Here is a 144,179-nt window from a genome sequence, read left to right as displayed (position 1 = left end):
AGAGAATTCTATTAAGAGTCTCATTTATGGATATTTGGAAACATTTCTAAGACATAGATTACAAGCATAAGTCCATCCATGTAACAAGCCCTAAAAGCCAAAGGTAGAGCCCCATGAATCCCTGGGGATAATCTTTACCCTTTTCTTTCAGACTATGGACATCTAGCCAGGGTTAAGGTCCCCTTATATACTTCCAAGCCAGATACCTGCCTCATAGGTGTCTACCTGAATTAGCCACATGAATTACCTTGGGAAACCATGGTCAAACTATGTCTCTTTCTCTTAACCTTCTTTTCCTGATGTTTCTTAATCCTTCTATTCTTTCTTTGTCATGGAGCATTTTCTAATTTCCTTACTACAGGGTTTACCAGAGAAAGCTGACACAGCTGAGAGTTTGCTGAAAAAAAACAGCTGAACCATTAACAACGCAGAGAGAAAAGAGGAAGGAAAAACAGAAATGTTAACAACTGAGAGGAAAAGCCTGGACTTTGTTCAAATCTGTGTAAACTTATAACTCTAGATTAATGTTCTCAATTCAGATCAGGGGCCATGGGCAACTAAGAGTCACAAGGGTTTTCTAAATGGACTTCTCACTGACTTAAATACATATTAGCACAGGGAACTCCGCTCAATGTCATGTGACAGCCTGGATGGGAGGGGAGTTTGGGGGAGAATGGATACATGTATATGTATGGCTGAGTCCCTTTTTTATCCACCTGAAACTATCACAACATTGTTAATCAGCTATACTCCAATACAAAATAAAAAGTTTAAAAAAATAGGATACATATTTTAAAATGTAATACTAGGAGCCAGGATAATGTTCACAGCTAACAACCAGGGAAAAGAGAATGACAGACGATCATTTTGAGAACCTTTACTTTAGAAACTCCCTGGAAGTTATAACATTGCTACTAACACCACTGTCATCTTAGACAAGATAACAAGCCCAATTGTGTCACACAGTATTCTGGCTCTTTAAGTAAGTGAGGGACAAATAACAGAGAGCAAATGGGAAAGGTAAAGTGAAGAAAGACTTCTGGTTTGGATGTATTCCCTCAAGAAGTTCACAAAATAGTCAAGGAAATAAATTTTTTTCTGCATGACCTTTTTCTGAGATCTTGTCCCCTTTCTCCCACTCCCAAGCATGAGGTTGAGCCCGAAGAGATCCAGCAGCCTCTAGTATATACTATATGTTCCTGTCCCACTGATCCTTGCTGCCTTGACTCCTGGTCTTTCCAGCTCCTGGCAGCTCAACTTCTTGATTCTAAGAGTTCTATACAGTTGTATAAATTCCTATTTCCATCTAAAGAGCAAGCAAGCAAGACTTCTGAGGAAGGTTACATTAGATATGGATCTTATAGTCTTTTCCTCAACTACTTTCTGTCAGAGAAACAATATATGGATTACATTGCTGACAATATAATTTCAATCCCAGATTCAAGTTTTGGAAGCATTCTGAAGGGAATCGGGAAGAAGTTGGAGAGCTAATCTGTGTAGTCACACATTCTGCTAACATATGTCACAAAGTTCAAGAACCATCTCTATGGAAGCCCAAAGATTCCATAAAAATAGAAATCCAAGATACAAAATACTATGAAAAGATAATATGGTATTAGAGGTGTACTGATGGTAAGAAAAGATAAGAAAAGAGTAGGAGTGATGATCTCTTGAGATTGCTATAATGTGTATTATCTTCCACTTCAAGTATGTTGTTTAAATCCAGACTTGTTTGGTTCTGTTATTTGGTAGTAAAACCAAAATTCTAATCATCTTTCCATTAAACTTGTTTTCCCAGACCTAGAAAAGGAGGGCAGCAATTGATAACACTGCCTGCTGCTTAGTTTTTCTTGGATTTGGCATGAAAAGCTGAATGGTCTTTTAAAGTACAGACTATAACTGCAGTGAATTATTTCTGAAGTTTTCCGAACTCTCTCTTCCCACTTTTAACAAAGAGAGTATTTTTCAGCTATATCAAATGCTTATTAAAGAGCTTCCTGGAAGTTTCTTTGCTTAGATTTGTTTCAAGGAATTATGGAATCCTGGTAATATTCAAAGTCTAGGAGATTCCCAGTACTAATTACCTACTGTCTTGGTTCATTTGCATCAATAATCATTTTTAGAAGAACTGTACAGATTTACCATATTTTTAAATATGTTTGGTCAATTTCCTAACATAATATTTTGTGACATCTTAAAAATCATAATGAGAAATATCATATAACAAGAAAAACCTACTTGCTGAAATCCTTATCTCTATCAAATTCTGCAAACTCAACTCCCTCAGCAAATGACAGTTACTATCTCAGTGCTTTTATAACTCTTTTTTTCTGCATTATCATCATCTTACTGAAATTCCTGAGAATGCACTTTGCTGACAATTATGATAGAGACTTTCAGCTAAACAGAGCAAAAAATATATAAAGATTTTCTGTCTCCTAGTCAATCTGGACGCCTACTACATATCCACAACAATACACATGAAAGAAGAGCTCATAAAAAATGCAAAGCACTGACCAGCTGATCAAATTATCATCATCTATCCTCCAAAATGCAAGGAGAAATAGTGTCCAGGAAACTGCCACACAGTACTCAAGCTTTAGTCATAATCTCCACGTTACCTAGAATTCTTACATGCCCACAGCCTGATTTTCTTCCAACACAAGGCTACAGACACTGCTGACTTGGAGAGATTAGCAGTAGTAGTAGTAGAAGCAGCAGCAGCAGCAACAACATTAATAGTATCATCATCGATTTTTTTAAAAAGAGCATTATGTTATTCTCCTCTTCCACTTCCTCTTCCACTCTCCTCTTTTTCTTCCTCATCATTTCCCTTCTCTTCTTAAACAATTTAGTCCCTAGAGCCATTAAGTAAGGCAGAGAAAAGTAGGCATCTAGATCAGAAGAAAGAGAGAAGTTGCAGTGGCCTACAGTGAAGCAACAGAGCCCAAGCCAGGGGAGAAGCATGTTCATATTGGGGACAGCTGACTGTGGGGTGTCAGAGCTTAAGCAAGCTGAAGAGGGTATCCCCAAGGAGGAGTGGATAATGTGAGAGGGTCAGAGACCAAATAGGATGAAAAAGGTGTCCTTGTGGCAATGGCAGAGGGAAACATCCTGATGAGGGGTGTCAGAGTCCAGAGTGAAGACTATATTCATATACAAGGGTCACACTCAGTGCAGGGGGATTAAGCCCTAAGAAGAATAAAAAAGTTATCTTTCTGTAGAGGCCAACTGGCAGGAGTCAGAGCCTGAAAAGGACAAGAGGCTTTCTGTGTAAAAGGCAGTCTAAAATGGGTGGCAGAGCCTATGCAGGGCAAGAAAGACAATGACACTGGAAGGGTATCACAACAGAGAAGAGGACTGGTTACATACGGAGAGTTTATCAAATATGTATACATATTAAAGAAACATGAGGCCAAGGTTTTCACTATCTGAAAATGGAAGTTATAAACACAGGAAGGGAGACTCTAAAATGAATCCTGCCTGTGGAGTTGGACTAGAATTAGACATATCATTGTAAACTCATGGATTACGATAAATATATAGATGAAAATGTGTGTATCTTTGTATGTGAATTTTTTCTCACTCCTTTGCTGAGATAATCTGAGACAGGAGACACTCCAAAAGCAATGAGCATACCTAGCACCCAAAATCTATCTTCTAATTACCTGTCGTTCTATTGTACTTCACTTTATTGCACTTTGCAGACACTAGAATTTTTACAAATTGAAGACATGTGACAGCCGTGTATCAAGCAAGTCTATCAGTGCCATTTTTCCAACAGCACTGGCTCAGCTCATGTCTTTGTGTCACAATTCTATAATTCTTACAATATTTCAAACATTATTATATTTCTTATGGTGATCTGTGATCAACGAATTCTGAAGTTACTACTGAAAATGTTTTGAGGTGCCATGAACCATGCGGCAAACTAAACAGATAAATCTTGTGTATGTTCTGACTGCTTCACTGACTGGCCATTCCCATCTCTCCCTCTCCTTGGGTCTCCCTATTCTCTGAGACACAACAATCTTGAAATTAGGCCAACCAATAACACTAGAATGGCCTCTAAGTGTTCAAGTGAAATGAAGAGTCACACATCTTTTACTTTATTTTTTTAATTTTTTTTCCAAAGGAGCATTTTTTTTAATTTTTTATTTTATTTATTTTTTTTACTTTACAATATTGTATTGGTTTTGCCACACATCAGCATGTATCCGCCACGGGAGTACATGTGTTCCCCATCCTGAACCCCCCTCCCACCTCCCTCCCCATACCATCCCTCTGGGTCATCTCAGTGCACCAGCCCCAAGCTTCCTGTATCCTGCATCGAACCTGGACTGGCGATGATTAAGTTTAGTGAAAAGCTTCAGTTCAGTTCAGTTCAGTCACTGAGTCGTGTCCGGCTCTTTGCGACACCATGAATTGCAGCATGTCAGGCCTCCCTGTCCATCACCAACTCCCAGAGTTCACTCAAACTCACATCCATCAAGTTAGTGATGCCATCCAGCCATCTCATCCTCTGTTGTCCCATTTTCCTCCTGCCCACAATCCCTCCCAGCATCAGAGTCTTTTCCAATGAGTCAACTCTTCACATGAGGTGGCCAAAGTACCGGAGTTTCAGCTTTAGCACCATTCCTTCCAAAGAACACCCAGGACTGATCTCCTTTAGAATGGACTGGTTGGATCTCCTTGCAGTCCAAGGGACTCTCAAGAGTCTTCTCCAACACCACAGTTCAAAAGCATCAATTCTTTGCCACTCACCTTTCTTCATAGTCCAACTTTCACATCCATACATGACCATAGGAAAAACCACAGCCTTGACTAAACGAACCTTTGTTGGCAAAGTGATGTCTCTGCTTTTCAATATGCTATCTAGGTTGGTCATAACTTTCCTTCCAAGGAGTAAGTATCTTTTAATTTCATGGCTGCAGTCACCATCTGCAGTGATTTTGGAGCCCAAAAAAATAAAGTCCGACACTGTTTCCACTGTTTCCCCATCTATTTCCCATGAAGTGATGGGACCAGATGCCATGATCTTTGTTTTCTGAATGTTGAGCTTTAAGCCAACTTTTTCACTCTCCTCTTTCACTTTCATCAAGAGGCTTTTTAGTTCCTCTTCACTTTCTGCCATAAGGGTGGTGTCATCTGCATATCTGAGGTTATTGATATTTCTCCCAGCAATCTTGATTCCAGCCTGTGCTTCATCCAGCCCATTGTTTCTCATGATGTACTATGCCTTGACATACTCCTTTTCCTATTTGGAACCAGTCTGTTGTTCCATGTCCAGTTCTAACTGTTGCTTCCTGACCTGCATATAGGTTTCTCAAGAGGCAGGTCAGGTGGTCTGGTATTCCCATCTGTTTCAGAATTTTCCACAGTTTATCATGATCCACACAGTCAAAGGCTTTGGCATAGTCAATAAAGTAGAAATAGATGTTTTTCTGGAACGCTCTTGCTTTTACCATGATCCAGCGGATTGTTGGCAATTTGATTTCTGGTTCCTCTGCCCTTTCTAAAACCAGCTTGAACATCTGGAAGTTCACGGTTCATGTATTGCTGAAGCCTGGCTTGGAGAATTTTGAGCATTACTTTACTAGCACGTGAGATGAGTGCAATTGTGCGGTAGTTTGAGCATTCTTTGGCATTGCCTTTCTTTGGGATTGGAATGAAAACTGACCTTTTCCAGTCCTGTGGCCACTGCTGCGTTTTCCAAATTTGCTGGCATATTCAGTGCAGCACTTTCATAGCATCATCTTTCAGGATTTGAAACAGTTCAACTGGAATTCCATCACCTCCACTAGCTTTGTTCATAGTGATGCTTTCTAAGGCCCACTTGACTTCACATTCCAAGATGTCTGGCTCTAGGTGAGTGATCACACCATCGTGATTATCTTGGTTGTGAAGATCTTTTTTATACAGTTCTTCTGTGTATTCTTGCCATCTCTTCTTAATATCTTCTGCTTCTGTTAGGTCCATACCATTTCTGTCCTTTATCAAGCCCATCTTTGCATGAAATGTTCCTTTGGTATCTCTAATTTTCTTGAAGAGATCTCTAGTCTTCCCCATTCTGTTGTTTTCCTCTATTTCTTTGCATTGATCACTGAGGAAGGCTTTCTTATCTCTTCTTGCTATTCTTTGGAACTCTGCATTCAGATGTTTATATCTTTCCTTTTCTCTTTTGCTTTTTGCTTCTCTTCTTTTCACAGCTATTTGTAAGGCCTCCCCAGACAGCCATTTTGCTTTTTTGCATTTCTTTTTCCATGGGGATGGTCCTGATCCCTGTCTCCTGTACAATGTCACGAACCTCAGTCCATAGTTCATCAGGCACTCTATCAGATCTAGTCCCTTAAATCTATTTCTCACTTCCACTATATAACCATAAGGGATTTGATTTAGGTCATACCTGAATGGTCTAGTGGTTTTCCCTACTTTCTTCAATTTAAGTCTGAATTTGGCAATAAGGAGCTCATGATCTGAGCTTAGATACGTCAAAACCTGAGATAGACTGAAAGCTAGGAATCTAAAGCCAAACAGCTAGCCAAGTTGTGAATGCCAAATAAAAATTCTTGAAGGAAATTTAAAGTTCCAGTCTAGTGAACACACAAACAATAAGAAAGCAAAACAGCCTTATCCATAATAAGAAAGTTTTAGTGATCTGGATAGATCAAATGAGCCACAACATTTGCTTAAACCAAAGCCTAATCCAGAGCAAGAAAAGGCTGAGAGAGAGGTGAGAAAACTGCAGAAGAAAAGTCTGAAGCCAGCAGAAGTTGGTTCATGAGGTTTAAGGAAAGAAGCCATCTTCATCACATAAAAGTGCAAGATGAAGCAGCAAGTGCTAATGCAGAAGCTGTAGCAAGTTACCCAGAAAATCTAACTGAGATAACTAATGAAAGTGACTACACTACACAACAGATTTTTTTTTTGTAAATTAATTATTTTAATTGGAGGCTAATTGCTATACAATATTACAGTGGTCTTTGCCATACATTCACATGAATCAGCCATGGGTGTACATGTGTCCCCCATCCTGAACCCCCCACTCACCTCCCTCCCCATCCCATCCCTCAGGGTCATCCCAGTGCACCAGTCAACAGATTTGTCAATGTAGGAAAATCTTATATTAGAAGACAATGCCATCTTAGATTTTCACAGCTAGAGAGAAGAAGTCAACATCTGACTTCAAAGCTTCAAAGGTCTGGCTGACTCTCTTGTTAGGAGCTAATGCAGCTGGTGGCTTTAAACTTAAGCCAATTGTAAATCAACTATACTTCAATTTTAAAAATAATTAAAAATAAAAATTTAGCCAATGCTCATTTACCATTCTAAAAATGCTAAGGCCCTTAAGAATTATGCTAAATCTACTCTGTCTATGCTCTGTAAATGGAACAATAAAGCCCGGATGACAGCACATCTGTTTACAATACGGTTTACTGAATATTTTAAGCCCCAGGCATACTGCTGAGGAAAAATATTCCTCTCCAAATATTACTGCTCAGTGACAAAACACCTGGTCACCCAAGAACTCTGATGGAGATACACAATGAGATTAATACTGTTTTCACACTTACTAACACAACATCCATTCTGCAGTCTACAGATTAGGGAGTAATTTCAACTTTCAAGTCTTATTATTTAAGAAATATATTTTGTAAGGCTATAGGAGGGATTGGGGGCAGGAGGAGAAGGGGACGACGGAGGATGAGATGGCTGGATGGCATCATCAACTCGATGGACTTGAGTCTGAGTGAACTCTGGGAGTTGGTGATGGACAGGGAGGCCTGGCATGCTGCAATTCATGGGGTCGCAAGGAGTTGGACACGACTGAGCGACTGAACTGAACTGATAGCTGCCATAGACAGATAGAGCTATAGACCCTGGGAAAGTCAACTGAAAACCTTCTGGAAAGGATTCACTCTTCTGGATGCCATTAAGAACATTCTTGATTCATGGGAAGAAGTCAAAATATCAACTGGAATAGGAATTTGGAAGAATTTGAATTCCAACCCTCATAGATTACTGAAGGATTCAAGACTCCAGGGAAGGAAGTAACTACAGATGTGGCAGAAATGGCAACAGAACTAGATAGGGAAGTGGAGCCTGAAGATGTGACTGAATTGCTGTAATCTACCTTGAACAGATGAGGAATTGCTTCTCATGGAACAGAAAATAAAGTAGTTCTTGAGACAGAATCTACTCCTGGTTAAAATGCTTTGAAGACTGTTGAAACTACAACAGAGGATTTAGAATATTACACAAACATAGTTGCTAAAGAAGCCACAGGTTTTGAAAAGACTGACTCCAGTTTTGAAAGAAGCTCTATTGTGGGTAAAATACAAAATAGTATTGCATGCTACAGAAAAATTATTCATGAAAGGAAGAGTCACTTGATGTGGCAAACTTCATTTTATTATTTTAGGAAATTGCCATAGCCACCCCAACCTTCAGCAACCGCCACCCTGATCAGTCAGCAGTCATCAACATCAAAGCAAGACCCTCCTCCACCAGCAAAAAGATTACAACTTGCTGTAGGCTTAGATGCTGTTTAGCACTTTTAGCAATAAAATATTTTTAAATAAATGTATGTACACTGTTTTTCAGACATAATGTTATTACATACTTAACACACTATATAGTATACTGTAAACATAACTTATATATGCATTGGAAAACCAACAAATTCACATTACTGTAGTGATCCGGAACTAAACCCACAGTACCTCTGAAGTATGCCTGTAAATAAACGAATAAAAGAAAGATTGATGAAGAATAGGATATTCACATAGTTTAAAGATATCTCCCCACAAAACAGTTTTTACAAAGGGAAAATGAATAATTGTATATACAAAAGTCTGAAAGACACTAGCATAAGCAAATGATTAAAGAAAACATTATCAGTAATACAATGAAATCAAAATCATATACCATCTGATAGGATGCAATGAAAAGAACACACCATCCCTCTGTGAAATTCTTACCAAAATGTATAAGAAAACATCAGGAAAGCCAAAATTGAGACTCATTTTATAAAATAATTGGCCTATGGTCATCGAAAAATATCAAGGTCATAAAAGTCAAGGAAAGACTGGGAAACTGTACCCTAGTGAAGAAGATTAAAGAGGTATTACAACTAAATGTAACGGGTGATTTTGAATTGGATTCCAAGTGATGCATGCAAGTGGCACAACTGCCAAAACCTGAGTGGGGGGCAGTGGTTATTTCCTGATTTAGTGGATATATTCTGGTCATGAGCTTTCCAGGTGCCATAAGTGATTTTTTAAAAAAAACCCACCTGCCAAAGCAGGAGACTCAACAGACGTGGTTTGATCGCTTAGTTGGGAAGATTCCCTGGAGCAGGAAATGGCAACCCATTCCAGTATTCTTGCCTGGAAAATTCCATGGACAGAGGAGCTTGGCGGGCTACAGTCCATTAGGCCACAAGAGTGGAACATGACTGAGCAACTGAGCACACTGTGATTGTATATGGAAATATCCTTGTCTTTAGGAAATAACTAAATACAAACTAAGGGATTTTTGGGTACCAGTACATTAGGCTGGCAAGTTACTCTCAAATGATCCAGAAAAAAAATAATTATTTGAATTATACTTCCAGATTTTCTACAAGTGTTTGATTATTTTAAAAGTTTTTAAAGAAAAATATTTGAGAGTATATAGTTCTATCTTCAGCCATTAAAGAATTACTTAAACCTTATTTATGATCAGATTTAGATCATACACTGATATGCAATGGAAAATGGGAGCCCAATGTTGACACTGGGCTAATCCAAAGAAAAAGCTGAATTTATTCAGACCTTAGTAAAATTAGATACTACAATATAGTCAGCTGTGGTCATATGCATGCAATTTCTGTAAGGGCCTAAAAAAAGTCTATTTTTTACCTTCCAAAGCACCACTATCACACTAAATACATAGTACACACTCTCAAAATATTTGTCGATGAAGTTTTAAAAAGAAAGATAAGGAACATATTAATGATAGGCTTATTAAAAACCCATTAACAACATAGATTACAGCAGAGTATATACAACTCCAGGTTCCCTGGTGGCTCATTGGTAGAGAATCCACCTGCCAATGCAGGAGACGTGGATTCAATCTGTGGGTCAGGATGATCCCCTGGAGAAGGAAATGGCAACCCACTCTAATTTTCTTGCCTGGAAAATTCCATGGACAGAGGAGACTGGCGGGCTATAGTCCATAGGGTTACAAAGAGCCGGATATGACTGAGTGACTGAGCACATACATTTCCAACAGCAAATAATCTCCTTCTGTTGAAATTAGCTTTGTGAGAAAAGTAGAAGGTATGAACAAAGGCTAAATCTTTGGTGATCAGTATGACCCCTAAACGTAGGCAGGAAAAAGTAATCCCTATCTCTGCAATCAAGATTAGACAAATTAGCATCCTTAATAGCCTGTCTTGGTGCCTACACCATTAAAGATTCAGGCTAAGACAAAGTCCCTAAGAAGTTACATATTAAAATGTAAATATCCCAGAGTCCTCATTCAAATACAGATACTTGGAAATCTATATAATTATTCCCTGCACAGCCATTAATGTCTTAGTAATAATAATAATCATAACAAAAGAATCACTGAGCTAGGTACTTTATATAAATGATCTTTACTTCTTGCAACTCTACAAGAAAAGTATTATCATTGCAACTTTATAAATAAGGAGAAGCCCAAGCAAATAACTTGCTAAGGGCCAAGAATCCATTCAATGGCAGAGTTTTCATTCAAACTCAAGATTCAGATTTTTTCCATTATGTCTTGCTGCTTCTTTCTACTGCACCATTTACTGTTTTTGAAAATGGAGATCTAAGGCACAAAGGTATAAAATGCAATATAGGAAACTTTTTTTGGTATAGGATAAAACTGAATGAGAGTTCTGAGTTTCAGATAAAGGAATCCACAGAATGCCTCAGAACCAAGATAGGAAGAAAGGCTCTGAAAAAGGAAAGTGGTGAACAGAAAGAAGGGAGGTGAAGGTCCTGAGAATACACTGCCTTGCTTCCTTGGTTTTTCTACACAGCCTAATACTAGATTTGATGAGGTTCCTGAGTTGTTAATGAGCTCAGATTTATCAGCTTGAAAGAGAGAAATTATAAAGTTCATTAAGTGAGGACCGAAAACTTCCAGATGTTCAAGCTGGTATTAGAAAAGGCAGAGGAACCAGAGATCAAATTGCCAACATCTGCTGGATCATGGAAAAAGCAAGAGAGTTCCAGAAAAACATCTATTTCTGCTTTATTGACTATGCCAAAGCCTTTGACTGTGTGGATCACAACAAATTGGACAATTCTGAAAGTGATGGGAATACCACACCACCTGACCTGCCTCTTGAAAAACCTGTAGGCAGGTCAGGAAGCAACAGTGGGAACTGGACATGGAACAACAGACTGGTTCCAAATAGGAAAAGGAGTACATCAAGGCTGTATATCGTCACCCTGCTTATTTAACTTATATGCAGAGTACATCATGAGAAACGCTGGGCTGGATGAAGCACAAGCTGGAATCAAGATTGCCGGGAGAAATATCAATAACCTCAGATATGCAGATGACACCACTCTTATGGCAGAAAGTGAAGAGGAACTAAAAAGCCTCTTGATGAAAGTGAAAGAGGAGAGTGAAAAAGTTGGCTTAAAGCTCAACATTCAGAAAACGAAGATCATGGCATCTGGTCCCATCACTTCATGGGAAATAGATGGGGAAACAGTGGAAACAGTGTCAGACGTTATTTTGGGGGGCTCCAAAATTACTGCAGATGGTGATTGCAGCCATGAAATTAAAAGACGCTTACTCCTTGGAAGACAAGTTATGACCAACCTAGATAGCATATTGCAAAGCAGAGACATTACTTTGCCTACAAAGGTCCGTCTAGTCAAGGCTATGGTTTTTCCAGTGGTCATATATGGATGTGAGAGTTGGACTGTGAAGAAAGGTGAGTGGCAAAGAATTGATGCTTTTGAACTGTGGTGTTGGAGAAGACTCTTGAGAGTCCCTTAGACTGCAAGGAGATCCAACCAGTCTGTTCTAAAGGAGATCAGCCCTGGGATTTCTTTGGAAGGAATGATGCTAAAGCTGAAACTCCAGTACTTTGGCCACCTCATGCGAAGAGTTGACTCATTGGAAAAGACTCTGATGCTGGGAGGGATTGGAGGTAGGAGGAAAAGGGGACGACAGAGGATGAGATGGCTGGATGGCATCACCGACTCGACGGACATGAGTTTGAGTGAACTCTGGGAGTTGGTGACAGACAGGGAGGCCGGGCGTGCTGTGATTCGTAGGGGTCACAAACAGTCAGACACGACTGAGTGACTGAACTGAACTGAACTGATGGTGAATACTCAATTTTCCTTCTTTTATAGGAGGGAAAAAATAAGGAGATGTAAGTCACACCCATCTGAAGACATGGGGTAGACAAGTTATTAGACCATCTTTGAAGACAAGGAAGTACTATAACATCAAGTGCTTAATTTTGGATAAAACAATTCCACCCTGTTTAATGTGAAAATAACAACTGACAAAGGAATATTTTAAAACATCTTTAGTTCAACACTGAAATCAGTCTACTCTTATATACCATCAAGAAATAAATGTAGGAGTTCCCTGGCAGTGGTTAAGAAATCTGCTGCCAGTTCAGGACGTGGGTTCGATCCCTGGTCCAGGAATATCCTACATGCCATGGAACAACTGACCCCATACTACTGAGCCAGTGCTTTGGAGCCTGCTAGCCGCAGCTACTGAAGCCCACAGGCTTACAGCCCATGCTCTTCAACAAGAGAAGCCACCACAATGAGGCGCCCTTGCACTCTGCACTGCAACAAACAGTACCTTCCCACACCCACTTGCCACAACTGGAGAAGGCCCATGTACAGCAAGGAAGAGCCAGCACAGCCAAAATAAATCAGATCAGATCAGATCAGTCGCTCAGTTGTATCCAACTCTTTGCGACCCCATGAATCGCAGCACGCCAGGCCTCCCTGTCCATCACCAACTCCCAGAGTTCACTGAGACTCACGTCCATCAAGTCAGTGACGCCATCCAGCCATCTCATCCTCTGTTGTCCCCAAAATAAATAAATCTTATTAAAAAAAAGAAGAAGAAGAAGAAATGTAGGACTTCCCTGGTGGCCCAATCCAGGAAAGTCCATGCTTCCACTTCAGGTGACATGGGTTTGATCCCTGGTCGGGGAACTAAGACCCTGCATGTCACGCAGTACAGTAACTTAGTAAATAAAAAAAGAAACAAATGTAAAGCAAAAGAGTGCCTATAATATGAAACTGTATAATAAACAAAAGCAAAATTAATGAGAACTATGCAGGATCTGTAATACGTTGCTATGTAAGTTTGTAGAAAATATCCTTTCTATTTATCTAATGGAATCAAATTGGTATTTTCACAGCATCACTGACTTGATGGACGTGAGTTTGAGTGAACTCCGGGAGTTGGTAATGGACAGGGAGGCCTGGCGTGCTGCCATTCACGGTGTCGCAAAGAGTCGGACACAACTGAGCAACTGAACTGACTGACTGAACCAAGGATATACACTGACCCCTATGAAACAAGGAAGCAATGTGGCACAAAAAAAGATATCCGGGATCAGAAAGACCTGAATTGGAATCTTGGATCTGTCACTTACCAGCTTTGTGACATTGCGCAAGTTATTCAACTTTTCTGCTCTTTCATCCCATATATAAATATGGAGTTAATAACAAATACCTTTCAGAATAATTATTCCACTTCTAGAAATGTATGTTAAGGAACTAATCCATCCCAAACTATCCCTTCCCCTCATTCCTCCCCGCCCCCCTCACCCCTGACAGCCGTAAGTTTGTTCTCTAAGTCTGTTTCTGTTTGTAAGTTTATTTGTAGCATTTCCTTTTAGATTCCACACATAAGGGCTATCATATGATATTTCAGTCCCTTTGCTGTTCATCTGAAACTATCACAACACTAGTAACTGACTATACCCCAGTACAAATAAAAAGATGTTATGAATATCAATTCAGTTCAGTCACTCAGTCGTGTCCGACTCTTTGCGACCCCATGAATCGCAGCACACCAAGCCTTCCTGTCCATCACCAACTCCCAGAGTTCACTCAAACTCATGTCCATCGAGTCGGTGATGCCATCCAGCCATCTCATCCTCTGTCATCCCCTTCTCCTCCTGCCCCCAATCCCTCCCAGCATGAGGGTATTGTCCAATGAGTCAACTCTTCACATGAAGTGGCCAAAGTACTGGAGTTTCAGCTTCAGCATCAGTCCTTCCATGAACACCCAGGACTGATCTCCTTCAGAATGGACTGGTTGGATCTCCTTGCAATCCAAGGGACTCTCAAGAGTCTTCTCCAACACCACAGTTCAAAAGCATAGATTCATCGGCGCTCACCTTTCTTCACAGTCCAACTCTCATATCCATACATGACCACTGGAAAAACCATAGCCTTGACTAGATGAACCTTTGTTGGCAAAGTAATGTCTCTGCTTTTCAATATGCTATCTAGGTTGGTCATAACTTTCCTTCCAAGGAGTAAGCGTCTTTTAACTTCATGGCTGCAATCACCATCTGCAGTAATTTTGGAGCCCAAAAAATTAAAGTCTGACACTGTTTCCACTGTTTCCCCATCTATTTCCCATGAAGTGATGGGACCAGATGCCATGATCTTCGTTTTCTGAATGTTGAGCTTTAAGCCAACTTTTTCACTCTCCACTTTCACTTTCAAGAGGCTTTTTAGTTCCTCTTCACTTTCTGCCATAATGGTGGTGTCATCTGCATATCTGAGGTTATTGATATACCTCCCGGCAATCTTGATTCCCACTTGTGCTTCATCCAGCCCAGCGTTTCTCAAGATGTACTCTGCATAGAAGTTAAATAAGCAGGGTGACACTACATAGCCTTGACGTACTCCTTTTCCTATTTGGAACCAGTCTGTTGTTCCATGTCCAGTTCCCACTGTTGCTTCCTGACCTGCATACAGATTTCTCAAGAGGCAGGTCAGGTGGTCTGGTATTCCCATCTCTTGAAGAACTGTCCACAGTTTATTGTGATCCACACAGTCAAAGGCTTTGGCATAGTCAATAAAGCAGAAATAGATGTTTTTCTGAAACTCTCTTGCTTTTTCCATAATCCAGCAGATGTTGGCAATTTGATCTCTGGTTCCTCTGCCTTTTCTAATACCAGCTTGAACATCTGGAAGTTCATGGTTCACGTATTGCTGAAGCCTGGCTTGGAGAATTTTGAGCATTACTTTACTACCGTGTGAGATGAGTGCAATTGTGCAGTCGTTTGAGCATTCTTTGGCATTGCCTTTCTTTGGGACTGGAATGAAAACTGACCTTTTCCAGTCCTGTGGCCACTGCTGAGCTTTCCAAATTTGCTGGCATATTGAGTGCAGCACTTTCACCTTTATTAAAAAGGCAATTTGTGTAACAATGTTCATCATAATATCATTTATAAAAATAACAAGTAAACTAATCTAGTTTTAAGGGAATGTTAAGTAATGGGTATATACATCACCAGATCAGTGGTTCTCATACTTTATAGAGTACATAACAAACTAAGGAAGCTTTGTAAAATGTATATTCTTAGACCCTATACTTAAAAATTCTGAGCTAGTAAGTTTGAGATGAGAAAAGGAAATGCATTATTTTGAGCAAACAACCAGGAATAATTGTGATGGAAGGGGTCCATGAAAAGCCTGCATTAAATGGAATACTACTGTGCAATTAGAAATATGATTATGAAGACTTTATAATAACACTAAATTGTTTGATATATTTTTAAGTGAAATATTTAGGATTCAAACTGTATACTCTATCTAATAACAACCACATTAAACAGACATAGAAAAAGTTATTTTAGCAATAGGATTGGAACAATTTTTTTCTTATACTCAATTTTTTGAAACACTGTCATGCTATTATAAATGATTAAGCAACATACCAAAATTTAAAACAAAGAGCCAATGAATCTCCATGGCCTTCAGATTTAAAATTCAACTCCTAAGGGCAGTACACAAGTACTTCTATTTCCAGACTTACTTCATACCCATGCTCTATAACAAACTACTTCTAATACCCCAAATTATATATATATATTTACATTTTTATACAAATTATTAAATATACTGTTCTTTTTGCCTGAATTACCCTTCCCCAAAACTGTCAGCCTAACAAACTCCTACTCATTCAACAAGATTTAAGAATCATCTCCTCTCTGAAGTTTACCCTGACTACTCACTCCTCCAACAGATTAAAGGTATCTCCTTCTTCCTCCTGTCATTCCTGAAGCATTGTTTGAGACTTTCATTACAGCACACATTACAGTGTATTAACTCTTTGTTAATATTCTCCCATTATTTTACAAGTACTTGTTCATAATTATTCACCTTCTCCATTATGTCTCCAAAGTCTCTATGAAATTCAGAGTAACAGAACATTCTGTCACTAGCCAAAGCAAACCAACAGGAAAGACTCTGTTATACATTACACCCCCACTGGAGAGTTTACCATGCCAAAGAACATCTCAGCATAATTCCTGCAGCTCCCCTCAAACACACTCCCATTCACTCCCATGCCTTCATAATAGCAGCAAAATATTTATACAAAACAAGGATAATTCTGTAATTCAATACAGCAGTTTTTTAGTATCTTCAAAACACTAATAAACTATATTTAGCATATTTAGATGCTATATAAAACATTTCAAATGCAGATTAGTAACTACAGGTATCAAACAAGGATTCAAAGTGGCTGAATAGTAATTTGGTGGTAAAAGACAAAAAGAAAAGTTTAGTGTGGAAGAATGCTAATTGGGATGCATGGGTCAGAACTTCAAACACCTCCCCAACAATGAAACATAGGTTTTTGAAAAAAACCTATATATTGAGTAAACTTACAATATGAATTTGTTTTACTAAGAAAATGGATGTAAAAGAATTTGAATCTCAAACCATATTAGACACTGAAGCTCTTATACAATTATAGTCTATATCTTTGTCATAATAAATAAAAACACCTAAGGAATAACTTCTGGAAACAGGCAAAAAATACAAAATATGCTGATACCTAAGATGAGTATATACTATAACAGATATCCAATAAAAAGTTCTAGGGACTAATATGATAGCAATTTAAAAAGGGCTTTTCCAGCACTGCCCCTGTGCTATCCTATTTCTCTTCAATCAAATCCCTTTCCCCTTCAACAGCACTAGCCTTATAAGAAGAAAGGATAAATGACCACCTTTATCCAACCCATTCTGAAAAAATCCACTCCATCAACTCTGCCATTAGAGCTTCATAGCTTTAGTATTTTGGCCTGAAGTTTGTTTCCTCTTTTGGACAAGGAAATGGCAACCCACTCCAGTATTCTTGCCTGGAGAATCCCAGGGACAGAGGAGCCTGGTGGGCTGCCGTCTATGTGATCATATAGAGTCACATGACTGAAGCAACTTAGCAGCAGCAGCAGCAGTTGTTTCTTCTTTAAATGAAAATACTAAAAGAGCTTCCTCTTTCTAAAAGCCTTTACAGTCAATCATACTTCAGTATGAATTGTCAGCACTCACAAATAGTTGCTGGTGGTAGGGGAAGGTTAGGAAAGACACATGGACACAGAATCTGTGAGGTGAGAGGAGAAATTAACACTGACATATGCAGGAAACTAGAGATGATGAAAGCAAACTCTGTAAGCTCCAGAATTTTGAAGGTTCAATTTTTGTTCTTAATCTACTCACTATGCACAGCTCATTCCAGCTCTGCTCCTCACACAAAACCTGCAACCCTTGGAGAGGGGCAATTGACACAAAAACTAGAGGCAGGCTGAACGTGTGCTAATTTCAGTAAAGAGGCTTTCTTTCTAAAGAGAAAGAAATTTGAGCCAGAAGTGTTAGAAGAAAGGTGGTAGAGGAAACAGAAATATCAAGCAGACAGCAAGAAATGAGGTTGGCTGTTTATGTCCACAGCCATCAATCAACAGATGATCCAATTTGAGGGCGACAAGTTTACTCCGATTGTTTCAGCTCAGTTAACTAGAAGTAATTAACCGCTTTAAATAAAGCTGCTCTCACAACACAATAGAACCCAAGTAATTCTATAGCACAACTGAATCAAAATTCATTTTACAGATTCATAAGGATGTGCTGTTAAATAATAAAGTATTACCTATAAGAAACACTTTCAGAGATGAACTTTGGAGATTACAACAGAAGGAAATGAGGAAAATAAAATTTATCTTTTAACCATATATTTTGACTCATCCTCAAAAATCCCAAAACTGCAAGCCTTACCCAGGTTTAACACAAATGTAGAAGTCACTTGCTGTCCTACTGACACAAAGGAAAACTGAACTCTAAGAAGAGTTTTTAGATCTGTGTTACACAAGAAAATGCACTGGGCTGTCAACTGGCACTGTGCCTTGGGCTGCCATATGGTTTACACGACCATGTCATCACATACAAGAGAAAGAACTGGCACACAGATATGTCTTCCGGGTAAACTCCTGCTTTTTCAAACATGAGATAATCTCTCATATCAACATAAAATGAAATGACCAAAACTCATATTTCAATTAATTAAAACTATGCTGAAATATGTTTGAAATGGAAACCAAAGACACACTAAAATGCATTAAATGTTAAACAGCTTCAGATTCTGTAGGCTGAAATTAATCTTTTCTAACCCATGATTGAATTATAGTCAGCTTCCATTTCTAGTTAAACACTCAGGAACAATGTTCTATAATAGACTCTGAAAGAATTTTCCAAAATTACCTCAAATGTATAGTGAAATAAATTATTTCAGTACACTACTGAGCTAATAAAATTCTGTTTACTGTCACCTGAGAGGTTAAATTGCTAAGGTCAGTAGGCACACTACTGAATATTGTAAACTCCTGCATTAATGTCAGTGAAGACCTACTTCACTCTTCTGTGACTATAAGAAACCACTGAGATGCACTATGAATTGGGCAATGCAAAAACAGACAGGTTGAGTAGTCACCAGCTGGTTGTCCTAATTCCCTGCTACACAACATCCTCACAGTTTCGAAGAGGGAGCTGAAAACCCTGTAGTTGAGAAAGAGGTCAATACCAAAATTCTCTCTCCTCTCTCCTTACTCCCCATCATGCAGCTGGCACTGTTCACTCAGGCAGACACAGCTCGCTGAACAGAATGGTGCAATCACCGCTTCAAACATCATTACTATCTAAAATAGATAACCCACTTGCAACTTGACTATTTTTATAGATATAACATTTTCATGCAGTTTAACTGCTCTATTTGTGATTTATTCCATTTAACCAATACAGCTTCCCTGGAAGTGAGTATCGTACATTAATCTCAACAGCCATAGCTGCCCAAATAGTTGAAAATTACAATACTTTCAAGTTGCCATGAACTGAATCCTGAATCTGAAAAACTTATAAGCTGTCTGGTTTACATATCTTTGGTGACAAGATTACTTTTCCCTCAGTTCTTACTGATATACTTCTTCACATGGAGGTCTTGAGAACTGGATTCCTTATGTTTCACAAGAATTTACTAACTATACATAGTATCTGATTCTTTGAGGCATTGAGAAAATTAAGTAAATTTGAGTTATTAACAAACTTTTTTACTGCTTTATCAAAATATAAATAATTCTTAATCTAGACTAAAAAAGAAATAATTTAACACAGTTTAAATGGGACTTATTTTTGTTTAGATTAAAAGGTAATTGTGCCAAAGAGTGAAATTTTAAAAGGCTTTGCAGCTATCTCATGAAAGATATGTTAAATAAAATGAAATTTCATACATAATATGAAGGAAGAAAAGGAGAGAAGCAATTCAATTTGAGTACTCTAATGAGCTCTGATGAGTTCAGATTTTTTTTTTAAGGATGAAAGAGGGTGTAAGAGATAAAACTGAAAGCAAACACAGAAGTGAAGTATATATTTGCCGTGGAAAAAGGCTAATGTCCTTTTCAGCTAAGTTTTAAAAAAAGGAGAGAAGAAATAGAAGTTCACTGCTATGACAGCTAATATAATCTTAATCTCTGACATATTAAAACTGCAGATGGTTTACACCACAAGAGAATTCCCTAAAACATCTAACAAAACTAAGAATCTGATTCTTCCCAACTTCTATTTTGCTCTTATCCCTAGTGAGAATAATTTTCAACCCAGAAAGCATAAACAATGCTAAGATTTTACCAAAGCTCCAGAAAGACTGAGATCATAAGAGACACTTAGCCACTTCAAATGGGTTTAAGTATCCAGATTCAAAAGAATTAGAAGCAAAGGGGTACAAAGAATTTGCAACAATACTAGGCATCATTAACTGTTCGCTATCAGAAACAAGTTATAACAAAGTAGCTTAAGTTTGGTGGAATTTATAGACACACTAGGCTTCCCTGGTGGCTCAGAGGGTAAGGAATCTGCCTGCAATACAGTAGAGGTAGGTTGGATCCCTGGGTCGGGAAGATTCCTTAAGAGAAGGGAATGGCTACCCACTACATTATTCTTGCCTGGAGAATTCCATGGACAGAGGAGCCTGGTGGGCCACAGTCCATGGAGTCACAAAGAGTTGGACATGACTGAGCAACTAACACACACATACACATAGACTTCTACTACAGGGGTAGACCAAAGGAATGGAATAAACAGAACATAATGTGAATACAGAAAGGCAATAGATAAAATACCTCATAATATTCAAATAGATACATTAGAGAGAAATAACTGGTTCTATTAAGTGGCCTCAATGTTGGTAGAAAGACCATGCATAAAGATGGTCACTTTCAAATTTATACTAATTTGAAGTTCTTTAGGAGTATATCATAGTTGTTGATACCAGTTATAGAAAACATGCTTATTAAATCTACATATGATGCAGAGAAGGAAATGGCAACCCACTCCAGTGCTCTTGCCTGGAGAATCCCAGGGACGGGGGAGCCTGGTGGGATGCCGTCTATGGGGTCGCACAGAGTTGGAGACACGACTGAATTGACTTAGGAGCAGCAGCAGCAGCAGCATGATGCAGAGAAGAGACTTTAATATACTGGAAAACAGACTCAAGAGCCAAGAGAGCTAGATATATCATAAATATAGGCTAACGTAGGTAAGATTAAATATAATAGAAATAATTTAAGTTCAATCAACGCTTTCACAAGTACCAGACAGGAGAACCATGACAAGTTGACAAGTCATTGACAACCATGACAATGGCTTGACAAGTCACTGGGGAAAAAAAAAAAAAACGTTGAAGTTTTAATTGACTATCTGCTCAATGTGAGCCAAAGGCACCGTACAGCTTAGAAAATTTTGACCTGTACTAAGGCAGGTCTTAGATCAATAATAAGAAAGTAATAACTTCATTGTACCATGTTTTAAATAGCTGCTATTTCATTTTCATTGCACAATACATGTTTACTCTAAAATATGGGAAAATATATATAAGCCAAAAAATAAAGATCACTCACAATTCCACCACTCACTAAATAATCCTATTCCTTCTCCAGAGGATTTTTGCAACCTAGGGATCGAACCCTGGTCTCCTGCATTGCAGGAAGATTCTTTACTGTCTGAGCCACCAGGGAAACCCAATAACTACATTCTTGTGCTTATCATTCCAGACTTCTGGAATGATATTAAATATATAAAAATAATATATAAAAATATATAAAAATGATATTAAAATATAATGAATATTTACATACAATATAAATGTTCACACACATTTATTCTTTGTTAAAGAAAAGGATCATACTAAATATGCTGCTTTGTAATTTTTTTAGAAATTTAAAATATATTAAGTCCCACTATACCTACACTGGTCAAATGACAACTATTGCATTTTTTTCATTTCTAGTCACCATATTTGAAGAGAGTCATTGAAAATTTTGAGAATAGGAAAAAAGTATGAAAATGTTAGTTCTTAACATGCTCAGTCGCTAAGTCATGTCTGTCTTTTTGTGATCCTACGGACCATAGCCCACCAGGCTCCTCTGTCCATAGGATTTTCCACGCAAGAATACTGCAGTGGGTTAACACTGCCTACTCAAGGGAATCTTCCCCACCAAGGGACTGAAGCCTTGTCTGCTGTGACTCCTGCACTGGCACGCAGATTCTTTACCACTGGGCCACCTGAAAAGCTCCAAGGTCTTAACACCTGCTCTATTACCACGTGGTGATTGGTTGTTTAAATCTTAGAAAAAAATAGAAGATTCATAAGAAAACAATATAGCTAAATATTAGCTGAAGAACTGCCCTGGCAAACTAAACTACTTTATACTGACCCATAAAGCCAAATTAGTACCAACTGCTGGAAATTACAGCGAGGTGAATTTTAGCTCAATAAAAGATGAATATTTTAAGTAATTAGAGCCATCAAAAAATCGAGTGGATGGAGCTAGCCATTGCAGGGTTTAACAGAATTGCAGTAAGTAACTGGTAAAGGATGTTATAGGTAAATTCTCTAGGTAAGAAACTGGATGAAAAGACTCCTTTATATTTGAAGATTCTGTGATTCTAATGGAAAACTTACTATAGAAATTTACTCCTTGTTGAAGAAAATGGCAACCCACTTCAGTATTCCTGCCTGGGAAATCCCATGGACAAAGGAACCTAGCAGGCTACAGTCCATGGGCTCACGAAAGAGTCAGCCATGACTTAGCAACTAAACAATAACTAATTCACGATGATGAACATTTTTGTGTTCATTGGCGGGTATATGTCTTCTTTGACATAGTGTCTGTTTTCTTATAAATAACTGAAAAGACAACAAGGCGTTGGAACTTGAAAAAAAAGAGAAAGAAATTTACTCCTAGTACCATGTGAAGCCAAAGTGTTAGTCACTTAGTCAGATTCTTTGTGACCCCGTGCACTATAGCCTGCCAAGTTCCTCTGTCCATGAAATTGTTCAGGAAGAATACTGGAATGGGCAGCCCTTCCCTTCTCCAGGGGATCTTCCTGAAGAAGGGGTCGAATCCAGGTCTTCTGCATTGCAGGCAGATTCTTTACCATTTGAGCCACCAGGGAAACCTAAGGCCTTTAGAAATAGTCAACAAAGTGATAAGGAATTGGAGATATTTAGTCTTGATAAAGTAGGAAGAGGAGGCACTAAGACCTTAAAAGTGTTGTATACAGTGTTGAGATTAAATTTATTCTGGAAAGCCCCAAAATTAAAAACAAAATGTAGATGTTCAAGAAAGGAAGATTTCAGCTCAAGGGAAAGGAAGAATTACTAATAAATTAAAGCTTTCTAAAATGAAAAAATAACAAAGAAAAGAAATAGAGTCGAGTATTCCAGAGTTCTGTGAGAAATCACAGCACAATGATGAATACCAATGTGCTAAATGCTTTGCATTAATTTCTATACCCCATTTAACCCTTACAATAGCTCCATATGATAGGTATTCTTACTATTTCCACTTCATAGAAGAGCACAGTGAGGCTTAGAAACGTATTTACTCAAGGTCATTTTTTCACTTTTGCTGAAAATCAGTGTCAACCAAACATACCTGATTCCCCATTATACAGCTACTGCTCACTTAGTAGGTAATAAATAATCAAAAGCATCTTCAGAAAGAGTATCTACTGATTCTTCAAAGGGCAGTCATGAGTTGCTTTTTTAAGGATGTAAGGATTTTTAAATTATTATTCCTACAAAGAAGTGTTCAAATTAGACACATTGGCCATGTACTTTAAACTTTTGTAAATAAAACAGATTCAATGAATAAGACTTAAGGCAAGGTAAGGCAAATTTGAATCACAAAACTTAAAATCCTTGCCATTACTAGTTATGTGATCTTGGGCATGTTCTTAATCTTCCTATCTCTTTAGTCCATCATCTGAGAAATGAGGACCAAGCTCTTAAGGTTGACATAAGAACTGAATGAGATGATATACGCATTTAGCACAGAATCTGAGCCTATTATTACACAACACAAATAATAAAGTAGGGCAATGTTAAATCGCTTCAGTTGTGTCCCACTCTTTGTGACCCCAAGGACTATAGCTTGCCAGGCTTCTCTGTCCATGAGATTCTCCAGGCAAGAGTACTGGAGGGGGTAGCCATTTCCTCATCCAAAAGTAGGGCAGAGGAGTACCAAATCTATTCCACAATTTCAAAATACTTTAAAATTTTGAACTGTCTTTATGTCTGAAGGTAAAGAGATAATTTTCTATTATCTTGTAAATAAGCTTTTGATGACAATCATCTGTGAAATAAAATGACAATGAAATAAAGTATGCTTTCTTAGGAATTTCATTTTATGTAAAGAATCACCCAAAGAAGATAATTTCAATTCTCATTGTCTTCAAAGGCACTATTTCAGTTGTTTATTCAATATGATATAGAAAAATGGAAGTTTTAAGGTTACTGGTTTTGATTTTGCTATTTTACAACTTGGTTCAAACTACTCTAATGAACACACATTTTTAAGATTTTTTGTTTTGTAGTCTCACTGTTGAGCTACTACTTCTACCTCTGACAAAACCAGCAAAAGAGACAGCCTCTCATTCCAGAAGTACATTATAGTCACAATTTTCATGTCATAGTTGATGTTTATCAACACTAAATAGTTGCTATTCTATTCCTGAAATTTTACATTCTCTTTTTAAAATGACACAACTCAGAAGGCATTTAAAAGATGTTTAACTTCTATCACAAAGATAAGTTTTTTAAAACACCATTCATCTCAAAGGAATCAACTGAAGTTCTCCCTGCTCTCAAAGAATTCTTTAGTGTTTTTGTAAAGAAATTGATTATTTTTAGAAACCTCTTTCAGGATATCAGTTTCTAACCATAATGATATTTATCACTGACATGATAGCAAACATTTATTTCACCTGCAATTTAAAACTATACCCAAATAAACTGCTTCTGTATAAACTACCTGTGACTAAGGGCAATTACTAGATCTATAATCTGAAATTTGTACACTGTCTACCTGTGATTGAAAGTGAAAATTACTTAACAAGAGAGAGCACACAAGAGTCATCACTTCTAAATATTTATAAATATTCACCCCATAAATATTCATTGTTCCGAAGCGAACTATCATTTCAATAAAATGCCACTGTCAACAAGTACAGATGATCATATGTGGAGCTTTCTAAAATCCTATCAATTATTTTCCAACTAAATTCATTTCACCATAACAGGAATGTTCTCATTTACCTATTAGCCAAGACTGTAACTAACTGCATTATCTGACCACCACAACACATGAAAACTTGTGTAAAGAACACAATGTCATCATCCAAAAGTTTGTATTAAGCACTGGTCAAAAGCAGCAAAGAACAGTTTTTAAAACTGTTAAAAACCAAGAAAATCACTTGAGCTTAAAAAATTTTTACAAATAGAGTTAGACTTAAAAGATGTTTTAGGGTGAAGATGTGAATCATGATCGATGCCTCCAAAAACATCCAGGATAAACTGAATAGCTATGATTTTAGAAACTAAATAGCTTTCCTTGAATTTTATCTAGTGAATATTCTTCAGGCTTCCTCCCTCACAACTGATTTCATTTGCCCATCAAGTCACCGTTTAAATTAATTGTTTTTTCAAATATGTAAATCAATCCTGCTATTTCTAAGATACTGCCTGGTGAAAAAAAGACTGTGTGTGTGTGTGTGTGTGTGTGTTTCCAAGCAGTATTAAGTCTCACCTGGAACATCTTCACATTAAAAGCCCTCTACTATATTCCATATACACTTTCCCAATCCCAACCTGGCATTCTTCATCCTGAGATACAATAACCAAGTTTTACTCAGCCATGTCCAGGTGACTGAAAGTACTCCTGGGGCTGCCTAACCTGCCTCATCAAGTTTTACACACCCTGTACTGATGACATCTCACCAGAAGGCTCACTCTCTTCATTTTGTAGGATCATATCCCACAGCACAGCAAATGCCTTCTGCAAGAGAAGGGGAGCAGCAACCAAGGGCTGTGGCTTTTGCAGGATAATAGCATGCACGCAAAAGCTTCTCTGCCAATTTCATTTAAATAGCCGAAAAGGGAAAGGTGGGGCGGGGGGGGGGGGGTGGTGCGGTGCGAGTAGGAGGCTGGATTCGAAACTGAAAACATGTAATAAACATTGATGGAGAGCGGGTGAGACGCAAAAAAATTCTTCCAGCAGCACTAGGGCTAGTGCATGTACAAGTTCTGCACCACAGCTCACAGAAAAGTAGCTACTGACGCATTGAAGGAAGGCTATTTTAAAATTACTCAAAGAATCTAAGGCATCTATCTGACAGGGAGGTTCATGCCTCCTCTCCATATACACATTCTGTTTTCCCACCTAATTTAAGAATGAATCGCTGGCAGCCACCAGGTGCAATAACCGTGAGGAGGAAGGACGTATTCATCACAATGCATAGCGAGGTGTGCAACCGCGGAGCCGGTTCCGGTCCTTACCTTAGCAGACTAGACAGGGGCAGGGGTCCGGATCCACCGCCCAGGATCCCTCCTTTCCTGCCAGACAGGAGTTTCTCCACCAGAGCCACATTTCCAGTGCGAGCAGCTTCCAAGAGCTCCTGGTCCTTCCCCATAGTCTCTCAACGACTCCCTCTGAGTCCTTTCCCTCTTCGGGTCCTCCTCCCCGCCCACCCCCACTCCCCACAAATCCAGAGCCCTCTCCGCCCCACCCTAAGATAATGCCAGAGCTCCAGCCCCTAGAGAGCCTGCAGCCCCCAGCCGGGAACACTACTCTCCGCTCCTCTTCGGGGCGCAGCTTTTACAACGAGGACCAGACCATGTCTTGGAACAGGGTCTGGCTGAGCTGGGAGCCGCGACGCGCCCCCACAGCCACTCCCCTTAATTCCCGAGGCCTCGTTCCCGCGGGTGGGGTGTCAGGGGGTGGGGACCGGGGATGCTTTTTGAGAAGCGGGAGGAGGATGCTGAGGAGTGAGGAGGTCGGAGGAGGAGGAGACGGAGACCGTCCTCGCCTGAGCGCGAGCGCCGCGAACGCCTGTGGCGGCTGCGGCCCGCGCACCCTCGCGCCCCGGCCGGGTTCTCCTCAGCTTTTGCGCCTGGCCCGCTCGGCGGTTAAGGAGGCGGCGTCCGCGGGCCGCGGCCCGCTGCGGAGAGGAGCGCGACGGCTACGGCTCCGGCGGCCGCGGCCCGCGCCGAGGCCGCGCGGTGCGGCTGAGCTGCGGCGGGCGCGTGCCGAAGGCGGCGGCGGCTGCGGCGGCGGTGGTGGCAGAGGCGGCTCCGGGCTCGGGTAGGGCGGGAGGGCGCCCGGGTCCGCCGGCGGCGGCGCTGAGGCCTGGCGCGCGGGGGGCGTGTGAGCACCGGCAGGTGCGGCTCGTGTGTCCGTCCGGGGGAGGGGGGGGCACGGGGGGCGGGGGGACGAGGTGGGGGCGGGGGGACGAGGTGGGGGCGGGGCGCCGGGACGAGATTCTCTCGGTTTTCGTGGGCGGGGACCCTCCCTCCTCCAGTCTCCTTGGGAGAGGTTTAACCGTGTGAGGACTGGAGTTCTCCCGGCCTCTGCTACTCCTCAGCCCGGCGGCCGCCGGCGCCACGCCTCGGGTCAGTCACGACGCGTAAGGAAAATCCTCCATGACCGGGATGCGAGGCTGGTGATACTGGGGAGAAGCCCTCCTGCCACCGCTTGTGTCGGTGTCCAGGCGACTGGACCGGCTTTTCGTCCGTCCGTTTACCTGCCTGAGACCTGCCCTTGTTTTAGTTTAGTTTCAGTGGCCCTGGCCGTTGCATGGTTTGTGACTGCTGCAGTTTTTCTAGGGTCTTTCATCAGCCCTCTATTTCAGTTAGGCTTTGAGGATCTGCTGACTTGTGGAAATACCAGGAAAAAGGCTCTCATTGAAAATTCCTCCACATTCACACTGGGAAAAATATAAATGAGCACGGATTAGAGACCCACTTTAATTTGCATATTCATCAGCAATTCATTGTGTATGGTTGGCTTGATTTTGTTAGCTGCTCTCCTTGCCCGCGATGGAGAGCACGCATTTCTGTTGAAACTTCCTGTAATACCCTGTGCTTTGCCTTGCCCTTGGAATAAACTTCATAAATGTTAACTTGTTGATAATCAGTTGGGAGGAAAGGGACATAAGAGGCACTTTCCTCACAACTCAGTGAACTGGATATTACTACCATATATCCATTTTGGTAATGAGTAAATATTGGGTCAAAGCGTTAATTAAATTTCTCAAGATGCTGCACAGTTAAGTGGTTGAAAGAATTGGACCACAGAACTGACTCACTGACTCCCAATGCACCTTACTGCCCCCATGAAAAAATTAAATGGACAGACAATAATGATCAAAGACATCTCGTGAGCAGTTACTAGCGACCAGGTACTATTCTGTTTTTCATCTGTTGTCTTAACCTTGTAACAATCCCATGAGATGGATACCATTTTAATCTTTATTTTAAAGATGAGGGAACTGATTAGCTCAAAATCATGGGGCTAGAAAGTGAGCCAAGACTCAAATACAGGACTGCTTGCTACAGGCAGAAATTTTAAGTAAATAATTGGGAAAAACTTAAAAGACATTCAGGGATAAGCAACAAGTGTAGTTTTTAATTTTTTATGAAATTTAGTATTCTGAGATTTTATTTGAATGGCTCAAAGTATTAGATATATTATGGCTAAAGGAAGTAGGTTTTGAGCTAGTGGTTTTTGTTTTTTAATCTGTTTTAATAGTAAGATGATATTATATATGATAATAATATGATCTCTGACATACTGGGACTAGCAGACCAGTTAAAGAAACAAGAGGTAAGGAGCCATTAATTTCATTTTGAAAATGGTATGGAGAAATCCTTCTTCCACTCTCCTAATGTTGCCACCTAAGCAAAACACATCTTTCCCAGAATAGACTGTAAGTATTCAGTTGGTCAGAGCTAAAAGTAACCCACAGTTTTGACAAGCAACAACAGTTAATCATGACTGAGTGATCAAGAGGGTTAACCCCCAATGGGAAAACCATTAGTAATGATTTACTAAAGGTCAGTTCCACCGTTTCATATACTCTAGTGGTATATGATACTCAAAGCCAGTTTTCAACTCCAAACTCTTTGTAGTTACATCATTGTTTCTTGTTGAAGAGGACACAGGTTTGACTGCATGCGAACTAACATGGAAACAAAAAGTGAAAACATTCTGCCAAAAATCTGAAGAGGCCATGGACTTCCCTGGTGGTCCAGTGATTAAGAATCTACCTGGCAATGCAGGGGACACTCCCTGCAGGGTTCAATCCCTGGTCCCAGAAGATTCCACATGCCCTGGGGCAACTAAGCCAATGCACTTCAAATACTGAGCCCTCAAACCTAGAGCCCACAGTGAGGAAGAGGAGAAGATAATGTCGCATAGCATCAAGTTAGCAACTGAGCTAAGATAGGATTACTCTGTGATTTAGGGAGTAGATTTGGAAAGTATCTGCTTTCTCTCCATCTTGAGCTCTACAATTACTCTGTGTAACTGGGACTATGATAAGTTGTGGGACAGAAGTTAGCAGCTCCAGGCTACAAAATACTATGAAGATATTAGACATCTAAATAGAACACCAAGTTCTAAGTTTCTGCATTCTATGTAAATTTGTCTCCTCATGCCTATATGGCACAAATTCTGCCCTTCATTATCTTCCTGAGGAGACCCAGACATCAAGTATGTTATCAGTCTAAATTTATGGTTATGAGTATTGAAGGCCATGGAAGGTCAATTACCCATCTTCTCCAAGTTCTAACCAACTGAAAGTAGACATAAGGAACCAAATGAGCATCACATTAGAGTATCATCAGAAGTTTCTTCCTCTCTAGGGAAATTTGATGTGAAAAAATAAGAGCTCCTCCAAGACCATCACGGCTTCCCTGGTGGCTCAGCAGTAAAGAATCTGCCTGCAGTGCAGAAGATGCAGGTTTGATCCCTGGGTCAGGAAGACCCCCTAGAGAAGGAAATGGCTACTCACTCTAGTATTCTTGCCTGAGAAATCCCATGGACAGAGGAGCCTGGTGGGCTACGGTCCATGGGATTGCAAAAGAGTTGGACACAACTTGATGACTTAACAACAAAATCATCACATCACATAACATTCCACCACTATCCTGCTGGTTCTATCATTAGCTTCCTCCTCTCTTAGAGCCCCCCTGCCTATGTGCTCCTACCTTTGAAAACCTGTATTCCCTACAGGTGACCCAGTACACATACCACTGAAAAATGTAGTCTTGTCTCAAAACTATTTTTCCTCACAGAAAGAAACCCCTGAAATTCCAAAAATAATTTTTCACCATCTCTTTTTATTTCCCAGTGAGGAAAAGGGCTAGCATCCCAATAAACCTATTATGCAATCTCTCAGAGGGGTGTCTAAGAAGACACAAAGAACACAGTATCCATTTTGGAATCTCATCTCTCAAGGGCTAATCTCAACCTACCTCATTCTTATACCCCATCCTCTATTTCTCTCTCTCTCCTACACATGGGTCACAGACTTTTTTGGTAAAGGAGCAGAGAGTAAATATCTTCAGGTTTATGGGCACCATCGCACTACACTCAGCTCACCATTGTAGCATGAGAGTTCGTGTGTGTGTGCTAAATTGCTTCAGTCGTGCCGACTCTTTGCGACCCTATGGAATGCGGCCCGTGAGACTCCTTTGTCCATTGGATTCTCCAGGCAAGAGTACTGGAGTCGGTTGCCATGCCCTTCTCCAGGGGATCTTCCCAACCCAGGGACTGATCATGCATCTCCTATGTCTCCTGCATTGGCAGGCAGGTTCTTTACCATTAGTACCACCTGGGAAGCCCTGTAGTCATAGGCAATATTCAAAACAAATGAGTGTGGCTGTGAACCAATAAAACTTTCTTTCTGGATACTGAAATGTGAATTGTGTATACTTTCCATGTGTCACAAAATATTCTTTTGACTCTTTTTCAACCATTTTAAAATGCAGAAACCAGTTTACTGGCCATATAGGCTATGGGTAGGACTTGGTCCATGAGCCATAAGCCTACAGATTTAGGAATGACTTATTCTAAAGCCCCTTTATGGGATTCTACTTCTTTGCTTGGCCTGATTGTTTAGAAGGGGGAGAAGGGCAGGAGCCTAGAATCAGATTATCCCCTGAGGCAGCCAAATATTCCCAGTTTAGGCATAAAGGGAACCCTTCCCATCAGCAAATCCTCTCTAATTCTCTTCTATCTCAAGGAAGATCCTTTCTTGAAGTGAAGACTTGTCACCAGAGGAGACATTTAAACTGAGGCTTGAGAAATACATGGCAAAGGGAAGCAGGAAGTGAAGAAAGAGTGTTCCATGCAGAAAGCTGTTTGGGAATCAGTAGGTAGAAGTACTCTCAGAACTAAATCCCTATGTCACCTCCTGCCATCTTTTTCTTTACCTCTGTTTCTACCTTGTTTTATTCATTCATATTGCCCAATCATGCTTGCATTGTTTATGAAAATTAAGTTTGTTATTGTTGTTGAATGTTTTTAATTTCAAAATTAAAGTATTTACAAACACTTTTTCTAAAAATAAAGTTGCTTTTTCACTTGTATATGGTCTCTGATTCCTTTTTAACTGATGATATTTGCCCACTTCAAAGGAGCTTCCCTCTTTCTTTACATGAAAAACACTAAAATAAATAAACCATGGCTTGTTCATTTTTAAATATCTATGTATACATTATGGATCAATGAATAGGGATGGGAGTTAGTTGCATGGAACAACTTAAAAACAAAGCTAAGCTGAATATGAAAAAAATGAATGGTTAATTCTAACTATAATTGTCCAGCATACATATGCTTTTTAATTCTCTTACACTAACAAAGAAACATGTGCAACCAATTCTCTATTTATTTGCCACAATCCAAAGTCCTCCCACCTTCCATATTCATGGACCAGCTTCTTCCTATTACCCAGCTGAGGTCCAAGCCCGCCAACTGGGGGACCAAGCTGGGCTGGATTTGCAGCCAAGAACAGAAGGGGAGTAATTGTGAGATTTTCCTGGACTCAGTAGCTAACATTATCTGACTAAATGTGTCATCTTCTACATTGGTACCTAAATGCTTTCCAAAGCACTTTTCCCACAAATTAGTTTTATAATTTAAATACACACAAACATACAATAGAACTATGGTCAGAAGACCTGGGTTTTGATCATAGTGCGACCTCTTCTTAGATTAGAAGCCTTCTAGAGCCATCAGTCCATAGAGAAGAACAATACATACCTTTACAAGTATGTCAGTTTGTTACCCTGCTGCAACAAAGTACCACAGACTGGGTGGCTTAAACAAGAGAAATTTATTTCCTCACAGTTCTGGAGACTACGGTCTGAGATCAAGTTGAAGGCAGTGTTGGATTCCTTTGAGGAGTCCTTCTTTGGCTTGTAATAGCAGTCTTCTTCCTATGCTTCACATAGTCCTCTATGTGCATATGTCCTAATCTCTTCTCATAAAGACAAAAGTCATATTTGGTTATGGCCATTCTAATAATCTCACTTCAACTTAACTACTTCTTTAAAGACCCCATCTCCAAATACAGCCACATTCTGAGGTACTGGGCCTTAGGACCTCAATATATGAATTTGGAGAGGATACAATACAGTCAATAAGAGGGTTGATGAATGTTTTGAGGATCAGATTGAATGAGATCAAAAAAGTGAAGATATTTGGCTCTTAGTAGATATTTGATAAATGCCAGTTAAATCTAAACAAGTAATTTTTAAAGTATCCATTTTATATCATTATTTACTACAATTTTATAGTATCTATATCTAATGTAATATTGTCCAGAAACATCTGATGTTGAAGATAGATTTTTTTTTAATTTTATTTTATTTTTAAACTTTACATAACTATATAAGAAATCTATACTTCTTATAGGGATGCACAACTGCAATCCTGTAATAAAGTAATTCAAACTCTTGAGTTAATTCCTTTGCTGCCTTCGAGATTCAGCAGTAACCATGGAGAAATTACTACCCTTCAGTATCCATGTGATCATACTGCTCATGAAAATCATAAAAATTTTCTCTTTGGGGGAGTTCTGAGTATTTTAAAGAAAGTGAAAGTGAAGTCGCTCAGCCATGTCCGACTCTTTGCAACTCCTCCCTCCATGGGATTGTCCAGGCAAGAGTAATGGAGTGGGTTGCCTTTTCCTTCTCCAGGGGATCTTCCTGACCCAGGGATCGAACCCTGGTCTCCCACATTCCAGACAGACACTTTAACCTCTGAGCTAATTGGACTTAATTTTCTTCAAGGCCCTGTATATAAAGAGTGAAAATTTTAAGTTTGATAGTTTGACTCAAATCCAAGATGTGTGTAAATGTGTATATATGTGGTTCCTATGCATGTAGAAAAACTGTAAAAATAGAAAAATCCTGCGTAATACTAATAAATACTTTAATAATCAATAAATACATCAATAAATGCATTATTACTGTAATTCATACATAAAAAATAGATGAAACTCTCAATACTTTTGAAGGGACTAGTCTAGGCAGGGGCTTCCCGGTGACTCAGCAGTAAAGAATCTGCCTGCAATGCAGGAGATCAGGTAGGAAATGGCAACCCACTCCAGCATGCTTGCTTGGGAAATCCCATGGACAGAGGAACCTGGCAGGCTACAGTCCAAAGGGTCACAAAGAGTTGAACACGACTTGGGGACTAAACAACAACAGTCTAGGCAGGAAAGAGAAAAGATAAGGACCTCTCCAATATTTTCATCACTGAATTACTTTTCTTAAAAACTATCAGCTGCAGTTTTATGATGATTTTTAGTAGCTATGAAGTGTTCATTTAATAAACAAATATCATGTATACTAATAGAAAAATACAGATATCACTTGACTCAAGTAAGTTTGCTCTATGATTCTTAGTGAAGGAGAACAAAGAAATCAATTACAGAACCTGCAACCTGAAACAAGCATTTCACTTGTATGTTTCCTCATGTTGGAATATGTTGTTTCAGGTGAAGGAAACTATGTGTAAAGTAGATGGCTGGAGCCCAACTTGATAAGAAAAACATTGTAAACACCTAGAGTCTAGAAAAAACAGAAAAAATGAAATTACTTTCTAGTATCTATAATTATAGAGGCAGCATGGAGAAAATTCCAGAGTCCAGGGAATTTGGGAAGGATAGGAAATACTGAGCAATTCAAACTGCTAGAGTAGGTAGGGACTCAGTGAACTACTTCTCTTAAAGTGAGATAAAGGTCAGCACATTAAAAACACCCCCCACATAAAACTTTTAAAACTCATTCTTTTGTATACTCTTCTCTAGATATACATCACTTATACTTGTAAGAATGTGACAAGATTAAAAAACAGAAAATCCGCTCCCATTCCCTTTCCATTTGGTCTTCACCTTTAGCAGCCCATGCCCCATCAGGGGAAAAAAAAAAAATCAAGTATTTCATTTGTCGGGCTTCCCAGCTGGCACAGTGGTAAAGAATCCACTTGCCAATGCAGGAGATGCAAGAGATCTAGGTTCAATCCCTAGGTATGGAAGATCCCCTGAAGTAGGAAATGCAACCCATTCCAGTATTCTTGCCTGGAAACTTTCATGGACAGAGGAGCCTGGTGGGCTACAGTCCATAGGGTCGCAGAGTCAGAAATGACTAAGCAACTAAGCACACACATTTCATTTGTCAAAGGAGGTACCTGGTAAATAACCTTTTATTCCTTGCTTTTGGCTTCCAAAATCCTGGGCCCTTAAGAGAAGGATGAGGCATTTCAATTCTGGAATTGAGGCTAATAGAGTTCCTCACCTCACTTCCTATCCTGGGATAGAAAATTGAGACCATTCACACTCATGGCTTAACTATTGGCACTGAGAACTGAGGTCACCTCCGTCAAAATGACAAATTTACTCCAGGCAATTATTTTCTAGGAAGACAATTCTATGAAATAGTAAATAATTTCACCATTTCCTTCAGGAACTTCTTAAAATAAGGTGTAATATTTCGTCTTCTCATTTTCCCATATTCTTCCTTCCCAAATTCTTCCAATTTTTTAAGCTTGCTTTATATTTTGAACTAAGAGGCAAATGATTATTTTCAAGATAATTGTCATGAAATAAATGGCATTTTGAAGGTAAGATTTAACTTCAAGTTATTTTATGTTATATTTAGCTAAAAGGAAAATTTTCTCTCCCCATCCCGCAATATTTTTTTTTATATACAGCCCTGGAATTTTTTATTTTAAATGTTAAGTGACTGTTATACATCTACTTAAATTACTTTTAATACAATTCACAAGCTATTATTCCTGAAAACCATTTCTGAAATGCATTGAAAGTTTGCAATGTGTTCATTTCTTTGTTAACAGAAATGCCATTATTTTGGACTGCTCCTAAAGTCATATAATTAGAAATTTTGGTCCAGAACAAGAAGTAAATAAAAAATGTATTCATCTAATAGTAGATGATAATAGTTAGAGGTGGCAAAGATGATGAAAAGTAATAAACAACTAAATATAGACATTCATTTTACATTTTTATTCCATGTGCAATTATTCTATTAATTTTAGCAAATAATACACTATATTTTTCAGTGACTTAACCAACACTTCTCTTAAAAATGTCTTTATAATTTTAATGTATAGACATTATGATCTCAAAATGAGCTGTACAAAATGTATTTTTATTATTTACACATTCCTGAATGTGTTACAGATGTATCAGATTAAGAGACAACTAAACTTCAAATAAATGAATTTTACTGTAAAGTTTACTATTAAATTCATAATCCCACAATTCATAGTCTGTTACTCAAATCATAATAAGTATCAAATTATTTATAGTATGATTAAGATTTTAAAATATTAAAACTAGACTGCACAAAGATAATTATGTTTTGTAGAAAATGGATTGGTAGGCTAGGCATTTTAAATCGATGCTTATCAGCAACAAATTTTTTGCTGAATACCAATTATCTTTTTTTGTTAAAAAACTCTCTTGAGGCTTAATGTATATACTTTTAAGATCATTTTGAAGCATATTTATATAACATAAAATTCACCCATTTTAAGTGTAAAGTAGTATGGTTTTAGTAAGTATATAGAGCTGTGCAACTACTACAGGAGTAAGCTTTGGAACACTTTACTCACCCTCCCGAAATCCCTCATTCCCCTTTGTGATCAAGCTGTACCTCACCCCCAGCCTCAAGACAAGCACTGGTCTGCCTTCTGCTGTTGTATTTTGCTTTTTCCAGGACTTCACATTCATATTTCCTATGTCTTTTGTGTCATTTATTTTTTCACTTGTCATTACATTTTTAAGATATTTCTACATTGTTCTGTGTGTCAATAGTTTATTTTGCTTTATTTGCAGTTGTATTCTGTTGAATGCATATGCCACATTTTGTTTACACATGGACCAGCTGATAGGTATTTGAGTGTTCCTATTGTTTGGTTACTATGAATAATGCTGCTATGAACATTTGTGTACAAATCTTTGTGTGGACATATATTTTCATTTACTAAGGTAAACCCGTAGGAGTAGAATCACTGGGTCAGGTAGTAGGTGCATGTTTCAATTGTTAAGACACTGACAAAACTGTTTCCAGTAGCTGCACCACTTTGCACTTTCACTAGCAGTGTATGGGAGTTTTCGTTGTACCATATCTTCACCAACACTTGACATTTCGGTCTTTTTGAGAAATTCTAATATGAGTATAGTAGTATCTTACTGTGGTTTAAATTTGCATGTCCTTAATGACCAATCATGGACAAGGCGATGGCACTCCACTCCAGTACTCTTGCCTGGAAAATCCCATGGATGGAGGAGCCTGGTAGGCTGCAGTCCATGGGGTCGCGAAGAGTCCGACACGACTGAGCGACTTCATTTTCACTTTTCACTTTCATGCATTGGAGAAGGAAATGGCAACCCACTCCAGTGTTCTTGCCTGGAGAATCCCAGGGACGGGGGAGCCTGGTGGGCTTCTGTCTATGGGGTCGCACAGAGTCGGACACGACTGAAGCAACGCAGCAGCAGCAGCAGCAGCAATGACCAATCAAGTTGGACATCTTTCTGTGAAGTACCTGTACAGATCTTTCCCATTTCTTAAAACTGAGTTGTTTTTATCATTGAGTTGTAAAAGTTCTAAATTAGATTTGGACACAAGTCCCTTGTCAGATATATGCTTTACAAATATTTTTTCCCCAAGCTGTAGCTTGCCTTTTCATTTTCTTAATGATATCAACAAGCAAAAAATTTTAATTTTTTAAGACTATTTATCAGTTTTTAAATTTATGGTTCATGCTTTTTGTGTGTTGTCTCAAGGTCACAAAGTTTGTCTCCTATACTTTGTTCTACACGATGTATATGGTTTTGCTCTTACATTTAGGTCAGTGATGTATTTTGAATTAATATTGGTACATGGAGTGAAGAGAGATAAAAGTTCATTTGTTTTCCATGTGGGTATATAGTTATTCCAGAAACATTTCTTGAAAAGTCTATTCTCTTCCAATTGACATTCTTTGATACCTTTACTGAAAATCAACTGACCACATAAGTGTAGATCCATATCTGGATGCTCAATTCTGTTCCATTGATCTATATGTCTATCCTTAATCCTGCAAAACAGGATAATGTTTAGAGAAAACTAATCATGTTCAATACCTTTCATTGAAACATACAATTTCTCTAAATTTAAATATAATAATAGGCAAACAAGGATGATTAATCTTTCTTTACAATGTATTCTTTACTACCGTCTAAAACAAAAGTGATAATTAGATCATTTTGGATATTTTTACTGGATGTGGAAAAAATAAAAGGAAAAACCTATTGTCTGTGGTAGTAAACTCTTATTAACTACTGTGAAGGGTAAATTCATTAAGAAGAATAATTTCCAAATTTAAGAGGGTTAAATAAATATGATAATGAGAAAACTAAAGCATAATAAGAATACACATAGATCTATTAAACTGGTTAAAGTCTTTAACCACAGATGAATTACAACTATGGGTATAAAACATAGCATTAGGTGATGTAATAACAGAATCATTGTAATTTTGAGAAATGGAGACCACAAGACATGACATAAGACTGAAGATGCACAGATGTTTTCATTCTCAAAACATAAAAAAATAGATTCTAGAAACTGAAGGCTAATAAGCATAATACTTAAAGCTGGTAAAATTATAGAAGAGATATAGCATATATTTTATCAACAATTTTTTCAAATGATCACTGGGAGATAAAATAATTTTTCACCAAAGTAAATCCCTTAAATTACACACCTGAAAATGACTAACACAGATCCTGAATTACTGTGACTAGTAAATATCTTTTTTTTTTTTTTTAAGTCAAGCAAACTCTTTCATGGGAAAGGAGGGTTTACTGTTTTCTGATCATCACAGGAAATACATTTATCCAGCTCTAAGATTTCGGGAAGATGCCTTCACATGCATCTTGCTATATATCTTTCAAGTATATATCTTACATATGTTGGAACTAAAGACTATGAGTTTTGTAAAATATAGATTGTATGACCAGTAAATAATGCAATGGACTCTCAACTTGAGTCAAGTTCCGACTTTGATGTATATACTCTTCCCATATGTTACTATTTCTTTGGTTAATCCAAAGACAAAAAATTGACTATCACCATCTTAAAAATAAATCAAGTAAAGCAACCTCAAACCTTTCTCTGAGAACTCATACAATGGAAAGAAAGAAAATAAATGAGGTAAACAAACAATGGTACCCAAACAAAATTATTTTTAAAATATTGTGTACAATTCTAGATTAAAAAACAGAAAAACTTGGGACTTCCCTGGTGGTCCAGTGGCTAACACTCTGCACTCCCAATGCAGGGGGCTGGGTTTCAAGCCCTGATCAAGGAACTAGATTCCACATGCCTCAACTAAGAGACTTCACAAGCCTCAACTAAGACATGGTTCAGCCAAAAAATAAATAAACATATAAAAATAAATATTAAAAAAGTAGAAAAACTTGCTGAATGGTACTGTTCTCAAATTATCAAAATTGATGCCTCCTTCTCTGTGCATGGTAAGCCTAGAGACATCAAGTATACATGTACACGCTTAGTTGCTCAGTCATGTCTGACTCTTCGTGACTCCATGGACTGTAGCCCACCAAACTCTTCTGTTCATGGAATTTTCCAGGCAAGAATACTGGAGCAGGTTGCCATTTCCTCCTCCATGGGATCTTGTCAGCCCAAGGACTGAACTCATATCTCCTGCATCTTCTCCATTGGCAGGCGAATTCTTTCCCACTGAGCCACCTGGGAAAGGGACACCAAGTATAGACTAAGAAATACCCAGAAGTTGAATATATGAATTTTGAAGTTCAGGGAAGAGTTAAGGCTAGTGATATGAACCTGGACCAGTCAGTCATTTGTGATATTTAAATCCATGAGACTGAAGAGATCACTAGGAAGTGAGTATAGACAGAGAAGACCAACAAGTGGGTCTTGGGACATTTGGGAACATAAGGAAGATTCATTAAGCAAGACTAATTGGAGGCAGCCAGGGAAGTGAAGAGAAAAACACAGAAGGACTGGATCCTGGAAACTAAATGAAGTGTTTCAAAAGGTGGAAATGGTCCACTGTGTTAAATGCTTCTGAGAGAGCAGATCAGATAAGACCAAGACTTGAAGCAAAGTGGAGATGGGACAAGAACAGTGTCAGAGGAAAGAGAGGGACAGAACCTAACTGGAGTTGGTTCAAGATAAAATGAGAAGGGACAAAACAGAGACAGACAGTACTTTTAAGAGTTTTTCTATAGAGAGGAGCAGGAAAAAAAAAAAAATCAGAAGTTGAAGGGCAATATATGGTCAATGGGCAAATTTTTTGTTTTTTAGGTTGAGAAATTTTATAACATGTTTCTAAGTTGGTAAAAAAATAATAATCCTATAGAAAAATAAAAACTGATGATGTAAAAGAGAGGGGAAAATATTTTAGCAGAAAAAGCCTGGAGTGGTTTAGAAATAATAGTATTTGGTGCACAAATAGAGGATTTGGCCTGAGTTGGCAGTCCATCCATTTCACTCAAGCAAGGCAGTGTATTCAGGTACAGATGTTGTTTGACCAATAGATTTAAGGAGGGTTTCAGGAAGCAGACACTGAGAAAAGTGAGGAACCTAAAATGATTACTGGGGAGTGACTTCTAAGAAAGGAAAAGACATGGGTCGGGGGAGCCATCAGACCACTATGTAAATAAAATAAAATAACTACTAAGCTATCATTTTTTATAAAGACATATTCTCAGACATAAAAATACTTTGAAAAAATATACTACATATACAACTGTCCAGAAATTTTTCTTGAAAATATGACAAATGATTGAGAGAATAATCAAAACAACTCACAGAGGGGAAATCGTGTTATGAAAGAGCTGGTAATCAAGTAAAACAAAATTAAGTCTAATTACTTGTTTTTAATAAATATCTCTGCAACTTATATTAAAAACCAAAGGCTTAGATAACATTTAAGCTGGGATCTGAAAACAATATTTAGACACATGAAGAACTGGGAGAAGAGCATTACAGACAGAAGGAACAACATGGGAGCATTTCCTTAAGCCTGGAATGGAGATAAGCACAAATTAGATGTGACAGGAATCAGATCATGCTGGGTCTTGCAAGTCATGTTAAGGATTTGGAGATTTAAGTATACTGAAAATTGGTCATATATTTTAAGTAGAGGACTGACATATCTGCACTCTATTTTAAGCAGATCATGCTGGTTGCTCTTTAAAAAGGCAGGTGGGAGGCTGGACAAGGATAGCTGAGTGGCTAGTGAAGGTAAGAAATCATGTTGCTTGGACCAGGAAGGAATGTAAAGAAGTAAGAAGTGGTAAGCAATTGATAAATCGGAACTCTGTATAGAGAGGCTCAACAGGACAAGCTAATGGACAGCATGTACATGAGGAAAAGCTGAGGGAGACTGTAGAAACAAAGATCCAGAATTTTGACTGGGAGGGTGGTAGTGCTATTTACTAAAATGAGAAACAAAAGATTATCATGGTGGATGTTAGCATGGGGAAGGGAAACGGGGACCAAAAGCTCTACTTTGAACATTTTAAGTGTGAGATGCTTTGGAAACATCCAAATGAAGATGTTAAGAAGTTCAGGATAGTGGACTGAGTAGAAGATACAATTTTGGAAGTCTTGGTGTATAGAAGACACTTACAACTACAGTAAATAAACCCTAGCATACAAAGGTTAGATAGAAAAGAAGAAAATAAAGGATATGTAAAGAAACAAACAATGACTTAAGAGGAAATCCAAGGGAGTGTTATAATCATGAGTCAAGAGCAAGGAGGGAGTATTCAGTTGTGCAAAAACTACAAAAAGTCTCATAAATATGAAGACATGCATACATTTTTGTCAATGTTGCAACACAGAGGCTAATAATAACAAAAACAGTTTCAGTTGACTTGCTTTGGCAGGGGTGAGACTTCGGGTTGCAGTGGAATTGAGAAAAAAGAGAATGTGAGGAAGTGGAGACAGCTTGTTTCAGGTAACTCTTCTGAGAAATGTGGCCATGAAGAAGACTGGAACAATATCTTGGAGAAAGACTGGAGAGAGACAAAAGCTCCAGAGAAGTTTGTTGGTTTTTGATTTTCATTTTAAGGATGGGAGATACAAGTATATGTTTGAATACTGATACCTAATCTGATAGGAGGTAGTTGAAGATATGAGGAAGATGGGGTTTAACTGAAGGAGTGAATGTCTTCAGAAGGCTTTAAACCCACCAGTAGACTGAGAGAATGTAATCTTGTTTTCACCAGTCAATACAGTTTTTGAGTGCTATATGCCAAGCTCACTACTAGGCACCAGTTCTGTAAAAATGAAGAAGATGGCCCATAAGCCTGCCCTCAAAGACTGTAATTTTTAATGTGGAAGAAAGAACACATGTAAACAAGTCAATATTTTGAATATTAATAATTGCTATAAAGTAGTCAAGAGAGTCCATGTGCTAGAGCCAGACCATGCTCTGCATGCCTCCGTGTGTTAGCCAAAAACCAAAATCAAATAGCTTCCAAATCTTATGTGACCCAGGCAAAACTCCACTTCTCTTTCCTTTAAAACTCATAGCCTCACAAGCCATTCATCACAAGCCACGGTCTCCGTACACATCCCTCACTATCCAGCCGTTAATCCCTATACTGATTTGTACATCACATTTCCTGATTCAATCTTCCATCCCTCTCCAGTGCACAAAACCTTTCCACCGTGAGTCCTTCTGGAACACAAGTCATCAACCAAATCATATTTCCTTAATGTCTTCTTTAAAATATTCCTTCTACTAAATTTATCTTACTGAACCCTGTCTCTTCGCTACAGCCCCTGCTTCAAGCAGTGGCAGTTTTTCCTCCCTGTCTTCATATCACAGATCCTGGCGGTGCAGTAGGTGTTTAGTGCTTTATTAATGCTTCCAGAACATTTTCCTTCCCTCTTCCCTCATCTTTGAATCCTGTACCGTCAGACTACTGCACCCATACCACTCTTGAAGTTACCTTCCAACCCCACAGTTTACTCCTCCCTTGATCCTTGAACACTTTAGCTCCTGGACCACTTCACTCTAAGATTCCTCCTATTCTTACTCTTGGGGATTTTGAGATTCTCACTGATAATCCATCCAATACCTTGGCCTCTCAGTTCTTTAGTCTCCTCTCCTCCAACGACATTGCCTTTTACTCTGTTACTCACCCTAAAATCATTCTAGATTTTTCATTACCATCAATTAATCTCTACATAATCTCAATTTCCCTGGTGGTTCAGACAGTAAAGCGTCTGCCTGCAATGCAGGAGACCTGGGTTCGATCCCTGGGTCGGGAAGATCCCCTGGAGAAGGAAATGGCCACCCACTCCAGTACTCATGCCTGGAAAATTCTATGGACAAAGGAGCCTTGTAGGCTACAGTCCATGTGGTTGCAAAGAGTTGGACACGACTGAGCGACTTCACGTCAATCTCAATTTCAAACATCCCATCTTCTAATCTCTTCCTTATTTCTAGAATCTCAATTCCAGACACCCTTCAATACCATTGGGATCTACAATCCATTGATCCTACCACTATCTCATTGTCTCTTATCCTTTCGCTCATCTCCTTATTTCTTTCTCTCTCCCCTTGGTATCGGAGAAGGCAATGGCACCCAACTCCAGTATTCTTGCCTGGAAAATCCCATGGATGGAGGAGCCTGGTAGGCTGCAGTCCATGGGGTTGCGAAGAGTCCGACACGACTGAGCGACTTCACTTTCACTTTTCACTTTCCTGCATTGGAGAAGGAAATGGCAACCCACTCCAGTGTTCTTGCCTGGAGAATCCCAGGGATGGGGGAGCCTGGTGGCTGCCGTCTATGGGGGTCACACAGAGTCAGACACAACTGAAGTGACTTAGCAGCAGTAGCAGCCCCTTGAACTGTGACCTCTCTAAAAATATGCTGAAGTCCTAGTATGTGTACCTAGTAGTCCCCAGCAGCTGTGAATGTGATCTTATTTTAATATAGGGGCTTTGCAGATGTAATCAAGCTGAGGTCATTAGGATAGTCCTTAATCCAATATGACTAGGGTCCTTAATAGAAAGAGGAAAATTTGAACACCAACACTCAGAGGGAAGACAACCATGTTAAGACAGAGGTAGAGATCTGAATTATGCAAGCACAAGCCAAGGAACACGTGGAGCTATCAGAAGCTGGAAGAGGAACAAGGCCCTGCCAACACCTTGATTGCACATTTCTAACCTCCAGAACTCTGAGACAATACATTTCTGTTATTTTAAAGTACTAAGTTCATGGTACTTTGTTACAGAAGTCCTACTAAACTAATACACCAGGTTAAACTATATATGGTCAGATAATGACATTATGATAGAAGATATTAAATGGCCAAATGATAAAATCATTCCCATGCATACACTCTGAATTAATTCCCTTGTCTTTCTCTTACTTTATTGTACTTAGCTAAACAATAAACACTGATTAAATTCCATTTTCATCTTTCTTCATGACTACACTTGCACAGTAAAGCCTGGTTTAAGAAAAATCCACAACCATATTGGTTGCTCTTACTTAAAATACATGGTTATTAAATGCAATTGGACTCAAATGGTGCTTGGCAATTATACTGCATTTCTCTACTCCACTCATTCCTCCTTTCTCCTATGAAACTATTTCATCTCTCTCTTAAAATCTCCAAAAACTCCTCCCTAATCCTTACTCATAGTAAATGTCCTATTTCGATAACCTTTCTAAAAAAATTTCCACAAGCTCCCAGGACATCATCTTATCCTCATGTCCTCATGTTTTCTACATGTCCATCATCTTATCTACAGGTCCTCACGTTCTTTGCCTTCCATCTGGGTTCTTAGCCCTTCCCTTTACACAATACATTATCCCCTCTTCTCTACTCAAAGAAATTGCTCTAAAAATGTCCTTTCCTTCCTCTACCATAAAACTTTCCTTCCCTACCAGATCATTTCTACTAGCTATTATTTCTCCCTTCTTAAAAAAAAAAAAAAAGCACTTTTTCTTCCACTTCACTTCCAGCCATAGCCCTCTCTTCTTTTCTCCGTAAAATAACATCTACTTCAGTTTACCATGACAGTTGCAGTTTACATTTTATTATTAAATACTGGTTTAATTATTAATAGTGCCCTTTTCAAATGCATTCCAGTTTGGATTGTAAATTACATAGCTAGCTTACCTCTTGGTGTAAAACTCCCTAAAACTGTTGTCTGTCTTCATTCTCTCCAGTTTCACCTTTTATTTTCTCTTGTGCCCCACGACAAACAGATCTTGCCCCCACAATCTTTTTGACCTCTGAGCAGCATTTAACATTCAACCATTCCCTCCTTCTTAAACAATGTCTTCATTAGGCTTAATTTTAGGGCACCACTGTCTGATTTTCTTTCCATCACCACTTCATGGTCTCCTGTCCTGGTTTTTCCTCACCTTTCTGGCCTCTGAACACTGGACTGGCAAAGAGCTCATTCTTTAAACTACTTCTTTTTATCTATATTCATTCTCTCCTTACTATTCTCCCAAGCTATTTAGGGATGGAACTAAAATTCATCATACCTCCCCAACAACACACACTCAGAGTAAACAGATGCTAAAATAACAATAGATGGTTCTCAATTTTGTCTAAGGAAGAGAATTATCTTCAAGGATTTTGCTTTGCTGAAGACGGGTGTATACATCACAGCTGAGTGTTTAAGATGCAAAGGCTGAACATTCTACTAGGCATTTAAGTAAGTTGCTCACGTTAGAAACCATGAATCAACCCTAGACTCTTAGCTTTCATATACCATGTCCAATCCAGGAGCAAATTCCCTACAGCTGCACCTCCAAAATGCATCTAGGCTCCAACCACTTCTCACCACTTCTGTTCCTTTAACACCTTTGATCCTATACCTTTCAGTTGCTAATGTCATACAAAATTAACATCATTATGCACTGTGTCCAAAAACAAAAACTAATAATTTTTAATGCATTGTCCTCAAATGATACAGAAAATAAAATCTGGAGTTACAAACCAAAGTTACAATAATACTAGCTACTGGACTAGTAATTTTTTTAACATATTAGTCTCTTAAATCTTGTATAAAACAAAGAGTGGAGTCACACACCATTGTTACAATAATACTAGATTTTATAACTGTCTATATATTTACTTTTACTGACTTTTATTCCTTCATATGACTTCGAGTTACTGTCTAATATCCTTTCATTTCAAACTTTGTATGCCTTATTTTTAATGATGACAGTCACTACTGGTAAGAGTGCTCCTGAGGATATGAACTTTGCTCAAGCAAAGTGGAAAATTTTGGAAAATTCATGGTCTTTGATGCAGTTATTCCACTTTTAGAAATCTATCCTAAGAAAATAATCCCAAAATATAGGCAATCTTTTGGAACAAAAATGTTTGTTAGAGTTACTTACATTAGTGAAACACTGGGAAGACCCATATGATTAATAACAGAGCAATTGTTACATAAATTTAGTAATATATACTCAATAAGTCTTATATAATAATAAAATTATATCTATAATGCATTCAAAGTGACATGGGGAAATAATTTATAGTATGTTAAGAAGAAAAACTATTCCATGATTACACAAATGTAAATGCCAGGCAATTTGTGTAATTACAAAATAGAATAGTAAGATGTAACATTGATGAAAATATACTTAGTATACTCATATTATTAAGATACTTTAGAAGTGGACAATCCAAGCAATTATGCTAAAAAAAATACAATGAGGTTGTGATAGGTAGAATAATGCCCCCCCCCCCCACCACAATTCACCTCCCTAGAACTTTCTGTTGTTTTATGTGCAAAAGGAACTTTGCAAATGTAATTTAGACTTTCAAACATGGAAATTATTCTGGATTATCCAACTAGCTCAGATCTAATCATAGGAGTCCTTAAAAGCTGTGAATGTTCTCTAGGTAGAAACAGAAGAGATAAGACAGAAAGGGAAGGTCAGAGAGATGTGAAGTGTGAAAAGGACTCAACCTACTGTTGCTCACTTTGAAGATGGCAGAAGGAAGTCTCAAGCTAAAGGATATGGGTGGACTTTGGATGCCAAGAACAATTCCCAGTTGGGAATGACAACCAGCAAAGAAATGGAACCTCAGTCCTCCAAACCGCAAGGAACTGATGTAGGCCAACTGAATGACTTCAAAGCAGATTCACCCCAGAGCCTCCAGAAAGGAATGCAACCGGACTAACACCTTGCTTTCAGATTCTTGTGACTCTAAGAAGTGTTCCCAACTGAACCATACTGTACCTACTGAACTGTGAAATAATAACCTGTAGTTTCTTATGGCAACAGTAGGAAACATTCAGAGGGTGAAACAGAGGAGGTCAGCTTAATAACAACATCAGCACACTATAAAGAGGAAAGGAACACATACCTTCACTTTTGTTGTTGTTTTTTTTTTTGCTGTGCTACACAGTATACAGGATCTTAAGTTCCCTGACCAGGGATCCAACCCGTGCCCCCTGCAGTGAAACGCAGAGTCTTAACCACTGAACCACCAGAGAAGTCCCACCTTTCAAATATTTTTGATCATGGAGACAACATACATACTATAAAAGGAAGCTTAATAGTATTCCTGGATGGACTGAGAGAGTATTGTGCTTAATAAAATATGATAAAATAAGTAAGACAAAGAAAAATACTTTGTTATTGCTAATGTGTGGAATCTAAAAAATAAAACAAATGAACATATTTTATATAACAAACAGAAACAGACTCACAGATACAGAGAACAAACTAGTGGTTATCAGTTGGGAGATGGAATGCGGTATGGAAAAGACAGGGGTATATTATAGGATACATTGTACAGCACAGCCATTATTATTCTGTAGTAACTTTAAATGGAGTAAAATCTATAAAAATATTTAATCATTATACTGTACACTTAAAATAGTATTAATAGGCTATCACCAAAAAAGGGTTAGAAAGAGAAAAAAGAAGGTTGTCATGGGTGTCACACCACTCTAATACAATGATTTGATAATGAAAAGATCAAACGGTCTGGTCATTCAAGGCAGTTTAGGAATTTGGGTGCAATTAAGAAAGGTAACTAAGCAGTGGATTGTTAAATACATATGTTGAACCAACCTGTGAGCCTGGCTATTTGGAAGTAAATGTGCTGTCTCTGATCAAGTCACATGGTTAATAAAATCATTTAACTATACTTGATTTTAGCCTAAAGGCCGAGAAGAGGTATTAAAATCATTTAATTATAGATCCACATTGTGTCACTCTTTTCTCAGGTCAGCACCTCTAGATGAAGACTGACTGGGAAGACATGGAACTCATTTTCCTGGTGCTGTGTGCAAGTTACTTGGGACTAGAATAATACAGGTAGTCTAGGTTTAAGATAGGAACTGGCAGGCTATTGCCAACTGCCTATTTTCATAAAGTTTTACTGGAACATCGCCATATCCATCCCTTTTCATATTGTCTGCAGCATCACTCTGTGATGGCAGAACTGAATAGCTGTAACAGATACCACATTGTCCACAAGATACCATTTGGCCCTTTACAGAAAAAAAAAAAAACAAAAAAAAACACCTGCTGACTCCTGGACTAATGAATACAGGGCTTAAATGAAATGAGGTAAATGGAAAAATGTACACTGAGGTTTAAAAAAATAAATTACAAATATAAAGAACAGGACAGACCTGACTCAGCAATAATACAAATGAACGAAAAAGTCCTAATGGTTACAAACCAGCACATATTTTGTATAGACAGGAAAAAAGTCCTTAAAAACCAAGTAGACATACTCCTGTGCTGTGCTAAGTCACTTCAGTCATGTCCAACTCTTTGTGACCCTATGGACTATAGCTTGCCAGGCTCCTCTGTCCATGGGATTCTCCAGGCAAGAATATTGGAGTGGGTTGCCATGCCCTCCTTCAGGGAATCTTCCCAACCCAGCAATTGAACCCATGTCTTCTGTGTCTCCTGCATTGCAGGTGGATTCTTTACCCACTGAGCCACCTGGGAAGCCCCAAATGTACCCTTAGATTACCCTAAAAGAAACAGTATCTGGACCAGTACTTGCAGTTCTTCTGGCATTAACCATGCTCCAATACATACTCTTCTCTCCAATCTGTTCTCTGCCTAGAACCTTATCATTCTGGTTAATGAACACATCTTTCAGAATTTAGCGTAGATATCATCTCCTCTGCAAAGCCTTTGATTCCCCAAAAGTAGGTTACATGTACTTACCTATCGTGGCATTTAACTCATCATATTAAAATTGAAATTTACTTGTCTAGCTCCCTGTGCGGGAGATTTAATCCATGTGGGCAAGGACAGGGAGCTGGTATCCTAATACCAGACTCAATACCTGCCATGTAATAGTTTTAAACATGTTTTGGGTTAATAAATCCCATTATAGTTCTCATCAGTCAGACCACATGGTATTAAGTATTCAGTCGAGCAAACTGCTGGTTCCCCACTCAAATCTATCACTTCCCTGCAGGCAAAGCCCCAATTTTAACCAGTGGTGGTTTTGGCAGGAGTGTGATATACTTCAGTAAGGGACATGAGGGCACATCTGATGAGGAATTTCTGAAAAGGAATTTTACTTTTAAAAATAAATAAAGTCACCAGTGTACATTTTTATATTATTTGTGCTTCAATTTCTAAAATGTTCACACAAATGGCCTCTGGGCATATTAAAGAACTGCACAAAAAGTAGATCAAAACAAAATCAAAGCAGAAGCTGACTCAGCAAAATATATTAACAAGACACTGAATTCTGAAGGCAAAAAGTGGGGTAGAGGACTTAATAAGCATGTAAGAATTGTGAAGTATTAACTGGACCCCCACTAAAATTATAGGAAAGGCTTACACATATGATTACAGTTACTCTTAAACATCTGTGCTAATGCAGCAAATATCTACCACTTTTAAAATATATACTTGGCATTGGCATGTTTTTATACTAAGAATATGGCAATCCCTAAAGTTCTGTAAACTTACAGAAAAAGGAAACTAAAAGTTGCTTAGCTTGCTCATTCTGTTTCCCTCTTCAGAACTCTTTTGCCTTCCCTTCATAGTTCTAATGCATCATACAGAAAACCTCTTGTTCAACAGCAAGGAATGGAGAAAGTGAAAATAAACCAGAGTGAAGAAAGCACCAAATGATTATCACAATGTTACATACACTATTAAGAATTATGAAGCAAACGTATTGAAGACAAAATGCTAAGATGCCACAATATTATTGCTATGCCAATAAAATTTCTCCAATAGCAGTAAGCTATTGGAAAAGTCCTGACTCACTTTTCTGTAGAAATTGGAATCTTAAGATCCCTACAGATATACTTTTGTGGGCAAATCATTTATGGAAGAACTGAACTTCTGTACGTATGTGCCAATCTTTGCACAATGAGTTGAAGACTGTCCGTTTCCATTTTGTTCCTCAGACTTCAGTTCATATGACACACCGAGTGAATTTCTTGTCATAGATTTCTCTTAGTGACTGGAATTCTGTTCAACATTATTTCCTTACACTGGATTTGCTCCCTATGGTTACTTTTAAAAACTTCTGCCCTGATTATACTATGTATATTTTAATTGGAGTTATTTTAAGTATTGTGAAAAGAAATTTGACTTTGATCAGATCCCTAATGCATTTATTTCACCTACATCCTTCAGGGTAATTTTGATCTCTACTTATTCTTTAGTCAAATGCCTTCTTATTTTTGCAATTCTTAAGTCTTGATAGCTGTGATTCAGTATCTTGAGTTTTTTGTTACATCAATAAAACAATTCTCTTAAATGGCTGAAAGAAGGTTAATCACTTCACTGTATAATCCTAACCTCCAAAATGCTCAAGTATATTCCTTCACTTAAACCATCAAAAAAGTTCACATAAAAGTGAAGAATTAAAGTCAAGAATAAGAAATTTTACTTAACATTCAATAAAATGAAAATAAAATTTAATGTATGTTATTTAACATCATCTTTTTATTTAAACGGTTTCAAAATCTTTTAAAACCTATTACTCCTCTTGCTGATTCAGTGATACTTTTTCTTCTAAGACCAAAAAACTATCATACAAATGGAAAAAAAGACATTTAGTTGATTTCATATTAATATTTCTTAACATTATTCTCCTAAAAGAGTTTCAAATTCTCAGACCTACCAAAACTACACAGGAGTGTTGGCAACACTTATGCCGAATTTTAATACTGTAACATTAACATGAATTTCCCTCCACTGTACAATGATCCATTGGATAATACCTAATGGTTTCTAACACAACCACACATACATTTTTGCTTCATATTACCTTAATTTTTGTACTTCTCAAAAAGGCAGCAAAATTTTTTTAAATGTCAAGTATCATAATTTAATGAAATCAGTGTTTTGAAAACATTACTGCTTTAATATTTCTATATATCCTGTATGATTCCAACTTTTCATATTTTATCCTAAAAGGAAATTGAAATACAGCTCAAAATTTACTCTCTTCAGCATCCCTGGGTACAAGGTCAAATGAGACTGTTCATACCTTAAGAAATAAGGCACAACTGATCTTAGGTAACAATTTCTAAAAACTGAAAACTATTTCAGCCACTACTCTTTTGGCCTTACTTCCATTCTGTTTAGCTAACAGGACTGGCAGATTTTAACAGCCACAACACCATATGCTACAATCAAAACCAGATGACATTCTGGCACTGGCAGTTGTAATGAAGTGGGGCTAATTTTCAGTTCTGTGATGATTTGTGATAAATTAAGTAGAATTTCAGATTCTCAAAACTCAGAAGAGCGTAATAGAGCAAATTTCTCCATTCTCCATCTTTTTTCTTTCTGTATGGACACAAGGAGTCTGTCACTTTTAATAACTACCACCTCCTACTCTTACGCCTTATGTTTCATCTCCCCTCAATCCAACCGAGAGGAAGAACTCAATACCTGAAAAACATCCTTGATATCTCATCCATTATTTTATTATTTCAACAAATTTATTGAGAACCTACTACTTGCCAGGCACTATATGAGGCACAAAGAATACAAAGTTGAACAGTGACACAAAAACACAATTCCTGTCCTATGGAGTTTACAATCTGGAGGGTCTACATTAATCAAACAAATATATATAAAATTACAAAGGTGTTCAACATTAAGTAGAGGTCATGTGATAATATAATTTTTTTCTTACTCTGAAAAAAATTAGGGAATGCTTCCCTGAGGAAGTAGTGAATGAGCTGAGATCTGAAAGACAAATAGGAGTCAACTAAGTGATGAAGGTATTTCAAGCAAAAGAATAGCATGAACAAAGGTTCCTTTGGTGGAAGAAACACTTTAATTCTCACTAATTTCAGATATTTAAAGTGCAGTAAGAGTCAAATACAAAGTAAGTGAAACAAGGAGCACAATGAAACTAAGAAGTAATAATAGCTAACTTCTCTTAAATGCTTTTAAGGTGATGTGCCAGTCACTGCTTTAATGTTTTTGAGGTATTAACTCTTTCAATGTTCAGAATTATAAATAGCAGCCCTAATAATTGATATCATAGGTAACATAAAATATTTTTGTTTCCATCTAGGGTTAGGTGAGTTACCTTGATTAAAATTGCACTTAAAAAAAAAAAAGAGAGAGAAATCTGCCTGCAGTATAAAAATGAATCAGAAAGGTCAGGGTAGCTTAGGAAGACCAATTAGGAGGCTATAGAAGCAACTGCAGGCAAAAAGTGCTAATGTTAGCTTAGACTAGAAAAGTGGTAAATGAAGAGAAGTAGACAAATTTACTAGGTAAAATGAAAGGATGTGGTAATGAATTGATGGGGGGGGCAGTGGTTAGAGAGACAAAGTTCTAGGTTACTAACTTAGGAACCACTGTGATGGTGGAACCTTAGATTGGATACATTAATAAAAACTTAAAGAGGAATATTTAACCCTTGTATTGACAAGTACTGAATAAAAATAACCACAATAAAAACCCAAAATAAGTTTCTGATTAATTTTGTCATATATTTGCCTGCAATCATATAAAGCTATTCTTACATGGCTTAAATAATAATGTTTCATTACAACACGGTGATCTTTTGAACTCTACAATGAGAAAAGATAAAAATACAATACCAAGAATATGTTTTTCGCATATATGAAATTTAAAAGAAAAACACTAATATAATTTTCTTCCCCTGATTGCTAACATCTCTGCTAGGGATTTAGCAAAGACAAGGCAACTTTAATTTTAATTTGTGGTCATTTAAAAACTCTAATAAGTGTATTACAGGTTGATTCTTATATTTCTCATACAGCAAAAAAGATTGAGACTAACTTAAACAAAATTCTCCCCTTATTTTTCAAGTAGTTTGTTTTTATATACACACACATCTTTTAAAAGCATTATATTCATCTTAAAAAAAAAAGATAAAAGACCAATAAGTGATTACTTTCCCTACCTCTGGAAAAATATGTGAAATAAGGAATAAGGTTTAAATAAAAACATATAATTGGGATTTCAGTGAAAAGAGCAGGTTATTAATTGTGATTTCAGTCAAGTCATTTGTTCTTTCTGAGCCATAAGGTCTTTATTAAACTTTTAAAATGTAAATAACACCTACCTCACAGGCTTGTTGTGGGAATTATACAATGTTTTTGGAAATGATTTATGAATTTTAAATCTCTATAAAAATAGTAATCACTATAAATTTTTAAAAATCTAACAAAGCATATAGAATATTCAGCTTCATATTAATTATTATCTCTACTGTTTATATGATTTTCTTGAGATGGCCAAATAAATTGAAAATAAGAAAAACATTCAGGATCTATAACAGTAATTAATTATAATACATCATAAATTTAAAGTTCATATGGAGCAAATATGTCAAATCTGAAAACCATTGCAAGTTCTAGAGAAGTTCACGTACCATCATCCTGCTTTTCTATAATAGAGACTGCTTTTGTAGAATATATACCTATAGATCAAAAGTACTCTACTAAGGATATAAGCTATACATTCAAAATATTTAATTAGACCTTTGCTTTTAATCTAAAACTATACAATAGTTTTAGATTAAAATGGTTTAACATGATTTCTAAAATACTCTGAGGTAAAATAATAACAATTTAACTTGTTCTTTGCTATATCCTTAGCTCCCAAAACACGGCCTGTATTTTTAAATAATGTTAATGAAAATGGACAATAAAGACAAAAAAAAAAGGCCAGTACGATTTTCAATAAAATATAAAATCACTCTAACACTTAACATAAAATGAAACATATTTCCTTCCAAGTATTTAGATATAGGAATGGCTATATAAGTCATGCCAACAAGCAAAGCACCATAAAGTATCCTCATGTGGTTGAAAATTTGAAATTTTTCAAGTAACTTAAACAAAGAGCAGTCCAGCTGTTTCAGTTCTATCTTGAATATATTTATGTTTAAGAATGTGAATTTTAAAATAGACCCCACTTAGTTTAATTTTACCAGAAATATATTTTAAATTGTTAAAAGCCTCTGTTTCTTAAATACTCATAAACTTTTATTTTATAATGTATGATTGACACTCTCTCTCATGTTGGTTTCAACCTTAACAATCCCTAGAAAATAGAACTCAGAGTTTACCAGTTATTCTTTTTTCAAGATATAAGTCACATAGAACTTTAATCAAAACTAGCATTATAAATTCAACATGTGCAAACAATCACCTGTTAAGATACTGTAGGAAGGGTATGAAATCATTTTATGTATGTGAAAAGAAAATTCTCTGAAAACATTACCCTCCTTAAATAGAGGAAAGATGAAGATAAAGAAATAATATAAACAGTATTAATTAAAATTCTTATAGTTACAAATGCTGCCAAATTTAGCAGGATAAATTACTCTTTGACGTCTAACAATACATGTTTTAAAGGAATGTACAAGTAATGCTTTTTAAATCAGTTGGCCATATACTCTAATGCTTTGCTTTTTTACAGTTTGTGCTTTTTATTTTAACATTTGTACCATCTTCTTTGTTGAAAACTATAGCTTCAACTTATACAGCGTACCCATCACTTAAAATGATTCTTTTTCACATTTTAAAGTTACCTCCTACGTTCCATAGGGTGATGATTTTCCAGAGTTTTCAAACCCAGCAATTAGATAATTTATTAATTTGATTGGACTTTTTTTTTTTACAGTAATAGTTATAGATTTAAGTACATAATTTTAGTAACACTTAAAATGTAAGCCTCCTTTTATTTTACATTAGCCCTAAAAGCATCTGAATCTCTGTAAATAATAGTAAATTATTAACAAAGTGATAAATAAATTCAGCAATCTGTGAGAACACAATAGTTTTTCATTTTTCTTTTTTAAAAATGTATATAATGTAATATCAAAATTAGGAAATGACATCTTCTATTCATGAGGCATAGAATTCATCTTACAGTATGCATTGACTTCCCTATATCACACCAGTTTAAAAGAGGGTTAAACCCTAAAACACAAAACAACCAAAAGATTGTAATGCCCATACCTAGTATTTTCTAAACTGGTTTTGGAATAGTCACCACTTCATCACATTCTATTTCATTTTATTGTCTTTTCATGAAAAGGAAAGTTTCCCATTAATTGGTAACATCACATTATAAATATAACCTCCACACTCCAAAGCTATAACTTGAGTTTCTGGCTGCCACTCCTGATATTCAACTGATGGAGAAGAGCATCTTTTTCTAAGTGAGCCTCTGCAAGAGCCATTTTAGCTTTAGCCAATTCTTGTTTAAGTGATTCATTCTCTTCCATGAGCTGAAATGATAAATTTGGAAAATAAGAAAATGTAACCATTTTCAGGAAATACAGACTATTTATACAGTATCTAAAGGTGTGACCCACAAGTCAGCAACATTATCCAATGCTGGTGAGGGTGCACTTAAGCTGAAAATTGCTCTGAGAAGTTATTTGGAAACACATACCAAGCACTTACAAATGTCCTTAAGTTTTGACCCAGCAATTTAAACACGAATTAACTCCTAAGTTCCAAATCTAATAGTGATTTTGTTTAATTTCAATTTCCCTTAAGATGCTGCTGACCTCACTCCTCCTTGCTAAGCCTCTCTCCTCTTTCACCTTTTATGTCACAGGTATTTCTTGTTTACCCCGCTCTACCTATGGACTTTTCATCTTTCCCTCTGATGTTTAAGAACTGTTAAATTTTTTGCATTCTATTAAAGTCCATAATTGGTTGCCTTCTCTTATCACTTGAGTCACTCCCTTAGATGTCTCTTCTACTCCTGTGGCTCCAACAATTATGTATAATCTGATATAGGGTAAGCCTCTCTTGAGCTCCAGAGCCACATTCTGAAGATCTCACTGGACATTTTCATCTAGATGTCAATAGGTCTTCTCTCATTAAGACTCAGTTCAATCCTCTTAGAACCATTCCCTAATCTCTAATGAAGAAAATGTGATAAAACCTTCTCCACAGGAAAAAGCATTTACACAGATACATTAAAATATATGCATTCAACTTCAAAGAGTTCTCAGATTTCTTTTAGCTGCAGCTTAAGAATGCTTGTCTCACAGACCAAATTGGGTATTTTATCATACTTTCCTAAACTCCAGTACATATAACACATGTATGCTGTGACTACTGTTTACACACTTCTACTTTCCCATTCAATTTTGAGTTTCTCAATAGGGAGTGGTATTCTCTTCCAATTCTATATCCTTAGCTTAGAGCGGACATCTAACAAATCCTGCTAAATAGATGAATAAACTCATTCTGTAGTTTCATCATAGAGAATTAAAATTCTGCTGGATAGAATTTTATAACAGCAAAAAATAAGAAGCAACTCAAATATTAACAGATGTTAAGAGTAACCTTTAGAAATGATAATATTGCCACACCCATATTAATCTGCCATTAACAATAAATATGAAGCATTGACTATACTTCAATAAATATAAAATAAAATAGATGAAGCATATGCAGCAATATGGAAAACATTTGTTAAACAACATTAAGCAAAAAGTACAGTATATATAAGTGTAAAAGTGTTAGTCCATCAGTTGTATCAGACTCTGTGACGCCATGGACTGTAGCCGACCAGGCTCCTCTATCCATGGAGTTCTCCAGGCAAGAATACTGGAGTGGGTTGCCATTTCCTTCTCCAGGGGATCTTCCCAATCCAGGGATTAACCTGTTTCCCCTACTGCAGGCAGATTCTCTACCGCCTGAGTCACCAGGGAAGCCCCACAGCATATATACTAGGATAGCAATTGTTTAGAAAAATTATGGAAAGAGACTGAGAGGAAAAATTTAAAAAATACTTATAGCACTATAGAAGGTTACAATATGTCAGAGCTGTTTTAAAATATTTTTCCAAAGTTCTGAAATATTATGATACTTTTGTAACTTAAAAATAAGACATCAAAATGAATATATCCTCCAATTAGCCTTGGCAGATGCCAGAAATGGCACTGTCCCACATTTCCTCCTTTATATTCTATTAGACTACAACTTCTGTGAAGGCTGGGAATGGCCATACCTTGCTCAATACTGTATCAACTAACTGCCTAGTACATAACAAGCACTCAACAAACATGATTTAAATAAGTAAATAAATAATGCCTAATAATTATGCTAATTGCTGAACTGAATGAGTATGAATTAGGTTTCCCATTACCTGTTCCCTAGTAAAGTCAAAAGAGCACTCAGGAAAGTTGGCTGACTGAGAAGGCCAAGGAACTTCTGGGCTCGTCTGAGTGGCTTGAGTGACACTGTGTTGTTTCTTCAGATCACATGTTCCACTGGTATGTAGCACTGAATCACTTTTGACATTTTCTTCCAAATCATTTCTAGTGTTAAGTATCTGAGAATCTAATCAAACAAATAAAATATTCAGATAACATTTCTAAATACTTGATAAATTGTAAGTTCTCTTGTGAAAACCTAATTTAAAATGAGTATGTCATAATAAGAAGACCTTATTATGAAACAAAAAACAATAAAGTCAAATAAAGAAAAAGCTCATTCATTGGAAAGATTAACAAACTCAAAATCAAAAGTTCATCTGTTGAAAAGAAGAATAAAATTGAAAAAACCTTAGTTATATAGACCAAAAAATAAAAGATAAAAAGAAAAAAATTAGCAGAATCAGAAATCAAAGAAGGGACATTACTATTGTCCCTTTAACAGAAATAAAAATAATTATATAGGAATACTGTGAAGAATTGTATACCAATAAATTAGATAACTTAGATGAGGTAGAAAAACTTCTACAAAGACACAAACTACCAAAACAGACTCAATAAGAAACAGACTAAATCAGTAATCAAAAACAAAACAAAAATATATTCAGAGAAAAGCCCAGGCCCAGATATGGCTTCAAGAGTAAATTCTACCAAACATTAAAAGAATTAATACCAAATCTTTACAAACTCTTCCAAAAAATAGAAGAGAAGGAGCATCTTTTAACTCACTCTATAAAACCAGTATTACCCTGATTTCAAAACCAAAGAAATCATAAAAAAGTAAACTAAAATCAATATACTTAATATAAATGAATACAAAAACCCTCAATAAACATTGGCAAACTGAACCCAGAAATATAGTAACAATAATTATAGGTCATGACCAAGTGAGATTTACCCCAGTAGTGCAAGATTGATTTAACATTCAAGAAATAAATTAATGTAGTACATCACATTAACACAACAGAATAAAACAAAAGCCACATGGTCATCTCAAGCAGAAAAAAGATATTTGACAAAATCCAGTACTTTCTCATGATAAAAACAGCAAACCATGATAAAAAGAGGGACAGAAGTTCCTCAATCTGTTAAAGGAAATTTTCAAAAATTCCACAGCTAATATCACACTTAATGGTAGAAGACTGGATGTTTTTCCCCTAATACTGGGAATAAGACAAGGACGTTTTCTCTCAATACTTTTACTCAACACTGTCTCAGAGGTCCCAGCCAAGGTAATTAGGCAAGAAAAGGAAATAAAAGGCATCCAGATTAGCAAGGAAGAAGTAAAACTATCTCCATTCACAGATGACATGATCTTGTACATAGGAAAAAAAAAAAAAAAAATAGAGAATCCACTAAAAACTCACAGAGCTAATGAACAAGCTTAGCAAGTCTGCAGGATATATGATCAATATACAAAAATTAATTGTTTTTCTAAGCACTTGCAATGAATAATTCAAAATTAGATTAAGAAAACAGTTCCATTTAAAATGTTATCCAAAAGACAGGAAATATTTTTACAAATCAATATTTTTTCTAACTTTTTGGATCACAAAAAGTCAGAGCATTTAGGTTGCAAGTGAACAGAAGCCCAAGTCAAACTTGTTTTTAAACAAGGAAATGTATTTGTTTCCATAATAGTAGAGTCAAAGTGATGGTGCTTCAGGTATGGACAGATATTGGAATTCATATGATGTCCTCAGGAGTGTCATTTTAGGAACCTGACTCTATCTACTTCTCAGGTCCACTTCTCTCTTCTGCGTTAGTCCAGTCATATGATGGCAAATGTAACCTCTGGTGACCAAACACTAAGTAAGTTTTACATCCTGTGACCCCTTTGCTCTCAGTGTCATTTTCAATTCACACACAAAAGACTCAGAATGCTTGGTTCACAGTCCATTCATGTTATCATTCAGTGTCCCATGGGCTGAAATCTTTTGATTGGTTCACCTGGGTCCCTTTCCCACTTTAGTGATAGGGCCATATGATTGTCAGGTTCAACCAAAACCACACTTAACTGTCATGACAGAGAGGTAGTTCATCAAACCAAATTATATTAAGAAGACAGAAGAGTAATATCTGTTCAACATAATTTTTCCCCTTAAAAACATTCCCAGAAGGTGTCAGCTAGGTCAAAGAACAAAAATACTTTTTAAAGCTTTTGTTCATATTGCCAAATTACCCTTCATAATGTTTCTAATAATTTTACCCTAATTTTTGATGTATCAAAATAGTTTTATCTACATGGGTAAATGTCACTGAATTGAGTTTTGGTCTGTTCTTGAATTCATATTACAGAAGTCTCAAATCAGAAACTACTTTTTACAGTATTGTCCTGTACTGATTATATTTTAAGTACTATTAGTTAGAAAAAATACACAAGAACTGTTGTACTGGGTCAGACTAGCATACCATTCAGCTTGGTAGGGATTGTAAGGGAAATCCTTAAGTACTACGCCACGGAAAAGTCAAATCCTCTACTCTTTCAAACTCAAAAAACTCGTAAGACCCCTAAAATTTGACTTGATTATGAGTTTATCATATACTTTTGGCTTTCAAACTTAGAAGAGCAAAACCCTTCTTTTAAATGAAATCTGATATAGAATGCTGCTGCTGCTAAGTTACTTCAGTCGTGTCTGACTCTGTGTGACCCCATAGACGTCAGTCCACCAGGCTCTCCTGCCCCTGGGATTCTCCAGGCAAGAACACTGGAGTGGGTTGCCATTTCCTTCTCCAGTGCATGCAAGTGAAAAGTGAAAGTGAAGTCGCTCAGCCGTGTCCGACTCTTAGCGACCCCATGGACAGCAGCCTACCAGGCTCCTCCATCCATGGGATTTTCCAGGCAAGAGTACTGGAGTGGGGTGCCATTGCCTTCTCCTGATATAGAATGCTAATATACAGTTAAAAAAAAAAAAAAAAAAAACAGTCTCATTACATAGGCTGTAGTGAGGAAAACAGGGTCCAAAGCCCATTCTATTTAGCCTAAATATCTCACCACTCACAGGATCCTAAGAATAATGAAAAACCACTGACCAAAACAACTCTGAAATCCATTTTATTTCAAACATTGGGAGGTGAAATGAGGAGAGAAAAGGGGAGGGGAAAGAAAGAAGAGAATAGGAAGAAATATGGAAAGAGGAAAAGAAATGAGATGGAGAAAAAGGGAGGAGAGATTTAGAAAGTAGAGAAGAAAGAATGAGCATGGCAAAAAAGGAGAGGGAGGCAGATGTAACTGGAGATAAAAAGGGAGAGTTAACTGTGAATCTGCTTCTGTTCTGCACATCCATTCACCTGTAGTACCATTTAGATTCCACATGTAAGTTAAATCAGAGAGTATTTCTTTTTCTCTGACTTACTTCACTAAACTTAATATTTTCCAAGTCCATCCAAGTTGCTGCAGATAGCAAAATTCATTCATCAGTTCAGTTCAGTTCAGTCGCTCAGTCATGTCCGACTCTTTGTGACCCCATGAATTCATTCATGGGTATCTGAAATTACCTGTTTGCTAAATTCAAATTTATATTTACATATGTATGTGTGTGTACATAGATACTGGGTTGGCTAAAAAGTTTATTTGGGTTTTTCCATAACATCTTATACACACAGAGAGAGACAGAGGTATGTTAAAGTTTCTCTATGACAGTACTATCTCAATATGCTATGATTCCATTTCTCTTTATTTCAAACAGCTATCTTTTATACATTTTCAGTTATGCTGTTACATGGATACATACATTTTTATGACTAAGCTATGTTTTAGGAGATCTTTTATCAATATAAAATTTCTCTCTGAGGCCAATGACTTTAACAGGCACCTCACAAAAGAAAATAAACAGATGGCAAATCAGCATATGAAAAGATGCTGTACATAATACATCATCAGGGAAATGCAAATTAAAACAACAGCATACCACTACACACCTATTTAGAATGGCCAAAATACAGAACATTGACAACACCAAATGTAAACACAGACAGAGCAACAAGAATTCTCATTTACTGCTGTTGAGAATGTACAATGGTATGGTCACTTTCTTCCAAAACTACACATCCTCTTGACCATGAGACCCACCAATCACACTCCTTTGTATTTACTCATAAGGTGCTGAAAACTTATGTCCACACAATTCTTTACAGCAATTTTATTCTGATTGCCAAAATAACCAACCAAGATGTCCTACAGTAGGTGAAATAAATTGTGTTACATCAGACAATGGAATATTATTCAGCAGTAACAGGAAATGAGCTAGTAAGCCTCAAAAAGACATGGGAGAAACCTTAAATTATATTACTTAGTAAAAGAAGCCAATCTGAGAAGGCAAAATACTGTATGACTCAGATCTGACTCTGGGTATCTCTTGAAGGTAGAGCTGACAAGATTTTAGGTGACCTATTATTTTTTACTTCAAAGATGATGTTTTTAATTTTTAACGATTTCTAAGTAGAATATGAGGGAGAAGGCAATGGCACCCACTCCAGTACTCTCACCTGGAAAATCCCATGCACAGAGGAGCCTGGTAGGCTGCAGTCCATGGGGTCGCTAAGAGTCAGATACGACTGAGCGTCTTCACTTTCACTTTTCACTTTCATGCACTGGAGAAGGAAATGGAAACCCACTCCAGTGTGCCTGCCTGGAGAATTCCAGGGACGGGGGAGCCTGGTAGGCTGCCATCTATGGGGTCGCACAGAGTTGGACGCGACTCAAATGACTTAGCAGCAGCAAGTACAATATGAAAAGGCAAAACGATAGAATATTGAAAGAGGAACTCCCCAGGTTGGTAGATACCCAATATGCTACTGGAGATCAGTGGAGAAATAACTCCAGAAAGAATGAAGGGATAGAGCCAAAGCAAAAACAATACCCAGTTGTGGATGTGACTGGTGATAGAAGCAAGGTCCAATGCTGTAAAGAGCAATATTGCATAGGAACCTGGAATGTTAGGTCCATGAATCAAGGCAAATTGGAAGTGGTCAAACAGGAGATGGCAAGAGTGAACGTCGACATTCTAGGAATCGCGAACTAAAGAGGACTGGAATGGGTGAATTTAACTCAGATGACCATTATATCTACTACTGTGGGCAGGAAACCCTTAGAAGAAATGGAGTAGCCATTATGGTCAAAAAAGAGTCTGAAATGCAGTACTTGGATGCAATCTCAAAAACGACAGAATGATCTCTCTTCGTTTCCAAGGCAAACCATTCAATATCACAGTAATCCAAGTCTATGCCCCAACAAGTAATGCTGAAGAACCTGAAGTTGAATGGTTCTATGAAGACCTGCAAGACCTTTTAGAACTAACACCCAAAAAATATGTCCTTTTCATTACAGGGGACTGGAATGCAAAAGTAGGAAGTCAAGAAACACCTAGAGCAACAGTTAAATTTGGCCTTGGAATACGGAATGAAGCAGTGCAAAGACTAATAAGAGTTTTGCCAAGAGAACACACTGGTCATAGCAAACACCCTCTTCCAACAACACAAGAGAAGACTCTACACATGGACATCACCAGATGGTCAACACCGAAATCAGATTGATTATATTCTTTGAAGCCAAAGATGGAGAAGCTCTATACAGTCAGCAAAAATAAGACCGGGAGCTGACTGTGGTTCAGATCATGAACTCCTTATTGCCAAATTCAGATGTAAATTGAAGAAAGTAGGGAAAACCACTAGACCATTCAGGTATGACCTAAATCAAATCCCTTATGATTATACAGTGCAAGTGAGACATAGATTTAAGGGACTAGATCTGATAGACAGAGTGCCTGATGAACTATGGACGGAGGTTCATGACATTGTACAGGAGACAGGGATCAAGACCATTCCCATGGAAAAGAAATGCAAAAAAGCAAAATGGTTGTCTGGGGAGGCCTTACAAATAGCTGTGAAAAGAAGAGAAGCGAAAAGCAAAGGAGAAAAGGAAAGATATAAGCATCTGAATGCACAATTCCAAAGAATAGCAAGAAGAGATAAGAAAGCCTTCCTCAGCGATCAATGCAAAGAAATAGAGGAAAACAACAGAATGGGGAAGACTAGAGATCTCTTCAAGAAAATTAGAGATACCAAAAGAACATTTCATGCAAAGATGGGCTTGATAAAGGACAGAAATGGTATGGACCTAACAGAAGCAGAAAATATTAAAAAGAGGTGGCAAGAATACACAGAAGAACTGTACAAAAAGATTTTCATGACCAAGATAATCACGATGGTGTGATCACTCACCTACAGCCAGACATACTGGAATGTGAAGTCAAGTGGGCCTTAGAAAGCATCACTATGAACAAAGCTAGTGGAGGTGATGGAATTCCAGTTGAGCTATTTCAAATTCTGAAAGATGATGCTGTCAAAGTGCTGCACTGAATATGCCAACAAATTTGGAAAACTCAGCAGTGGCCACAGGACTGGAAAAGGTCAGTTTTCATTCCAATCCCAAAGAAAGGCAATGCCAAAGAATGCTCAAACTGCTGCACAATTGCACTCATCTCACACGCTAGTAAAGTAATGCTCAAAATTTTCCAAGCTAGGCTTCAGCAATATGTGAACTGTGAACTTCCTGATGTTCAAGTTGGTTTTAGAAAAGGCAGAGGAACCAGAGATCATATTGCCAACATCTGCTGGATCATCGAAAAAGCAAGAGAGTTCCAGAAAAACATCTATTTCGGCTTTATTGACTATGCCAAAGCCTTTTACTGTGTGGATCACAACAAACTGTGGAAAATTCTGAAAGGGATGGGAATACCAGACCACCTGATCTGCCTCTTGAGAAACCTGTATGCAGGTCAGGAAGCAACAGTTAGAACTGGACATGGAACAACAGACTGGTTCCAAATTGGAAAAGGAGTTTGTCAAGGCTGTATACTGTCACCCTGCTTATTTAATTTATATGAAGAGTATATTATGAGAAACGCTGGGCTGGAAGAAGCACAAGCTGGAATCAAGATTGCCAGGAGAAATATCAATCACCTCAGATATGCAGATGACACCACCCTTATGGCAGACAGTGAAGAGGAACTAAAAAACCTCTTGATGAAAGTGAAAGAGGAGAGTGAAAAGTTGGCTTAAAGCTCAACATTCAGAAAACGAAGATCATGGCATCTGGTCCCATCACTTCATGGGAAATAGATGGGGAAACAGTGGAAACAGTGTCAGACTTTATTTTTCTGGGCTCCAAAATCACTGCAGATGGTGACTGCAGCCATGAAATTAGAAGACGCTTACTCCTTGGAAGGAAAGTTATGACCAACCTAGATAGCATATTCAAAAGCAGAGACATTACTTTGCCAACAAAGGTCCGTCTAGTCAAGGCTATGGTTTTTCCAGTGGTCATGTATGGATGTGAGAGTTGGACTGTGAACAAAGTTTAGCACCGAAGAATTGCTGCTTTTGAACTGTGGTGTTTGAGAAGACTCTTGAGAGTCCCTTGGACTGCAAGGAGATCCAACCAGTCCATTCTAAAGGAGATCAATCCTGGATATTCTTTGGAAGGAATGATGCTAAAGCTGAAACTCCAGTACTTTTCCACCTCATGTGAAGAGTTGACTCATTGGAAAAGACTCTGATGCTGGGAGGGATTGGGGGTAGGAGGAGAATGGGACAACAGAGGATGAGATGGTTGGATGGCATCACCGACTTGATGGACATGAATTTGAGTGAACTGCGGGAGTTGGTGATGGACAGGGAGGCCTGGCGTGCTGCAATTCATGGGGTTGCAAAGAGTTGGACACCTTTGAGCTACTGAACTGAAGTAGTTATTTTCCATAAAAGCTTGTTCGTGTTTGAGTTCAAAATCCTATCATGTCTTTGAGGATATTAATTATATTTCTTTAAAAGTCTCAACTTTTCTTCAGTACTCTGAAGTACTAGAACACTCTGTTCTGCTTTCTTACAAGATAAGACTTGAAGTTTGGAGATCTTAAAAGTATGTGAGAGCAACAGCCACACAGCAAGCCTATCTTCTCACCCCAAAGCTATCTTCACCTGAGCTTTAATCAGTAATGAGGCTGCCGTTTTAATCTTTTTTGGTATGACTTCTATGTTTGCTGTAGCTGTTCCCCAACTTCAGAGAGGAAGACTCTTCAATCAAGGGTTCCCCAGAAACTGATTCCACCTCAGCAATAGTTGTCTCATGGTTTCTGGCTATAGAGTTTTCTAGTTTGCCTCTTTTCAGTCCCTCACATTTCACCCTCAATTAATAAAGTGAAATTTAGAACACCTAAGTCTACCAACTCAAGCTCTTTCCACACTACCTTATAAGACATAGTCCTTACATTAGAGACCTTAAAAATCTTATTAGGATGGAAATACAAAATTTAAGCAGAACTAAATACACAGTAATAAACTATAAAGTAACTAATGTATGGCAAGTAAGTACTCAAGAATTTTAAGAAGTCACATGTGGTTATGTAGAAGGGTTCACTGAAAAGTAGATGCATGAATCAACCCAGGAAGGACTTCATTCAAAACACATTTGTAGAATAGATACTAATCAATTGTAGATGAGTTATTTCTGAGGTAGAGGCTTATACATGGATGATATTTTATCACAAGGTACTAAGTGTCCCTCAATCATCTACTACTACATACGTACATAAATATAAAATAGTATATAAAAAGTATGAGTCAAAAAAATAATCCGCATGTAAACAATTTCAAATTTCAGTAGGTGTTCACTTAAACTGTTTTCGTATGTACCTCTGATATGAAAAGAGCCATCATCATTTCTCTCTACCACGAGATGATCAATATGAACAGTCACAGGAGCTGGTTCAAGGGATACTGTACTACTACGAGGACTGTCATCCTACGGGAAAGAGAAATAGTATTGGCATGTTGCTACTGAAGTAAAAGATAAAATCATTTTCAATTAATCATTTTCTTAAACACTACTTCTGCCCAAAATATTTTAATGAGTTAGAAATATATCTTTAATATGCTTTAGTTGATAGAGTGAGAAAACTCCCCATTCTATTTTGATATTTTCTAATTTCTAAGAAGAAGCTCTACACCGTCACCACAAGGACCAACAAGTTCATATTGTTAGGCAAGAATCAAAGTCCAATTGGCTAAATGAACATTTATAAAATGAAAATATAAAAATATTTGTTAACATACTTTTAAATTTATTTTTGTGTTAGAAACTTGTATTTTCATTGGCATCACTGTTGCAACTGTTTCATCTTCCAAAAAATGTTGAATATTCATAAGAGAAGACACAAGAAACTCAGTGCTGAAGTTTTCTATATGGCATTGCAGAAATCCATTCTTTTCTGCAAGCAAAGAGTGTATTACAGCACCAGGCCCACTTTCAAATCTCAGAGTAATCTCAGGAGAGGATTTAGAATGAATTACAGCTTTATGATCTGAACCTATGAAAAAAGAACAAATAAAAATTGTAACTTTGTATTACAACTCAAAAATGTCACTCTCAATTATTTGTCTTAAGGTCACTGTCACTTTGAATAGTATTAAAGCAATAATTAAAATTTTAATATGTATTCTTAATTTAAATGATATTTACAGTTCATATGTAACACATGGCTTCCCAGGTCGCTGAGTGCTAAAGATTCCGCCTGCCAATGCAGGAGCCCTAGGAGATTAGAGTTAGATCCCTGGAAGGGATCAGGAAGATCCCCTGGAGGAAAACATGGCAACCCCTACCAACATTCTTGCTGGGATAATTCCATGAACAGAGGAGTCTGGCGGGTTACAGTCCATTTGGGGTGCAAAGAGTTGGATATAACTAAGTAATATAACACATATTCAACACTAATTTCCCTAATTTCCATTTTTATAGACAGTCTTCTACTGCAATAATGCTGTCTATATTTTTTATTTGTTTGCAACATGCAAAAACATGCCACAATATAAATCTGACATGATTCATAACTCAGGTATTTTGAGTGTCTGAGTGTGTACATATCTATACATTTATAATATAACAGACAATTGCGATGAAGAAATAGTCATGGCATTTAAAGTGACTTAAGCCACTTCTTAAGAAGTGACAAAAGCCTGAAGTTTTGTTCGTTTTTTATGAAAATCAAGCCCTTAAATAACTGGAAAGGAAAACAGAGAAGACCTCATTAAAATGTTACTGTTGAATTACAATCTTAAAACTATATTTATACCAAAGGAAATACAGATATGTTTCTGTTTATATTTATGTTTACTTATGCCTTTGCCTTTTTCCCAAAAAGAATTTGAGGTGGATTACACCGCTGTAAGGAGTCAAGTTCAAAAAATATTGTTTAATTTCAATAAAACACCCATAGAATAGCTTTAAAAATAAAAGTTCCTAGTGGAACTACTTAAGTGAATCAGCCCTCATGGTAAATAAGTATTTTTATTTGACATTATCTAGCTCCAAAAAGAATAAGAGGCAACACGCACATGGCACAATCAGAATTAAAAAATAAGCAGGGAATGAAAAAGTAAAGATAGGTGGTAAGATTACTAACTCAAAATATATTATTTAAATTTCTGAGCCAAAGATAGATCAAAAATAGCTTTCTAATAGCAAAGGGAAAATACAATCAGTTTCACAATTCATAGAACCCATGAGATAAAAACAAACTGTTCTGGAAAGGTGAAGCTATTTCATTTATTGAGGTTCCAAGTTATCTGTCCCATATGGGCCCTTATAAGAAGACCCCACTAATCAAATTCATGATGAAAAGATGTTTATTTTCCCTCAGTATGTATGTGAATACTTTAGTCTTACAGAAATCAAATGTATACATATTTATAAAAGGGAGAAGGGAGAAAGAAATTAAAGATATGTACATTTATGCACCAAGGATAGATCTCCTTACACAACACAAAGTGGAGAGTTGTTTTAAAACTTTTATTTCAGATAAAAAATGACATTTAATTAATGCTAGCACTACTTGCTAAGATTCAAAATAAATAGTATAGATATCAGAAGAGTTCAAAAAGACTCCCAGGGAATTCTCCTGGTGGTCCACTTGCCAGAGGTCAGGTTCCATCCCAGATCAGAGAATATGAGCCACATGGTGTGGACAAAAAAAAAAAAAAAAACAACTCTCAAAAAATTCTTTAAACAATTAAGAACTCATGTATTTTTAATTTTTTAAAATAGAAGGTAAAAGAAATGGACACAAATTCATAATGGTTAATGTTCTTTCCTGTACCAAGAAAACCAAGAGTTAACTAACTTGTCTATTTAACAGTAAGAACAACTGAAAACCAACAACTTGGTAAATGTGATTTTATTTTGCCTTTTATCTATTTATATTATAACTACATATGTCTATCTACACACACACACACACACACACACAGATATACTCACTCCAGGGACCTGAGAGCCATAAATCATTTCGAACAAAAAAATTATTTAGAGCAGAGATAAAACAAAATCACTCCTCCCTACTACCTCTTATGCCATGAAACTTTCAAAAGGTTTCCCATTAAAGGGATCCAAACTCTAAACATTATTATAGAAAAACTAAAATAAAACCAAAAACAACTTTATAATTTTAACTGTTTATGTCAGAGTGACAGTGTATATAAACTGAAGATCAAATTACAATCATTGTTCATATGGCTTATTAATGTCTTCAAAGTTCAAGCTAAACTATTTTTTTCTCCTTTTCCCTTTATTCTCTTTCCCTTTCCTTTCTTTCTTGTTATTTTGTTTATTTTTAAACCAAGACAGCTGTAAAAAATAATAATAATAAGGTATTAGACAGCACTGCCTGTATAACCCATACATACAAGGCATTTCAAAATAATTTCTACAGTTAGAAACAAGATGAAACAAAGCAATCAGTTCAGTTCAATCGCTCAGTCATGTCCGACTCTTTGCAACCCCATGAATCTCAGCACGCCAGGCCTCCCTGTCCATCACCAACTCCTGCAGTTCACTCAAACTCACGTCCATTGAGTCGGTGATGCCATCCAGCCATCTCATCCTCTGTTAGCCCATTCTCCTCCTGCTCCCAATCCCTCCCAGGATCAGGTCTTTTCCAATGAGTCAACTCTTCACATGAGGTGGCTAAGGTACTGGAGTTTCAGCATTAGCATCATTCCTTCCAAAGAAATCCCAGGATTGATCTCCTTTAGAATGGACTGGTTGGATGTCCTTGCAGTCCAAGGGACTCTTAAGAGTCTTCTCCAACACCACAGTTCAAAAGAATCAATTCTTCAGCGCTCAGCTTTCTTCACAGTCCAACTCTCACATCCATACATGACTACTGGAAAAACCATAGCCTTGACTAGACGGACCTTTGTTGGCAAAGTAATGTCTCTGCTTTTCAATATGCTATCTAGGTTGGTCATAACTTTCCTTCCAAGGAGTAAGTGTCTTCTAATTTCATGGCTGCAGTCACCATCTGCAGTGATTTTGGAGCCCAGAAAAATAAAGTCTGACACTGTTTCCACTGTTTCCCCATCTATTTCCCATGAAGTGATGGGACCAGATGCCATGATCTTCGTTTTCTGAATGTTGAGCTTTAAGCCAACTTTTTCACTCTCCTCTTTCACTTTCATCAAGAGGTTTTTTAGTTCCTCTTCACTGTCTGCCATAAGGGTGGTGTCATCTGCATATCTGAGGTTATTGATATTTCTCCCGGCAATCTTGATTCCAGCTTGGGCTTCTTCCAGTCCAGCGTTTCTCATGATGTACTCTGCATATAAATTAAATAAGCAGGGTGACGATATACAGCCTTGACAAACTCCTTTTCCAATTTGGAACCAGTCTGTTATTCCATGTCCAGTTCTAACTGTTGCTTCCTGACCTGCATACAGGTTTCTCAAGAGGCAGATCAGGTGGTCTGGGATTCCCATCTCTTTCAGAATTTTCCACAGTTTATTGTGATCCACACAGTCAAAGGCTTGGCATCGTCAATAAAGCCGAAATAGATGTTTTTCTGGAACTCTCTTGCTTTTTCCATGATCCAGCGGATGCTGGCAACAAGGACATGGTAATAAGTGGGTATAAAGCAAAAAACTGTGCAAAAAAGTGTTTGGTTGGGTATAGAACAGGGTTTAGCTTTTGAAATTTTACATTCCATCTTTTTTTGTTGTTTTTTCATCTACTATAAAATCTTTCCAACTATTTACATTGAATACTTAGCTTCTTTCATTTTGTATGCTACTGGGATTGACATTTCCTAAAATGAAATTCTTGAATTTCATTTTAGGAAACACATTGTAAACTGCAAGGCCTACAGATAGAAAAAATCAGGAGGTAATTTTCTTCTATGATGCTGGTTTATAGACAAATGGCACATTTACCTGCAGTTCCCAGGATGTGAAGTGATAGTATGTTTGTTTGATATCACGCAGGATTGCATATATTTCAACATGTGTTATATCAGATATAGCATTCTGTATATGTAGCAAAGAAAAATATTACAGCTCAGTGACTTTTCAAAAGATTTAAAAAACTGAACACTGTCATTTAAATTTCTCAGTATAATTATTTTAATAAATTCATGTCTTTAAATGACTGAAAACTATGAGTGATAATTCCATATAAAGCTTGAAAAAGGAATGATTTAATGTGGTAGTCCTCATCATACACTGCATGTTTTATTGCTTATATCCCTCTGTATCTAAGAGAATGTGTTGATCTTAGAATGAAAACTCACAAGAACAGGATACATGATTTTATCAAATATCAAGTACCATACCAAACTCAGGAAATACTTGCTTATAAGTAAGATAATGGAAAATAAAGCAAGATAATTCAACATTCAAAAAACTAAGATCATGGCATCTGGTCCCATCATTTCATGGCAAACAGATGGGGAAACAATGGAAACAGTGACAGACTTTATTTTCTTGGTGAGAGAGTCATTTCCTAGGCAGGTTGATAAGACATCTAGGGGTCCCCAAGGAGAGAGGGGTCTGGAATTCTCAAGGAGGAAGAAAGGACAAGTTTCTTTCCCTCTACATTCCTTAGGATTCTGTATCCTGCCTGAGGACAGTTTCTGGATTAAACCTTCTGGCTAATCCTATTATCTTAAAATGTAAATTTTGGGAGTATGTCTATATAACAATAATGTATCCTGCCTGAGGACAGTCTCTGGATTAAACCTTCTGGCTAATCCTGTTATCTTAAAATTTAAATTATGGGAGTAGGTCTGGTGAGGTCTTTACAACCTCCAGACTTTCTTTGGATTCATTGGAGAGTATATAACTCCATTGCTAATACTAGCAAGGGGGTATTCTTTCTGCCCCCTTCTGATGCCTATGTTAGAAGCTTTCTCTATCTCCTTTATACTTTAATAAAACTTTATTACACAAAAGCTCTGAGCAGTCAAGCCTCATCTCTGGCCCTAGATCGAATTCTTCTCCTCCAGAGGCCAAGAATCCCAGCGTCTTTTCGAGGTTCAGCAACAACCTTTCACTGGGTTCCAAAATCACTATGGACGGTGAATGCAGCCATGAAATTAAAAGACACTTGGTCCTTGGAAGAAAAGCTATGACAAACATAGACAGTGCACTGAAAAGCAAACACATTACTTGGCCAACAAAGGTTCGTCTAGTCAAAGCTATGGTTTTTCCAGTAGTCAGGTACGGATGTGAGAGTTGGACCACAAAGAAGGCTGAGCACCGAAGAACTGATGCTTTTGAACTGTAGTGTTGGAGAAGACTCTTGAGAGTCCCCTGGACTGCAAGGAGATCCAACCAGTCAATCCTAAAGGAAATCAATCCTGATTATTCATTGGAAGGACTGATGATGAAGCTGAAACTCCAATACTTTGGCCACCTCATGTGAAGAGTTGACTCATTGGAAAAGACCCTAATGCTGGGAGGGATTAGGGGCAGGAGGAGAAGGGGACGACAGAGGATGAGATGGCTGGATGGCATCACTGACTCAATGGACATGAGTTTGGGTGAACTCTGGGAGTTGGTGATGGACAGGGAGGCCTGGCGTGTTGCGATTCATGGGGTCGTAAAGAGTCGGACACTACTAAGCGACTGAACTGAACTGAAAGGGTGGAGTTTGAAACAGTAATCACATCTTCCCATGTTAAAAGAATATTTTGATCCTATTCAGATATAACCAGTAGAAAGTCATCATTATCTCCTTGAAAATTTAATCAATATCTACTTGAAATGATGGAGCTCCTGGCTTAAAAAAGAAAACAAGCTTAAATCACATTAAAGTCTTACCTACTGGACGATGACTAAGGTAATGCCGTAGACTGATATTGCCTAACTGATCTGGTATCACTTGGTCCACTTGAAGACAGATTTCCGTATCTTCACCTCGGATGTCAATTTCCCCATTAACACCAGTAATTTTAAATACCACAACTGACATCTAATAAGGATTGCATAAATAATATTAGTACACCAAATAATTCAAAACAGAATTTAGGGAAAACACAGGAAACTACTATAACCTCTAAAAAATACAACTATGACTTAATAAAATAAAAATATATGTGTGACCAACTGAAAGCAGTTATTTATTATATTACAGTGATAAACTTCCACTTCCTTTCTTTCTGCTCAGTCAAGAGAATTGTTTTAGGTCACCAAGATTAAATATATGATGGTTTTGTTATATATTTTTCATTAGCTTTTCACTAAAAGCTGAACACATTTTCTAAGGCATCCATAAGAATACTTCATTAGGTGAAGAGGGCTTAAAATAAACCAGTAACATATTTCTTTTGTAGACAGCCCCTCATAAGGACTGACTACCATCCTTACTATCAAACTTTTTCACAGTAGATTTAATCAAATTAAAATAAAGGTCAAAACATAAAGAATGGAAAAAAGATAGAACCTTTCCTCTTCAACACAATTTTTTTTAAAAAATTTAGAAAAATGAAATTCAGAGAATAACAATTCAGTAAGAGTGAAGGAAAAATTTCAAGAGTAGGAAGAGCAAAGTAAATTACCCACAATTTCAATTATTTTTACATATCAATGCTCATAAATGGGTACATATTGAATATGAGATAAAGTTGGTGGCATTTCTCTTCATAGAATGTCTCTGAAAAGATTACCAGGTCATCATGACTTTCTTGAGCACCCTCTGAATTTGTACTGATGGCGTCTGGAGAGGTTTCACCATAATTCTGTAGGTTTGCACTGGCATTTGTCTGATCGGCTGGGCTCTGGTAATTTGTAGTTGAATTCTTTTTAATACCTGAAATAAGATAAAAATAAACTAATAAATTAAAATCAGTTTATACATGATCCAATAATGTTACATTTATCTAACCAAAATGGACTGTTCCTTCAACTCTTTCTCAAGCATAGCCTTATTTAAGAAGACAAGAAGCAAAGAAAAATTAAATTGCAGTTAGTCAGCAAAAAGTAAGAAATAACTTTCCACAATAAGGTGTTAGAGATATTAAACCCTAAACTTAGTATGAAAAGAAGTCTACCGCAGTCAACCACAGTCTGTGTTCTTCCCATTGCAGGTGTGGTGCTGGCGTTACTAGCAGTTCCTGGTCAGCCAGCTTTGCCTCCTCTGTTCTATCCAACATTCAGTGATCCCAGTCTGACTACTTCATTTCCCTTTTCAGTATCCTACAGTTCTTCTACATGAAATTAATACTACTATTGTCAATGTGATTGTTTTCCATCCTTACCAACCTGCGTTAATTCCTCAATGTGCTCTTTTTCAATATTTCTCAAACTCCCTGTGATAAAAGATAATTTTTAAAAATTTGTGTTCATAACAGATCAACACTTTTTAGAAATACCATAAAAAAGAATTATTGAAATGAAAATGAACCTAGAAAAATGAGAAGAGCCAAAGACACAAAACAAAGCCTCACTTTTTTTTTTTTTGACTTCAATCATGCCTGGATTCTGATTTTATATTAAGAAAAAAGAAAAGCTAATAATTCTAAAAATGATTTCAAGGATTAACTCACTGAATGACAAAACAATCAAGTTAGTCATTCTCTAAACCCTTTTGCTTACATGATAGCATTTTACAAAGCTTTACTTTGTTGTTGTTATAAACATCTTGATCATAAGTCTTCATAACACTTCACTAAGTGCATTATAGAATGAGTATCATTTTCATTCACTGAAAGAACATTCTGCTGAATCTAACTTGCAAGCAGCTTGTTAAAAATTTCTTTTTTTCAGATGTACATTATAATTTGACATCTGTGTACACTACAAAGTGCACCATCAAAAAGACTAGTTCACCATCCATAATGATAAAATTGATCTCCTTCATCCATTTTGACCATTTCCCCATTCCCTTGCCCTCTGGTAACAACCAATCTGTTTTTGTATCTATAAGCTTGTTTTTGCTCTGTTTTCATTTTGGTTTTTAAAAAATATAACCCACAATATGAGTGAAATCATATAGTATTTGTCTTTCTTTGTAATAATTTTTATTAGTATATTTACTACTATATATAATCAGGTTCTAACTCAGTGCCTGACAAAGCAAGTAGGTGTTTAACAAATTACCTATTGAATGGATAGATAAAATGATTTTTAGGTCAGAGAAATGCATATAAATAAAATTTAGTATGAATAAATTCCCACATTTCACAGGGAGTTCCTAACACTGCCAGAGATTAAGAAAATTTCACTAATAAAATAATATTTAAGATAAAGTAAAAAGAAAGAAAAAAGAATATTTGAGGCACAGGTACAAAGACTGAGGGAATTTGTCATAGTGAAGAGGCTGACAGAAAGACTGATATATACTGTATAGTAAATATTACAGTACAACTTAAGTGTAGTAAGCACATGGGAAAACAGAAATGTAAGCTGGGACCAGGTCACACAGAGCATTGTCAGTAACATTAAGTTTCTTTTTAAATTAACAGCCTTATAGCAGTTAAAACTTATCAGGACTAAAATGGAAATTGACATGATAATATACATTTTTTAAAAGAATATTCTGCCTATAAAATGAAAAAAAACTGGGGAGACTAGCTTGAAATTTGTCGTGGGCTGGCAGTCCAGCTATGGGTTTGTTCATTTATAAATATGTATATATATTCAAAAATACAAATTCACAATATATATGTGTATGTAAATATGTGTGTGTGTGTGTGTGTGTGTGTGTGTGTGTGTGTTCATATGTGGAAACATACATGAAAGTGAAGTGAAAGTGTCAGTCAGTCAGTCATGTCCAACTTTTTGTGACACCATGAACTGTAGCCTACCAGGTTCCTCTGTCCATAGAATTCTCTAGGCAAGAATACTGGAGTGGTTAGCCATTCCCTTCTCCAGGGATCTTCCCAACCCAAGGATTGAACCTGGGTCTCCTACACTCAGGCAGATTCATTATCATCTGAGCCACCAGGAAGCCATGTAAACATACAAACATGTATATGAAAACACAAAGAAAAATGTCTGGAATTATATATACCAAAAGTCAATGGTAGCTATTTCCAGAATGGGGAATGGTATCAAGGGCAGAGTAACAGTGGTGTTAGAGTGATACCTTAAATTTTTACTCTAGATATTTCCATGACATGTGATGTTTTCTTAAATGAGAAAGAACTCATATATCTCTTGTAAAACTAAAATGAAACACAGAAAAAATAAGTCTTTTCCTAATAAAAATAATTATTTTAATAGAAAGAAAATTATTACAGTTAAAGAGAACTATGAATACACAGTCATATATCATTTAAGCATTACACATAAAATCAAATGCCCTTGTATTTTTCAAGATCCTAAAAACAGTCTACAGCTAAAATCTATTCTAAGACAGTTATTAGAAATGCAGATAAAAATTTATGAATAATGATACTAATTACAGCATCTTATAGCTGTGGAAAAAACTAAAAACAATCTAAATATCCAGTATCAGGGAAACAATTAAAAGGTCAGGGTCCATTCTTATGACAATTTAATAATTTAATACTGGTAAAAAAACAGGCTGAAAACCATATATATGGTGTGATACTATATATACATGTATGGAAATATATATATACATTTACAAGATAAATTACAATTGGTATCTCTAGATTGTGGGACTTTGGGGTTATTCTCCAAATTGTAGTAGTTTATATTTTCCAAATTTTCCACATTGAGTGTTAGTCACTTTTATTATTTAATTTTTAGAAATAAGAAAATCACTGATACTTTCTGAGAATAAATGGAAATGTTTTCTACAGGAACACTGTTTTTGAAGCATCATTTGATCACAAAACAGAAATCTTCTATTAAAGTAGAATCTTAAGCCATAATAGGGGGCAAGGGGACTAGGAAATAGAGCTATCTGAATCAAGAATACATTTCTATGACCCCTATCAGTACCTCATCTATATTTAACTGGTAAAGTGTGCTGGGAAGAAGATTACTGTGAATGGACTATAAAAGGGCTTTTTGTTTACATACAGTAATCATTTCCCAAGTCTGGAGTGCTGGCATAGCATACTGGTTAGTTGAAAGCTTAGGTTCCTGAATCAGATCAATTGAGATCCAAATCTGCCTCTATTACTTCTTATATGGACATTAATTTCTCCAAGCTTCAGTTTCTAAAGCTTGAGCTTTTCCTAACCTAAGCCGTTTTCAACTATACCAATAGGTTTTTACTCTTCATATGCAAAGTAATTCATATTTGCCTTTCTTAAACTTTAAGGTCTGTACAGGCAACTATTCTCTGGCTACGGTCCACGGTTTTATTCCTGTTCACAAAGTCCCCAATGTCTTAGTGATGGGGATGTGTCTAATACTAAGTCATTCCTAATGGTCTGTACTGGGGCATTCATTGCTTTTGAATAAAATAGGGGAATCATGTAGTTCCATCATACACTAACACATATAAAGGAGAATTCTGGTTATGGGAATCAAAAATCCATTCTGGAAAAATTATAGTCACAGAACCACATAGAATCAACCGATCTACTCTGGAAAAATTACAGTCATAGAACCACAGTCACAGAACCACAGAGATCCATTCAGGAAAAATTACAGTCATAGAACCATATAGACTGGAAAAATTACAGTCATGGTTGAGAATTCATCATGCAAATTAAGCCCATCTAATCAAATTCCAAATACAGGGGTCCCTGTGATAGAGGCTAGTAGCATTAATGATCTAAATGACTATATACAAATAACTTTATGATCTAAATGACTATATATAAATAACTGCTAAACGTCATCCATAAAAAGGAAGGAGTATCTGGTCAAAAGATGCACTAGAACAACTATTAGGAAGTTAGGTACAATGTTCTTTGTACTGTGTGTGTATGTGTGTATAAATAAATCTTTTTAGGCTATGATTGATTACTGAGTATAACTAAAAACACCTTAAATTCCACTTCTAAGATGTGTGTATATAAATTCTTAAATTGAATTGCTTTACCTTTTTCCAAAAATATATGACTATCACTTCCATCACTTTCTAATAACTGTTCTTCCAATATCATGCTGTCAAGTGAAATGGTATCCAGTGAGGTTTGTGAGGGGCTTCTTCTCATGTTCTTATAAGTAGAGACTGGAGCCAAGGTGGGTGGGCAACGTTCCTTAGGCTTTCCACTGTTAACAAACAAAAGTATCAGAAAATCATCACATAAAAGGAAAAGAATACTTTCTAAAGAATATGTCAAACAATATATATATATATAATATACACAAAGTTTTAAAATTATATTATCTAAGGATAAGCTCAAAGTACTTTTATATTCTGAAAAGCTTATTTTTCCATGTGCTAATTTTAATGCCTCATTTATCATGGTTTTCTGTCCAAAGCCAAAAGATACTCATAAGCACACGCACATGCTTGTGTGTTGTGTGCTTGCGTGTGCGCACACAACACACACACACAATTAAACAAACTCCCAATCCAAATCCAACAGTAAGTCATTACCTTAAGGATGACTGTGATTTAAGTGTTCTGATGGTGGGTGCTTCTTCTTTACTGATTTCCACATTCTCAGAGAGTGAAGCTGTTTCTGGAAGCAAATCTTCAGCCTTAAAGATCGACTCTATGGTTTCACTTCTCTTACTAGTTAAACTATTTAAAAGTATGTTCTGATTACCACCATCATCAAATGACAGTATACTTGAATCTTCTCTGTAGTTTAAGACACTATTTGAATCTGTGTAAGATGAATCCTTTTTGCCACTTGTTTCTGATCCAATTTCTCCTGAGCCACTTTGGCAAACAAGTCCACTACTTTCAACTTCGCTTATTTTCCCTAAATTTTTATCTGATAAATAATCCAGAGAAGAAATATCTTTTTGCAGATTTGTATCACTAGCTGATTTAAAAAGCGAAGAATCCTTCACAGGGACATGGCTAAGGTCAACACTCATAGATCTGTTGTCTGACATATGATTAAGAGTTACACTTCTAATTTGATTTATTCCACTACTAACTTGTTTTCTTTTTGAAGGCAAAAATTCTCCATTTTCTGCAGGCAGATAATCTGGAACCATTGGGCTCACATTTTCAGAAACAGGAGACTTAAGAGTATTTGCTTGATCCACAGGATGTAGCAAAAGAGCCACTTCTGCACTTTTAAGTAAAATTCCGATGCAAACAGATGTCTGACTAGCTGGACTGCCAGTCACAGCTTCTACATCTTTCCTTAAATTCTCTGAAAGCAAAATAAGTGACTCGTGGAGGAAAAGCAAGAGCAAATACTGGTAGTGATTGATTTGCATACTGACATGTTTACGAACGTGAACCAGGACATGAATATCTGCATCTGATGATGGTGAAAAAAATCTTAAAAATGTATCTGAAGAAGGTTTCTGACCACCACTGGTCAGGGGATCAGATTCTGTACTGTAATACTCCTTCAAGAGCTTTTTCCGCTTCCATCGGCCAGTCAGATCACTAGACTCACTTTGTGATGTATTTAGAGAGATTTGATTACAAGTCTGAGGCAACTTTTGTGACACTGCATACCTTTTTGGTTGACAAATCCAGATGGAAAGAGGGAAAGAATCTACAAAATTTATTGGTCGTCCTTTCCCACTTTTCATCCCTTCATAATCTATCCAAAATTGAGAAAAGTACACAGCCCAAACATCCGTGGCAGCAGAGGTTTTAAGAGTGTGTTTATTCAACTTGGGGGTAACATTGCCTTTATAAACTTCATGCAGTTTGGTATCCTGTTCATGAGCATGTCTCTGGAAGATTGGATGCAGAAGATTAAAATTGTCACCAGATTTGGGGAAACTGGTATATGTTTTACTGAAAAAATCACAATCTTTGAAGTCTTGAAATAAAGCTTCTAAATCAGAATGTCGACAGTTTGGACAGTGTCTTGTATTTGTAGCAATCATTTCAGAACTCTGAATAGAAATTGCACGTGGTTGATCTTGATGACATTCAGATTTCATTTCAGAAGGAATGACAAACTAGAAGAGAAAAAAAAACTAATCTAGCCTGACTTACAAATCCACACAGCTTGAAGATAAAATAATATGACAGCACAGAAATCCTTTTTGACATTTCTCCCCAAAACACTATTTTTCTATCCTGACATAAAATATTCTCTCCACCCAAATCTTATTAAACCAAATGAAAAGGTTTTAATGATTAACAACTAAGAAAAGAACCAAAGGGGAAAAAAACCACAATGAAAGATGTACATAACACACATGTTTGTAGACTATCACAAAATAAAAGGGACAAAACTGAATTAAATCAAGTAAATCAATTATTAAATGCTTACTATGCCCTGAGTGTGTGTGTATATTATATATGACCTGAGTATATAAGTGCCAAGTTTGGAAAAGAGAACTTTTTGTCATAATATTTTAACTTCAAGTGATCTGGAGGATGACTAGATAAGTAAATGGAATGACTGGATAATTGTCATTTGAGCCATTTATTTGGGAGACCACTATTAAGAAAATAAACATAGGAGTACAGGTCAAACTATTTAGTAAAAATATTTTCTAAGATAATAAAGCCCAGTCTTCAAAATATTTACAACAAAGAGTTCAAACTATACTATTTTTTTAGCTTCCTTGCTTTAAAGTTCAAATATCCATGGAACTCTGATTATCAACTACTTGGCGGCAATAAAAAGGAACTTTCTATTATCTTTACATATTAATAACAGAATAAATGCAACAAATAAAGCCCAGACACAATTTTAAAACTTCACTGTATTATTTACCCTTATTAAAAAAATTGTTATCAGCTCTGGTAAGAAGCAGGGCGAAAAAGTGACATTTAGGACTTCCCTGGTGGTATAGTAGCTAAGAATCCACCTGTCAATGCAGGGTACACAGGTTCAATTCCTGGTCCAGGAAGGTTCTACATGCTGCCAGGCAACTAAGCCCATGTGCCACAAGCACTGAAGCCCACATTCTCGAGCCTGTGAGCGACAACTACTGAGCCCGCACACTGCAACTACCGAAGCCCACGTGCCAACTAGCCTCTGGAACAAGAGAAGCCACCACACTGAGAAGCCTGCACACCTCAACTAAGAGCGGACCCTACTTACTGCAGCTAGAGAAAGCCTGGGCACAGCAATGAAGACCCAGTGCAGTCAAAAATAAAACAAATTATAAAGAAAAAATTACTTATTTCTACTGCTTACCTCCAAATGGATGAGCAGTGGAAAAAATAAAAAAAGAAGAAAAGTAGAGAAAGAAAGAAGGGGGAAGAGAGAGGAAGCAGTCCCTTAAAGCTTCTATAATTGAAAACAGATTAAAATTAAAATTAAGAGTGCAATGAAGTTGATTTATATTTGAGTACCCATCTTAAGTCCTGGAAATTACAATGCTGGTAACTTTTCTTCTGTAAAAATGGTTTTATTCTCACAGCCACTTGTTTATATGGTACCTTTAGCATTAAGCCATCGACTCGAATATCAACATGCTCATCAGATTTTGAATTGTCATTCAACTTGTACACAGCCATAAATTGATTAAGACTTTGTTTTAAATCCAACACAAACTGATTTAACCATAAAATACTTCTTTCATCCACAGTAAACTGTAGTGCATTCAGCTGGCTATAAAGGTTGGGAGATGGAACTGTGGAGAAAAAAAATTTAGAAAGATTTTTAATAAACCAATAGTTCTAAATCTTCCCTGAGAACAGAAAATACATGTTTAAGCTTTATTCTTTCCACATTAACATTAAAATGTTTTACAATGTTATTTACAAAATTTAAGTGATACTATATGTGGAAGGGGATGGTAGCACATGTCTGGAGAGACAGGAAACATCTTCAATGTTTCACTAATAGAAAACTATACAGTTTGATCTAAATCTGACTGCATAAATAAGAGGTACTGTTTGGATTTCTTTTCCTAATGTTACAGTCACCAAGAAGCAAACTTCAAAAATTTTACCTTCTTGCTCAAAGTATCAAAGGATCACATCAAAGTTGTGATCCTCAGTCACGTATTTCTACAAGGATTTACTACCTGACTTAATCTGAATTCACTAAAATGAAAGAACCAAGCCTAATGACTAATTTCTTATGAAAGTGCTAAGTGAGACACAAGTTTTATTCTCCACTTAATCCTAAGCCTAGAACAGTATCTGCTGCTGCTGGTAAGTCGCTTCAGTCGTGTCCGACTCTGTGCAACTCCACAGACGGCAGCCCACCAGGCTCCCCTGTCCCTGGGATTCTCCAGGCAAGAACACGGGAGTGTGTTCCCATTTCCTGGAATGCATGAAAGTGAAAAGTGAAAGTGAAGTCGCTCAGTCGTGCCCGACTCTTAGCGACCCCATGGACTACCGCCTACCAGGCTCCTCCATCCATGGGATTCTCCAGGCAAGAGTACCAGAGTGGGTTACCATTGCCGTCTCTGAACAGTATCTGGTGCCAAGTAAAAAATCATGTATCTCTTGAATAATCAAACAAATACACACATAGATCCTCCAAAACATTGGACTCTTATGGGTTGAATAAACGTTTTAGTGCTAATTTATGTTAAACTAATACTCATAATTAGAGTGTATCACTCCCTGAAATCTGTATCTATTGCTTCATAAAAGCCATTATCATTTTCAGAGTATTCTGGTGAAGATCTTTTATTCCAAAATTTCAGACCTATTCACTTTTACCAAAGCAAACAGTATGAATATCTAGAACTTTTAAACTATGCTAATTTAAGGAAAATAAACACAAGGTGTGAGATACCAGTAGAGAAATGACATTGTAACAATGTCTTGAAGAGGATTTGTTTTCTTTCATTCATTTACTTTTTTTCAGCAGATTCAAAGAAGCCAACTACATTAACTGTATTGTATTAGGCACAAAGAATATAAAAAAGATCACAGAACTTTCCTTTAAAAGTTCATGGATGATTACAAGAGACATATATGAAAGTAGAAAAATTAAAGTACAACAGAGACATCTTATTGGGGATGTGGAGGTGCTTATCTTCAAGGATAGTAAGGAGGTGAGCTGCTGAGGCAATCACGTTGAGGGAACAAAGGAGAGGGAATCTCAAATATAGATTAGTGATAATGGCAGCCATAGAGAGAAATAGTAGAAAACTAGGATCATTAAGGGGAAAGGTCAGAATGTAAATCAAATATGTTAAACAAATGCATACATTCAAAACAGGACTAACAACACTATACTTATTGCTATGGTCTGAAATGCATCCCCTCAAAATAAATATGCTGAAGTTCTAACTTCAAATACCTCAGGAATAAATGTATTTGGAGATAGGCCTTTTAAAAAGTCAATTATGGTCAAAATGAGTTCATAGGGGTGGGCCCTAGTCCAATATGACAGGTGTGATAAGAAGAGATTAGAAAACAGACACACACACACAGGATAGACCATGTGAGGAGACAACCATCTAGAAGCCAAGAAGAAAGGTCTCTGAGGAAACAACCATGCCAACACTTTGACCTAGAATTCCAGCCTCTAGAACTATGAGGAAATACATTTCTGTTATTTAAACCACTCAGTCTGTAGTATTTTATTATGGTAGCTTTAGCAAACTGATACACTTTTATTAGCCTAAGTTCTCTCTAAATTGTAGGCTCATGGGCATTTTTTTTTGGGGGGGGGCGTATTTTCTTTATATATAATATATAATGAATGCATGTTATATCTACAATTATAAAGAAAAGATTATATATTTTTAAAGTTGGAGCACTTAAGAGAAAGATGAAATGTGAGAACTGCAAATTAATCCCTCCCTGTACATAGGGATTCAATATGTTATGTTCTTTATTTCTGTGTATGTGAAATTTTCCATAATAAAAAGTTAAAAGTAGTTAAACATAACCAACCGGTTTCACTCTTAAATATTAGGGAGCTAAGATTCAAATTGCTGTGAAGGAATTTTATACTTTTATCAGAAGAAAATGTATAGATTATAGAATATTTTAATTCCCTTGGTGCACATTAACAAAACTGATAAAAATAAATCTAGATTAGAAGTCAGAAATCTTGGAAACTATAGGCTTTACTCTGAAGAAAAATTACTAGTTCAACAAATGAGATATTATTTAAGGAAAACAATGGGGGGTGTTGGAAACAAAGGGATTATCCAATTACAGATAAATGATTGCAAACAACTAGAGGGCAGTGAAATACAATTTGGGGGTGAGGATGGGATGGGGTGGGAAGAATTTTGATTTAGAAAACCTATACTTGAGTTTCAGCTGGGCCACTTTATTCTTTATGAGGTGCTGAGCAAATGCCTTAAACTATCTTAATTTTCACAGTTTCTGTCAAGAAGGTAGAAGAGAAAACACATTTGAAACATACAAACTAAGACCACTGAAAAGCATGAAGATGGTGAGGTTCAGATCCTAAACAATTTGGTACAAATGAGGATTGAAATAAAATAGCTTGATATTTTTTTTTCAAAGTAATTTCCAGGATATCTTCTTTTTTACAAAAAAAGGCATGAGCATCAGAAATTCCCTTTGAAACAAAAAAACCTATATTAAGTGAATAATAAACAAATGGGCTAAGTAGGCCAGAGAATTTGGAGTTCCACTTAAAAATTAATCCACTTAAAATTAAAAATAACATAACCCATTTCATTTAAACAGCTTTTTTCAACTATGATTTTCAACCAAAATAATGAAAAAGGTACCACATAAACAAGGGCAAATTTTTGTTTGAAGAATCAGATGAACTGAGACAACAGCAAAGAACACAAATGTATAGTCATAAAGTAGCTTACAAATAAAAATTGATGTAATTCAATGATTCTAACTAAAGACAAGTGCCAAAAGTTGTCCAAGGTATACATCTGGGTATCAAAACCCAGCCTCCCAAATTCTCTATAGCTAAACGGGTAACTTCATCATTCATTTTTCAATGAAATATAGTTTTATATAAATGAAATATAAATGTGTTTTACTAAAGAAAAAACACTGATCTTAATCTACAAATACTCTAACTTTCATTCATTCTTTCATTTAACAACAGCTGCTAAGAACATAAATGAGTCAAACCTCAGAAATAAAATTAAGCATGAATACTACACAGTTCTTGATATGAAGGATGCTACAAGCTAGTAAGGAAAAAGAACACAGAAACAAATAATAAGTATGTAAAAATGCTATATTAGAGTTATATACAAAACACAATGATTATAAGGGTAAAGAACAATAAACTTCTGTTCTGTTTTTCTTTTTTCACATTTATAAAACTCAAAAACTTAGAATGAAAAAAAAAACCTTCATGAGTAATGAACAAATAAAAACAAAATAGGAAATGCTCTTACTTGGAAAATCCTTCCCATCTGGATAGTAATACTCTGTGAACTCTATATAGACAGCTGACATTTCTTGTGGAAGATACAGGGATTTTTTATTGCAAGAAATCATACTTTTAGGGGAAGATCGACATTGTTCTGCTGTAGAGACCTAAAAAAAGAAATTAAGTTTATTGAAGTAACACTAAACAAAGCCCTTTCCACCAAATATTTATGCAACACAAACATCACTTCAAATTCTTAAAACTATTTCCAATAATTAACTGCCACTGTAATCTTTATTATATATTTAATTTCACATAAAACTGTTTTAAAATAATACAAATCAACTTATAAAACAATAAACTCTTTGGATTCTCATCAATTACAAACTCAATTCTATACAAATTTCTTTGCAAATTTACTACTCTGAGGCTTACAACAACAAAATATTTCTGTAAGACAGTACAAATATATAAATGGCAGAGTCAGGACAAGATTCAAGTTTTAAAGACTAGGCTACTTCCCAACTACGTACTTCATAATAATTCTTTACTATAATTCATTATTATGAAAAATAACATAACTATATACAGATCTTTAGTTTAGAATAACAAAAAAATTATGGAGATGCGCAGTGGTGATAATCACACAGTAATGTGAATATACTTAATGTCAATGAACTTCACACTTAAAAATGGCTAAAATGATAAATGTTATGTATATTTTACCACAATAAAAATTTAAAAATAACAGTGCAACCATAAATGCTCCTGTCAAACAGTCTGAGCTTTCTTCCAAAAAAACTATTAGTTTTAAGATTCACGTTACACATCTTTCACTCTCCACAAAACAGCTAATTATAATTACATCAAAAGCATGTCTCTTCAAAGTTCAACAGATAGCATCTTATCAATTTCATTTATTTATGCTTGCTTAGCAGACCCAGGGATGTATCTCAAAGTTATTTTTTTTTTCATTCATTCAACAAACATGTATATTTCTCACACAAAGGAGATACTCTTCATTGGTTTGTTTCCTTTTTATAAATTGCTAATCAAACTAAATTTAAGTCAGTCCCTTATATTATCTAGTAAGTTTTTCTATGTACTCATGGAAACAAATTCTTTTCAACTCTAGAGTGTCAAGTTATTTTAGTAGATAATAGTTTTTTTCCTTTTTCTTTTAACAGTTAAAAAGTTTTTCAAACTGGGATGAACATACTATCTTATTTTCTTCCAGTTACTTTTGCTCTGTTTTGGTTCTCTGTGTATGTGGGATTTCTTTATTGTACTTCATCCTTAATCATACAGGATTATGAATGATCCTCCTTCCCCATTTCCATATGAACTTATTCAAATATAATGCATTACATATAGAATACTAAGAAAGAAACAATTGCACAATAAGAAAATAAACTCTTGCATCAATGCATCTCCAAACTGGCATCATTGATATCTGAGGACAGACAATTCTTTGCTTTGGGGGCTGTAGAATGTTCAGCAGCATCACTATCTCTACCCACTAGACATCAGCAGCAACGCCCTCCAGATGTGACTACCTCCCCTCAGCTGTGACAACTGTCCTCAGACATCACCAAGTGTCCCTTGCAGGGCATAACTGGCCCCAGTCAAAAATTACTAAGTAAAATGAAAACGTTTCAGATAAAACCAAGTTTCAAAGACATAGACTTATCAGAATATACCAGAATAATTCATAAATGATAATATACACTTGAAATCCTTTATTTAAAAAAAAAGGGTCATTTTCCTATTGTGTTGGTCTCAACAATTGGGATGTCAGACCATGTTGTATAATTATAGCCTGAATAAGACTGTTAGTATAAATGGGACAGAGTTCTTAGCTATAAAGTAATGTTCACAGGATAACCAATACTTAGTTTGATTAAGCAGAAACTGTATTTTAGTTTCCTCCATGAAGACCTTTGTGTAATATGGAATCTGGCCTCCAAAGAGAGGTCTGTCTGGTCTTTGTTCCTGCTCCTGGGAGCTAATTCTAAACTCTTGGAATTTCCTATTCATGGAAGACCTCTGAGACCACAACTGATAGTATATGCTTTACAAAATGAATCAGAATGGGACTGACCACACTTGTTAAGTCTTAGTGGTATTTAGAGGGTGAAGGCTTGTGTCATCTGGAATCAAGTCCACCCACAGAGACTGAATTCAACTGCACGGGCAATATTTCATGCATATTATTAAATGTTCATCCTGCGAGGCAAGGATGTTCTGAACTTGGAGCCCTCTCAAACTTCACTCTAGGCTCTCTTCCTATTGTCTAATTTATATCCCTCCCCTGTAATAAATGAGACGCTGAGCATAACTGATTTGAGTGTGTCCTGTGAGTTTTTCTAGTGAATTCTCAAATCTGCAGGCCATTCAGGGAAATCCAAAAACCTATGGTTGGAGTCAGAAGTCTTGCGCAGACTTAGCAGTATGGCAAACTCAGCACTTAACCTCACGTTTTCCCTAATTCTGGGTAACCATACAAACAAAAATCAATGAACTGGTATTTTCTACTCTAATTTAGTCATTTCACAAAGCTGGTCAAGATATTTATAAATAAAATGGTGGCACAGTTTATAAGAGCTGCTTGCAGGAGATACTAAAGGTGTTTATCAGAAGATTTAATTTAAAAAATAAAACATACCTGGTATATATTGAAATCAGCAAGTCTAACGACAACAGAACTAGACATTAACTTCACTTTGGATTGTTGAGATAACGCTGAAGGCTTTTTAGAAGCCCCTTTCAGAGCTGAATCTTTCTCTGTGGGAAACAAAAATTCCTTTCAATTTAGAGTAAAATTATTTTTAACAGTCACTCTTCTACTGTTAATCAGCTACTAGAAATATAGATGAACCCTAATTTCTCAAACAAAATAACATATGTGGAAACACTTTATATATAAATTGATACAAGAATGTAAGTTGTTATGATGATTACTTTCTTATTTGTGATGATTATTCTTTAAATGGGAATCATATCACACTTAAGAAACTCTCATACAGTAACTTTTGGTAGAACTCCTGTTAAAAAGAGAAATCTGCCTGTCATTTAGGAGTCTGTAATATTCTACAAGGGTATTACTTCTATTAGTCATATTAATTTATAAAGTCCTTTTATCTATAATCCTATGATCTGTATGAGGTACAGGTGTTTTAGACATTAATTAAACACAACAGAATACACAGGGTCACTAAGAGTCAGACATGACTGAGCGACTTTACTTTCACTTTTCACTTTTATGCATTGGAGAAGGAAATGGCAACCCACTCCAGTGTTCTTGCCTGGAGAACCCCAGGGACGGGGGAGCCTGGTGGGCTGCCATCTATGGGGTCGCACAGAGTCGGACACGACTGAAGCGACGCAGCAGCAGCAGCAGCAGCAAACACAATTCTTATTTACAGAAAATATCATATGGTGAACATACACATTCACACATATACACACACACACACAATTAATACTAGGGGAATGACATAATGTTGTTATAGGTAAAATACCTGTTTGTGTGTGCTGGGGAGAGGCATGTGTTGGGGATTTAGGAGGTGAACCTACATTATGATCCTTTACAGCCTGTTTAAGCATTTCAACGTTGCACTCAAATTCATGTAACAACTCGTTGGCCCATCCATTTTTTGTTTTGGTTGCATCACTAAAATACATCCAATGATTACAACTATCTCCTGTAAAATGAATAACAAGTATTTCACTGAAAAATACACTTTTCACATATTCCATTATAGCAAAGCTTCTGATGCTCAAGCTGAAACTCCAATACTTTGGCCACCTGATGCGAAGAACTGACTCATTGGAAAAGACCCTGATGCTTGGAAAGATTGAAGTTGGGAGGAAAAGGGGATGACAGAGGATGAGATGGTTGGATGGCATCACCGACTCGATGGACATGAATCTGAGCAAGCTCCGGGAGTTGGTTATGGACAGGGAGCCTGGCGTGCTGCAGTCCATGGGGTCACAAAGAGTCTGAGCAACTGAACTGAACTGAACCAAAAGCTTCTAGTAATATATTTATTTTCTCAAGGGATTCTTTAATCTTCCAATAAACATGAAGCTTTCACTGACTACAGACATTAATCTTCCTATAAAATATGAGTAAAATATTTAGAATTGAGAGAGAGTATTAAAAGAAAATAACCTGGGAGGATTTGTATCTAGAACCCAGGCTTAGCAGACCATCACTCAAAGTTTCAATAAGAAGCAGCACTGGCAATCAACCTCCATTGAATGCTCACCCACCTGGCATAACCCCATTAGATAGAATCCTGGAAAACACCATAGAGAAAAAAAGGTTCTTCATCAAAGAAGTGTTGTAAAGTAACTGCCGATATACTGATATATATATGTATGTTTGGAGGAAAAATTTTTAATCAGGATTATTAGGTTTTTCTGTAGCAATTAAGGGAAGTAATATCTATGTAAAAGGGTTAAGAAAATAAAATCTACTTTATGACTACAAGTTTTACCTCACAAATAGGAAAGATTTCTATGGTAAAAATTATATTCAATATATGTAAGTAACCAGTGAATCGGGAGGACAGACAAAGCAACACAAAGTCCTTCAAACAAAACTCTAAATAGCATAACCTTTAAATTCTATCAGGTACTGACACAGAAATGAACAATACTGGAAAACTGAAATTTGTGAAGAGAAAAATTTGATCATATTTTAAAAGTCCTAGAAAACTCTTTATAGCTATCTGTTTTTCCTTATTTGTATGAATTAAAAAATAAAAAGTCACATATCACCAAAATGCAAAAATGGATAAAAGGTCAAATTACTTAATTTGGCCATAAACATACGTATTTTAGTTTTCATTATTTGGGGAGGGGGAGTACCTATCAATATTTGATTATTAAAGAATCTATTAAATTGTACCTATTGATGAAATTTACGAAGTACAGAAAAGTTTCAAAAGAGGTACTTGGAATCCTACAACTTAACTAAAATCGCTGTTACCCTTTTGCTTTACTTTCTTTTTTTATTTTTGAATATACATAATTTAAAATGAAAAATATATTAATAACTTTCTTTTGTCACAGCTAACAAAATAGTACAAATGTAGTCTTCTATATTCTAATCTTTCTCAATTTCTAACAATTATACTTGCTAATAATCTATATAAACCTCAACATAAGCTACATGAATGTTTTCTATGGCAATTATATTTTCTTCCTAAGATACTGGCCAGGGGAAAAAATATCAAGTGTCTTGATCTCTTTTCTCCTTAAAAAATTAAATAAAAACAAGTGCAGTAGACTGGCTATATAATTTTATAGCAAGATTTACATAATTTAAAGAAACTGTTATACAAACCTGCTTTGTGATAAGGATAATAATCTATAGTTAGCTGTGTAAAAGACAGTTGCATAGCCCCTCCAGTGATACGTCTGTTTGACTCTGGGGAAAGAAAAAAGTGAAATTGAAAGAGAGATAGAGAAAGAAGGATTAAGCAAATATCAGAAACATTTCATTTACCACATTGGCAGTCCAAGCAGTGACAACTGTCTCTGTTACCAAGGTTAATACAATAAGGATTTTAAGAAATGCATTCAATCCAGTAAATATTTATTGAGCCCTTATCATATGCAAGTACTAAGCTAAAAGGTAAGGATACAAGAATAGCAGAACTTTTATATTTACTGCCCTAACCAGATGCCAGGCACTGTTTTAAAAATTTTAAGTGTACTTATTTGTTCTTCATGACGAACCTATAAAACAGGTAACATTAATCTATTTACTTAACAAAATTAAATAGGTCAAGGTTGTACAACCAGTAAGTGCAGAGCTGGTTTGGAAACCAGGAAATCTTAACCACTACATTACACCATCTTGCCTCCTATTGAAGAAGCAATTGAATCTACTAGTTTAGGTGAATTATCTAAAGTCACATAGCTACATTAAGATTGGAAGTATCTAAAACTGTTTCTATTTTGTTATATCTGTTCATATACTTTGTGTTTTAGATTCCACATATACATGAGTTATAGATAGGGTAAGGGAGAACGGGATAAAGGCAGTCAAAAAGTATAAACTTTCATAGTTACAAATACTAGGAATATAATGTACAAAACGATACATATAATTAACACTGCTGTATGTTACATATGAAAGTTGTTAAGAAAATAAATCCTAGGAATTCTCATCACAAGGAAAAATTTTTTTAATTTCTTTAATTTTGTGTCTATATGAGATGATGGATGGGCACTATATTTACTATGATGGTCATTTCATAACGTATGTAAGTCAAATCAATATGTTGTATGCCTTAAACTTATGCAGTGTTATATGACAATTATATCTTGATAAAACTAGAAAGAAGAAAATTAAAAGGTTAAAAAAAATCCAAAGGTAAACAGTCAGTGTAACTCCAACATAAAAATCAAATATTAAAACAGCCCGGACAGTATTTCCCTAGTGGTGCAGTAGATAACAATCTGTCTGCCAATGCAGGGGACAAGGGTTCGATCCCTGGTCCAGGAAGATTTCACATGCTGTGGAGCAGCTAAGGCCATGCTGCCCACAATTCCTGAGCCTATGCTCTAGAGCCCGTGAGCCACACCTACCAAGCTCACCTGCTGCAACTTCTGAGATCCGTGTGCCGAGAGCCTGTGCTCTACAAGAGAGGCCACGGCTATGAGAAGTCTGTGTACCACAAGGGAGACCCAGCACAGGCAAAAATAAAAATAGTAAAAAACCCAGCATGGACTAAACAAATACAAATTAGTATGAAGCTATGTACATACTCTCTATATTAATTTAACTCCAATTTATCTCACCTGGCAGAATATCTAGTATAGAACTATAATCCCATATTTTAAACACTTGGAGCCTAACGTTTCAGAATTGCTTCAGATTTTTAGTAAAGTAATATGGTATGTATGTGAGGGTTTGTACATACACACAACACGGCCAGCAGGTTCTGAGGCAGCACAAAGTAATGCATGCTAAGTCGCTTCAGTCATGTCCTATTCTTTGCGACCCTATAGACCATAGCCTGCCAGATTCCTCTATCCATGGATTCCCCAGGCAAGAATACTGGAGTGGGTTGCCATGTCCTCCTCCAGGGGATCTTCCCAACCCAGGAATTGAATCCGTGTCTCTTAATGTCTCCTGCACTGGCAGGAGGGTTCTTTTACCACTAGCACCACCTGAAAAGTCTACACAAAGTAATGAAAGACAGTAATTCTTCAGCAAAACTCAAGTATTTACACTAAGTGAGTAAAATAAAGACGATAAGTAGCAACATGCTCATTAGATAAACTTGTGCCAGAAAATAAACTCTTTACAAACTTATGAAAAAGAATTTTGGGCCCTTCTGGATTTTAGAATAGCAGAGAACTGATTATAGATCTGTATTTTGGCAGAGGGGTTTTCTCCTTAAATAACATCTTCTATATTGTTCTATAAGGGACCAACCTAGATAGCCTATTAAAAAACAGAGACATTACTTTGCCAACAAAGGTTTATCTAGTCAAAGCTATGGTTTTTCCAGAGGTCATGTATGGCTGTGAGAGTTGGACTGTGAAGAAAACTGAGTGCCAAAGAATTGATGCTTTTGAACTGTGTGGTGTTGGAGAAGACTCTTGAGAGTCCCTTGGACTGCAAAGAGATACAACCAGTCCATCCTAAAGGAGATCAGTCCTGAATATTCATTGGAAGGACTGATGCTAAAGCTGAAACTCCAATACTTTGGCCACCTGATGGGAAGAACTGACTCATTTGAAAAGACCCTGATGCTGGGAAAGATTGAAGGAAGGAAGAGAAGGGGATGACAGAGGATGAGATGGTTGGATGGCATCACCAACTCAATGGACATGAGTTGGAGTAGAGCTGGTGATGGACAGGGAGGCCTGGTGTGCTGCAGTCCATGGGGTCGCAAAGAGTTGGACACAATTGAGTGACTGAACTGAACTGAACTGAAAAGGGAATATAGAATGAGGAATGTAAAAGAGCTTAGAAAACACTTTTCTCTGCTTTTTGGCTTATCACTTAACCTTGACCCCTCATTTTGATATTTTGGTTTAACTTTTTTTGATTTGCCTTTCAAATCACTAAAGCAGATGTCACCTATAAGCCGAATGACACAAAGGTAGACAAACAAAAGACAACAAATCCCTCCAAACTTCAAATCTTCTTTAACCTTTTGTGATCCACCTTTTTATCTGGCAGCTGATATCTGGTTGCCTGAGAAGGCAGGATAACGTCTATGGCTAAATATCAGGGGTTGGTCTCAATATTCACTCTCACGGTTATAAAAATCCAGAGCAACAACTTTCATAGACATAGTTTTTGATTCAGGTCTGAGGCCCACAGGTTAGATACCTCCATTTAAAAGAGTTTCAGCTTGGACTTCCCTGGTGGCAGAGCAGACAAGAATCCACCTGCAATGCAGAGGACACAGGTTCGATCCCTGGTCTGGGAAGACTCCACACGCTGTGAAGCAACTAAGTCCGTGTGCCGCAACTACTAAGCGTTCTAGACCTACAAGCTGCGACAACTGAAGCCGAGTGCCACAACTACTGAAGCTTGTGCCCTCCAGGGCCCACGAACCGCAACTACTGAGCCCATGTGCTGCAACTCCCGAAGCCCATGCACCCAGAGCCTGTGCTCCACAAGAGAAGCCACCAAAATGAGAAGCCCATGCACAGTAACGAAGAGTAACCCCCACCTGCTGCAACCAGAAAAAGCCACACAAAGTAATGAAGACTCAACACAGCAAAAAATAAAATAAGCAAAAACTTAACAAATAAAAATAAACAAAAGATTCTCAGCTTGATTCTCGTGCTCATCAAGGTTTGAGAACCAATGTCTTAGAAGTAGGACATTGAAACCTTCTAACAATTATGGGCCAGGGACGCTCTGAAGGATATACAGAAATGCCTAACACTTAGAGTACAGAAACACAGATTTTCAAAGTGACCAAGGGCAGCTCCCTGTTAACCCATTACCTGTGTCCATTAAATAAGGAAAAATAAGAGAAGCTAAAGCTAAAAGAAAACATTTTCCTAATTGGAATTTGGCTTCCTGACCAAATTTAGGGAAGATCTGGAGTAAGGAGACTAAAAAAATTTAAACAGTCACATAGTTGTGTTTATATGCACAAGGGGGTAGAAAATAGTAGATAAACCATCATGCTGAAAATACACATGTATCACTTCTCAGCCTCTGAGCTAAAATCAAGTGAAATGCATGTGCAAATAATTATGACTTGAGTATGGACTAAAATTTAATTTATGAACAATTTAAAAATTATGAGAAAGCTAGTTCAAAGCCAAGTCTAATTTTTCATTATCTTCTAAGGATGTCAGTCTTTAAAAAAAAAACAAAAACACCTAATTTTACCATTAGCATTGACAGCCAACAATTAATTATATTGAGGCACTAACTAGCAAAGCAAAATAAAATTTTATACCAATATATAATCCTTAAAATTATACCTTTCATCTATGTATCTCAATGAATGATAAATTATGATCAGTTATTTTAAGAGTAAGACTACTCATTACATATGAAAAACAATCCAGATGTGCAGTAAATTTTAGAGAAAACCAAAAGAGTTTCAAATAGCAGTGTTTATTACCTTTTTCTTTAGCATGAATATCATCGCATATGTGTAGATCTAGATGAGAAATCACTAAATGATGGGAGGTTTCTTTAACATCAAAGTCACTGAACAGTTTCACAATTGCATCACTTAGATCAGGAGCATTTGAAGTCTGTGGTGTCTTCGCATGCTGGGTAGATGGGGCTACCGCAGAGCTCTAAAAGATTTAAAGCTGCCTTGTCACTGCAAGTTAAATATCTGTCATTCCCCACTCAAGAAAACTTAAATATTTTTAATAATAAAGTCATAAAAAATAAGCAAATACATTTTATTTTGCATCAGTAACTAAGTTTCCCTAAAATATTTTCTAAATTATATAGGAATAAAACTAAAACCTAAAAACTAGAGAACTATAAACAATCTGAATATGAACCTAATATGTATTAGTAAGTATCTGAATAGCTATATTTACATGTTTATAGCCCTTCCTGTTTGAGAAAATATATTTATTAACTATTAAAGGCAGCTTATTTAAATATTATTAGTTCTATATATTAAAAACGAAAACAAATGTGAGCCCTGTATCCATTAGCTACATACACTATTATAGGCCCTGAAGAAATAAATAATTACTTTGTAAAACCACTTGTGATATTATTTAGTACCACAGGTGCTCTTAAGACGTGTGGTATATCTTCTGAACTTGAAGAAGCCAGAAAATAGCTGAGGTTTATAACAGTTTGTGAGTTCACATTCTTTGCTCCCCAAAGAGAGAAAACATAGTATACTGTTGAAGTATAAAGACATTTGTGAACGTTCAATAGCTTAAAATAACTCTACATACGTAAGTATACTATGAGATGATCTGTATATCTGTTAACCATAAAACTATACATGAAGCTTTTATAACAATTAAAAGAAGACCAGATTTGTTATTTAAAATATTTTTAAACTTTCTAAGAACAATTTGTTAACAAAAGTATAGTTATTTACAGAAAATTAAAGTACTATATACACAGCTTATATACAACACATACCTTCTTCATAGTAAGAACTATAATCATACTGTAAAAAGAATTTCAAAGTGTACTCAGTAAATGAGAATCTCGATGAAAATGACTGAGGCCACATTATTTAAAGGAAAAAAAAGATGAAACAGTTGTGAAGGCTTAAATTCTAGGGATTCAAGTAAGCTTTTTTACTAATTATTAAACTGATTTTCATCAGAAAAATCACTTTTTCTTATGTTTTCCCCAATCCACTTTTAAAGCTATCAGTTCAGTTCAGTCGCTAAGTCGTGTCCGACTCTTTGCAACTCCATGAATCGCAGCACGCCAGGCCTCCATGTCCATCACCAACTTCTGGAGTTCACTCAGACTCACATCCATCGAGTCAGTGATGCCATCCAGCCATCTCATCTTCTGTTGCCCCCTTCTCCTCCTCCCCCCAATCCCTCCCAGCATCAGAGTCTTTTCCAACGAGTCAACTCTTCGCATGAGGTGGACAAAGTACCGGAGTTTCAGCTTTAGCATCATTCCCTCCAAAGAAATCCCAGGGCTGATCTCCTTTAGAATGGACTGGTTGGATCTCCTTGCAGTCCAAGGGACTCTCATGAGTCTTCTCAAACACCACAGTTCAAAAGAATCAATTCTTCGGCGCTCAGCTTTCTTCACAGTCCAACTCTCACATCCATACATGACCACTGGAAAAACCATAGCCTTGACTAGACGAACCTTTGTTGGCAAAGTAATGTCTCTGCTTTTGAATATGCTATCTAGGTTGGTCATAACCTTCCTTCCAAGGAGTAAGCGTCTTTTAATTTCATGGCTGCAGTCACCATCTGCAGTGATTTTGGGGCCCAGAAAAATAAAGTCTGACACTGTTTCCACTGTTTTTCCCATCTATTTCCCATAAAGTGATGGGACCAGATGCCATGATCTTCGTTTTCTGAATGTTGAGCTTTAAGCCAACTTTTTCACTCTCCTCTTTCACTTTCATCAGGAGGCTTTTGAGTTCCTCTTCACTTTCTGCCATAAGGGTGGTGTCATCTGCATATCTGAGGTTATTGATATTTCTCCCAGCAATCTTGATTCCAGCTTGTGCTTCTTCCAGCCCAGCGTTCCTCATGATGTACTCTGCATATAAGTTAAGTAAGCAGGGTGACAATATACAGCCTTGAAGTACTCCTTTTCCTATTTGGAACCAGTCTGTTGTTCCATGTCCAGTTCTAACTGTTGCTTCCTGACCTGCATACAGATATATCAAGAGGCAGGTCAGGTGGTCTGGTATTCCCATCTCTTTCAGAATTTTCCACAGTTTATTATGGTCCACACAGTCAAAGGCTTTGGTATAGTCAATAAAACAGAAATAGATATTTTTCTGGAACTCTCCTGGTTTTTCCATGATCCAGCTGATGTTGGCAATTTGATCTCTGGTTCCTCTGCCTTTTCTAAAACCAGCTTGAACATCTGGAAGTTCACGGTTCACGTATTGCTGAAGCCTGGCTTGGAGAACTTTGAGCATTACTTTACTAGCGTGTGAGATAAGTGCAATTATGCAGTAGTTTGAGCATTCTTTGGCATTGCCTTTCTTTGAGACTGGAATGAAAACTGACCTTTTCCAGTCCTATGGCCACTGCTGAGTTTTCCAAATTTGCTGGCATATTGAGTGCAGCACCTTCACACCATCATCTTTCAGGATTTGAAATAGCTCAACTGGAATTCCATCACCTCCACTAGCTTTGTTCATAGTGATGCTTTCTAAGGCCCATTTGAATTCACATTCCAGGATGCCTGCCTGGCTCTAAGTGAGTGATCACACCATTGTGATTATCTTGGTCATGAAGATCTTTTTTGTACAGTTCTTCTGTGTATTTTTGCCACCTCTTCTTAATATCTTCTGCTTCTGTTATAGACTATTATTTATGTCTATGATGGTAATATTTTGAAAGAAAACACTCTCCAGTATTGCTTTAATTATGTTTCCTGTCTTTCATCAAGACAAATACTGATACAAATAAAAACATAAGCATTAATCTCCCTACAAACTCTTTTCTTTGTACTAAGGTACATTCAGGCTTTTGGATGCTATTTGTAGGAGGGAACGTGTGCCATTATAAACTCTTGCCTCATGAATAATCTTTAAAAAATTCTTAATTTTCAAGTTTGCAAAGCTCTCAAGTTCTAAGTTGAGCAAAGGAACACAACTACTTCACTCTCTAATGCATACTCTTGTTATCTTAAATGATACCTAAAATAGTGATGTGACAACTACCACCGAAGAAATAAACTCCACAGCAATGTCAATGGCTAAGTGTAACTACTATAAAATATTAAGGAGTGACAAAAAAAGACTAACTAAATACTAATGACATGGAAGAAAACTATAGCCATTTGCTATTACATCCTTTCTAAACTATGAAATAATGCAGATGCTTAGGCAAAAAAAAACTCTGTAAGGAAATAACCTCAAAATGCTAACAATGGTTTTGTCATGGTAGTAGCATTATAGAATTTTGTCCTTGTTTCTCATTTCCTAACCTGTATCTTTATATAGCTTCCTAATCTATATTCTATTTTATATAAAGACATCTATCTACATATTGCATAAATAAGCTATAGTAACATCAACACTTTGTTGATCTTTCATTTCAATTATCATCTCTGTTAATGACATCCTAAATTATAATACACGAATCGTCATTGCAAGCTTTAACAGGCTAGTGTTATGATGGTAATACTGCAAAATATTACCTCCTGTACTTCCTAAATTATTTTTTTCCACTCCAAAATGGAACTCATTATTACCTTTTCTTAGCCTTACGTCCCCTAATCAAACCTGCTTCCTTCTGTACTTATTCTTCTGGTTAATGGAATTACTAATTGTTCAAGAAGTTTTCAACTTTTCTCTCTTCTCTATCCTCAACTGATAAAACACTCAAATATCTTTCCCCAATTTGGCTTGTTTTTTCTTCTTTCAAACCATTACTAGAGATTCAAGTCTACCCCTTCCCTAGAGTGGCAGCCTTCCTACTCTTCAATCTACCCTCTTATAATACCACGTCATACTTAACTTTTGTTTCCTATTTAAAAACTTCCATTGACTTCTGTATGCCCATGGGAAAAGTAAACATATAATGCCCATCATGTCTAGTGGCCACTTCTGCTTACTTCCCTAGGAAAACCCTATTCTATGCTGTGATCCAGTACTCAGTTCATCAAACTTTTAAAATTAGGTTCCCACACAGAATTATATATGAAGACATCTTATTGGATAAATATTAATTATTTGGTAGAATGATAAAGGATTCACCATCAATTTAGCTTAAAGCTCTGGGAAACTTTGTTCACATCAATAGGTAGGCTGGAATTAAATCAACTTTATTTTAGCAAAGCAACATGATCCTTTGAACTCTTTCAAGTTACCTGCCAGGATTCACATAGTGATCTACTGTAAAAAGATTGTTTTTAATAGTCTAGCAGCAGACATTTATTAAATCTTCCTTCAAACATGTTGAAAGCAAAGAAGTGGAAATCATCTAATGTGTTAGTTTGTCACTGGTCATTCACATCCAACATGGACAGCAATATTTCAAATTGCCTGTCATTTCCCAGAGATTTTTTAGTCAAAACCCTCCTGCCTGCCTCACCATCCACCTGTGACAAATCTATCACAGTAAGAACCAGGATGAGTAAGAAGAATGCTTTTCATTTGTAAAGTAGGATACTAGGATAGGAGTAATTATGGAACTGGAAAACCAGACTGACATCTTAACACAAGAAAGACTATACATCAAAATGGAAGATGTGAAACAATTTTCTTAAAACTTGGGATGCTGTCACATATTCACAAGGCATGTATAACATCACTCTCAAAAATAAAGCTCTAGTAACACTAAACCCCTTATCTGTATCAGATAATACCATGCTCTCTATCACCATCATACTTTTGTAGATTCTATTTCCTCATTTGAAATATCCTTTTTCTCATCTGTGAACTCCCACTCATTTTTCAGACTTAACTTCATTATCCTCTTTGTGAAACCTTTCCAAAGTCCATCCACAAGCAGTTGATTAAAACTTCTCTATCCTTCTATAATCTCCTCATCCCTCTTTTTTTTGGCTGCTCTGAGACTTCATTGCTGTGTGCAGGCTTTCTCTAGTTGCCGTGAGCAGGGGGCTACTCACTGTTGTGGTGTACGGGCTTCTCATTGCAGTGGCGTCTCCTGTTGCAGAGCACAGGCTCCAGGCATGGGGGCTGCAGTAGTTACGGCTCACATGCTCCAGGGCGCAGGCTCAGTAGCTGTGGCGCACGTGCTCAGTTGCTCCACTGAATGTGGAATCTTCCCAGTTGTTCTTGTTGTTCAGTTGCTCAGTTGTGTCCGACTCTAAAGACTGAAGTCCGCCAGGCTCCTCCATCCATGGGATTTACCAGGCAAGGATACTAGAGTGAGCTGCCATTTCCTTCTGGACCAGGGATCAAACCCACATCTACTGCACTGGCAGGCAAATTCTTATCCACTGTACCACCAGGGAAGTCCCTCATCCCCATTTTTAATTCTGCACTCTAGCATTTATGTTGGACTGCAATGATCTGTTTTACATTTAATTCCCCATTACATTCTGAGATCCTTGAGGGCAGGTTCAGAAAATATTTATTTTTACATCAGCAGCATCTAGCCCTGCACCTGATGACAAAGCAGGCAGGCAGTAAACAATGACATTTTGACAGTCACAATAAAGCTTAAATTACCACGTATCAGCCAGATCACCAACAAAGTACACATCTAACATGTAATTACTCTATTTCCAATGAAATAATTCATAGAAGTATGATTTCACAATATCCATTAAGTTTTTATTGGATAGATATAAAAAGTCAATCGTACTCATAAAATTATCAAAAGACACTACACACTGGGATTTCCAATTTCCCTTCTACAAAAATCTTCATGTTAAATTCTCAGTATTTAGTACTAGGAAAGGTTAGAAAACTTTTTCTTTTTAGGAAAAAAAAAACTAAGCACAGACTTGCAAATAAGATATGTACTATATAGACAGAAATATATTTGATATATAAGAAAATTTTTGGACTCAAAGTATTATAATCTATTTCACATAGAGAAAACAACAACTAACCATTCTGGTTTTGAAACCACTTACATGTAAAGTGAAGTGTTTTTCCTATTAACATTTAATAACATACCTGTGTAGGTTCAGGAGCCATACTCTTCCTTTGTTCTGTTGATTTTTCTATTGCTTCACTAAGAGATTTTGCATATTGTACCATAGCCTTCAATTGGGAATCCGTTAAAACCCATAATAAGTCATCCAATATTAGAACTAACTTTGTTGCAATGACATTGCAGTCCTTTAACTGTCAGGAAAAAATGATTCATAAAATTAAGCCAAGTAATAAAACTTAGAATGCACTTGTATTTTTTAAAAGTTAAAATTTTTTCAATGATTTAAATAAACGCTTCCTTTATCACCAAGTATTTGTTGAGTTCCTATAATATGGAAGAAATATTTCCTAGTATTGGAGATACAGTGGTAAAAAAAAAGACTGACAGGTTCCTTTACCTTAACAGGTACATGTTACATAGGTATAAGCATTTATATAATTTAATTCTGCATTTATAGCTAAAATCATGTAACTATCAACATTAATGCAACCCCAACTGACCCCTGAACAATGCAGGGGTTAATGCATATAACTTATAGTTGGCCCTCTGTATCCAAGGTTCCTCCATATCCAGGGTTCCTCTGCATCCTCAGGTCCAACCAACCTGGACCATGTAGTACTGAGTATATATTATTGAAAAATATCCACATATAAGTGGACCCATACAGCTCAAAACTGTGTGGTTTAAGGGTCCACTGTAATTCTAGTAGAAAAGGAGGCATTAAAATTAATTAAAAACTAAAATGCTATTGTAACCACATTTCACGATATTTGTATTAAGTGTCATACTCTGAAAAATTCTTTCAATTGAGCCACATTTTTTAAAAAGTGATTACTTTCCCACATTAAATTTCATCCTAGTCTATGGTGGATTTTCAAATGCTGACATTCTTAAGCAGCTATCTTCCATATTTATCTAAATATCCAGTCATATCTTAATAGCCTTCTAAAACTAGTAGTTTTGGTTACTAATAGTGAAGACTTTACTGTTTACCCACTCCTGAGGAATATTCAATAGGAGACATAAAATTATAAAATAGCTACTATTCAATAAATATTTTGTAACTGAGAAATCTATTCAATTTATCAAAAATAAAAATACTAATATTAAACCTAATGCTATCATCACAACAGATTTCTTCAAATATTGCTTAAGGCACTATTATTTCCTTTTATTTTTGCACTGTTTTAATATGCCAATGTTTCACCTATAAATAATTTAAAATTTTTCATCAATTCCAATAGTTAGCACATGAATCAAAAGGTAACTCTGTTGACTTACTCTTCTTTTAAGTGTGACTCTGATTTTTGATTGGTTGGTTATTAATCGAACAGGAGCAAACATAATTTCAAGATGTGAGCTTTGGGTAGCATCTGCCTCTATTCGAATCATCTGCCAATTTATTTCCTTAAAGGTCAAAACCTAAAGGGAAAACAAGAGATTAGCTTCACAAACACAAAATGGAATAAGAAAAAATGTAGATTTATAAAAACAAAAAAGTTGTTACAAAAATGTATCTTGTGGGATTTCTCTGGTGGTCTGATTGTAAGAATCCACCTTCTAATTCAGGGCACATGGATTCGATTCCTAGTCAGGGAACTAAGATCCCATGTGCCATGAAGCAACACATGTCGCAGAGCAACTAAGCCCCTGAGCCAATTAGAGAAGCCTGTGGGCTGCAACGAGAGAAGACCCTGTGTGTCACAACTCAAGAAAAGCACTCATACTGCAATGAAGACCAAGTGCAGCCAAAAAAGAAAATGTATCTCTTAACAAATTTTCACATGATATTCTAGATCTATTCATTATGCTTTTACTTTTATTTATACACTTTCAAATTCAGTAACACATCTCCATAATTATATTCATCATCTGTAAAGCTGCTGACACTTTTATTCTAAGTAATTTAATTTTAATATAAAACACAAAGAACATTTGAATTATGTAACCAAAAAGAATTTAACAAAACATATTTTAATTTTTTAAATTTAAAATTCAATTCTGAGTAGCTTAGAAGTTAAAATAGGACTCATTAACTCTGTAAGTTGAAAGACTACAGTAAAAACATTAAAAATGTACATTTTATAGTTAAACAAAAATAATATAAAGAAAAGTATAGTTTACAGGAAAAAGTAAATCTAGTAGTATGTGAATATAAGCAACCATAAAAAGTAATTATTTTAAATGTACTTTAATATTAATCAATGCTAAAGCATTTTTAAACGAAAGAAAAATACAATCTTTACCTCTCCTCTCTGTGGATCTTGAATACGAGTAAATCTTAAATCTCCATGTTCCCAGTTTGCATTTACACTATAGATTCTTAGCTGGGAAAGTTCAAAGGAGGCATTAAAGGCTTTTGCTCCAATGCGAATGACAATAGAATTTACAGAAACAGTAATTCCTTCAACTACTTTTTCAGCAAAGCCGTATTCACTGGGAAAGCAAAGCAAAATATATTGCATTAAAGCCAAAAATAAATCATTAAAAGTGAAGAAGTTTTCTGTTAATATTCTCACACAAGTACACAAATTGCCATATTACTCATTTTTGTTTAACAAAAAAAATTTTTGTTAAAACAATCTAGTCTGGTTACATGTAAGTTACCAAAAAAAAAAAAATGCTATTTCAAAATGCTAAAGGTTTTTAAAATTGGTCTCTCTAAATTATTATAATCGCCATCCAAAGTTGCCTGCTTTAAAAAGCATTAATGCAGAGAACTGGCATCAATAAAGTAAATAAGACGGCTAAATTCCTGACACAAAGAAAGCTGTAGAGGCCAACTGGAATATAATCTCGTAGTTTAGGGATAAGGCCAGAAAAAGTTCACATTATATAATTCAATTCAGTAAATATTTATGGAGCATCTACTATGTGAACAATGCGAGGACCTAAGAAAACCAAAACAGAGTTGTGGCATTACAGGGCTTGACAGTTACTTGGGGAGGAAAAAAAAAAACATATCCTAGTAACTGAAACATGAGGGAGTTTGTCTTTAGGTGCTTTTTTAAAAGGAATCATTGGTACACTTGGTAGAGGAAGAAACTGTTTATAATTCATGAGAAATACATCCAGAAAAGAAAGATGAACTTTTCTCAAGGAGAGATAAGAAGGAAGGAAAATCTTAAAAGAGGAAAAAGCACGAGCAAAGACACAGAGAAACAATAAAGGTCATGTTTCAAGAATAAGTATATATATTTAAGTATACATGTATGGCTGAGTCCCTCTGCTGTCCACCTGAAACTATCATAACATTGTTAATCGGCTGTACTCCAATACAAAAAAAAAAAAGTTTTTAAAAATAATAAGTACAGCAAGACTTAAATACAGACTAGACTACTGATACATTTTTGCAGGGGGGTGGTGAAAGTTTTTGCAAAATTGGCACCTTACTTCAATCATGACCATTATTCCAAAATCTGTATCAGATTTCTTGCTGAAACTTCAGACTGTAAAATTCAAATGTCCATCAGATAGCTCTACTTGGCTGCTTCTCACATATTTCAAAGCCAACATCCATAAAGTGAGGTCATCATTTTTACTGATCATGCACATTGTTCCTCTATACCTGCTATGCTTCTTGGTTTACTATCCTAATGAATAAATAAAATTACTTATCTTTCCTAAAATTCAGATGACTTATCTTTTAAATTAAGATATACTTTGTAGCTTACATTTGGACTGTATGAAATAATGCATATGAAGCAAGAAGACCATCCCTGGACTCATGATACTTTAAAAGGTTTAAGTATTATTTGTAGTATTAAAAATAGTAGTATTATGGTATTATTAATACTATTGGAAGTCTATGAACCTCAGTTTCCTCACTTGTAAAATGAAAATAATACCTATTTCAAAAGGTTGCTGTGGTCTTTAAACAACATGTTATTTGGGAAGAGTTATTATGACCCTAAGAACAAATATTGGTCACTTAGAAATACTTCTGGAGTTGCAGGAATATTTTTATAATAATTATCTGAGAATATCCTTTGGAATGTTCAAACCCATCTACTCTAATCTATGCACATTAAAAAGTTTTATAATTGTATTGGAGAATTTACCATCAGAAGGCTAAAGGCTGAATCAGTGACTAAAGTCTACATCTTTCTGATTATATCATCCAGTATAAACTAAATCTCAGTTTACAAAAATGTCTTCTGAGTTTGGTTAATCTCCACATAGACATCTATCTCCATGTGAAGTGAAAAATCAAATCCCTGAACTTACAAAGTTTACTAAACTACCAGTCTATGGGAGCACTGTTGGCTTACAGGTCCTACAAAGAAGGAAGGGCCAGCCTATTCATTGTTGATTTCCCTCTACTTTAATCACTTAGCTATAAACAAAATCAAATGGATCTGTTTTTTCCTAAATTACATGACTATAAAGAATTGAAGATATATATTCATATTCTTGACAACCATTCTAGACCTAATGAATCATTAATTTCAAAAAAGGAGCCTAAAAAACCCTGTAGATTTTTATAAGCACCCTAAATGACTTACAATTTGGCAAGTGTGGAAAACATAGAAATAGATTAACACACAAAGCCAAAATTATAAAGCTTGTTGGTACTATAAAAACATGAACCAGGAAATAGACTGTCAACTGCTTCAGTTCAGTTCAGTTCAGTCAGTCGTGTCCCACTCTTTGCGACCCCATGAATTGCAGCACACCAGGGCTCCCTGTCCATCAACAACTCCCGGAGTTCACTCAGACTCACGTCCATCGAGTCCGTGATGCCATCCAGCCATCTCATCCTCTGTCGTCCCCTTCTCCTCCTGCCCCCAGTCCCTCCCACCATCAGAGTCTTTTCCAATGAGTCAACTCTTCGCATGAGGTGGCCAAAGTACTGGAGTTTCCGCTTCAGCATCATTCCCTCCAAAGAAATCCCAGGGCTGATCTTCAGAATGGACTGGTTGGATCTCCTTGCAGTCCAAGGGATTCTCAAAGAGTCTTCTCCAACACCACAGTTTAAAAGCAGCAATTCTTCGGCGCTCAGCTTTCTTCACAGTCCAACTCTCACATCCATACATGACCACTGGAAAAACCATAGCCTTGACTAGACGGACCTTTGTTGGCAAAGTAACGTCTCTGCTTTTCAATATGCTATCTAAGTTGGTCATAACTTTCCTTCCAAGGAGTAAGCGTCTTTTAATTTCATGGCTGCAGTCACCATCTGCAGTGATTTTGGAGCCCCCCAAAATAAAGTCTGACACTGTTTCCACGGTTTCCCCATCTATTTCCCATGAAGTGGTGGGACCGGATGCCATGATCTTCGTTTTCTGAATGTTGAGCTTTAAGCCAACTTTTTCACTCTCCTCTTTCACTTTCATCAAGAGGCTTTTTAGTTCCTCTTCACTTTCTGCCATAAGGGTGGTGTCATCTGCATATCTGAGGTTATTGATACTTCTCCCGGCAATCTTGATTCCAGCTTGTGTTTCCTCCAGTCCAGCATTTCTCATCATGTACTCTGCATATAAGTTAAATAAGCAGGGTGACAATATACAGCCTTGATGTACTCCTTTTCCCATTTGGAACCAGTCTGTTGTTCCATGTCCAGTTCTAACTGTTGCTTCCTGACCTGCATATAGGTTTCTCAAGAGGCAGGTCAGGTGGTCTGGTATTCCCATCTCTTTCCCAATTTTCCACAGTTTATCGTGATCCACACAGTCAAAGGCTTTGGCATAGTCAATAAAGCAGAAATAGATGTTTTTCTGGAACTCGCTTGCTTTTTCCATGATCCAGCAGATGTTGGCAATTTGATCTCTGGTTCCTCTGCTTTTTCTAAAACCAGCTTGAACATCAGGAAGTTCACAGTTCACATATTGCTGAAGCCTGGCTTGGAGAATTTTGAGCATTACTTTACTAGCCTGTGAAAGAAGTGCAATTGTACAGTAGTTTGAGCATTCTTTGGCATTGCCTTTCTTTGGGATTGGAATGAAAACTGACCTTTTCCAGTCCTGTGGCCACTGCTGAGTTTTCCAAATTTGCTGGCATATTGAGTGCAGCACGTTCACAGCATCATCTTTCAGGATTTGAAATAGCTCAACTGGAATTCCATCACCTCCACTAGCTTTGTTCGTAGTGATGCTTTCTAAGGCCCACTTGACTTCACATTCCAGTATGTCTGGCTCTAGGTGAGTGATCACACCATCATGATTATCTGGGTCGTGAAAATCTTTTTTGTACAGTTCTTCTGTGTATTCTTGCCACCTCTTCTTAATATCTTCTGCTTCTGTTAGGTCCCTACCATTTCTGTCCTTTATCGAGCCCATCTTTGCATGAAATGTCCCCTTGGTATCTCTAATTTTCTTGAAGAGATCTCTAGTTTTTCCCATTCTGTTGTTTTCCTCTATTTCTTTGCATTGCTGGCTGAGGAAGGCTTTCTTATCTCTTCTTGCTATTCTTTGGAACTCTGCATTCAGATGCTTGTATCTTTCCTTTTCTCCTTTGCTTTTCGCTTCTCATACAATAATACCTAATTTGTGCCACACCTAATTAAATCATTTGTTTATAACAACTTTCCTAATCTACTTTTGCCCTTTTAATAGTCTTACAAACATCTCAGGTTTTTCTAATATTTCTGACTAGCCAATTTTAAGATCAACTGCTCCTACCTGGGCTTCCCTGGTGGCTCAGCTGGTAAGCAATTCGCCTGTAATGTAGGAGACCTGGGTCCGATCCCTAGGTTGGGAAGATCCCCTGGAGAAGGGAATGGCTACCCACACCAGTATTTGAACCTGGAGTTTTCCATGGACTGTATAGTCCATCGGGTTGCAAAGAGTCAGACACGACTAAAGGACTTTCACTTGCACCTTTTTCTCCAATATTTCTGACCAGCCAATTTTAAGATCAACTGCTCCAACCTACTTTACCTGACCTGAAATCATAATCTAAATTTTAAATCTCAAATTACTGGAAAATACATAAACTACAAAAATGTTAATATGAAAGCTCTTTTCCCCATCACTATTACCTATAGCCCAAATATAAACTGTATATGTGATAAATCTGGCTTTCAGTAAACTCTCAGCAGTGGATGGATCACCATTCAATTCCCATGTGAAAAGTCACTGATCAGACTGTAGGTATTCTCACAGAATGCATTAATATAAAGATGGTTCAACCTTGGTAAAAGAGAAGGAAAATGTGAGAGAGAGTATGTGTGTATACCTGTATGTGCACGTTCAGTCTCAAGAAGAGTATATCACTGGCTCTACACAGCACCTAGAATACTGAAAATGTCCAGAGCTGCCATGCTGTACAACTTGAGGAGGCACTAATCACATTAAAATCTATGTAAACTTTTTACATGAATACCTGTACCACCCAAAAATAGTGCAGAAAATCTGTTTTGAATAAATTATATATAAAACAAGATTCAAATTTACTGAATGCAAAGATAAATAGGCAAATTTTTAAGAACCTATTTTTTTAGAACCACTATTTTTTAAGAACCACTCTAACTTTTCAAGATGGCTTTGTGAAATGCTCTCCTTTACAAGCTTCTACTTTATTAGCATCTGGTTTTTATCTATCAAAATTCAATCTGTATAAAGTGTGAGTATTCTGTATTTAATGAATTTTAGAGTAACCCAAAAGGTCTATACTTTCTTAAGGCATCAACTTAACTCTTAAGAGTCATAAAAGGTCCACTGATGCACAGAACAAATGTTATGCAGAGAAAGTGTTCAGAGATCAAATAAGAGACTATCTGATTTATAGAATGCCTAAGCTCTTCTTCCATTTTCTGCTGCTGTTCTGCCTTTGACTGATCATTATTATTTAATATCAAGGAAAGCAAGATAAATGAAAGAGGCTAAAAATCAATTCTGCTACTTTTGCAAAATGTTTTACTAAAACTATAAAATGTTTGATGGGAGGAGTGACTGAAATAGAGACTGAGGCTAGGAAATTTTATTTTATGTCCTATTACTGCAGATAACAGAGCTGACTATAGAATCCCTTTGCCAATCATACATATTAATGGATAGCTTACCTTTGTCCTGAAGCAGTTGCAATTGGTGATGGGCCATTTGGGTTTCGTGGTTCTTCACATGTACTCATTTCCATTATTACTTTATCCAAGGACTAATAAAAATACATTTAAAATATAAACATTAGATATTTTATGTATAAGGATATCATTTAAGACTACTTTCTCATTCACTTCTTTAGGAGCAAAGAAAATAAAGCAAAGACATTTTAAATGTCTCTCTAAAGGTCTAAAAAGAGAAAATGCTCAGTCCTTTCTCAAGGCACTTATTATCTTCTGGAAAAGCTTATTACAGGAGTACAGGAGGAAAAAACTGTAAGTAGTAGCCATATCAGAGAAGGTGATGGCACCCCACTCCAGTACTCTTGCCTGGAAAATCCCATGGATGGAGGAGCTTGGTGGGCTGCAGTCCATGGGGTCGCTAAGAGTCAGACACAACTGAGCGACTTCACTTTCACTTTTCACTTTCATGCATTGGAGAAGGACATGGCAACCCACTCCAGTGTTCTTGCCTGGAGAATCCCAGGGACGGGGGAGCCTGGTGGGCTGCCATCTATGGAGTCGAACAGTCGGACACAACTGAAGTGACTTACCAGCAGCAGCAGCAGTAGCCATATACTGCTGAGACCATTAGGTTTCACAGAAGCATAATTGCTAACCTCAGAATGTACATTACTAATTGATAGATTACTTATTTGTAAATAGGACTAAACAACCTCTAAAAGCTTCTCCCAACCTAAAACATGAGATTTAAAACATGTAACTATAAAAAATATGAAATATACAAAAATATGAAAAAATAAACACTCATAATGAAAAAATTCCTCAGGCTAAGTTTTTCTTGAAGAAAGATCAAATATCCTTAGTAGTCATCACTAACACATCTCCAGTCATCTCTTCATTCTCTACTTAATATTGAACTTGTCTGAAGCTGCCTTGTGTTGTTTACTTGTTCACTGTCAGTCTCCTTATAAAAATATATGTTCCCTCAGGGCAGAGGGGAAGCATTCAGTAAGTTTTGGCGGAATGAATGAATCAGTAAATGGCCAAATAATCAACTTTCCTTAAACAGTAAAGTACATTAAAGAATATATCACATATTAGATCAGTAAAAGCAGAAACAGAAAATCTGGATCAAACTTTATTAAAAGAAGAAGCCCACAGTATGTCAATAAAGAGTTAAAAGATACAATAAAATATACTAATTTAAAATATAATATTCTAGACCTGAAGAACTTTAAAGACCCTCTCATTTTAAAGTTTAAATTTCCCATTTAAAGACTGAGAAAACTAAATACTATCAAAATAGAACAAATGCTCACAAAGCCATAAGATTATGTTTCTAAGAAACAAAATATTAACAGAGTAATTATACACAAATATAAATGCTTATTTCTGAGGCAATTCAGAACTTACCAAACAGATGGGATGTGTTTTCAATTTTGTCCATGGTATCTATAAAAGAAAATTTTTCTTTAAAATGAATCATCAAAAAAGTAATTTAAAACAGTAATCAACACAGATGTTTCCTTAACATCGTGACAGACATATCAAATTATATCAGATGACTTAAACTGAACAATTCATTTATATTCTTGAAATCAGCTACACCTATTTTATTTTAAAAAAGATTATTATCCTTATTTTCTTGGTCATCTTTTTAAATAAAAATTTCAGGTTCTACTAACATTAATATTATCTAAAAAATAATATGGTTTTTTTCTCCAGTTCTGAAAATACATTTTGATTTTATACTTTAAGAATTCCCAGCAAAGCTTAATCAGTGTTTTGCTCATTTAATAATTTTTTAAATTCTAGAATTCCAGCCAATTTCCTTGTAGATATTCAAGACAAACATAAAAGTGAGACCATTAATGTTAAATGGAAGTAATATCAAATAAATAATGTTCAAATAAATTCTATATTAAGGATAATATTTTTTGAAGACATTTGGGTTTATGGAAGACAGAACAAAAATTAAAGGTGATCATTAAAGGATATAGCAAACTTTCCACAATCTTTTCTGTATCGCCCAATTTTAATTTTAGCATGCAGTATTTTTACTGAGTAGGCTCTCAAACTAAGCCTAATCTTCAAGACAAAGAAGTGATATGATATGATTAAAGATAATAAAAAAGCTTAAGTTTTAATAAGCAGGAATAATATTTAAAAAAACTTTAAAATTATCAAAATAAGAAACAAATGGGGAAAAGAGACAAAATTTCAAATAAAAGTATAATGTCCAGAATAAGATAACTTATCAGTCCTTATGCCTTCATTTGAAGTAGACTCTACTTACTACAAATTTAAGCTGTCCCATTTAACAACAAATCCTATGAAGAAAACTTAAAATATGTACCAAATTTTAAAAATTATTTTAATAAACTATCAATATTGCTTAAATATGAATATTAAATTTTCAATAAAATTAATAAATTAATAAATAATACAGAAAAGGAAATATTTATTTTAAATGACAGGGATGAAATAAGTAAAATGAAAACAGAAAATGCCTTGCACAAATATCAAAGTCTCACCCTAATCGATGCTTTATTACAAAAAACTTTGTTGATAGCAAGCCATGTTGGCAAATCCAACATGTTCTGGAGCACCTCTTCATCCAACTCCAAATTCTTTAGTTCACCTTCTCCTTTAAGGGTACTAAGATTTATCTTGTCAGGAGATAAATTTTTGGTAAATCTGAAAGAGAATATATATTGACATTTATTTTAGTGTTAGTTACTATACCGCTGAGTCATTCTTGCATATATACAGAGCATTAAGAATGTAATAGTGGATTTCGCTGGTGTCCAGTGATTAAGAATCCGTCTGCCAATGAAGGGTGGAGAAGGCAATGGCACCCCACTCTAGTACTCTTGCCTGGAAAATCCCATGGATGGAGGAGCCTGGAAGGCTGCAGTCCATGGGGTCATGAAGAGTCGGACACGACTGAGAGACTTCACTTTCACTTTTCACTTCCATGCATTGGAGAAGGACATGGCAACCCACTCCAGTGTTCTTGCCTGGAGAATCCCAGGGACGGGGGAGCCTGGTGGGCTGCCATCTATGGGGTCGCACAGAGTCGGACACGACTGAAGCGACTTAGCAGCAGTAGCAGCAGCAGCAGCCAATGAAGGGGGTGTAGGTTCAATCACTGATCCAGGAAGATGCCACATGATGCAGGGCAACTAAGCCCGTGGGCCACAACTACTGGGCCCTCGCTCTAGAGCCTGTGTGGTGCAGCTACTAAAGCCTGCACACCCAAGCTTGTGCTCTGCAACAAGAGAAGCCGGCACACTGCAAAGAAGAGTAGATCCTGCTCACAGCAACTAAAGAAAGCCTGTGAACAATAACAAAGACCCAGCGCAGACAAAAATAAGTAAATAGTAAGAAAAAAGAATGTAATAGCAGCATAGGCTTCCCTGGTGGTTCAGCTGTAAAGAATCTGCCTGTGGTGCGGGAGACCTGGGTTCAATCAATGCATTGGGAAGATTCCCAGGAGAAGGAAATGGCAACCCAGTCCAGTATTCTTGCCTGGGAAATCCCATGGACAAAGGAGCCTGGCAGACTACAGTCCCTGGGGTCACTGAGGTTGCTGGGGTCACAAGGGTAGGACACGACTTAGTGACTAAACCACCATCATACACTTAAATATCTTAGAACCAGATACATTCAAGCTCTAGTTCTTATTATCTTTCAAACTTATGAATAATTAGTATCTACTATTTTTCATGTATTATGCAAGGATTTGAGCCAGCCTCTACTACATTTTACTTTGCTATAGATAATATCACAGAAGTGAATATTCTTATTTTACTAACCAATCCACAAGTGAGGTAAGGAAACACTGTTGTTGTTCAGTCACTAAGTCAAGTCCAACTCTTTGCAACCCCATGGACTGCAGCACACCAGGCTTCCCTGTCCTTCACTATCTCCCAGAGTTTGCTCAAACTCATGTCCATTGAGTCAGTGATGCCATCCAACCAACTCATGCTCTGTCACCCCCTTCTCCTCTTGCCCTCAGTCTTTCCTAGCATCAGGGTCTTTTCCAATAATTCAGCTCCTTCGCATCAGGTGGCCAAAGTATCAGAGCTTCAGCTTCAGAAACAGTCTTTTCCATGAATATTCAGGGTTGCTTTCCTTTAGGACTGACTGGTTTTTAAACTCCTTGCTGTCCAAGGGACTCTCAAGAGTCTTCTCCAACACCACAGTTCAAAAGCATCAATTCTTCGGCACTCAGCCTTCTAAATTCAACTCTCACATCCATACATGACTACTGGAAAAACCATAGCTTTGACTATATGCACTTTTGTCAGCAAAGTGATGTCTCCATTTTTTAATACACTGTCTAGGATTGTCACTGTTTTTCTTTCAAGGAGCAAGTATCTTTCAATTTCAAGGCCACAGTCACCATCCACAGTGATTCTGGAACCCAAGAAAATAACTGTCACTGTTTCCTCTTTTTCCCCATCCATTTTCCATGAAGTGATGGGACTGGAAGCCATGGCCTTTGTTTTTTGAATGTTAAGTTTTAAGCCAGCTTTCTCCCTCATCTCTTTCATCCTCATCAAGAGGCTCTTTAGCTCCTCTGCTTTCTGCCATTAAAGTGGTATCATCTGCATATCTCAGATTATTGATATTTCTCCTGGCAATCTTGAACCTAGCTTATGAGTCATCTAGTCCAGCATTTTGCATGATATACTCTGTGTAAGTTAAATAAGCAGGGTGAAAATATACAGCCTTGACCTACTCCTTTCCCAATTTTGAACCAGTCTGTTGTTCCATGTCTAACTATTGCTTCTTGTCCTGCATATAGGCTTCTCAGGGACATGTAAGGTCGTCTGATATTACCATCTCTTTAAGAATTTTCCACAGTTTGTTGTAATCCACACGGTCAAAGGCTTTAGCATAGTCAGTAGAGCAGAAGTAGAAAACTGACCTTTTCCAGTCCTGTGGCCACTGCTGTGTTTTCCAAATTTGCTGGCATATTGACTGCAGCACTTTAACAGCATCATCTTTTAGGATTTGAAATAGCTCAGCTGGAATTCCATCACAAAGGAAATGAGATATAACTCTTTAGAAGTAGAAGCAGCAGCAGATGCCACCACTGCCATTCATCATGCCATGAAAGTGCCAAAAGTCACATTAAAGATTTGACCCTTAATTCTAATTAAAGAATGCAGATTCTCTATATTGATTTAAAAAGGAAAGTTCTTAAACTTAAAAGAGAGACTGAAAATAATAACAGAATAACAGCAAACATTTTCCAAGGGTTTAATGGTACCAGACTCTTCTCCTTGAGTGCATGCATTACTGATTCTCATGATAACCCATTAGAGTCAATACTACTTTTATTCCCACTTTTTACAAGATTAAATATAATGAGAAACCAACTTGTTTGCCCAATGTCACAACCAATAAAGATGATATTAGTAATAACAATAAATTACACATGCACTTTAAAGTATTTTCATATGTATTAATTCTTAACACAATCCTAAAAGGTTAAAAAACTGCTAACTTTACCCAGCTTTACTTTTTCCAAAGTGAAACTATTGACAAAGTTAACTACTAGCTAACAAAAAAGTTATTAGTTAGCCAGGCTTCTACCTTTTTTTGATATTAAATATTAAAGCAACAAAATGTACTGGGTTATTTACATGCCCCACACACCAATAAGAATCAATACACACATTCTTCTGCATTGACTCAAACCAGAATTTCTTTAGTCAGATCTTATCTGGATTCATATCTTCTCACAAGATGTCAACACATTGACTTTGTCAATATAAAGTTCATATTTAACTCAGAGTTGATCAATAACGCCAAGTCGTTTCAAACTTACCACGAATCACGTTTGATTTGAAAATACAGTTTCCTGATAGGCTGCCATTTCTAAGCACATAGGAATGACCTATCATTGCCTCAAGGCAGAATATTAGTGCTTGAAAGGAGCTAATTCAGTAAGTATTGGGTTGGTCAAACAAAAAAATCTGAACGAACTTTTTGGCCAACTCAATACTTACTGAATCCTCAATATATCCTCACTATTCAGACACATACACTGGCAAGCAGTATACTCAAGGTTCCTGCCTTTGTGAAGTGCTCAGTTTAGTTGGTGAGAGAGATCAAATAGCATGACTAAGAGTGAATACAGCAGGGGTTCTTAATCCAGAGGTTCTTTGAAATAGGGACTTTTGAGCTGATATCTAAAGGATGAGTAGTAGAAGTTAACTAGGCAAGAAAAAGAAGGGGACAGGAAAGTGTTTTCCAAGTAGAGGGAATAAAACATATAAAGGTTCTGAGGCAGGAGACAGTATAAAGTAGAACAGAAAAGAGATCAGCATCTGGAATGTAGCAAGAAGACCAGAGAAATAGAAGATAACTTTTGAAGGACAAAGAGAGGGCTGATTACACATTCGTCATTTGATAAATTTTAACCAATATCTACAAAGTTAAATACATAATAAGTCAGAGTCTGATAATTATGGAGGAAAAAGCAAAGCAAAAATAACATAGGAGGTGCAAGCAAAGGATCTTTTCATTTTTAAAAGAGTGGACAGGAAAAGCCTCATTAAAAAGATAACATACGGGCAAAGAGCTGAAGAAAGCCAAGGAGCTAGCTATGCAAATATCTAGAGGAAGAATACTCTAGACAGAGTTAAAGCTAAGGACAAAAACTTGAGGTAAGAACACACAGGACTGAGGAATAGCAAAAAGGCCAAGGTGGCTGGAGGAAATGAACAACAGCAAAATGAAGAGAGATAAAGTTAGAGAAATAACAGGGGCCAGATCATGTGGGGCCTTTTAAGCCACTCTAAGGACTCTGGTTTTTACTGTGAGTAAAAATGAGAATGACTGGAGACGGTTCTGACTAGAATAGGATAAGAGAACAATTTTTTTAAGGATCACTCTACTGAGAAGAGATGAAAGAAGTACATGGACAGAAGCAGTGAGCCCAGACAGGAGACTATTACAATGATACAGGTAACAGAAGATGTTGCCTTGGATCAAGTTGGAAGAGTAGGAAGTGGTAAGAAGGGAACAATTCAAGACATACTCTGAAGTTAGAGCAATAGGATTTAATAATACATACTGAAGGCAAGGATGGCTCCAAGGTTTTTGGTCTGAGGAAAGAGAAGGACAGAGTCACCAATTATTGGGTTAAAGAGAGAGAGGGAGAAGTAAGTTTGGGATAAAGGATCAGAATTTAGGCTTAGAATAGTTTAAGAAATGCTTATCAGATATCCAAGAGAAGATACCAATTAAGTAGCTAGATATTCAAATCTTATTCAGTAGCTACAGATACAAATTTAATAATCACCAGTGTTATATACATATGTCTACAAGATAAAGACAAAAAAATGAAATGGCTCAAAGACTGGTCAAAGACCACTAAGAGGCCAAGGAGCCAACAAAGGCAATTAAGAAGGAAGGGCCAGTGAGGTAGGAGAGAAATCAGTTTTGTTCTTTTAGCTGGGAGAAAATTTAGCAGGCTTGTATGTGGACAATAATGATGCAGAAAAAAGAAAACTACTGATGGGCAGACAACTGATATAACAAAACCCTTGATTAGAAGACAGCAGACAGAGTACGCAAGAAGACAAGCTGGCTTTGAATAGTTTTGATTTTTGAAAAGCATGTTAATATTCTGCATATGTAAAAAACAAAATAAGAAAGAATGTGAAGAGGAAAACACCTAAAACTGAAAGTAACTTGAAAAAAATGAACCTAATTGTATTAAAAAAAAATATTGTAACCATACTGAAGGGGAAGATGGGAAGAAAGGACAAATGGACAGATGAACAAAAACTAATCTGAGTTACTCATAAATACCAACATCTGACTATATATCTTTAGTGTTGGGCAGGGAGGAGTCATTAGTGGAGAAATCAGGCAACATCTTAACTGGCTATGGTACAGGAATGTTCGTCTCAATGATATTTACAAAAGGAAAAAAGCACCTACATATCCATAATAATCCGTTTAATTGTGATATATTATACCTACATAATATCAAGTAGTGTGTGTGTGTGTGTGTGCGCGCGCGAGCACGCACGTGTGCACAGCTCTGCCATGTCCAACTCTTTGCAACCCCATGGACAATACAGCCCACCTGGCTCTTCTGTCTGTGGAATTTTCCAGGCAAAAAAACTGGAACGAGTTGCCATTTCCTACTCCAGGGTTCCTTCCCGACCCAGGAATCAAACCCAGAAACTGGCAGGCAGATTCTTTACCACTAGCACCATCTGGGAAGATGGTATCAAGTAATATATGTTGCCAATTACATAAAGAAATAGTTACACTATACTGCCTGATGAAAATTCAAGGTTCAAAATTATATACTGTGATTTCAATTATATAAAAAATGCATTATAAAATCTCAAATCAATAGTACATATGATTGATGAGATTTTAGATTTCTTCATCTTTATACTTTCTGTATGGCTTAGTATTTTATAAGGAGTATATATAACTCTGATAAAGACAAAACTTCAACAGAAACCCAAAAAGACAAGACAAGCAAAAGTGGTAGATGGAATGATTAAAACATGTTATTCACAAGAAATCCTATTTTCAATTTAGTTCATACCAAAGGGACAACACCTGCAAAGGGCACAGACCTTAAAGTCAGACAAACAGATGTGAATTCTAGTTAACCTACCTGCTGTGATATCTCTCTGCCTCAAATTGCTCATCTGTAAAGTGGAGAAAATAATACCAACCTCAAAAGATTTTAGTGAGGATTAAAGATAATACATAAACTATAGGGTACAAAACAGACATCCAATTAAGAGTCTTTCTCCTGCCCTGCTTTTCACTGAGGTTAAATTACAAAGGCACTGAAGTTCTCTGGTGGTCCAGTGGTTAAGAATCTGCCTGCCAATGCAGGGGACACAGGTTTGATTCCTCGTCTGGGAAGATTCCACATGCTGTGGGGCAACTAAGCCCATGTGCCACAACTACTGAGCTCTAGAGCCCATGCTCTGCAACAAGAGAAGTCAGTCCAATGAGAAACCTGAGCACTGCAACTAGAGAGTAGCCCCTACTCACTGCAACTAGAGAAAGCCCGGGCACAACAAGGGAGATCATGCACAGCCATAAATTAATTCATTTTAAAAATTTGTTTAAATAAAAAAAACTTATGAAGGCACTGATTATAGCTTTTTAACTGGAGCAATAACAAAGGTTCAAGCTTAGGAACTTCCTGATGGTTCAGTGGTTAGGGTTATGCACCTTCAGCACTGAGGACACAAGAATTTGATCCCTAGCCAGGGAACTACTATCCCACAAGCAACAGGGCCAAAAAATAAAGTTCAAGTTTATCCAAACAGTACCTGTTAATATTGCTCATCTATTAAAATATTTTAAAGAGGAAGCTGAAGATATAATGCTGTCACATCCACAGCTATGAGAAAATTGGTTTCTTATACTGGGTAGGCCACGGACACATCAAATTATTTCTCTGCTATTATTCATATGTAAGGCTTTAATTTACATATGTTTCAGTTTTAAACAAATGTTTCCCAGTCATTTATTAATATAGTTATGTTCCTTCCAAAAACAGAGACAGGAGAACGGTTCCTCAGTCACATTTCTTATAACTTAATTGATAGAGGAAAATACACTGTAAGTGTATGCTAGGCAAACAAAGGAACGAAAACCCACAAAATAACATCGAGGCATGGGAGAACTATGCCTCTGCTATGCTTTGTCCAAGTGTTGCTATAAGCTCTTTGGACTAAATTGCCATGTGAAGTCTTCAGATAATTGTATTTTTCTACTAAACATTATAATTGAGCAGGGTTATAATACCAGAGCATGATCCTAAAGAGAATCGATTGTTATCGAAATAAACCTCTTTAGTTCACTAAAGACTCACTTAAAGCTCTAAAAGGTATATAAACATTTTAAACCAAACGTTTTAAAAAATGGTAAAACTCTAAGTCAATGAATTAAATTTCTGAATAATTAATTATTTGGTAGAGATGAGGGAGAGATGGGAGATTAGAAACACGAAATCTATATAAAACCAAAGTAAATATGTTAAAGACTTAAAGTGAGGGTAAAAAAGAAAACTGATTGACCTGAAAATGTCAAAATCAAAACAAATGCAGAAAAGAACGTCAAAACATAATAAAGATAAAACTGGCACAATTCTTATTTTATTTTTAAAATTAGGAACACACCAGAATGTCCCATTACTATGTATATTATGCCATGTAAAGAGATTTATTTTAAAATAAGCAGGTGTTATTTTAACATTGGTATTATCTGAAATAAAATTTAAAGGTGAATGTATATATTTTACTGGTTAATTTTATATTTTTAACAATGTACCGATTTTAAAGTTAATACCTGCAAGCTAACGTCTATTTCATCCAAAATCTTCTTTAATTACATATATTACATGAAAATAAACTTACTAGTTTTTTCATTATTAACAATCAGGTGATCAATGCAACATCACCAATAAGAGATCTAAAAACACATACAGACTGAAGGTGAAGAGAATGAAAGATATTCTATGCATGGAAATCAAAAGAAAGCCAGAGTAGTAATAATTATATCAGAAAAAGTATACTTTAATACAAAGACTGTAACAAGAGACAAAGAAGGAATTACATAGTGATCAAAAGATCAATCCAAGTTGAAGATGCAACAGCTGTAAATATACATATATGCACCCAACATGGGTTTCCCAGGTGGCGCTAGTGGTAAAGAATCCATCTGCCACTGCAGGAAACATAGAAGACACGGGTTCAATCCCTGGGTCAGGAAGACCCCCTGGAAAAGGGCATGGCAACCCACTCCAGTATCCTTACCTAGAGAATCCCATGGACAGAGGAGGCTGATAGGCTACAGTACATATGGTCCCAAAGAGTTGGACACAACTGAAGCAACTTAGCATGCACACCAAACATAGGAAAATCTAAATACATAAGCAAATATTAACAGACACAGAGGAAGAAACTGATAGTAACACAATAACAGAAGGGGATTTTAACACCCTACTTTTATCAATGGACAGATGATTCTGACAGAAAAATCAATAAGAAAACACTGGTCCTAAATGACACATTAGACCACATGAAGTTGATTGATATTTATAGAGCATTCCATCTAAAAACAGCAGAATATAAATTATTTTCAAGTACACATAGAACATTCTTTAGGACAGATCACACAATAGATTATAATACAAGTTTCATTATATTTCAGAAGATTGAAAACATTAAGCATCATTTTCAACCACAACACTATGAAACTAAACATCAACTACAAGGGGAAAAAAAAAGAACAAAAAGCACAAACATGTGGAGGGTAAACAATATGCTCTAAACATCCAATGAGTCAATGAAGAAGTCAAAGAGGAAATTAAAAAATAACCTAGAGACAAATGAAAACACAATGACCCAAAATCTACAGACTCAGCAAAAGCAGTAAGAAGAGGGAAGTTGACAGCAATACTAGCTTATGTCAGGAAACAAGGAAAATCATAAATCTAAAGAAACTAAAAAAAGAACAAACAAAACCCAAAGTTGGTAGAAGGAAAAAAATCATAAAGATCAGAGCAGAAATAAATAGAAAGAAAAAAATAGAAAAGATAAATGAACAAAAAGTTGGTTATTTGAAAATTTAAACAAAACTGACAAACTTGTAGTCAGACTCTTCAAGAAAAAAAGAAGGGCCACATCAATAAAATCGGAAATGAAAAAGAAGTTACAACTGACACCACAGAAATACAAAAGATCATAAGAGATTACTACCAACAAATATGTCAATAAAATGGACAGCCTAGAAGAAATGACAAATTCTTAGAAATGTACAATTTTCAAAGACTGAATCAGAAAGAAATAGAAAACATGACCAATTACCAATAGTAAAAGTGAATTAAATAATTTCAAAAACTCCCAACAAACAAAAGTCCAGAACCAGAGGGCTTCAAAGGTGAATTCTACCAGCTAGAGGAAAAGTTAACACCTATCTCTCTCAAATTATTCCCAAAACACACAGAGGAAGAAATACTTCCAAACTCATTCTACAAGGCCTGCATCACCCTGATATCAAAACCAGACAAACACATCACAAAAAAAGAAAATTCAAGGCCAAGATCACTGATGAACATAGATGCAATACTCCTATAGAGAATTATTAGCAAGCCAAATTAAACAATACATTAAAAGTATCACACAGCATGACTGAGTGGCATTTGTCCCAGGGATGCAAGAATGACTCAAAAGCCACAAAACAATCAATGTGATAAACCATATTCAGTTCAGTTCAATTCAATCGCTCAGTCGTGTCCATATTAACTGAAGAATAAAATCATATGATCATCTCAACAGATATAGCGTTTGATAAAATTGAACAATTATTTATGATAAAAACTCTCAACAAAGTGGATATAGAAGGAACATAGTTCAACATAATAAAGGCCATATATGACAAATCCACAGCTACATCATACTTAATGGTAAAAGCTGAAAGCATTTCCTCTAAGATCAGGAACAAGACAAGGATTCCCACTCTTGTCACTTTTTTTATTCAGTATAGTATTGGAAGTCTTAGGCACGGAAATCAGACAAGAAAAATTAATGAAAAAAAGGAACAAAACTGGAAAGGAAGAAGTAAAACTGTCACCGCTTGCAAATGACATGGTACTATACATAAAAATCCCAAAGACACCAAGAAAAAAATACTAGAACTCACTGATGAATTCAGTAAATTTGTAGGATACAAAATAATATACATAAATTATCGTATCCTTATACACTAACAATGAACTGTCGGAATGAGAAATTAAGGAAACAATCCCATTTACCACTGCATTAAAAAAGAATAAAATACTTAGGAATAAACCTATTTGAGGAGGCAAAAGACATGTCCTCTGAAAACTATAAGACAATGACGAAAGAAAGTGAAGACACAAACAAATGTAAAGATACAATGTATTCTTAAATTGGAAGAATCAATGTTGTTAAAATGACCATACTACCCAAGGCAATCTATAGATTCAATGCTGCTGCTGCTGCTTCTAAGTCACTTCAGTCATGTCTGACTCTGTGTGACCCCACAGACGGCAGCCCACCAGGCTCCCCCGTACCTGGGATTCTCCAGGCAAGAACACTGGAGTGGGTTGCCATTTCCTTTTCTAATGAATGAAAGTAAAAAGTGAAAGTGAAGTCGCTCAGTCGTGTCTGACCCTCAACACAATCCCTAACAAATTACGAACAGTATTTTTCACAGGACTAGAAACAATTTTAAAATATGTATAAAAACACAAAGACCTCAGAGAGCCAAAATAATCTTGAGAAAGAACAAAGTTGGAAGTATCACACTGCCTGATTTCAAACTACTCTACAAAGCTACAGTAATCGAAACAGTACGGTACTGGCACAAACACAGACACATATATCAATGGAAAAGAACAGAGTTCAGGAATGAGCCAACACTTGTATAGGCAATTAATCTACAACAAAAGAGGCAAGAATATACAATGTGGAAAAGACAGCCTCCTTAATAAATGATGTTGGTAAAACTGGACAGCTGCATGCAAAAGAATCAAATTGTACTAATTTCTCACACCATGCACAAAAATAAATTTAAAATGGATTAATAAAGACAAATGTAAGAACAGAAATCATAGAACTTCTCTAATAACACATAGGCAGTATGCTCTTGGACACTGGTCTTGGTAATATATTTTTGGATATATTTACATATGTCTTCAGGCAAGTGAAACTAAAGCAAAAATAAACAATGAGACTATATCAAACTAAAAAGCGTTTATACAGTGCAGGAAACTATCAACAAATAAAAAGGTCACCTACTGGATGAGAGAAGATATCCATAAACAATATATCTAACAAAGGGTTAAAACACAAAGAATTCAAACATTTAAAAAAGGTCAGAAGACCTGGATATTTTCCCAAAGAAGGCAGACAGATGATCAAAAGGAATCTGAAAAGATGCTCACATCAGTAATCATGAGGGAAATGCAAATCAAATATCACCTCACATCTGTAAGATTGGCTATTATCAGAAAAACCACAAATAATAAGTACTAATGAGGAAGTGTAGAAAAGGGAACCCTCATGGACTGTTGGTGGGGCTGTAAATGGGTACAGCCACAATGGAAAACAATAGGGAGGCTCCTTCAAAATTTAAAAACAGAGTTGCTCAATCGTGTCTGACTTTTTGCAACCCATGGTCTATAGACGGCCAGGTTCCTCTGCCCATGGAATTCTCTAGGCAAGATTACTGGAATGGGTTGTCATTCCCTCCTCCAGGGAATCTTCCCAACCCAGGGATAGAATCCAAGTCTCCTGCATTGTTGGCAGTCTCTTTACCATCTGAGCCACCAGGAGCTATCACATAATCCAGCAATTCCATTCCTGGATATTTATCCAAAAGAAACTGAAACACTATTTAGAAAAGATATATATGCCCCTGTGTTCACTGCAGCATTACTTACAATAGCCAAGATATGGAAGCAATCTACATCTTTATCAAAGGAATATTACTTGGCCATAAAACAGATAAAGAGAATGAACAAGTGGTTGCCGGGGGGAGACGGACAGAAGAAGAAAAAAATAGGTGAGGGAGATTAAGCAGTACAAAATTCCATTTGTAAAATGAACAAGTCACAGGTGTGAAATCTACAGTGTGGGAAATACAGTCAATAATTATGTAATATCACTGTATGGGAAAAGATGGTCAACTAGACTTATCGTGGTGGTCATTAGGAAATATATAGAAATGCTGAATCACTATATTGTGTAACAAGAACTAACATAGTGCTGTAGGTCAATTACACTTCAAAAACAAATAAACACAAGAAAGAGATGAGATTTGTGGTTACCAGAGGGCAGACAGAGGGATAACTAGATGAAGGCAGTCCAAAAGTACAAAAAGAAAATTATGACCAACCTAGACAGCATATTAAAAAGCAGAGACATTACTTTGCCAACAAAGGTCCGTCTAGTCAAGGCTATGGTTTTTCCAGTAGTTATGTATGGATGTGAGAGTTGGACTGTAAAAAAAGCTGAGCTCTGAAGAATTGATGCTTTTGAACTGTGGTGTTGGAGAAGACTCTTGAGAGTCCCTTGGACTACAAGGAGATCCAAAGAGTCCATCCTAAATGAGATCAGTCCTGGGTATTCATTGGAAGGACTAATGTTGAAGCTGAAACTCCAAATCTCTGGCCACCTCATGTGAAGAGCTGACTCATTTGAAAAGACCCTGATGCTGGGAAAGATTGAGTGCAGGAGGAGAAGGGGATGACAGAGGATGAGATGCTTGGATGGCATCACCGACACAATGGACATGCTGCTGCTGCTGCTAAGTCACTTCAGGCGTATCCGACTCTGTGCAACCCCATAGATGGCAGCCCACCAGACTCCCCCATCCCTGGGATTCTCCAGGCAAGAACACTGAGTGGGTTGCCATTTCCTTCATGAAAGTGAAAAAGTGAAAGTGCAGTCGCTCAGTTGTGTCCAACTCTTAGCGACCCCATGGACTGCAGCCCACCAGGCTCCTCCGTCCATGGGATTTTCCAGGCAAGAGTACTGGAGTGGGGTGCCATTGCTTTCTCCACAATGGACGTGAGTCTCAGTGAACTCCTGGAGTTGGTGATGGACAGGGAGGCCTGGTGTGCTGCGGTTCATGGGGTTGCAAAGAGTCAGACACGACTGACTGACTGAACCGACTGGAAGGTACAAACTTGTAGTAATAAGTAATACTAAGGATGCAATGTAAAACATAATAAATATAATTAACACTGCTGTATATTAATATGAACATTAAGAGAGTAAATCCTAAAAGTTCTCATCACAAACAAAATTGTTTTCAATTCTTTAATTTTGTATACATGTGATATGATTGATGTCCACTAAACTTACTCTGGTCATCATTTCATGATGCATGTACATAAAACAAGTTATTATGCTATAGAACTTAAACATACAGTGCTGTATGACTTCAGTATAATTAATTATATATCTCAATAAAACTGGAAAAAAATAATGATAAAACACACTGATAATATGTACCCTTAATTTGACAATAAAAATGGCTCTTTACTTTTGTTGTGTTTTTGCCAAAACCCCATAACCCATTTTAATTATGAGAAAAAATAGATAAAAAGCCTGTTGGAGAGACACTGAACAAAATATCTGACAAATATAACTCAACTCTCAAGGTCATGAAACACAAGGAAAGTCTGAGAAACAGTCACAGCCTGGAGGGGCCTAAAAAGACATAATGATTAAATATAATGTAGTATTCACAATGGGTTCCTGGAACAGAAAAAGGATACTAGGCAAAAACTAAGGAAATTTGAATAAAATATTGGCTGTAGTTAATAATAATTTATATAAATATTTACTCATTAATTGTGGTAAATGTACCATACTAATGTAAGATGTTAGCAATACAGGAGATGCGCTAGGGAATGTATGAAAACTCTCTGTACTAGCCTTAGAACTTTTCTACAAATCTAAAAGTATTCAAAAGTAAAAATCTCATTTAAAAAATCATTGAGCTGCATATGGGAAGTTTATCTCAATAAAAAGTTACTGCAATAAAAGTGTTAATTATGGTTCCATATGCTAGCAACAAACAATCAGAAAATTTTAAAGTATCATTTACATTAGTAGAACGAGTTTGAAATTTTTAGAGATGAACCTGACAAAGGGTTATAAGACCTATATACCGAAAACTAGAAGATACTGCTGAGAGAAATTAATCAAGACATAATTATATAGAGAAATAAAACAAGTAGGTAGATCAGAAGACAGTATTGTTTAGATGTCAGTTCTCCCCAAACAGAATTATGGATCCCAAGCAAATATCCAGCAGACTTTTTGGTAGGAATGACAACCTGATTCTAAAATTTACATGAAAATGCAAAAAACCTAGCATGTCAAAATAACTCTGATCCACCAGAAAATTACTAGAACTAATCAATGATTATAGTAAAGTTGCAGGATATAAAATCAACACACAGAAATCCCTTGCATTCCTATACACTAATAATGAGAAAACAGAAAGAGAAATTAAAGAAACAATTCCATTCACCATTGCAACGGAAAGAATAAAATACTTAGGAATATATCTACCTAAAGAAACTAAAGACCTATATATAGAAAACTATAAAACACTAGTGAAAGAAATCAAAGAGGACACTAATAGATGGAGAAATACACCATGTTCATGGATCGGAAGAATCAATATAGTGAAAATGAGTATACTACCCAAAGCAATTTATAGATTCAATGCAATCCCTATCAAGCTACCAACGGTATTCTTCACAGAGCTAGAACAAATAATTTCACAATTTGTATGGAAATACAAAAAACCTCGAATAGCCAAAGCGATCTTGAGAAAGAAGAATGGAACTGGAGGAATCAACCTACCTGACTTCAGGCTCTACTACAAAGCCACAGTTATCAAGACAGTATGGTACTGGCACAAAGACAGAAATATAGATCAATGGAACAAAATAGAAAGCCCAGAGATAAATCCACGCACATATGGACACCTTATCTTTGACAAAGGAGGCAAGAATATACAATGGATTAAAGACAATCTCTTCAACAAGTGGTGCTGGGAAAACTGGTCAACCACTTGTAAAAGAATGAAACTAGAACACTTTCTAACACCATACACAAAAATAAACTCAAAATGGAATAAAGATCTCAACGTAAGACCAGAAACTATAAAACTCCTAGAGGAGAACATAGGCAAAACACTCTCTGACATACATCACAGCAGGATCCTCTATGACCCACCTCCCAGAATATTGGAAATAAAAGCAAAAATAAACAAATGGGACCTAATTAAACTTAAAAGCTTCTGTACAACAAAGGAAACTATTAGCTAGGTGAAAAGGCAGCCTTCAAATTGGGAGAAAATAATAGCAAATGAAGCAACTGACAAACAACTAATCTCGAGAATATACAAGCAACTCCTACAGCTCAACTCCAGAAAAATAAATGACCCAATCAAAAAATGGGCCAAAGAACTAAATAGACATTTCTCCAAAGAAGACATACAGATGGCTAACAAACACATGAAAAGATGCTCAACATCACTCATTATCAGAGAAATGCAAATCAAAACCACTATGAGGTACCATATCACACCAGTCAGAATGGCTGCGATCCAAAAGTCTACAAGCAATAAATGCTGGAGAGGGTGTGGAGAAAAGGGAACCCTCTTACACTGTTGGTGGGAATGCAAACTAGTACAGCCACTATGGAGAACAGTGTGGAGATTCCTTAAAAAACTGGAAATAAAACTACCCTATGATCCAGCAATCCCACTGCTGGGCATACACACTGAGGAAACCAGAAGGGAAAGAGACACGTGTACCCCAATGTTCATTGCAGCACTGTTTATAATAGCCAGGACATGGAAGCAACCTAGATGTCCATCAGCAGATGAATGGATAAGAAAGCAGTGGTACATATACACAATGGAGTATTACTCAGCCATTAAAAAGAATACATTTGAATCAGTTCTAATGAGGTGGATGAAACTGGAGCCTATTATACAGAGTGAAGGAAGCCAGAAAGAAAAACACCAATACAGTATACTAACGCATATATATGGAATTTAGAAAGATGGTAACAATAACCCTGTGTACGAGACAGCAAAAGAGACACTGATGTATAGAACAGTCTTATGGTCTCTGTGGGAGAGGGAGAGGGTGGGAAGATTTGGGAGAATGGCATTGAAGCATGTATAATATCATGTATGAAATGAGTCGCCAGTCCAGGCTCGATGCACGATACTGGATGCATGGGGATGGCGCACTGGGAAGACCCAGAGGGATGGTATGGGGAGGGAGGAGGGTTCAGGATGGGGAACACATGTATACCTGTGGCGGATTCATTTCGATATTTGGCAAAACTAACACAATATTGTAAAGTTTAAAATAAAATTAAATTAAAAATAAAAACAACTCTGAAAAAGATAAATCATGTTGGAGGCCTTGTCCCACCAATTTCAAGCTTATTTAAAAGCTACAGTAATCAACACAGTCTGATATTGGAGTAAAGACAAATAATCAGTGGAACAAAACAGTCCTGAAACAGACCTAAGTTTATAGTCAGCTGATTTTCAATAAAGGTACCATATCAATTCAGTGAGAAAAAGATGGTATTTTCAATAAATTGTGTTAGAGCAACTGTTTAGCAATATGCAAAGAGAAGGAAAAAAGAACTTTGATACTTAATCACATCACAAATAACAAATTAACTCTAAATGGATTGCAGACTAAAATCTAAGAACAGAAACTATAAAACTACTGTAAGAAAATGCTGGAGAAAAAGACTTTGAGCCTGGTAAAGATTTCTATAACCCAACAAAAAATTCACAAACCAAAAAAGAAAAAAATCAACAAATTATACTTCATCAAAATTAAAAATCTTGTGCATCAAAAGATACTATTTCTACAAAACAAGCCACAGACTGGCAGAAAATATTTACAAACATATATCTGAAAAACGACTTATATCTACAATATATAAGGAAGTCTTACAACTCAAAAGTAAGCCACCTCATTAATTAAATAGGAAAAAGATTTAAACAGACTCCCAAACAAAAGAAGGCATACAGATTGTGTATAAGCACACTGAAAGATGTACATCATCAGTCAATGCTGCTAAGTCGCTTCAATCGTGTCTGACACTGTGCGACCCCATAGATGGCAGCCCACCAGGCTCCCCCGTCCCTGGGGTTCTCCAGGCAAGAACACTGGAGTGGGTGGCCATTGCCTTCTCCATCAGTCAATAGGAAACTGCAAATTAAAAACCACAATCAGATACCACTCTTTATCCACTAAACTGGGCAAAATTAAAAGACTAAACTGAATGCTAGTGAAGAATGGAGCAAGTGGAACCATCACACAGTTGCTGGTAAGAATATAAAATACAGACTTTGGAACACATTTATTCAAGAGAAATGAAAAGTATATGTCCTCACAAAGATTTAAACATAAATGTTCACAGGAGCTTTGTTTGTAACAGCCCAAACTAGAAAGAACACAAATGACGATTAACAGGTGAATGGATAAACAATTCCACTGTGGAACTGTGGCATACACACAATGGAATATACCCAGCAATACGACATAATGCATAAAACAACAAAGGTTAATTGCAAAATAATTATGCAGAGGGAAAAAGGGCAGGAAAGAAGTATACTAAATGATTATATGAAATCCTGGGAAATACAAACTAATGTAAGTGAAATAAAGTAGATCAATAATAATAACAGATAAGGCAGGAAGACAGGATGGAGAAGATTATAAAGGAGTATAAAGAAATGTTTGAGAGCATAAATCAAAATTTCAACAAATTGTACACCTTTAGTATGTGCAATTTATTGCACAAAACAATTATATTTCAATAGAAGTGTTTAAATCAGATATTTATATAAGTAATTATATATACCCATATATAAATATATATATATATATGGCTTCCCTTGTGGCTCAGCTGGTAAAGAATCCGCCTATAATGCGGGAGACCTCGGTTTGATCCCTGGGTTGGGAAGATCCTCTGAGGCAGGGAAAGGTGGCTTGGAGAATTCCATGGACTGTATAGTCCATGGGGTCGCAAAGAATCAAACACAACTGAGTGACTTTCATTTCACTTCACTTTATATATAAATATATATATATATATAAAACTTGTTATACTAGATTAGTTGATTTTAATTGTATAATACAAAATCAAGCCAAACAAACTGTAAAGCAAATATGTGTGGGTGTGTATCTCTTAATAAAAAAGAATGGACTAGCTAACTTAATAAAATATAAGGAAATGAGAATTACTAAGGTCTTTGAACCATGGCTTTTTGAAAACCACACCATTGCTATTGTCATCTAGAAGTGATTTAGAGCCAAGTGAAATAACTTAGTAGAGCCATAGGAAGTATTTATACAAGCAAAGAATATAAAATAATTTTACAATTTTAGTGCCGGAAAAGTTTCTCTAATTCAAAGTCCTCATTTTACAGCAGAGAATGTGAAGCCTAGAGAGGTTAAGTTCATAGTTCAAGGTCTCACTAAGGCAGAGCCAAGACTATAATCAAATTTGTACAATTTTAACTTAAAAGGTATTTTAGGATCAATTACCATTCCATTCCCCTTCATGGATCACAGCCTTGTCGTGGCAAAGGGGCTTGCATAACTCAATGAAGCTATAAGCCATGCCATGCAGGGCCACCCAAGACAGACAGGTCATAGCGGAGAGTTCTGACAAAACACGGCCCACTGGAGAAGTGAACGGCAAATCACTCCAGTATTTTTGCCCCAAGAATCCCATGAACAGCATGAAAAGGTAAAATGATACAATGCGAGATGAGTCCCTCGGGTCGGAAGGCGCCCAATATGCTACTGTGGAAGAGTGGAGAAATAGCTCCAGAAGGAATGAAGAGGCTGGGCCAAAGTGGAAATGACACTAGGTTGTAGATGTGTCTGAAAGTATAGTCAGATGTGGTGAAAGTAAAGCCTGATGCTGTAAACTGAACAATATTGCATGGGAACCTGGTAAGTTCCTAAATCAAGGTAAATTGGACATGGTCAAGCAGGAAAAGGACAGTTTTCATTCCAATCCCAAAGGGCAATGACAAAGAATGTTCAAACTACCACACCACTGCACTCATTTCACATGCTAGCAAGATTATGGCTTCAGCAGTATGTGAACCAAGAACTTCTAGATGTATTAGCTGGGTTTAGAAAAGGCAGAGGAGGAACCAGAAATCAAATTGCCAACATCCATTGGTCATATAGAAAGCAAAGGAACTCCAGAAAAACATCTATTTCTGCTTCATCGACTATGTGAAAGCCTTTGACTGTGTGAAGGATCACAACAAACTGTGGAAAATTCTTAAAGAGATGGGAATATCAGATGACCTTACTTGTCTCCTGAGAAACCTGTATGCAGGTCAAGAAGCAACAGTTAGAAACAGACATGGAACAACAGACTGGTTCCAAATTGGGAAAGGAGTATTCACCCTGCTTACTTAAAATCATATACGGAGCACATCATATGAAATGCTGGGCTGGATGAATCACAAGCTGGAATTAAGATTGCTAGGAGAAATATCAACAACCTCAGATATGCAGATGATACCACTCGAATGAAAGTGAAGAGAAACTAAAGAGCCTCTTGATGAAGGTGAAAGAGAAAAGTGAAAAAGCTGGCTTAAAACTCAACATTCAAAAAACTAAGATGATGGCATCCAGTCCCATCATTCATGGCAAATAGATGGGGAAAAGTGGAAACAGTGACAAATTTTATTTTCTTGGGCTACAAAATCACTGCAGCCACAAAATTAAGACACTTGCTCCTTGGAAGAAAAGCTATGACAAACCTAGGCAGCATATTAAACAGCAGAGATATCACTTGACAGACCAAGGTCTGTATAGTCAAAGCTATGGCTTTCCCAACATGTATGGATGTGAGAGTTGGACCATCAAGAAGACTGAGCACTAAAGAATTGATGCCTTTGAATTGTGGTGTTGGAGAAGACACTTGAGAGAGTCCCTTGGACTGCAGGAGATCAAACCAGTCAATCCTAAAGGAAACCCTGAATATTCATTGGAAGGACTGTTGCTAAAGCTCCAATACTTTGGCCACCTGATGTGAAGAACTGACACATTGGAAAAGACCCTGATGCTGGGAAAGACTGAGGGCAGGAGGAGGAGGATTGCGGCAACAAAGGATGAGATGGTTGGATGGCATCACCCATTCGGTGGACATGAACTTGGGCAAACTTCAGGGAAGGCTGGCATGCTGCAGTGCATAGGGTCACAAAGAGCTGGCCACGACTTGGTGACTGAACAACAACAAATTTTTTTTTTTAAAAAACTACAAGGATGGGACAAGGATCAAGATATGTTCATAATAAATTCCCCCCTCCCCCGCCTTTTTTTTTGAGCATTCACAATTTGCAGAGTTTATTTGGCTTGGTTGTTTTTGTAATATTCATGTAAAGAAAATCAACCAATCCCGTCTAACTAGTTTTTCCACAGAAACATTCAAAGAATGGAAAGGCTGCAAACTGGCAGCGTATGAGCTGTGTTTTGCCCACAGACATGTTTTGTCGGTCTGCACAGTGTTTCTAACAACCAGAATATGTGGCTAACATTTAAAATGGGTAGTGAAGTGAAGTGAAGTGAAGTCGCTTGTCGTGTCAAGACTCTTTGCGACCCCATGGACTGTAGCCTACCAGGCTCCTCCGTCCCTGGGATTCTCCAGGCAAGAATACTGGAGTGGGTTGCCATTTCCTTCTCCAGGAGATCTTCCCAACCCAGGGATCGAACCCGGGTCTCCCCATTGCAGGCAGACACTTTACCATCTGAGCCACCAGGGAAACCTGGGTTTCTAAATTTCGTTGAAATGTCAGAAAACCTGACACAATTAGGTATACATTCTTCAAGGCAAAAACTGAGCTCTGATTAAGCTCTTGGGTAACTTAGACAAATGAGGCAAAATTACTGCTTTCAAAGACCTCATGATTTACTATTAGAAGCAATCACATAAAGAAATTATTGTAGTGTTTTACAATCATACTATGTGCCAGGCAATGCGTGACGGATGTTGTAATAAAAATGAGGCTAGGTTAAGATGGAGAAGGGAAGAGGTCATCAACTTTGTTAAAAAGCCTACTGCTTTGGAAAGGCTTCATGAAGGAGGCAGCATTGGAGCCATGTCTTTGAGAGGAAGTTTTTGCTAGGTGACCAGGGCAGAGGAGGACATTTCAGATAAGCAGCAGCATGTACAAGGTTGCAGGATCATATGCAGCCACCACAGATGAAGCACAAGGCTAACAATAAGGTAGTTTGAAAAGCATATGGTAGTTTGAAAAGAAATGATATGCTTTGAAAGCATAGCAGCAGCCAGATCGTGAAGAACTCTTGTATCTCATGCCAACAACGCAGGTTTCATCCTACACATCAGTATTATTCCCACAGTGCCCCTGAGGAGACTGCTCATGATTCAACCTAGGTGGAACAGAAATAAAAAGGGTAAAGATATGCCAGCTGAACCCCACCCCCAATTGCTGTTTCAACTAGAATGAGCCCTACTATACTATTCTACACAGTAAAGTCCTATTTATATTTCTTTGGACAAAAAATTATGCTATAAACCAAAAAAAAAAAGAAAGAAAAAAATTTTAAAGCTTGAACATGAGCTATTGAAAAATATTTACCAAGAAATTAAATAAGATTAGTATTTTGTCAAGATCTCTCTGGTAACAGTTCCAAGAATGGAATAAAGAAGTATGAGAAAGGCTTCCCTGGTGGTCCAGTGGTTAAGAATCCACCTTGCAACGCAGAGGATACCAGTTCGATTCCTGGTCCCTGAAGATCCCACATGCTTCAGGGCAACTAAGCCCATGCACCAGAACTACTGAGCCTGCAATTTGGAGGCCGCAAACTGCAACTACCAAGCCCATGTGCCAAAACTACTGAAGCCCGGGTACCAGAGCCCATGCTCCGCAACAAGAGAAGCTATTGCAATGAGAAGCCTGCAAACTGCAATGAGAGAAAGCACACAGGCAACAATGAAGAACCAAGAGCAGCCAATAATAAATAAATATTTTTTTTAAAAAAGAAGCATGAGAAATGAGAATACTTAACCTCAACTGATCCAGGAAATTATGATTTAAATCTGGGTAGTGGCACAGAGTCGGACACGACTGAAGCGACTTAGCAGCAGCAGCAGCAGCAGTGACAGTAGAGATATTCAAATCTTACTGATGTCTACTTTGTAGCAAATAATCTGCTATATGTTTTGTTCAGGATAAAAAAGATAAATTCGAGAATTATTTAAATAAAAAGGGAGAATGACTGATTAAAATGAGAAGGTTAAGAAGAAAAAGGAATTAAGCTTCGTAGGTGACTTGAATAAAAAGCACAGACAGATGTGATTTAAGCTTAGATGAAAATCACTATACCTCACCTTCAATAAGCTAAGCACAAACCAGACCAAAAAAGAAATGTTAAGGAGGTGTAATCTAGTCTGAAGCAAAGGTCCCAGAGGATTTGCTAGAGGTATACACAAAATCAGAACCATCCTTGAATGCCACGAGAAACAACAGAAGTTCTTAACTACCAATATCTTTAACAATCTCAAAGGTTTTTCTAATGGTCTACTGAAAGATAAAGCTTGGCATTCTTCCTTGGCAATTTGGATAAGATCCAGATAACCAAATGATGATGGAATCAAGAATATTGGAAAGCAAACAAGAATATTGGGAAATAATATTTAAGTCATCATACCTATACAATTGCCAGCTAATATATGGTCAGCAAGTTTATAAACTGTTCCATTACACTAAGGATAAGTATGTAACCAGTGGCTCAATTCTGCTCATGACTAGTCTTCAATTATGAATTTCTTAGTAGACTCTTAGAGTTCCAAAGTATTTAAGTGTATAAATTTACCAAGCATGAGAAGCATTCAAATATAAGTTTCTAGGTTTTTCATTGAGTCCTAGACTAAAATATTTAGTGCTATTTCCATGAATCTGATTTTATAGTGTAACTGTTTTCCCTGATTTTTAAAGGGCAATGGGAGAGAGAAGAAAAGATTGGAGTGGGAGCCCTTACATTCTTCAAAATGAATCCTATTTTCACAGCTGTTCATGAGAGTTATTCCAACATCTTTGATAAAAATTATAACCAACATTAAATACACAAAACTTTTAAGTTCTTCAGTGAATTGGTCAAAACATTCTCTTTACGAAAAAAGCCTTCATACCTCATTAATTACATTAGACTATAATGCCTAACCCATTAAAGAGCAGATAATGTTAACTACTATTTCCAAGTAGCTGACAATAAGTTATAAAACTCACTCATGCAACATCAAAGACCTGGTTATAACTTTAAGTGCATTGCCAAATCTTATATATTAGAAGACATTCTAAGAGAATTGCATGGGCCTGTAGCTACATAGTTTAAAAAAAAAAAAAAAAAAAAAACATGAAATTGGTGTCTGACTAAAACAAGAAGAATTAGAAAATATTCTCAAAGTATCTTTATGTGGGCACAGGAAGTGCTTGCATTTACAGAGAGAGAAGAAAAAAAAAAAAAAATGGGGAATAGAAGAATTACCTGAGGGCAGGAAATTCAGACAAAAGGTCCCTACTCCTGGTGAAAGCAAGTAGTCAGTTGCCAGGGTTTCTTAGACTCCTCTGGGACTCATTTGGGTGATTATGAAATTCACAGCACATCAATCTCCACCACAGTCAGCAGGGATCGCTGCAGGGAATGGGTACACAGGGGACACAGAAGGGAGCAAGTTTAAGGGAAGGAAGAGGAAAGGAATGATATGATAAAAATATTTAGCTGTGAGTCACTTTAAAGAAAATACAGTTGTATTTCACACTGGATTAACTATAGGCAAATGCTGCTTAAAATCTAAGATAAATCAATCATTTATGATTTTCTTCATTCTCTCTACCACTGGTAGCACTACTACTCTATTAAATCAATACGTTTTAAATTTTATATTAAAAATAATATTTAACAAAAACGAGATAGCTATGCTACACAAAAGTTACACAAAGACTGAACTAAATAATATTAAATGAAACCAATTAGGACAAGCACTCTAAAAGACAAGCAACCTACAAATTGTCAAAATTTTAACTGCCAGAAGGCCCAGTTAAAACTATAATCCTCATTTCATTTCATAAAGAATACTAAAGAGTAAAGTCACCTATGAAAAATAACCCACAAACATCAAGATTGTAATATTGCTAAAAATGTATCCAGCTTTATAAATACATGTATTTATGACCTATGTGTTCCATGACGGCCGATGTATAAATTTACAATAGTATAAATCTATTTCTCCAGTCAGCTAAAAATGTTTCTGAACAACTACCCTGTACCACAGTACTGTGGCAGATGCTAAAGATACAATGGAGATCCACACAAGCACAGTCACTGCCCTCAGAATTCAAAGCCTATCAGGGTTATTCTGCCCTTAAAGAGATGAACAAGAAGCTTTTGTTCTAAAATAAATAAAAAACAGTAGAGAAAACCCCACAATGTTATAATAACAGTGGCAGAAAAGAAGCCACAGATTCCTCTCTTAATGGTACTTTTGGGTAGAAAAAAGAGTACATACAGCTAAAAGTGTCTAAAAGGATAGACTAATATAGAGGTTCAAAATTTTTATACAACATGCTTTTTGGCTGGGAGAAGTCTCAAAATAAGTCAATGAATTATGAGACAGACCAATAACAAGTATAATGCCTAAAAAAATACATCCTGGATCATATTTGCTCAGCTCTTAATTTTGTTTTAATAATTTGGTCTTGATGTGATAACTGCTCATATTTCACTCATGGAAATGGTGTCATAAAACTTTCGAAGTTAAGTGAAAGTTGCTCAGTCATGTCCGACTCTTTGCAACCCCATGGACTATACAGTCCATGAAATTCTCCAGGCCAGAATACTGGAGTGGGTAGCCTTTCCCTTCTCCAGGGGATTTTCCCAACCCAGGGATCATACCCAGGTCTCCCGCATTGCAGGCAGATTCTTTACCAGCTGAGCCACAAGGGAAACCCCATAAAGCTTGTAACTTACATTCAATCTGAGCTAATATCAACTTGTAAATATCAATATTTAATAGAAATATTAAATTACTCATCTTAAGGAACATAGTATGCAAACTTTAAAACCTAAACTGCTAAGAGATCAACTTACTGAGGAAACATTTAGACTGGAAACTGCAGTATTAAGGCAAACTGTAATACTGCAAAAAAAATTATGCAAGTAAAAAGAAATGAATGGAGAAATTGTCCTTCCCCAACTTTAAAGAACTGCTGAGTCAAAAGACTATGTTTTCCAAGTTTCAAAGGACGGTAAGGTCAAATGATTCCCAAGTAATAAACGAATCTCCTAAGGGATACTGCAACAGGATGATAAAATACCATCAAGGAGTAAAACAGGAAATGCTGAAAACTCAAAGAAAAGCGAACTGTTAGGTGCAAACTGCAGCCTGAACAGGCAGTATAGAATAATCAAATGATGAAGGTGCTGGATCAGTGACTTAACTACTCAACACGACCTGTTAAATCTTAGCAAAGTCTAAAACCTCACGGTTTTAATAAAACTTCCTTCTAGGTGACCAGAACAAATACCTTCTGATTCTAGGATAACAGTATTACAATATCCAATAAACCACGCATTCAATCTCCTTTTCACCTGAAGTTTTCAAATCAATCTCCTGAAAGTAACTTTTCCAAGAATCAATATCTGGTTGTAGTTGTAAATTAATGTGAAAGAAACAGGCACCTTGCTCAATTTTAGATGCTTCTATGAAGTGTACTTAATAGAAGAAAATAAAAATCCACCCCCTAAAATTCAACTCACAATTTACTTTTCTGTAATTATCTATTGGCTAAGCCAAAGGATGACCACACACAAAAAACACTGACATCACTGTTGCCAAACTATAAGAGGCACAGTCTAAATTAGCTTACAAATAAAGGGATCTCCATTTATATACTTAATAGACAACCAAATTAAGGTATCCAGAGCCAAACTCCAGATCTTTTTCCATAAACCTGCTCCTTCTGCATATCTTCTCCAACTTAATTAATAGCAACTCCATCTTCTCAGTTGCTTATGTCAAAGTCATCCATGACTGTTCTCCTTCTCAATCCACATTTTATCTATTGGCAAAACCTGTGGCTCTGCCTTCAAACTACATCTAAAACTTGACTATGTATCTCAACAACTTCACGGCATCCACCTAGCTCCATGCCAGTATTTTTTCTCATCTGGCTAGTTAACACTTTTCACTAGGCCCCTGCTTCTTCCCCCGCCCTCCAATTATTTATTTCCCACTTGGCTGCAGAGTGATCAATGGTTCAAAGCCTTCCAGTGGCTTCCAGTCTCACTCAGAGTAAAAGCCAAAGTCACTACAAGGTCCCACAAGATCTGGCCCTTGATTTCTCTTTGATCTTATCTTCCTCTACTCACCTCAGTCCTCATTCCATTTCACCTATACTGGAGGCATTAATGTATTTGCCAAAAAATGACAAGTAAGCTTCCTCTTCTAGATCTTTGCATTTGTTCGCACTCCCAATTTCAGCTCTCTCCTCAAATAACACCTTCTCAATTAAGCCTTCTCCATATCTGGATTTAAAATTGCAAAGTTTGTCCCCCCACCTCCGTGCACTTCCTACTCCCTTTCTCTTATTTTTTTTCAATAGCAGTGTACTTCACATTTAATTTAAACATGAAGGTTTATTAATCTAATTACTCTCAGCCTTCTCTGATTAAAATGTAAGCTCCACTAAGGACAAGGAGTTTGCCCCAACATTATGGACTAGTACCTGGTACAGCGAAGCACTCAGTAAATATACTGTGAGGCACTCTAATCTCCCTTCATTTTGCCAGTCAAGTCACAAGATCCTGCAAACACTCAACCTTTCCTAATCTCCTTAATAAATATTCCAAATAGTTAATCTTCTCAGGCCACTCTCCCTTTCTACTTATTTCTTCCGCTTTGTTTAGGGAGTATGTCTTGTTGAAACTGTCAAGAAGTTTCTTTTACCTCAATCCTTGGAGCTGGCCAGTATCCAGGCCTTTCCCAAGTCTGTTTCTCTAACCTTCTCATAAATTCTGTGGAATACTGATATCTTTCTACATTATTTTTCTACTTAATCTAATCAGAGCACCTCTATAGACTCTGTGTTTCCACCCCAGAGAAATGTTCCTGAACCTTGGATTGCAAATCAAACTCATAACCATGTACCTTTCTTTAGTGATCATGTCCCTCTTTAATCAGGAATTCTTTATTAGCAGTCACCTCCTGGGATGAAATTTAATTTCAATTTCCCTAACACAGCAAATGAGGCCCTCCAAAACCTAATTTTGTTAGGTGCCTACTAAAGACACCAAATGGAGCAACAAGCCTGACTCTAAACAGTTCTCCACATGACCACATCTTTGCTGTACAACCCTTTGCCACTGCTAATTGACCCGTGGATAAACAGAACTGGGTCAAACAGATTCTCTCTGCCAGAAATCCGAAACTTCAACAGGAAAGACCAGACTGGGAGTTGTGAAGATCAGACAGCACCCTAAAGTAGTGGTTCTCAACTGAGAGTCGTTGTACCTTCCAGGGGACATCTGGAAACATCTGGGGACCTGCTCTCATTGTCAAGACTGCAGGAGTGCTACTGGCATCTAGTGGGTGGAGACCAGAGGTGCCGCTCAACATCCTACAATGCGCAGAGCAGCTTTTCACAAAAAACAATCGTCTGGTTCAAATGTCAATAGTGCTGAAGTTCAAGTACTCTTCCACCGAGGCCCTAGGCATTGGCTGTTCCAGATTCTGTGACCCATACTAACAGCTTTCTATTACATTTCCTCTTTTAGCCTAAGTGAAACAGAGCAGGTTTTTGTTGTTTGCAGACAATATAATCTTTTTTTTTTTTTACAGTTTTTTTAATTGGAGTATAATTGCTCTACAATGTTGTGTTAGTTTCTGTTGACCAATGAAGTGAATCAGCTGTGTGTGGGTGCTAACGTGCTTCAGTCGTGCCTGACTCTTTGTGACCCCATGGTCTGCAGCCCTCCTGGCTCAGCTGTCCATGGGATTCTCCAAGCAAGAATACTGGAGTAGGTTGCAACCTCTCCTGCACTGGCAGGTGGGTTCTTTACCACTAGCACTACCTGGGAATCAGTTACATGTATACACATATCCCCTCCCTCTTGAAACTTCCTTCCACCCCTCCCCTCTTAGTCACTAGCTGAGGACCAAGCGAAGCTCCCTGTGCTATACAGTACGTTCCCACTAGCTGCCTATTTAACACATGGTAGTATATTTATGACAGACAATATAATCTTAATTAGCCCAGTATCCTAGTCCAATAATCTGACACACATGTGTATACTTTAAATCAGTTTCTCAACCTCAAAATTATTGACATGTAGGTCAAATAATTCTTTTTGTGAGAGATCATGCTGTCCACTATAGGATGTTTAGCAGCATTCTTGGCCTCTACCTGCTAGTTAAACCCCAAGACCCAACTCTGCCGAGTCATGACAATCAAAAATGTCTCCAGACATTGCCAAATATCCTCGGAGGGGTCAAACACCCATATTTCATAACCACTGCTTAAAACCATACAAAGACTGTATTCAGGTGTAGTTTATGTCTTTGCAACACCCACTTGTACCTCCAGCATAATATGCCTTGAGCCAAAGGGGGAGCGGGGGAGCATTTGTATCTGAATCTTCCCCATCTCTTTTTATGTCCTGGCTTAAATGTACCCCATTTTCAAGCTTTTACTCCCTGCCCTTCACCTTTGCTGGAGCACATATGTACACATACCACAGTAACAGGTAATGAGGACTTGAGCTGAAGGTAAGCTCCTGCTTTTATTTTCTTTCTTACACTTGTTCTAACTTTTCTTTAGAGCTTTCCATTTCCTTGTGAAAAAATACTCTCCTAGAGAACTCTCCAAAACATATTCTGGACAGTTATAGTATGAAAGATCAGGGTAAAATCCCCTTCAAAGGCTTTTCCTGTTTCACTTCTATTAAAGTGTAACTACACTGTAACTAATCTGCACATGTGTGCACGCGAACACACACACACTCACTCACTCACTCACTTGTCCTCTTCAGTTTCAGATCTGTTTCAAGTATACAAACTTTTTATTAACAATGAAAGAGATGCTCGGAATACAAACTAAACAACTACATAGGGAATAAGTATACAGATTTACACTTCTCAAATAGTTCATCATTTGCTTTAAGCATTTGTTAATCTCTAAAGAATAATTCTCTTATCAGTTCAGTTCAGTTCAGTCGCTCAGTCGTGTCCGACTCTTTGCAACCCCATGGACTGCAGTGTGTACAACTCTTTGCAACCCCAAGGACTGTAGCACACCAGGCTTCCTGTTCTTCACCAACTCCCAGATCTTGCTCAAACTCACATCCATCGAGTCAGTGATGTCATCCAACCATCTCATCCTCTGTTGTCCCCTTCTCCTCCTGCCTTCAATCTTTCCCAGCATCAGGGTCTTTTGCAAGGAGTCAGTTCTTTGCATCAGGTGCCAAATTACAGCTTCAACTTCAGCATCAGTCCTTCCAATGAATATTCAGGACTGATTTCCTTTAGGATTGACTGGTTTGATCTCCTTGCTGTCCAAGGGACTCTCAAGAGTCTTCTCCAACACCACAGTTCAAAAGCATCAATTCTTCAGTTCTCAGCTTTCTTAAGCCTTTGTATCTGAATAACACTGGTTTTAATCTTAAAATTTCACCACACTTCAACCTCCAAGCTTGGAGTAAGCACTCTTTTTCTCCTGTTTGTTCCTACATTGTCTTCTTTATCTCTTAAAGTGTCATTTTCGTAGTCCTTTCTTTCCAGGATACCAAAGGTACCATATTTATTCAATTATTCAATTGTCCATTATTTCCTAAAACCACAGGAAAATTGGCCATGCCCAATATCTGTGATAATATTGGTGGCTTAAAAAAAAAAAAATAGCAGTATGAAGCACAGTCAATTCATTGTTGCCATTCATGCATTCATTCAAAAAATAGTCATTGAGTACCTACATTATTCTAGATTCAAAAAAAAAAAATACCTGCCCTCATGGAGTTTACATTCAGTACAGAATACAAATGAACTGCAAATAAATAAGTACATCTTATTACAGATGAGGATGAGTGCTACAGAGAAAAGAGTGATCAGGTAAGCCCTCCATTAAGAAATTACCATGAGTTCCATTCACTAGTCATAAGAAATGTCTATTATCGGAAGATAGTATGTTCTGAGTATTTCCAATCAAACTGTGTTCCGGATGGTTAGATCAGTATAGTGACATCTTTATTACTGAATAATCTATAAAATTAAGTTTGACCTAGATAATTTCAGAAGTTCATCACTACCTGAGTAACAGTAAATTATCACAACACCCACCTTGTTTCTTCTATTGTCATCCTTTATATTTATAAATAACTGTATTGCTCTTAGGAAATGACAGCAACAGCAGTAAGGTTAATATCTTAACCAAGAGGATGAATTAGATACTCTTCAGTCACTTGACTTAAGGAAGTTTTGAAACATGAATTAACTGAAAACTTAAGTGCTTCAAAAACACATCTCAAAAACATCATTAGTTAACAGTGCAATTATTAGAAATCATACAGATTAAAAAAGTAATCCTCTATATGTATAACTGACTCACTATGTTGAATACCTGAAACTAACACATGGTAAATCTATACTCTATTATAAAAAAAAAAAAAGAGTAATTCTCAAGATTCAATTATGAATGTGTCTGTTTTGTGAAGTAAGCCATTACCTTTACAACTAATTCGTAAGAGTCCTCATCAACGGGAGTTCTATAAGAGAATTAAACTCTAATGTCCTAAGGTTCTTAATGACTGAACAAACTTTTCTCCTGTGCATCTAAAATGGAACTAGCTATGTAAATACTGTCATCCCCGGGAGAGTGAGAAAATAGAAATTCAAATCATTTTCTGTAGGTGCAAATTTTCTTGTGAACTGAGTATGAGAAAGGCTGGAGGACATCTGACAAGTCAGATCTTACTTAAATCATACAAAATAATGATAAAATCTTCCAAAATGAAGTTATTCATTATTGGATCATATGGACAATTTCAAAAGAAAACTTCCAATTAGTGATACTATTAAAAGAAATGTATAATCATCAGTCTTTCTATACTTGGTTACTTTAAAAAAAACCTTTATCTTATTCAATGTTATAAGTGAGGAAAATATTTGCTGAATCACAGAATTAATAATTTTGCTTTCCAGCATACAACCTGTGGTATACAACGATTTGGACAACCAAGAGCTCTCTTTACTAGGAAAGTATATTATCACATCCAAGTGTTTTCCTAAAATCAGTTAAAAGTAATCTTTAACTTAGAAATAACAGAGGAAAGGGTCATAATCAAGCATTCTGAATTCGCTGTTAACAACTTGGAAACAAGATCCTACATTTAGCCTGTGTTTTGAGACAAATATGGAAAAGTCAGGGGCAGTAACAAACTGCCAGCTTTACTGAGTCATGATTCTGACTAAAACCGCGTTATGAAATGGAAAGGCTGACAAGTCTTGGGTTTGTTACCACAGATGTTGACTCCCTGAATTTATGGATCTTAGATTTTAAAAAACAGTAATAAACTCTGTACGAATGATGTGGGGCTAAAACGACTCCAGAAAAAAACTTGCCAAAGTTGGTAACTCTGATTATTTACCTAAAACAAATCCTAACTGTGCAAACAGGCACACCCTCTAATGCAGAGACAGACTGGGAACGGCGAGGCAGGGTGAATTCAGAACAATAACAAGGTTAACGTTTCAGTGAGAAGACAAGGCTCAGCCCTAAGAGTCCACACTGCGCTAGACGCCCTGGGTTAACGGAACCGCTCATCTCCGAATGGAGGCGAGCAGACACCGAGCACCTGGGCGGCGCCAGACCATCTCCAGTCTCCGCGCTGGACCGCCTGAGAGGGTCCTCCCGACGCCCCCCAGACGCGGCGTCGGGGATGATCCCAGCCATCAGTCTCTCCCTGCAACCCAACACGCTCCTCCGTGAGCCGATCGGGGGAGAGAATCCATCTAGGGGCGCCGTCCAGGGGCGAACCTGTCTGTGGGCGACCCGGACCGGGGACGACCCCATGCAGGCGCTGACTCGCGAGGCCAGCCCTGAGTGCAGGGGCCAAGGGAGATCAGGGGCCGCGACCTCTGCCCCTCTGGAGCAGGGAGTCCAAGGGTCGCCTCCGGCTAGGCTGCCAGTCCCCGCCGCCCCTGAAGCCGCGGGTTGCCTCTGGTACCCCGCTAGGGCGGAGGCGGGCTTGTGCCCACGCTCGAGGCTCTAACCTGGAAAGGTGCTTCAGGATCTGTTTCTTGATGAGCCCAGCCATGGTGCCGAGGCGGGAGGCGCCGCGCTCTCTCTCAGTTCTTCACTGCCTCCTCTCTTCGAGGCCGTCTCCTCTTTGTCCGGATTCACCCGGCCGGAGGAGAGGCTCGTGAGCACTCACGCCCGGGACAGACCCGAGGCCCCGGCCGAGGCCACAGCCGCCACCGCTGCCGCCAAGGATCCGAAGCATTGCGCTCAGGCAGCCACGGCCGCCGCCGGCGCCATCTTGGCTGCAGCATCACCTAAGAGACCTGGGGGAGGGCCGGGGAGCCGCGGGCGCGAGGCGGGGCGGGGCGGGACGGGGCGGGGCGGCGCTAGGTGGGGCGGGGCAACGCAGGCTCGGGAGGTTTGTTGTCCCGCTTCCCTTGCAGGGTCTCGGGTCCGCGGTCCTACCTGTCCCTGATTCTCTTGAATGGTTTGGCTCCCAACCCCAGAACCTTCTGGGTTTTAGACCTCCATCCTCAGGCTCTAGTGTCCTTCACTGAGTGCTTCGTCCATATCTCACTTTTCTTTTTCATTTGCCTGTCAGAATTGACTCCACAAAGTGCTGATTGCTTTGCTTTCTTTACTTATTCAGTTTTCTTTCTTTCTTTTTTTTTTTTTTTTCAGTTTTCTTCATATTCTTCTTTGCTTAGATATTCTGTGTTACCCTGGCCAAATGCTATAATTTGATGTTTCCTCTAGAAATTCTAAGGAAAGTGAAAGTTGTTACGATG

The 144,179-nt window shown here is 36.9% G+C and overlaps 2 protein-coding genes across 12 annotated transcripts in view; both read right to left on the bottom strand.

Annotated features, from left to right (window-relative positions):
- ANKS1B (ankyrin repeat and sterile alpha motif domain containing 1B) overlaps positions 1–26,838 on the bottom strand; it is a 1,161,043-nt gene extending 1,134,205 nt beyond the window's left edge. For 2 of the 5 annotated variants that reach the window (XM_055576275.1, XM_055576292.1), the window contains exon 1: positions 26,419–26,799. In XM_055576275.1, the coding sequence (XP_055432250.1) occupies positions 26,419–26,552 (134 nt within the window). In that variant the 5' untranslated portion in view covers positions 26,553–26,799. Of the gene's footprint in view, positions 1–26,418 lie in introns of all 5 variants that reach the window. The other 3 variants (XM_055576264.1, XM_055576282.1, XM_055576254.1) reach the window with 3 other exon arrangements.
- A 28,149-nt stretch (positions 26,839–54,987) lies between these two features.
- On the bottom strand, positions 54,988–143,709 carry BLTP3B (bridge-like lipid transfer protein family member 3B). 7 transcript variants are annotated; one of them, XM_055576225.1, is made up of 23 exons: positions 143,424–143,709; positions 134,648–134,794; positions 113,447–113,546; positions 111,045–111,207; positions 109,924–109,962; positions 108,511–108,602; positions 102,755–102,944; positions 101,790–101,930; positions 100,529–100,699; positions 94,361–94,541; positions 90,094–90,177; positions 88,262–88,444; positions 87,406–87,524; positions 84,766–84,907; positions 80,807–81,087; positions 77,954–79,455; positions 77,450–77,622; positions 73,152–73,294; positions 72,307–72,457; positions 66,274–66,527; positions 65,854–65,962; positions 57,096–57,289; positions 54,988–55,215 (listed from the first exon to the last, which is right to left on the bottom strand). In XM_055576225.1, exons 4-23 carry the CDS (start codon positions 111,105–111,107, stop codon positions 55,081–55,083), a joined length of 4,347 nt encoding a protein of 1,448 aa, XP_055432200.1. In that variant the 5' UTR covers positions 111,108–111,207; positions 113,447–113,546; positions 134,648–134,794; positions 143,424–143,709; the 3' UTR covers positions 54,988–55,080. The 7 variants fall into 7 exon arrangements, with proteins under 7 accessions (XP_055432200.1, XP_055432182.1, XP_055432191.1 ...); XM_055576207.1 differs by lacking the exon at positions 113,447–113,546; XM_055576216.1 differs by lacking the exons at positions 113,447–113,546; positions 143,424–143,709 and adding an exon at positions 137,029–137,319.
- Between the last annotated feature and the right edge of the window lie 470 nt (positions 143,710–144,179).

This window comes from Bubalus kerabau, chromosome 1, assembly GCF_029407905.1.
Source record: "Bubalus kerabau isolate K-KA32 ecotype Philippines breed swamp buffalo chromosome 1, PCC_UOA_SB_1v2, whole genome shotgun sequence".
NCBI lineage: Eukaryota > Metazoa > Chordata > Mammalia > Artiodactyla > Bovidae > Bubalus > Bubalus kerabau.
Note: the sequence above shows the minus strand (reverse complement) of the source record. Positions and strands in the feature narration are given on the sequence as shown.

Coding starts and splice junctions, on each gene's coding strand:
- BLTP3B (XM_055576191.1), bottom strand. CDS start 143,467: ATGGCTGGGCTCATCAAGAAACAGATCCTGAAGCACCTTTCCAG. Junction 102,945..108,510: donor GCAACTGCTTCAGGACAAAG/GTAAGCTATCCA, acceptor TTGCTTTCCCAG/TGAATACGGCTTTGCTGAAA. Junction 101,931..102,754: donor AAGATCCACAGAGAGGAGAG/GTAAAGATTGTA, acceptor TTTTCCCTTTAG/GTTTTGACCTTTAAGGAAAT.